At 47.4% G+C, this 143,447-nt stretch overlaps 6 protein-coding genes across 8 annotated transcripts; 2 read left to right on the top strand and 4 right to left on the bottom strand.

Annotated features, from left to right (window-relative positions):
- Nucleotides 1-8,875: 8,875 nt before the first annotated feature.
- Nucleotides 8,876-11,002, bottom strand: LOC119180115 (uncharacterized). The gene has a single exon (XM_037431256.2). It carries the CDS (start codon nucleotides 10,664-10,666, stop codon nucleotides 9,047-9,049), a length of 1,620 nt encoding a protein of 539 aa, XP_037287153.2. The 5' UTR covers nucleotides 10,667-11,002; the 3' UTR covers nucleotides 8,876-9,046.
- A 4,945-nt stretch (nucleotides 11,003-15,947) lies between these two features.
- On the bottom strand, nucleotides 15,948-18,074 carry LOC142767488 (uncharacterized). The gene has a single exon (XM_075869222.1). It carries the CDS (start codon nucleotides 17,736-17,738, stop codon nucleotides 16,119-16,121), a length of 1,620 nt encoding a protein of 539 aa, XP_075725337.1. The 5' UTR covers nucleotides 17,739-18,074; the 3' UTR covers nucleotides 15,948-16,118.
- Nucleotides 18,075-28,701: 10,627 nt separating this feature from the next.
- On the bottom strand, nucleotides 28,702-40,721 carry LOC142767487 (ATP-dependent RNA helicase DDX51-like). Its single transcript, XM_075869221.1, has 2 exons — nucleotides 40,551-40,721; nucleotides 28,702-33,156 (listed from the first exon to the last, which is right to left on the bottom strand). Exons 1-2 carry the CDS (start codon nucleotides 40,574-40,576, stop codon nucleotides 30,909-30,911), a joined length of 2,274 nt encoding a protein of 757 aa, XP_075725336.1. The 5' UTR covers nucleotides 40,577-40,721; the 3' UTR covers nucleotides 28,702-30,908.
- Nucleotides 40,722-41,166: 445 nt separating this feature from the next.
- LOC119179897 (ATP synthase mitochondrial F1 complex assembly factor 1) lies at nucleotides 41,167-42,299 on the top strand. Its single transcript, XM_037431013.2, has one exon. It carries the CDS (start codon nucleotides 41,310-41,312, stop codon nucleotides 42,261-42,263), a length of 954 nt encoding a protein of 317 aa, XP_037286910.2. The 5' UTR covers nucleotides 41,167-41,309; the 3' UTR covers nucleotides 42,264-42,299.
- Nucleotides 42,300-47,886: 5,587 nt separating this feature from the next.
- On the bottom strand, nucleotides 47,887-54,127 carry LOC119179750 (small ribosomal subunit protein uS8). 2 transcript variants are annotated; one of them, XM_037430874.2, is made up of 4 exons: nucleotides 54,020-54,127; nucleotides 53,621-53,758; nucleotides 52,414-52,579; nucleotides 47,887-48,009 (listed from the first exon to the last, which is right to left on the bottom strand). In XM_037430874.2, exons 2-4 carry the CDS (start codon nucleotides 53,751-53,753, stop codon nucleotides 47,916-47,918), a joined length of 393 nt encoding a protein of 130 aa, XP_037286771.2. In that variant the 5' UTR covers nucleotides 53,754-53,758; nucleotides 54,020-54,127; the 3' UTR covers nucleotides 47,887-47,915. The 2 variants fall into 2 exon arrangements, with proteins under 2 accessions (XP_037286771.2, XP_037286772.2); XM_037430875.2 differs by having other exon boundaries at nucleotides 53,926-54,034.
- Nucleotides 54,128-54,414: 287 nt separating this feature from the next.
- LOC119179715 (xylosyltransferase oxt-like) lies at nucleotides 54,415-105,670 on the top strand. Of its 2 annotated transcripts, XM_037430834.2 has the most exons (11): nucleotides 54,415-55,217; nucleotides 57,622-57,931; nucleotides 61,766-62,062; nucleotides 67,275-67,456; nucleotides 68,841-69,040; nucleotides 75,681-75,761; nucleotides 76,083-76,305; nucleotides 86,538-86,714; nucleotides 89,621-89,941; nucleotides 96,386-96,658; nucleotides 103,248-105,670. In XM_037430834.2, exons 1-11 carry the CDS (start codon nucleotides 55,026-55,028, stop codon nucleotides 103,758-103,760), a joined length of 2,769 nt encoding a protein of 922 aa, XP_037286731.2. In that variant the 5' UTR covers nucleotides 54,415-55,025; the 3' UTR covers nucleotides 103,761-105,670. The 2 variants fall into 2 exon arrangements, with proteins under 2 accessions (XP_037286731.2, XP_075725335.1); XM_075869220.1 differs by lacking the exon at nucleotides 61,766-62,062.
- Nucleotides 105,671-143,447: the final 37,777 nt, after the last annotated feature.

Below are 143,447 nucleotides of genomic sequence, written 5' to 3'. Positions count from 1 at the left end.
AGCCTACAGAGGGAATTGGCATTTTCATTCTGCTGTCCCGGTTTATATTTAATGGTGTACTCATGCGCTCCTAGGATAAGACCCCATCTCTGGATTCTGACTGCTGCCACTGCAGGTACTGCCTTGGTTTCTTTAAGTAACCCCACCAGTGGCTCATGATCTGTTTTCAGAACAAACGAGCGACCTAGCAGGTAGTTCCTGAACTTTGTAACCGCAAAAATAAGTGCCAAGGCTTCTCATTCAAGTTGAGAGTAGTTTATTTCTGCGTTCCTGAGTGTTCTTGAGCGAAACGCAATGGGCCGTTCTACCCCATCAGTGACGTGTGAAAGTACTGCTCCAACTCCTTCGGGTAATGCATCACATTCCAAGATCACTTGCTTCTTTGTGTCAAAGCGGACCACTAGGTTTGGACTTTGCAGTGCTTACAACAGAATCGAAAGTTGGGCTAGTTGGATATGCATGGTATAACTATCAGTTAAAGTGCACGAAAAACAGACATGAAGAGAGGACAAGCGCTTTTGAAGACATGAAGAGAGGACAAGCAGACAAGAAAGGGAAGCACTTGTCCTCTCTTCATGTCTGTTTTTGTGTGCTTTAACTGATAGTTATACCATACTTTGCAGTGCTTGTTTGCTCGCCCTGAATGCAGCCATTTCTTCTTGGCCCCATTTCCATTTTGAGTCTTTCCTCAAAAGCTTATGGAGTGAAGAAAGCATAGTGGACATATTTGGCAAGAAACTCCGACAGTAAGATATGAGGCCCAAAAATGAACAAAGTTTCTGGACGCTGCATGGCTCAGGTGTCTTCATGATGGCCTCCATATACTTTTCACAGGGATGCAGACTTTGTCTATTCGGTGCCCCAGGTAGTTCACTCCTTCTTCACCAAAAATGCATTTCTCCTCCCTGAGCTTAATACAATTATCACGGAGGGCTGACAACACCTTCCATAGGGTGGTGCCGAACTCATGCTGGCATTCAGCCACCAAAATGCCATCCAGGAACACCTGAGTGCCTGGAATGTCCTTGAGCACTGCCTCCATTTTCCTCTGAAAAATTGCAGGCGCTGATGCTGTTCCATAAGGCAAACGGTTGTACAAAAACAGTCCCTTGTGTGTATTTGGCACTTCTGCCTTCTTCGACTCTTCATCTAACGGCACATAGCAGTATGCTTCCCGTAAGTTCAGTTTCATGAACCAATAGCCATCTTTCAAATTGGCGAACATGTTTTCCACCTTAGGCAGTGGGTACTGGTCTACTTCAGATGCTGTGTTCAAAGTGACCTCGAAGTCACCACACGACCTCAAACTGCCATCTCATTTGAATACCGCTGGAGTGGCCCATTCACTGTAGGTGACCGGTGATAGGATACCTTCTTCACACAGCTGGTCCAATTCCCTAGCCACTTTGTCACGTATGGCATCAGTTACTTTTTCTTCGAGCTGATGTGCGCTGGTGAACCCTTCATCAACCCTGTACCAGGTTAGAACAAGTCGCTGAATTCCCTCTTCAGCTTTGTCACTGTTTCCTGGGTGGAACTGACCACCTGCACAAAGGTGACTCTGTTTGGTCTAAGAACGTGATAATGCACGTACGTTAGAAAGAGCATTGCGTAAGTTTCTGCGCAGATAGCCGAGAGACTGGGAGGCATTTGAAGAGACAGCTGCTATGTGCATAGTCCAAGAAAAGTCTAATGAAAGGTGAACACCGAGATATTTATTGGATAGTGTTGCTGATACAATGGTGTTATCAATAGTATAGAGAATTTTGTGCAGATAACCTCATGATTTGGACCACAGGTGGATCTACTGGAAGCCAAGAGAATCAGCTTCAAGAAGTGGTACATGTCACTGAACGCTACCTTGCAGCATGTGGTCTTTCGTGCACACCAGAAAAATCATAACTCTTGATTTTACAGAAATGCACACAAGGATGCCTGCTGTGGGAAATTCTGTATCCTGTAGTGACGCTTGGGAGAATCACTATTACCAAAGTCTCAACACTAGGTATTCTCGGCCTTCTTATTGAACAAGATAGAAACGATGGAGCAAAGTTAGAAAAGCTACAGCGAACAGTTCAGCAGGTAAATGCATCTTTTGGAGCCAGTTGCTAGCAAATGTCATGGAATCAAAGAGGAAGACTGCATAACTATGCTTTAAGCATTACTTACCAGCACCATAACATACAGGACCCCATACGTGTACATGAATGGTCAGCGTACATCCTCACCTGCAAAGCCTATAAAATTGCCATTGGACCTTCACACACCACATCCACGACAAAGCTACTCAAGATGGGAGTCCATAATACCTGGGAAGAGTTCATTGAAGGCCGAAAATGTGAACCAACTAGAAAGATTAAAACTTACAAAAACGGACAAGCACTTTTAGGGAACCTTGGCTATGCAGTTAAAAAAGAAGCTCATGTGCCCTGGTCTATTCCCCAAGAAATTAAGGATAAAATATTTGTGTGTCAGATACCAAGGAGCATGCACCCCAAACATGACAAAGGAAGGAGACATGCATGAGGACAATTGTTACAGCAGGGGTTAGCGATCTATAGCAACAGTGGAAGCATACGACACATACATGTGGCTAAATACCGAGATGGAAAACAAATACGTAGCCTGTGAGGTGGATAAAAAGCTAGAGAGCTCATTGCCGCTTCGACATATGCCAAGGATGCAACTACCGTAGAGCAGCTGGGCTTCGCTTGAGCAATCAGTAAAAGTTCTTCGTCAGTAACAATCATGACAGATTCACAAAAAGGGTATTCTTGCAGGTTCCAAAAGAAATCAGTTGGCAAATCAGCCTTTCAAATTCTCCTGAGGTGCGACTTTCAAGATGCAAGTACCTCTAGACACAGGGGCACGGATCTCTAGCGGGGAACCGAGCAGCGCACACCACGTCCCGAGAGCATACACACCGGGCTACTCCGCTGCAGTACTCGAATTGACAAACCCCGACATACTCGTGCACTACCGGAAGCAACGACTCCACCTGCTCACAAAAGCCTGAGTACAGAGCAAGCCGTGACCTGGGGAAGGCTACAGGCAGGCACCTGTTTGCACGGTACACTACTACACGCAGTCTACCCTGAGAACTACAGCAGGAATATTAAGTACTGCCCGGACTCTGCAAACACCCTGTACCACATGGTAGTATAGGGCTGTCAAGACAACCTAAGTACCCTGCGGATGGGCGGAGCGGACAATCGACTCCAGAAGACCAGTGGGAGGCATTGCTAACGCCGGTAAATCCTGAGTACCAGCTCCGGCTGGAGGACAGGGCTCAGGCGTCGTTGGCTAGCCATGGCTACCTAAAACGAAGAAGTCATTCACCTCTGAAACTCGCACCTGGTTGCACAATAAAGTTTGATTCCCCATCGTCCCAAGCAGTACACTCATTGTCAAACTGCCAGTTTCACCGAGGACCTTTTTTCTTCTTTTTTTGTCATCGTCATCTCTCTATATATACACTCCTCACTATATAACAAAGTTGCATCTTACATAAAAACAAGTTTGTTATATCCAAAAATTTGTTATAAAGGTATATTCTTAACACTATATTTATTGCAAAACTATTCCTAATTTACTTCATTATAACCAATATTTTGTTATACCCAAGTTCGTTATATGTAGGTTTGAGCGTATATAGTGTCTATCTTATTCTCACATTCTGTCTTAAGTTTTACTTTATGGTGACCCCGCTCCTAACTGCAGCGGACGATCACCGCGGGTTCACGCTTAGCGAGCCACAGGGCCGCTACTCCGTTTACTCGCGTGTAGCGCACCGCTCCGCGCGCGCTCAACTGATAAGGCGTTTAGCGCGGCGCGGCAAATAGACAGTGTTCTAATGTAACAGTACACAACACTTTATTGCCTCTGGCGGCACCCCGAACAACAGCACAACGTCCGCTCCCGGGACGCGTGTAGCAAAGGCACCCGCACGCGGACGTTCACAATAAGGGGAAAACCGCGAGCACGTCGCAGCTGGCAATGGCGAGCTTTGACACGCCGGTCGGGAAAAGGTCCCTCGCGGCTATGCTGCGCACTCTCACGATGGCCACTGGGCCTGGTCGCGAGTGTTAGGGCAAACCTCGTACGCGCTGGGCCTACGGCAAGTGCGGCTCGTTGTGGTACGACCACTTCAAGCACTAGGCACCGCTGTGGGCTTAGCGTACGCTACCGAAGCTAGCACTCAAGTAAACACGCCTGCCGAGGTGCCCAAGGCTACCCCAGGCAGGCTGCAGTCCGGCGATTCCCAAAGGGGACGCGGACGAAGGAAAACACGTGCTCACCCGGCGCCGACCAACGGAGAAGAGCCCGCTCCCTCGGCGCGCGCAGTGGCGCGCGCCGTGCCCGCACGTGGCGCCATCTATCGCCACGTGGTGTTAACAGAGCAGGAAAGCGAAAGGGTGTGGCCATGTGGCGGAATGCCCGCGAAATGGTCGCAGGCGCGCCTCAGATCCCCACATCCTCCTCTCCTTAATTCACCCTATATACCGGTCTGCAAAGGCAGCCGGTCGTCGCCCATGCATGCAAAGGCGTCATGCAATGGGCAACAGCTAGCCTCAGCCTCGCTCTGCAACTGCTGCTGAAGAAAAAAAAATAAACAACACAAGAATACACTTGACAAATACAAGGGCTCCGCGGAAAAGGGGTAACGGGAGTTCATGATGCTCACGCAAGAGCGCGTTCACGGCTCGGAGGGGCAGCGTCACGTAATGTCTGACTTGGGTGATTGCGTGGATGCGAGAGTTCAAGGGGAGGGTCCTGGTTGAGGCCTTCATGCGAGGAACGGGCTCACCTTCGTCTCGTCGATGTTGACGACAGCCCTGCGAGTCCGACGAACGCCGCCTCGGTGGAGGTTCGGATGGACCTCGCTGCGACAGCCGGCCCTTCTGCTGGAATAATGGTCGCCAAATATACTGGCTTCGGCGTCGGTCGAGTTGTGCAGAGCGTCTGCGACAGATGGCCTCGTGCAGGTCTCCGAACACCTCCAGAGTCCAAAGTGGTGTAGGGGTCGGTGACTTCCTAAGTTGTCGCCACACGCACACACGCACACACACCTCCGATGGTCGGGTCTCTCCAAACGCGCACCGCAAGGGAAGCGCAGAGTGTCATTTGTCCCTCTCCCCACGCTAAAGCACCAATTCAAATCCCCTCCTCCAGCGAGAAGAAAAAAAAGAAAACACTGAAAAACATCAAGTAAACAACAACACTCAAATGACAATCAGCAGCAGTAACTGGGCGGAACAGACTTCTTTGCAAGCACTGGCTGTAAAGAAGTTAGCTAACTGAGGCTAGAAAGTTGAAATGAGGGCCTTCGGTTGCGGAAATAAGCCCGCCGTCCGGCGCGAAATCACTAAGGTGACCGCTTCCTCAGATTATACCGGTGCGTGGTCCGAATGCGGTCCGCTGCGCCGGGTGTGCGCCGTTGCTTGCGCGAAGAGCCACTGGGCGCTGGCGCAGGCTCGTCAGACCTCGACGCAAAGGCTTTCAGGTCTGCGATATGGGCACGGCTGAGTTTTCCCCGAAAGCGGGTCTTTCAGCAAGTACGCGAGTGGAGTCCAAGCTTTTTCCACTCGGTACGGACCAAGCCACTTTGGAGCGAGCGAAGTTGAGAAACCCTTGCTCGCGTCGCTAAGGGCGTGGTTGCGCTTCAGGACGAGGTCACCCACCTTAAATGAAAGGTGGCGACGTTTTCGGTCGTACTGGGCCTTTTGCTCGGCCCTGGCCGATGCCAAACTTTGCCTCGCTCTACTGAGAGCTCGACAAAGCCTGTCCCGAAGTGTGGAAGCGTAAGCAGAACAGTCTGCCGGTTCTTCCTCGTCTCCGAGCTGGCATCGCATGACACTGGTCACCGGATTTGCCAACTCCCTTCCGAAATTAAGGAAGGCGGGAGAGAAACCAGTAGAGCGACTCTCGGAGGTTCGGATTGCAAACGCGAGTTCACTCAAATGGTCTGCCCAGTCCCTTTGACTTTCGGCAAAGGCCGCCAACATCGGTTTGAGCGTACGATTGGTTCGCTCCGTCAAATTGGACTGGGGATGGTAGGGCGAAGTGGTGCAGTGATCTATTCCTAGGGAACGGCACGTATTACCAAACACCCGAGCGGTGAAATACGACGCATTGTCCGTGATCAATCTTTTCGGAAAGCCGAACCGACAAAACACTTCCTGTAGCCTCTCTAGCACCGCTCGCGCTGTCACTTTCCGCAGCGGAAACAGCTCCACCCATTTGGAAAAATGATCAACAACTACCATCAGATGTATGAACCCCTGCTTACTCCTGGGGAACGGCCCCATTAGATCGCAGGTGGCTACTTGCCACGGACGCTCACTGACAATCGGTTTCATCAAGCCGGGCGGCTTGCCACCCCTTGATTTCACCGTTTGACAGACGTGGCAGGAACGGCAATAGCGAAAAATGTCACGCTTCATGCCAAGCCAAGTCACAACCTTGCTCAGTTTCGCAAAAACTTTAGAGCCACTCAGGTGACCGGCAATGGGCTCGTCGTGAGAGGCTCGCAACAGTGCGCCTCTCAGACTTTTGGGCACAACCACCTTAAACGGGTCCACTGACTCCTCATCGGTGGCTATGTACTTCAGCAGGAGTCCATCATGGTCCAGCAAGTATGTATCCGCGGGGGACCCAGCGACACACGCCGGTTCCCGTCCCCCTGCGCCCGCCGCACTACCAGCAGCGTCTCGGCGCTCCGTCTCCCTGAGACCGTCGCTCAACTCGCGACAAAACGGATCATCTTGCTGGGCCTTCAGTAACTCTTGTCTGCTGAAAGCGATTCCCATTCTCCCAAAGGGGAGCTTGGTATCGTTCCCACTCAGGACTGCAGCCATCGCCTCCGCTCGCATTGGCGTCACGGGTTCGCTTCCCTTTCGCTCCCCCTCTCGCCCGCTTCGCGGCGCGCTGCTTGCCTGGCCCGTGGAAAGGGTTTGCTTGTCGCCGCACTCACCCTTTTCTCCACTCGGCGGCTCCGCCGCCGTTTCGCCCGCGCCGCTTGCTTGCGCAAAGGCACCGCTAGCGGTTGTCGCACCGGGATCCAGGCTCCTGGTCGACAGTGGGGCACGAGATAGCGCGTCAGCTACCACGTTAGTGCTCCCCTTCCGATACTGCACTGAAAAGTCATAATGCTGTATTAGGAGAGCCCAGCGCGCTAGCCTGCCTGCAGGCTCACGGAGCCGCATCAGCCAGCTAAGCGCGCTGTGATCTGTTTGCACCACAAATTTCGTCCCATCCAGGTAGACATCAAACTTCCGCAGTGCAAACACGATGGCGAGACACTCCCTCTCGGTCACGGAATAATTCCTTTCCGCGGGTATCAACGAGCGGCTGGCAAAGGCCAGCGGCTGCAACACACCATCGTATTCCTGTAGGAGAACTGCTCCTAATCCCAGATCGCTTGCGTCAGTCTGGACAACAAACGGTCTGGTCAGGTCGGGGAGCTTGAGCTGCGCTGTCTCCGCAATGGCGCTAGACAGACGGCAAAACGCCTCTTGCTGCTCAGGTCCCCATCGCCACTCAGCTGACTTACCCAGGAGCTTGGTGAAGGGCGCCTGCACTCGGGCACAGGACGGAATGAACGACCGGTAAAAATTGGCCATTCCGAGAAAGCGGCGCAGGCCGCGTACGTCCTTGGGCGCGGGGAAATCGAGGATTGCTCGAAGTTTCTCCCGATCTGGCTCAATGGAGCCTTCGCCCAGCGTGAAGCCAAGTAACTGAACTCGGGTTTGCGCTAGTTGGGCCTTTGCGGGATTTAACGTCATCCCGGCGGCTCTCACCCTCCCGAGCACATCGGCAATGTGGGCCAAGTGCTCTTCGAAGGTTCGTGAATAAATCACGATGTCGTCGAGGTAGCACATGCAGTAAGACCACTTTGCTTCCCCGAGGACGCGGTCCATGAGTCTCTGAAAAGTCGCAGGAGCATTGCAAAGACCAAAAGGCATACGAGTAAACTCGAACAACCCTCTGTGGGACGTGAACGCAGTTTTACACTGGTCACGATTACCCATCCGGACCTGTAGGTAACCTTTGGAGGCATCTAATGTGGTAAAATACCGCGCAGTGCCGAGGTTTCCTACGATGGAGCTAATCGTGGGGAGCGGATAGGCATCCTTACGAGTCACTCCGTTGAGACGGCGATAGTCTACGCACAGGCGATGACTGCCATCTTTCTTAGGCACCAACACAATTGGAGACGCCCAGGCGCTGGACGAACGGCGAACAATGCCGGATGAGAGCATCTCGTCCAGCAAGCCGTCAATTACCTGCCTCTTGGCCTGGCTGACGGGCCTGGGGTTACACTTCAAAGGAAGCGCGTCGCCAGTTTCGATCGAATGGCTCACCAAATCGGTACAGCCGGGTTGATCGGTGAAGAGCTCATCGTATTCGCGCAACAGTGCCGACAAACGAGCCTTCTGTGTATCATTTAATTGAGTCGCACAGGCGATCAAAGGATGCGGAGCCTCTTCGTGTCGTGCCGCTCGATCCCGATGGGGATTTTGAGCCGACGAGTGCATAGCGCAGGGGCCTGCCCCCGAAGTTTGCACGTGACACGGTTTCGACGCTTCAACTGCACAGGCAACAGAAAGCGCCGGAGGGCTGATGAACGGCTTTAGCTCGGAAAAAGGTCCGTCGCGATAGCCTCCATTCGCAATGTCCACTACGATACCGGTTTTTAGGAGAAAGTCCCGACCGAGAATCACAGGAACACTGAGCCCTGGAAGATGAACGAAACGCGCGCGTCTCATTCGGCCTCCCCATCTGACAGTCAACCTCGCGGCGCCCGCCGACTGGGCCACGCCTTTCGCGAGGGTGAATGTCGTTCGGCTGCCCCGCAAGCGCACCGAGCGCTTCTGCAAGTGGGACAACACCTGTTCGCCAAACAACGAAGCGCTTGCGCCCGTGTCCAGCAACGCCGAGAATTTGCGACCGACAATGGTGACCGAAATAAACGGCGCGTGCGCACCAGAAAGACTGCTTGCCCGATACGCAGAGGGGAGAAGCAAGGGTTCGGCCGCTCGTGCCTTCACGAACGGCCCGCGCTCCCGTTTCCCTGCCTCACAGGAGGCACAAACGCGGAGCACTCCCTCGCTATGTGCCCTCGTTGACGGCAGCGGAAACAGCGCACTCCATCGCGGTCCCTTTCCCACGACGGAGCAGCTGCGAGCTGCCGGGGTGGGTTCGCCGCGTGATCAAAGGAACCGCTCTGACGACCGTTACCACCGGTGATGCGCTGGGTCGGATTTCGTCCCTGCTCGCGCGCGTCGTGTTGCGATGCAGCACCGGCTGCCCGCCTCCCGTACGTGTAGGGATCTAAAGCTCGATCGCTTATCTCCCACGCGCGCCCAGCTGTAGGGGTAGCCGCAAAGGCAGCTCCGGCGGGCTGTTGCCGCTGAGAAAGGGTCATGGCCCCTCCCCACGCGCAGCGCGGTTCGAGGGCCTCGCTGGCTGGCGGTGGCGGGTGATAGGAACGCGCGGCGAGAATGTCGCCTTGGATGCGCTTTGCCTCGACGGCCAATTGCTCCAAATCACGGAAGCGACTGCCGCGCAGGTACGCCGAAAAAGTCGGGTGTGCCTGCCTAATCACCCGTTCGACGCGCTCCTCGTTCGAGGCTCTGGGCTCAGCGATAGAAAAAAGGTCTTCCATCGCGCGTACGTACTCCTGAAGCGACTCATCAGGAGCTTGTGTGCGGAGCTCGAGCTCGCGCCGCATCCTACTCTCGTAGTCAGCGGGTAAGAATTCGCGCAGGAAGGCCGCGCGGAACTCCTCGAGGGTTGCTGCTCGGTGGCCGGAAAGCCGATGCCACCTGGCCGCCGTGTCAGTCAGTGCTGCCGGGACGACGCGTCCGAGCACTTCCTCGTCGTCTAGACCCATGGCTCTCTGATAACGTGCGAGGGAGTCCAGGTAATCTCTTGCACTTTGCAGATCACCATACCCGCTGTAGGTCGGAACGGCCAACATGACAGCGGGATGAGGGCGTTTCGGAATGGCCGAAAGCGTTTGGACTGCCCCCGTGAGTGCCTGAATCATTTGGGCGGCATTTTGCAGCAGCGTCTGTGCGCCCGCTTCAAAGGAAGCTGTCGGTGCATTAGCGGCGCGGGCGAGCGATGGGGAACTGTCTCCGAGCTCGATAAGCGGCGCGGTTTCAAAATGGATACCGGCCGTCGCGACTCTGGGGAGCGCCTGTTTTTCACAGCCGACTCTTGGGGCAGCTTCACGTGAAAATGCTAGGCCGCTTGCGGCTAGCGGTACAGGCGCGTGCTCGAAATGAGCTTGGCTGCTAGGTTGCGTAGCAGCCAGCGGGCAAAATTCGGCAACGGCTGAGGCCGCGGTGCCGATCTGCGCCCCGGAAGCTCCACTGAGAGCCGTTTCGGAGCGCTGTGACATGGAACTACCATGCATTCCAAAGGGAGCAGTAGTAGTCCATGTCCTTGTGCACTGTTCGGGTTGGGCTATGGCCCCGGACCCAAAACGCGCTACCTCTCCAATGGGAGCTGATACGTAGCGCCTCGTGTCATCCCGACTGGGGCTTGTGACAAGTGAGGGTGCGCGATTGTGATGCTCAAGGGGGGCACTGGCCCTGTTCTCGAGCAATGCGGTATCTGCTAAAAGCGTCAGCGGACAGAACTCACGCGGAGCAGACATAACGCGGGTAAACGCGGCGAGTCTAATTCGCAAAGGCGGGCTGACTCGGCTAAGACTAATCAAAGGCTTAATGAGCCTTTGATACCGCGTTGGGCGCCAGTATGGTGACCCCGCTCCTAACTGCAGCGGACGATCACCGCGGGTTCACGCTTAGCGAGCCACAGGGCCGCTACTCCGTTTACTCGCGTGTAGCGCACCGCTCCGCGCGCGCTCAACTGATAAGGCGTTTAGCGCGGCGCGGCAAATAGACAGTGTTCTAATGTAACAGTACACAACACTTTATTGCCTCTGGCGGCACCCCGAACAACAGCACAACGTCCGCTCCCGGGACGCGTGTAGCAAAGGCACCCGCACGCGGACGTTCACAATAAGGGGAAAACCGCGAGCACGTCGCAGCTGGCAATGGCGAGCTTTGACACGCCGGTCGGGAAAAGGTCCCTCGCGGCTATGCTGCGCACTCTCACGATGGCCACTGGGCCTGGTCGCGAGTGTTAGGGCAAACCTCGTACGCGCTGGGCCTACGGCAAGTGCGGCTCGTTGTGGTACGACCACTTCAAGCACTAGGCACCGCTGTGGGCTTAGCGTACGCTACCGAAGCTAGCACTCAAGTAAACACGCCTGCCGAGGTGCCCAAGGCTACCCCAGGCAGGCTGCAGTCCGGCGATTCCCAAAGGGGACGCGGACGAAGGAAAACACGTGCTCACCCGGCGCCGACCAACGGAGAAGAGCCCGCTCCCTCGGCGCGCGCAGTGGCGCGCGCCGTGCCCGCACGTGGCGCCATCTATCGCCACGTGGTGTTAACAGAGCAGGAAAGCGAAAGGGTGTGGCCGTGTGGCGGAATGCCCGCGAAATGGTCGCAGGCGCGCCTCAGATCCCCACATCCTCCTCTCCTTAATTCACCCTATATACCGGTCTGCAAAGGCAGCCGGTCGTCGCCCATGCATGCAAAGGCGTCATGCAATGGGCAACAGCTAGCCTCAGCCTCGCTCTGCAACTGCTGCTGAAGAAAAAAAAATAAACAACACAAGAATACACTTGACAAATACAAGGGCTCCGCGGAAAAGGGGTAACGGGAGTTCATGATGCTCACGCAAGAGCGCGTTCACGGCTCGGAGGGGCAGCGTCACGTAATGTCTGACTTGGGTGATTGCGTGGATGCGAGAGTTCAAGGGGAGGGTCCTGGTTGAGGCCTTCATGCGAGGAACGGGCTCACCTTCGTCTCGTCGATGTTGACGACAGCCCTGCGAGTCCGACGAACGCCGCCTCGGTGGAGGTTCGGATGGACCTCGCTGCGACAGCCGGCCCTTCTGCTGGAATAATGGTCGCCAAATATACTGGCTTCGGCGTCGGTCGAGTTGTGCAGAGCGTCTGCGACAGATGGCCTCGTGCAGGTCTCCGAACACCTCCAGAGTCCAAAGTGGTGTAGGGGTCGGTGACTTCCTAAGTTGTCGCCACACGCACACACGCACACACACCTCCGATGGTCGGGTCTCTCCAAACGCGCACCGCAAGGGAAGCGCAGAGTGTCATTTGTCCCTCTCCCCACGCTAAAGCACCAATTCAAATCCCCTCCTCCAGCGAGAAGAAAAAAAAGAAAACACTGAAAAACATCAAGTAAACAACAACACTCAAATGACAATCAGCAGCAGTAACTGGGCGGAACAGACTTCTTTGCAAGCACTGGCTGTAAAGAAGTTAGCTAACTGAGGCTAGAAAGTTGAAATGAGGGCCTTCGGTTGCGGAAATAAGCCCGCCGTCCGGCGCGAAATCACTAAGGTGACCGCTTCCTCAGATTATACCGGTGCGTGGTCCGAATGCGGTCCGCTGCGCCGGGTGTGCGCCGTTGCTTGCGCGAAGAGCCACTGGGCGCTGGCGCAGGCTCGTCAGACCTCGACGCAAAGGCTTTCAGGTCTGCGATATGGGCACGGCTGAGTTTTCCCCGAAAGCGGGTCTTTCAGCAAGTACGCGAGTGGAGTCCAAGCTTTTTCCACTCGGTACGGACCAAGCCACTTTGGAGCGAGCGAAGTTGAGAAACCCTTGCTCGCGTCGCTAAGGGCGTGGTTGCGCTTCAGGACGAGGTCACCCACCTTAAATGAAAGGTGGCGACGTTTTCGGTCGTACTGGGCCTTTTGCTCGGCCCTGGCCGATGCCAAACTTTGCCTCGCTCTACTGAGAGCTCGACAAAGCCTGTCCCGAAGTGTGGAAGCGTAAGCAGAACAGTCTGCCGGTTCTTCCTCGTCTCCGAGCTGGCATCGCATGACACTGGTCACCGGATTTGCCAACTCCCTTCCGAAATTAAGGAAGGCGGGAGAGAAACCAGTAGAGCGACTCTCGGAGGTTCGGATTGCAAACGCGAGTTCACTCAAATGGTCTGCCCAGTCCCTTTGACTTTCGGCAAAGGCCGCCAACATCGGTTTGAGCGTACGATTGGTTCGCTCCGTCAAATTGGACTGGGGATGGTAGGGCGAAGTGGTGCAGTGATCTATTCCTAGGGAACGGCACGTATTACCAAACACCCGAGCGGTGAAATACGACGCATTGTCCGTGATCAATCTTTTCGGAAAGCCGAACCGACAAAACACTTCCTGTAGCCTCTCTAGCACCGCTCGCGCTGTCACTTTCCGCAGCGGAAACAGCTCCACCCATTTGGAAAAATGATCAACAACTACCATCAGATGTATGAACCCCTGCTTACTCCTGGGGAACGGCCCCATTAGATCGCAGGTGGCTACTTGCCACGGACGCTCACTGACAATCGGTTTCATCAAGCCGGGCGGCTTGCCACCCCTTGATTTCACCGTTTGACAGACGTGGCAGGAACGGCAATAGCGAAAAATGTCACGCTTCATGCCAAGCCAAGTCACAACCTTGCTCAGTTTCGCAAAAACTTTAGAGCCACTCAGGTGACCGGCAATGGGCTCGTCGTGAGAGGCTCGCAACAGTGCGCCTCTCAGACTTTTGGGCACAACCACCTTAAACGGGTCCACTGACTCCTCATCGGTGGCTATGTACTTCAGCAGGAGTCCATCATGGTCCAGCAAGTATGTATCCGCGGGGGACCCAGCGACACACGCCGGTTCCCGTCCCCCTGCGCCCGCCGCACTACCAGCAGCGTCTCGGCGCTCCGTCTCCCTGAGACCGTCGCTCAACTCGCGACAAAACGGATCATCTTGCTGGGCCTTCAGTAACTCTTGTCTGCTGAAAGCGATTCCCATTCTCCCAAAGGGGAGCTTGGTATCGTTCCCACTCAGGACTGCAGCCATCGCCTCCGCTCGCATTGGCGTCACGGGTTCGCTTCCCTTTCGCTCCCCCTCTCGCCCGCTTCGCGGCGCGCTGCTTGCCTGGCCCGTGGAAAGGGTTTGCTTGTCGCCGCACTCACCCTTTTCTCCACTCGGCGGCTCCGCCGCCGTTTCGCCCGCGCCGCTTGCTTGCGCAAAGGCACCGCTAGCGGTTGTCGCACCGGGATCCAGGCTCCTGGTCGACAGTGGGGCACGAGATAGCGCGTCAGCTACCACGTTAGTGCTCCCCTTCCGATACTGCACTGAAAAGTCATAATGCTGTATTAGGAGAGCCCAGCGCGCTAGCCTGCCTGCAGGCTCACGGAGCCGCATCAGCCAGCTAAGCGCGCTGTGATCTGTTTGCACCACAAATTTCGTCCCATCCAGGTAGACATCAAACTTCCGCAGTGCAAACACGATGGCGAGACACTCCCTCTCGGTCACGGAATAATTCCTTTCCGCGGGTATCAACGAGCGGCTGGCAAAGGCCAGCGGCTGCAACACACCATCGTATTCCTGTAGGAGAACTGCTCCTAATCCCAGATCGCTTGCGTCAGTCTGGACAACAAACGGTCTGGTCAGGTCGGGGAGCTTGAGCTGCGCTGTCTCCGCAATGGCGCTAGACAGACGGCAAAACGCCTCTTGCTGCTCAGGTCCCCATCGCCACTCAGCTGACTTACCCAGGAGCTTGGTCAAGGGCGCCTGCACTCGGGCACAGGACGGAATGAACGACCGGTAAAAATTGGCCATTCCGAGAAAGCGGCGCAGGCCGCGTACGTCCTTGGGCGCGGGGAAATCGAGGATTGCTCGAAGTTTCTCCCGATCTGGCTCAATGGAGCCTTCGCCCAGCGTGAAGCCAAGTAACTGAACTCGGGTTTGCGCTAGTTGGGCCTTTGCGGGATTTAACGTCATCCCGGCGGCTCTCACCCTCCCGAGCACATCGGCAATGTGGGCCAAGTGCTCTTCGAAGGTTCGTGAATAAATCACGATGTCGTCGAGGTAGCACATGCAGTAAGACCACTTTGCTTCCCCGAGGACGCGGTCCATGAGTCTCTGAAAAGTCGCAGGAGCATTGCAAAGACCAAAAGGCATACGAGTAAACTCGAACAACCCTCTGTGGGACGTGAACGCAGTTTTACACTGGTCACGATTACCCATCCGGACCTGTAGGTAACCTTTGGAGGCATCTAATGTGGTAAAATACCGCGCAGTGCCGAGGTTTCCTACGATGGAGCTAATCGTGGGGAGCGGATAGGCATCCTTACGAGTCACTCCGTTGAGACGGCGATAGTCTACGCACAGGCGATGACTGCCATCTTTCTTAGGCACCAACACAATTGGAGACGCCCAGGCGCTGGACGAACGGCGAACAATGCCGGATGAGAGCATCTCGTCCAGCAAGCCGTCAATTACCTGCCTCTTGGCCTGGCTGACGGGCCTGGGGTTACACTTCAAAGGAAGCGCGTCGCCAGTTTCGATCGAATGGCTCACCAAATCGGTACAGCCGGGTTGATCGGTGAAGAGCTCATCGTATTCGCGCAACAGTGCCGACAAACGAGCCTTCTGTGTATCATTTAATTGAGTCGCACAGGCGATCAAAGGATGCGGAGCCTCTTCGTGTCGTGCCGCTCGATCCCGATGGGGATTTTGAGCCGACGAGTGCATAGCGCAGGGGCCTGCCCCCGAAGTTTGCACGTGACACGGTTTCGACGCTTCAACTGCACAGGCAACAGAAAGCGCCGGAGGGCTGATGAACGGCTTTAGCTCGGAAAAAGGTCCGTCGCGATAGCCTCCATTCGCAATGTCCACTACGATACCGGTTTTTAGGAGAAAGTCCCGACCGAGAATCACAGGAACACTGAGCCCTGGAAGATGAACGAAACGCGCGCGTCTCATTCGGCCTCCCCATCTGACAGTCAACCTCGCGGCGCCCGCCGACTGGGCCACGCCTTTCGCGAGGGTGAATGTCGTTCGGCTGCCCCGCAAGCGCACCGAGCGCTTCTGCAAGTGGGACAACACCTGTTCGCCAAACAACGAAGCGCTTGCGCCCGTGTCCAGCAACGCCGAGAATTTGCGACCGACAATGGTGACCGAAATAAACGGCGCGTGCGCACCAGAAAGACTGCTTGCCCGATACGCAGAGGGGAGAAGCAAGGGTTCGGCCGCTCGTGCCTTCACGAACGGCCCGCGCTCCCGTTTCCCTGCCTCACAGGAGGCACAAACGCGGAGCACTCCCTCGCTATGTGCCCTCGTTGACGGCAGCGGAAACAGCGCACTCCATCGCGGTCCCTTTCCCACGACGGAGCAGCTGCGAGCTGCCGGGGTGGGTTCGCCGCGTGATCAAAGGAACCGCTCTGACGACCGTTACCACCGGTGATGCGCTGGGTCGGATTTCGTCCCTGCTCGCGCGCGTCGTGTTGCGATGCAGCACCGGCTGCCCGCCTCCCGTACGTGTAGGGATCTAAAGCTCGATCGCTTATCTCCCACGCGCGCCCAGCTGTAGGGGTAGCCGCAAAGGCAGCTCCGGCGGGCTGTTGCCGCTGAGAAAGGGTCATGGCCCCTCCCCACGCGCAGCGCGGTTCGAGGGCCTCGCTGGCTGGCGGTGGCGGGTGATAGGAACGCGCGGCGAGAATGTCGCCTTGGATGCGCTTTGCCTCGACGGCCAATTGCTCCAAATCACGGAAGCGACTGCCGCGCAGGTACGCCGAAAAAGTCGGGTGTGCCTGCCTAATCACCCGTTCGACGCGCTCCTCGTTCGAGGCTCTGGGCTCAGCGATAGAAAAAAGGTCTTCCATCGCGCGTACGTACTCCTGAAGCGACTCATCAGGAGCTTGTGTGCGGAGCTCGAGCTCGCGCCGCATCCTACTCTCGTAGTCAGCGGGTAAGAATTCGCGCAGGAAGGCCGCGCGGAACTCCTCGAGGGTTGCTGCTCGGTGGCCGGAAAGCCGATGCCACCTGGCCGCCGTGTCAGTCAGTGCTGCCGGGACGACGCGTCCGAGCACTTCCTCGTCGTCTAGACCCATGGCTCTCTGATAACGTGCGAGGGAGTCCAGGTAATCTCTTGCACTTTGCAGATCACCATACCCGCTGTAGGTCGGAACGGCCAACATGACAGCGGGATGAGGGCGTTTCGGAATGGCCGAAAGCGTTTGGACTGCCCCCGTGAGTGCCTGAATCATTTGGGCGGCATTTTGCAGCAGCGTCTGTGCGCCCGCTTCAAAGGAAGCTGTCGGTGCATTAGCGGCGCGGGCGAGCGATGGGGAACTGTCTCCGAGCTCGATAAGCGGCGCGGTTTCAAAATGGATACCGGCCGTCGCGACTCTGGGGAGCGCCTGTTTTTCACAGCCGACTCTTGGGGCAGCTTCACGTGAAAATGCTAGGCCGCTTGCGGCTAGCGGTACAGGCGCGTGCTCGAAATGAGCTTGGCTGCTAGGTTGCGTAGCAGCCAGCGGGCAAAATTCGGCAACGGCTGAGGCCGCGGTGCCGATCTGCGCCCCGGAAGCTCCACTGAGAGCCGTTTCGGAGCGCTGTGACATGGAACTACCATGCATTCCAAAGGGAGCAGTAGTAGTCCATGTCCTTGTGCACTGTTCGGGTTGGGCTATGGCCCCGGACCCAAAACGCGCTACCTCTCCAATGGGAGCTGATACGTAGCGCCTCGTGTCATCCCGACTGGGGCTTGTGACAAGTGAGGGTGCGCGATTGTGATGCTCAAGGGGGGCACTGGCCCTGTTCTCGAGCAATGCGGTATCTGCTAAAAGCGTCAGCGGACAGAACTCACGCGGAGCAGACATAACGCGGGTAAACGCGGCGAGTCTAATTCGCAAAGGCGGGCTGACTCGGCTAAGACTAATCAAAGGCTTAATGAGCCTTTGATACCGCGTTGGGCGCCAGTATGGTGACCCCGCTCCTAACTGCAGCGGACGATCACCGCGGGTTCACGCTTAGCGAGCCACAGGGCCGCTACTCCGTTTACTCGCGTGTAGCGCACCGCTCCGCGCGCGCTCAACTGATAAGGCGTTTAGCGCGGCGCGGCAAATAGACAGTGTTCTAATGTAACAGTACACAACACTTTATTGCCTCTGGCGGCACCCCGAACAACAGCACAACGTCCGCTCCCGGGACGCGTGTAGCAAAGGCACCCGCACGCGGACGTTCACAATAAGGGGAAAACCGCGAGCACGTCGCAGCTGGCAATGGCGAGCTTTGACACGCCGGTCGGGAAAAGGTCCCTCGCGGCTATGCTGCGCACTCTCACGATGGCCACTGGGCCTGGTCGCGAGTGTTAGGGCAAACCTCGTACGCGCTGGGCCTACGGCAAGTGCGGCTCGTTGTGGTACGACCACTTCAAGCACTAGGCACCGCTGTGGGCTTAGCGTACGCTACCGAAGCTAGCACTCAAGTAAACACGCCTGCCGAGGTGCCCAAGGCTACCCCAGGCAGGCTGCAGTCCGGCGATTCCCAAAGGGGACGCGGACGAAGGAAAACACGTGCTCACCCGGCGCCGACCAACGGAGAAGAGCCCGCTCCCTCGGCGCGCGCAGTGGCGCGCGCCGTGCCCGCACGTGGCGCCATCTATCGCCACGTGGTGTTAACAGAGCAGGAAAGCGAAAGGGTGTGGCCGTGTGGCGGAATGCCCGCGAAATGGTCGCAGGCGCGCCTCAGATCCCCACAACTTCTACAAGTATAAGATTTCCTAAATAACTATGCATACATAGAAGAAAGCTAGGTCACTATTTGTTATCGTCATCAAGTCTGCCTCTTTCTAACTATCAGCGGTCTCATTTGGGTTGCCCTCAAGTTGTTTTTGTGCAAACAGTCTTTGACCCATTCAATTGTTGCAAGCTATGCATGGAGTTTCATTCAGCTGCTCTGTTGTATAATCATTAATAATCAATACCTAGGGGTATTTTTCAGGACTACATTGCACGTGTAGGAAAAAAAACAAGGATAACTGCTGATATATCTGTTTCTGATTGTGAAGCGAATGCACCATACTATGTTTACAGGTCTGTGATCCATTTCTTTACTTCTCATGCACCTGCAGAAAAGCTTCTGCACTTGAGTGCAGAGGAAGACATGAGGGCTCTTGTTTCAGCTTTAGTTGCTGAGTTGTTCATAATCAGCCATAATTTTAACAGACTGTGTTTGCTCATTTTTAAAAGTTTATGCTAATTACATAATCTATCAAAGCTTGTTTTCGGAAGGCATTCTCTTCTTTAATTTCAACAGATTTGTGCTTCAGTCATTTGGTGCTGCTATGAGGCTACAAATTCTGAGCGCTTGATAAATATGCTGATGCGCCTTCAGCAGCATCTCATGATGGTCCTGCAAATCCTATATGTTTCAGCAACTCGCCATTCAATTTTCATTGTAACATCATACTGGAAAGTGCTTGTTCAAGTAACTGTGCCAAGTCTTCCTGTCATATTCGCTTCACATTTTATTCATCAATACTTTCCTTGAATACTTAAATAGTTCTGCGCTATTTAGTGAAGTATGACTCTTGAAACTGTGTTGCCCTTCACAGGACCTTTACTTGAATTCAAGTGGCATAATCTGAGCAGCCGTTAAACTCTGTGAGCGAGCACTCGACTCTGGTGTAGAGCAATGCTTCCGAATTCGCAATTGGAACGCAATCTGTGCCGCTGGAGCAAGCATGGAAGCAAGGGGAAAGCGGATGTCCTTGAGTTGCGCAGAATACCTCGCGTGTAGGTATTTTATTCCATTAATTTTGCTGTCCAACTCTGCTGAATTACTGCTCGTACGTGACAGTTTCAGTGTCGGTGACACGATCCAATGAGCTGCTCCTGCAGGAACTGGAGCTTTCTGACTGAGAGCTGTCGCAAAACACGTGACAGCTGCGGTGCCACCGAGTGGGCGAGCGTGTTAAAGAAAGCGCGACACGCCCAGCCCCGGTCCACTCCACTGATTTTGGCAGAATAACTTTTCCTGCTCCTCAGAGTCACTCTCGCTCTGAATCCACTCCAACTCTCTCGTTCGAAGACTTGACTCCTGCCCTCATTCAGCCATTCGTAACACACTTGCTCCAAAAGGAGCAGAAAAACTTGCTCCGACTCTCTCATTAGAATTTAACATCGATTCACGACTCTAGCATGGCTCTGTTCCAGCAATGACACTGAATAACTGGAAAATTTTTTGGGGCGTCGCTATTTTGGTCTCTATTCAAGGGAAAAATTGTTTTTGAAAGAGCACTTCCAAAAACTTAGCTTGGACTTAATTCTGTCGGTGAATGTTTCTTTATTTTGATGCTACTGATATGTGATATGTCCACAAGTTTATCTGTGTAATACTATGCAATTTTTTTTGTCAGACAAAAAGAATTGCATGCTAAAATTTTCTTGTTCCGTTTATTATAATTTATTTGTGTTATGATCTCTGCAATGTAAAAAGGATACAAAGAAAAGAAGCAGACACCATTAACGTGTGCTGTCGGGCTAGATGGTGTGTAACTGTGTAGAACATCGTTTGTGCAACCTTAAAAGACGAAGGCGATGTTTATTAGACAATTTGGCGAACAACGTATCATTGTTTCATCTCTGTCATTTTATGATAATGAATTTGATTTTCTATGGGATATATTGTGATTATAGTTGGTTGGTCTGTTCTTGTGGTTGTACGCATGCGTGAGGGTTTTATAAGACGAGCTTCGGTTCAATAAAAGTCAGTTGCAATGTGTGCTTTTCCGAGTCTCTTCTTTCGTCTTTAAGGTTGCGCCAACGATGTTCTGCAAAGCAGACACCATATGTGTTGAGCTACGCAACAGTAGTATTCTGGTGTTCTTATATAGCGTCTGGCAACTTCTTTCTATGTTCTGCATACTATACCACGACATGAATTGAGTCCAGCAGTTAGCCGACCCATTTAACGCAGGTTCCTACTTCTGCTGTGGCTTAGGTGGCAGCACTTGCTTCTGCTCGGTTTTCACTGTGCCTTATTGAGCAGTCCTTGTGGGACGCGAAAGGTACTCGGCTGCTGACCCGCAGGGCGCGGGTTCGAATCCCGGCTGCGGCGGCTGCATTTCCGATGGAGGCGGAAATGTTGTAGGCCCGTGTGCTCAGATTTGGGTGCACGTTAAAGAACCCCAGGTGGTCTAAATTTCCGGAGCCCTCCACTACGGTGTCTCTCATAATCATATAGTGGTTTTGGGACGTTAAACCTCACATATCAATCAATCTTGTGGGACGTGAAAATTCACAACGAAAAATTTGCTCAAATGATGTAATCTAGGTTTTGCAGTGCCATTGTGGGCCATTTAATACCAATCTTGCAAAGATGACAATATACATTGACTTAATAGGGAGAGGATGCGCTGTGATGAACCTTTGCCCCCCCTTCCCCCCCTGAAGGGAAACCCCGTGCACGCCTATGCTAGTGAGTCAACTGTAGAAACAACACAAATTGTGGCATTGGATAATGCAGAGCAGCTTCAGGCCAGGCATGTTAACCTTGCTTGTACTACACAGCACAGTGATGTCACAGTGACACTGGGAGGTTCTCAAGGTGACGAGATGAGAGTCTTGGCTTGCACAAAAGCAAAACCGAACTGGCATGCGTTGCTACATCATTTGAGGGGATTCACATGTTGGAACCAAAAATAGTTAGGTAAACTCACGAATCCAAAATAGCGCTGTCTATATATGACTGACAAGTTTTTTAGACAATTTAAGATTTTAAAAACTCACGCCTGATAGCTTTCATTGTGGCACCTTAGCTGAACCACTCAAATCAAGGGACCTTTCATGTGTGAAGAATCATAGTAGTACTGTAATGAGTGAAACTACCGGTTTCATTTAATTACTTTTTCACTCCCAATAAAATATACTACTAAGTAGTTCGCAAGACCCGTTCCTTTATAAAGTATGAAGGTAGCGTGAGTTTCAAAATTTGTGCCATAAAACTTACACAAAGCACTGTCGTTCCTCTTATTAACAAAACGCTGTTTTTTACACTGAACCAATTGGAAAAACCATGTATTTAGTCATATTATGCTGTATGTTATGTTGAAAGTACACGTCGCCGGCAGTATGAGTGCATGAAAAGTAAACGGGAAAATTGTTCTAAGTGGTAAAGAACAGACTGGCGCTGCCTTAAGGCCGTATCGTATTTCGTTGGTCTTTTTATTAGAAATTAAAACGTCAGCATACTAACATAGCAGTAAGGACAAAGACGGCGAAGTTACAACCAATATGGATAGGATAGTTGAGGTGGCCGAGGAGTTCTGCAGAGAGCTGCACAGAAGCCAAAACAACTAAAATGATACCGTAAGAAGCAATAGTAGCCCACATGAATTTGACATCCTACCAGTAACGACATGGGAAGTAGTGAAAGCTCTAGAAGGAATGCAAAGTGGCAAAGCCGCTCGTAAGGATAATGTAACAACGGACCTGCTGAAATATGGTAGAGAGATTGTGTTATAAAAATTGGCCACCCTATATACGAAGTGTCTTTTGAGGAGAAGGGTACTAGAATTTTGGAAAAACGCCAACATCATCTTAATCTATTATGAGAAAGGATACATCAAGGACTTGAAAAATCACTGGCCCATCAGGTTACTGCCCGTTCACTACAAGCTCTTTATAAAAATCATAGCTAATAATTAGGATGACATTAGAATTAAATTAACCAAAAGACCAAGCAGGATTTTGTGCAGGCTACTTCACAATGGACCATATTCATACTATCAATCAGGTGGTAGAGAAATGTGCAGAATACAACCGACGCCTACACATAGCCTTCATAGATTACGAGAAGGCATTTGACTCAGTCGAGACATCAGCAGTGATGCAGGCATTATGGAATCGGGGCATTGACGAACCCTACATAAATGTATTGGAATAAATCTACAGCGGATCTATAGCCACTATAATCCTCCATAAATAGAGTGACAGAATCCCAATAAAGAAGGGTGTAAGGCAAGGAGACACGATGTCTCCAATGCTTTTCACCACGTGTTTACAGGAGGTTTTCAGAGACCTCGATTGTGAAGAGTTAGGGACAACAGTCAGCGGAGAGTATATCAGTAACCTGCGATTAGCTCATGATTATAGAACTGGGCACGCAAAGCTGAAAAGTAGGCCTGAAACTTAATACGCATAAAACTAAAGCAATGTGTTACAGTCTCGCCAGAAAACAGTGCTTTCTGATAGTAGGCCTGAAACTTAATACGCATAAAACTAAAGCAATGTGTTACAGTCTCGCCAGAAAACAGTGCTTTCTGATAGTGGAGGGTTGTTGGAAGTGGTAAAGGAATATGTCTATTTAGGATATGTAGTAACCGTGGAGCCGAACCTTGATAGTGAAGTAACTAGAAGAATAAGGATGGGGTGGATCACATTTGGCAAGCATTCTCAAATCATGAATAGTTATTTGCCACTAACCCTGAAAAGGAAGGTATATAACAGCTGCATCTTGCCGGTACTTACCCCCTGAGCAGAAACCCTGGAGGCTTCCAAAGAGGGTTCAGCTAAAATTGAGGACGACGCAGTGATCGATGGAAAGGAAAATTATAGGTGTAACCTTAAGAGACAAGAAGAGAGCAGAGTGGATCAGGGAACATACCGAAGTTAAGGATATCAAACCCCACATATCATCATCATCAGCATGCGTGTCTAAACTTCGTTGTGCACGCGCCTCACTTGCTAGTTATTTCCTCGCCCCGCCGCGGTGGTCTGGTGGCTAAGGTACTCGGCTGCTGACCCGCAGGTCGCGGGTTCGAATCCCGGCTGCATTTCCGATGGAGGCGGTAATGTTGTAGGCCCGTGTGCACAGATTTGGGTGCACGTTAAAGAACCCCATGTGGTCGATATTTCCGGAGCCCTCCACTACGGCGTCTCTCATAATCATACGGTGGTTTTGCGACGTTAAACCCCACATCTCAATCAATCAGAAAAACTGAGGTGGGCCGCAGCTGTGTAGAGAGCCATAGCGACAGGTAGCCTTTGGGTACCGAACGTTGGAGCCAGAATGTGCGAAGACCATTTTATCACAAGCACGTGTGTATTCTGCACTAATAAAAAGCTTACGCATGAATTTGATGTGAATATCATACCGAAAAATGAATTGTCGCGCAGGTGCGCCGAAGGTATTATGCGAACGCGCGGGCGAAATCTACATGCCATATGAGATCAGCGCTGGGCATCGCACCCATATATATGGCAAAAAAAAGAAAAAAACGCGAAACCTCCACTCAAGAATATAAGTGTACACGAAGCACTGGACGAGTCCGTTTGCATTTGTCTTGGTCAAACTGTTCGCCAGGACGGCACACAAAGGAAGAAGTGTGGTAAACAAGCGCACGGTTTCGATTATTCGACGCGGTCCAGGTCTGACAGTATTGTTTATTTGCTGTCGTGCCGCGCAGCCTATATAGCGCGCATCTTATAGTGCGCTGAAGGAAAAAAAAAAAATCGACGCGCTCGATAAATGCTGCGCTTCATGCCGATTGACCGACAATGTCGGCCGAAGCAGCGATACCGAAATGAATTCTTGGCACATTGCTACAGTCATCCCCATCCCCCGAGATCTTTAAAACGGTTTTTTTTTTTACTGCATTAACGTATGCGATGAAAACTGTCGTCTGTATCGACTGTTCTGCTAACCAAACTGGCAGTACTCCCAAGCAGCATAAAAACATTGCAGATCATTTTGGTGCGACGAAAAAGTTTCCTTGCCGTTCATGGCTTTCGTAGCTTGTCATCGTCGCAGTCACGGTTAGCAGAGACCAAAAAAAAAAAAAAAAAACTTCTAAAGCACTGACATTAAACGGAGAGGTGCTTTTTTCAACAAAGCGGTACACAAATTCGCGCGGGCCGCTGCTAATCCACGTGGTGCGTCAAACCGAAAGCCGCCGTGTTCCACAGTTCCCTGTAATTGCCGATTTTCACCTATTGTAGTAGATGGTTTTGTTAAACGCCCACTTCGAGGTCATTACAGATTATTCTGGAACCTATGCGGCCGCTAGCGATAACGCTGAAATGCTCCGACGCCACGCTTCACCGTTTGTCAGTTGATCGACGGCCTACGCTCTGCTAGCCGCTATCAGTGCCAGTCTGGCTGTAATCTCACTTTCCTTTTACGTGACCACAGGTCCGGCCCGATTAAGCAGTTTATTATTCGACCTGCAGTCTGCTTCCTTCGTCCACGTCACAACTACGTTACAATACACATAAATAAGTGATTAAAAAAATTGGCCGCAGCTTCCCTCGGGGGAACACTGAGGAGGATGCGGAGCATATAATTGGTTAACGGGGTGTTAAAGTGCGACTTACTTGGGTCGATGGCTAAATTGGTTAACGTGGTTGTGAAATGGGGTGTTAAATTGCGACTTACTTTGGTCGATGGCTAAATTGGTTAACGTGGTTGTAGGAGGGGGTGTTAAATGAGTGAACACGTACACACGTATGCGAAAGGGCGGCGCTGGTCGAAGGGACGTCGATCATTGTGTTTGTGGATTCGTTGGAATTCATTTCACCGCGACCTTGGACGTCGACGCGCCGTACAAACCAACCGACGAGCGGCAACTGAGCGAGCGAGCGCCGACCTTGAGTATATATACAGCGCGACGGCGCATGCACTGTCAGCTGTCGAATGTTCGAGAAGGGGGAGAAGCGCAACGGCGCATGCGCGCGCGTCAGCTGCCGATGTTCTCGAAGCGCGACGGCACATGCGCGCGCGTCAGCTGCCGATGTTCTCGAAGCGTGACGGCGCATGCGCGCTACATTAAACAGCTAGCGAATGTTCGTGAAGAGGAGAAGCGCACGCGGTGTGTAGAGGAGGAAGGGTGCACAGATGGTGGAGGAGTGAAGCGCGCGCGGTGTGTAGAGGAGGAAGGGATGCACAGATCGTGGAAGAAGGAGGAGGAAGCTTGCGGACGGCGCCGCACTACAAGCCTCGAGTATTAGATGCTCCGCATCTAAAAGGGAAATGTAAGTGCTCGGATAAAAGGACATGGCCGCAGGTGGATTGCATATCGCACGTGATCTTACCATTGAGCTACCATGTTTCCCATCCAATTTTTCAATACTGCATTAGCAGGCGACACAATGGCGAAAACATCACACTTACACGAAAAATGCAGACATGGATTTGTATCCTACCTACAGCCGGTGGTTATTTTTCCCCACTTTCATTTCTAGTCTTGCTCATTTGTTTATTTGAATTAAACACGGGCACTCGCAGAACTTTTTGCAGGAGGGTGCAACCGGGGGGGTATCCAACGCAGGTAGCCTTTCTTTCTCTGCCATGAAATCATGACCGGCAATATTACTTGTGTGTAACATGCAATATTGAGGGCTGTTTCACACGAACATGCGGGACTTGAGGTGTGCTAATCAAGCTGTCTACTTATTGCTACTACACAGAAGAATATTAAAAATTTCTGGGAAGGGAGAGCAGTCAACCACCTGGTACTCCCCTCCAGACACTCATGTAAGTAAATAAAATGCTAAACTAGCTGCCATGGAATCTTAGCAGTCAATATGTTGCGCTGCAAAAGTTGATTCTCGGCCTTGGGGACCAAATTTTTTTAGAATGAAAAGCAAGAACACCTGTGCACTTAGTTTTAGGTGCATATTACAGAATTTCAGGTAGTCAAAATGAATCTGGAGTCTCATTACCAGAGGCCGCATTTTTAGGCACTAAAAAGGTGTGTTTCAGGCTCCAAAAACGGGCAGGTAAAACACCGTTTTAGGCCCTCAAAATCAAAATTATAGGCACAGTAAAGTTCTAGAAAAATTGAAATATCCCAAAAACGACGACATTGGTCAATTGTATCTACAGCAAAAAGCAAAAAAAAAAAGATATTGTTTAAGATAGCAGAAAGGTACCAACGATCGAACATAGGCATGCATTTCCCGCGCGATTCGCAGTATGCGGTCTTTCATTTCGTTGTCTAACATTGTGCGTCAAGTGTCCATCATTCAATTAACACTCTCCTGGGTCTATTTTGTTTCGTTGTGGCTGGGAAGAGCAGTGCAGGAGCAAATAACCAGACCACTGATTCTCCAGAAAAGAGGGATGCAAGGTCTAATCGCGTAGGACCAATTTCTCTCCCATCGGTGAACACCTCAAAGGGCCCCTACTAGGTTTGGGCATTTCGAGCCGAAAAGCGTAATAGTGCGCTGGGCACTCCGGATCATTCCCGTCAAGATTTGCAAAATTACATGTTGCGGAAAAACGCTCAATTTCTAATGAATGCTACTTTCCCTTCTCGCAGGCGTGCGCCCCAATATCTAGGGAGTGACGTACAGCAAGGAACGCCGCTCCTTTACATTGAAATTGGTAGGCAGACGTCACATACCGTACGCACTTCATTTGACCTTCGTTAAATGTTAGCTATATCTAGAAAAACAGACGCAAAGTGTCCCGTTTCCTGATTATATACTGCATTTTAAAGGGTATTTCATTGAGAGCATTACACATAACATTACTCTACTTGGCATGTGCAATTTGTGTGTTCTGTTGTGTAGCTTGAATGAGGAGTACTTTGGTTTGGGCTAGCTACTTCATATTATTTTGATAGGAAAGCGCTAAGACTAAGAAAAAAAAAAAACGCGCTCTTTGTCTCTATGCCTTTCTTTTCCCTGTGTCTTTACACTACCCTTTCAAAATCGGTATAATGAACGAAAGCTGAGAAAAATAATAAAACTTGCAAACGGAATCTCAGCTTTTTATTTTTGTTTTGAATAGTCTCAAGGTGCTATTTACTAAACGGCCGTCGTTTCGCGTTCGCCTCGGTGGACCAGTCGCTATAGGGTGCTCCGCTGCTGACCCGAATGCCGCGGATTCGATTGTGGTCGCGGCGGTCACATCTAGATGGAGGCGTAAAAGTAGATGCCCGTGTGCACGTTAAATAACACCAGATGGTCAAAATTTGTGGAGACCTCCACTACGACACCCCTCATATTCATATCGTGGTATTCATATCGTGGTTTTCATATCGGCACCCCACATATTCATATCGTGGTGCGCCCCCACGATATCGTGCTACTACTACGACTACTACTACCCCATTTGGCTCGCGTTTGTCTTCTCATTGTTCTTGGATCGTGCCTTCGCCAACCCTGACAACCCTTAGCTTGTGTTTGGTGCATCGTCTCCGACCTCATTCTCAGTGGAGCGACGTGGTGTATCGCGGTCACAATACATGATCCTCGCCAGACTTTCCTAAAGTACACACACTGACTGATCCTTGCCACAGGAACGGGTAATACACAACAGAGAACGTTGAAACGACACATCGATGGCGTACGTGCACAAGTAGGCTAGGGCACGTCATTCGCGCGTAACCTTGCTTACGCATGTTGTTCTTGGTGCGTATGCATCATGCGATTCTCCAGTTACCATACCGAAGAGAACAGGGAAGGAATGGGGCTCGCGATGGCTATACGGGACGAGAGGCAAGGGATTAAAGCTTGCTTCTTCGCATCATGCTTTGGTGGCTCATAGCGAACCAATTTGAAAACTCACCGTGGTAGAACGCTTTTCATTGGGCACGCAAGAACTAGTGTCTAACTGCAACTTATTATGTTACCTAGAGAGGGATGTTTAAAAAGTAAAATACACTCAAAACAAAGCCGAATGCACATCACATTTTTTATCCGAAGGCGCTGCAGCAGATGGGTTACAATGTCAAAGAAAACACGCCTTCATTGACACAACACACTTTGTTCTCTTTTCATGGCATTTCATTCTGCCATGAGACTCACAAAAAATGAATTAATAGAAAAATTATAATTGATGCGACACATTGAATTCTTTATTGCCATTGTGCGAAGAGGACTCTTTAGGTACATTAATTTTTGAATGCGAGTTTTACCATGAGAAGCTTGACATAGAAGATTTGACCCAGTTTAATTCGACGTGATAATAGTAATTTCCATCCTATTTCATTTTTCAATTGTTACAGCTGTCATTTTTGAGTAATGGCTTAGGACAAACCTTAAAGCCCTGTTCTGTATTTTTTCATGTTTGTCACTTAAAGACATATGACAAGGATCTCCTACGGAACAAGCGTATTCAAGCACGCGGTGAAAGTAAGCTAAATACACCGTTTATTGTAAACATGCCGGCGCCTGTCTCGGGCTTCGCTGTGTAAAGTATAACGATTTGGCAACCTTCACCACCACTGAATCAACAAGAGCATCCTGTGAGTGGTCCTCCATGGTTTTTCATTCGTTCTCCAGCTACCCGCGGCTGCCCAGAAAAACCTGCTCTTCCTTTCCCATCTCAACACTCAAGTTTGTCGGGGCGGTTCTTCAGTTCCTTCAGCGCACTGGGCGGCCGTCTGTATAGAAGGCGGTCGGCGCGTCCTAGGCCATAGACGTCACTTTTATTTTCTTTCCCTATACTTAATTCTCTTTCCTCCTTCCCCTGCAGACGCTGAGACGTTTTTTCACTTAGGGCTGCAGAAATAGCGTCTTCGGCACTCCTCATACTCCTCTTCCAATCGCTCGCAGCATGCCAGCTTTGTCTTTGTAATCTTTATAGTGCTTGGAAATGTCAATGTTGCCTTTTTTTACATGAATAACGGTTTCACACCACGCTCGAAAACAAAGTTTGGACTTGAATAGCGCTCATATGGAAAATAGGCATTCATAGGCACCATAAAAACACCATAAAAGCCCTTCTTAACCTCTCATCCATGCTCATATATCGAAATGGCACAATAGGAATGCCCGGAACAAAACAGGCTTTTGCCTATAATCCGGTCTCTACTCATTAGTTATTCATGCCTCAAAGTCACACTATGCCTTTTGCATATCCCATTGTGCTTTAGGGCGACTCTACGTAAGATTGAGCAAAGCATTGCTGGTCGACCTCAAAATTTTATGTAATGTTGCTTGATCAGTGGAAAGATGAGATCCACAATTCGTTTTGCCGAAAAAAAAAAAAAATGGAAGCACAGTAAACCAAAGGTGGAGTGCCATGCTTACCTGCTCTGATGTTGTTTTTCGTATTCGGCGATGAATTACACATAATATATTAAAGCTACATACTTTTAGCTAGGCGTACTTGCGCTCGCAGTCAATTATATTTCAATTCTTTTTGAAATGTCAATTTTATATTAAAAATTATCAAATTTGGCCATAACTGAAAGTGGAACTATATTATGCAACATGTTTTTATTGATTGTGAGAGCTGATGTGCAGGAGAATAAGTAGGGAAGGTATAAAAAATATCAAACATGATTTTTTTTAATCGTCATCAGAAGTTTCTCTTGCATGCTCTTTTCTTGAAGTTAGCACCATTAAATCTTTTTATTGATAAGTGTTATTACTGTAAGTTTTGGCAGTTTTATAAATAAGCATGCTGAGAAAGTAATGCGAAATTTTTACCCCTCTGTCATAGGTCCTTTTTGAAATAAAGGCCTGCAAACTAGGCAAAAAAAATCTTTATAGGTCAAATTTTATATATTCATAAAACAATGTACACTACGCAGAGAATCTAAATATAATTGAATGTAAGTACAAGTACACCTATAATTAGCTAAACAAAGGAGCTACATAGCTTTAATATATTTTGTGTAATTCATCACCAAATTTGAAAACAAAAATGGCAGAGCAAGTAAGCATGGCATTCCAACTCTTTATCATTATTGATTTACTAACCTTCAAAAAAAAATTTACAGCAAAACCAATTGCAGACCTCTTTTTTTTCACTCATAAAGCAACAGTATAGAAAATTTTGAAAGAAATTCAAGAGGTCATCCAGCCATTCTTTGTTCGATCTAACGTGGAATCACCCTTTAGCCACATAAACCCCTGAAGTTACTATGCTAAATAGGAATTAAATATAAAAGAATTCCTCCAAAATTAAAAAGAGATGTAAATGGTGACACAAATGCCAAGTCTCTTAAATCGAAATATTTAGGTTGCATACCAATTATGTCACATATATACAGGCTTCAGAGCAACAGTTTATAAAGTAGGTACATATTTATATTACACCTCATTAGTCAATGCAGACTTGGCAGCAAAGTTGTACTTTTTCTTCCTCTCCGGGCCAACTTGTTCGCTCTTCACAATAGCTTCCACAGCCTTAAGAGCATCCCGGTACTTGCTTTGCAATTCTTCAAGCTCATCAGTTTTGCCAAGATCGAGGGGTTGAATGTCGGTCTTTCCAGCTGACGAAAGCATCTCCTTGAAGGCCCGCAACTGACCTTGCCGCAGAAATGTCACGGCTGTGCCTGGAACACCAGCACGTGCAGTCCTACCCACCCTGTGCACATATGTCTTGATAAACTTTGGAGGGTCGTAGCATATGACATGGCGCACATTTGCCACGTCAAGACCTCTGGCCAGAACATTAGAGCAGACTAAGATGTCTAGTTTGCCAGACGCGAACTTTCTCAGCACTCGTGCACGATCTGCTATGCTCAGTTTAGCAGAAAATTCTTCAGCACGAACATTACCCATTTCTTTGAGCACCAAGCTAAGCCTGTGGGCATCCTCCTTGGAAGCAGTGAAACAAAGGGTGTCCCGGAAACCGTGGTTTGCCACAAGATCCCATACGGCCAATGGCTTTTTGTTATCGTGAGTGAGGTAGTAGAATTCGCTAAGCCCCTGTGGTGTAGTATACTTTCCAACAAAAGTTTTCTGCCGTTGTTCATCGCCTGGCATGCCGACTGTTGCAGTGGCTGTGAAAAGCTTTGGCTGAAAAAGCATAAGGCTTTGCAGTTTATCAGGATCTTGAGTCAGTGTAGCCGAGTAGAGCAGCTTTTGCACAGGCTCTCGGCAATGCTGAAGACAGCAAACAGTCAATGGATGTGTGCACAGCCGGTTGTGAACAGTGCTTTCACAAGTGCAGTTCTTCTTGGCTGTACCGAAAACGGCCTGTTCTACCTCGGGGATCAATGTTGTCTGCACATCCTCAATAACACGGTCAGCTTCGTCTAGCACGAAGTATTTGAGCAGATGCAGGTTAAAGCCGGGAGTCTTGCGTATATGGTCAAGGAGGCGTCCCGGTGTAGCCACTACAATATCAACTAAACTCGCATAGCCCTTGGTACCTTTGCGAACAAGCAGCCCTTGTTCTTCAGCGAACGTTCTCGTCCCGGTAACCAATTGCACATTCAGCGATGTTGTACCAACATACTGCAAAAATACAGCATGCACTTGTGCTGCAAGCTCCTTCACAGGAAGAACTACAACAGCACGAACAGCACGCACGACACGAGCTTTAAGGTCTTCTATAATGGGTATAACGTATGCAAGAGTCTTCCCACTGCCTGTTGGTGCAGAAACACAAATGTCGCGCGGGGGCAGGTGCGAACGCCGCTGCTCTGATGAAAGAAGCCATGGAACTACCTTCTCCTGCACAGGGAACAGCTTTCGTATGTGGTTTGCAGTCAACATAGACATCATCTCGGCACTTAGGCTGCTGCTGAAGTGTTCTATCTTCATGCTACCAGGCCTCTTGCCTTTCTTCACCGTCGATGGAACCATTTCTGGATTAGATAGCCATTCCGGTAGAACTCGATGCACTGCATCTGGCTTTTTCACTTGCACATCACCTAGAATTGGATAATATTCTCCAAGACTGGTGTCAACAGGCTCTCTCACAGATTTGTCCTCACCATCTGCTGTGCCTTCAACCTTGCTATCATGCAGCTCATCATCTAAGGCAGGCTCATGCTCGTCACTTGCTGTGTGTTTTACTCTGCCGGGTGAATCACCACCTCCTGTGCTTTCAACTTTACTGCTGTGTAACTCGTCATCTAATCCAGGCTCATGATTGCGGCTTTCCGTGGCTTTCGCTCTATGGAGTGGATTATTGCCGACTCCTTCGTCACCAACAGCACTTGAGTTCCCATTGCCTCTGTTACGCCGCACGCGAGGCTGTTGGCTTCTCTTCCTCCGGCTTTTCTTTTTAACTGCTGGCGTTTCTAACTTTGAAACATCCGACAAAAGCTCTGCCGAGGCGGCATTGTCATCCAAGTCCTTCAGCTTGACCTTCTTAGAAGGCGGCACCGTAGTCTCGTCCTGTGCGAGTTTCTTGTAATCAATTTCCCTCTTCTTGTCATCATTCTGCTTATGTTTATGTGTAACGTCCACTGAATCTGTGGGCTGACATTCATCTTGTGCTGAACTGTGTGCTGCTTCTTGTTTTCGCTTGGCTTTCTTTAAGATTTTGCGCAGGCGCTTGTCCGGGTCAATCTTTTGCCCTGGTGCCTCGTTGTCATCGGTGAATCTACAAAACAAAATACACAACTACTTAATGACCACAAAGATGAAAAGTAGACATGCATGCCAAATGGCATTATGTTACATAAATAACAATAATGAATTGTAAGGGCTTGAGCTTCGAGAGCCTTGAACCTGGAACTAGAACTTCATATCTTACCATAATGAACAAATGATGCAATTTTTTTATCCCCATTTGAAATTTTTTTTCATGTGTTCCTATAGAAAACCTGTTATAGTAGGACATGTACCTTTCAAGTAATCTGTGATAGCTGATTCGTCAACGCAAAACTAAACTAGGATGGTAAGAGTGACCAGTTAATGTTCCCTTACTGGAAACTTAGCCACAGAAATGATGAGACAGCACTGGTGTTATTTTTACTAGATACTATTGCTTTAGCTTGCCAGCTGTGTTTATGCATATTAGACTGTGACACTTGCTAAGGCGTAGTAAATGTTTAATGTGATAGTCATAGTATACCTCTAGACGTTCATTGCGACCATTCCTGTCTGTTAACAGTGGATGAAAGGGACAACGCCACAGCGAGCATGACATAGAAACATGCTGGCATTGCAAGAGCGCACCTGTATCATCCAATTTCATGCATGGTAAATTTACAGGTCACTGTAACTGTAAAAACTTGAGCATTTTCACCCCCCTTTTTTTCTGTTTCTGCTCTTTCTCTGCCCCCCCCCCCCTTGTATGTACAAACTGTGCTCGTATATGCCATGAAATGCTGTATAGGTTTTTCATATATCAGTAACCTATTCTTTAATTTATAAGTTAACTTCCTTCTACCGTAAATACAGCATTTTCTTTCTCCTCTCCATGTCAGAGAATGCAATATCACTTTTAGGAGACAAATTCAAGGCCACTTTCCTTTTGTGATATTTTGACAAGTTCATAGAACAAATAATGAGAAAATCTAAAGACCAATGATTTGTTTACCCTGTATAACAACAGGTATTAAATTGCTGGGGTTTTATGAGAAAAAAGCACAATGATCATGGGGTGTGCTACAGCCAGGGGTTCTGGAATAATTCTGCCCAGCTAGAGTTGTTTAACATCCACCTATACCTAAGTACACGAGTGTTTGTGCATTTCACCCCCATCAGAATGTGGCTGCTGTAGCCACGAATTAAACCTGTGATACTGAGCTTAACAGCCTGACAGCTTACCAGCCAAGCTACCACGGTGGGTGTGCTACACCAATCATTACACATGAAAGAGCATGTGTCGTACACCATGTTAGAATGGAAGCTTGGACCATACTTGAGCTTTAACAACCTGTATTTTTATGGGTGCCTTTCCATAAAAGTGTTCCCACAATGCCTGCCAGCAACCTCTTCCCACAGGGTCCATCCATCCTTGCTTTCACATGCAGTTTGTCATGCCTCTAAGAGCAAAGGGCAGATAGTATTTTGAAGAAAAAGAATTTTTTTTTTGTTTCCTGTGATTTCAAACACTCTGTTTCGCTGAACAAAACTCAGCTATTCTCTTTTAGGTCCGTAAGATCATGCGACTAAAAAATATTTTCGACAATTAAATGCAGGCTGGTACATTTCTGTGTGCCAGCCCGTAACATCACCACCCTACATTTCTGCAGCATTTTGCCAGGGTATCTAATAGTGCTTAGAAAAAAGGCTGTATCAAATATTTATATCTTTAGCAAGACTGAATGAAAATAACAGGCATAACAATAAGAGGTTCGAAGACTCTAGACTGGATTAGAGGACATACAGGAGTAGCCAATATTCTAGTAGACATTTATTCAGAAAATAAGACTTGGGTGCATCACGTAATACTTAGGACAGACAACTCACTGGTGGTCAATTTAGAGCAATGCAGATCATACGAAGGGATGTCAAATACAACTGAGGATGGCAGGGAGCTAGATGGAATGATGAAATCCAGAAGTTTGTAGGAAGAATGAGGAGTCAGCTTGTGTAAGACAGGGTGAATTGGAGATCATTGGGAGGGGCTTTTATCTTGCAGTGGATGCTAACACCAAAAGGACCCTATCAGGACAAAGTAAACCAATGACACTGAACGGGCACGCATGCAGACCTGGGGCAGGTCTGCATCAGTGCCTTGTGTTCAGTGCCTACAATCTAAAATCTGGTTAGACAACCAAATCAACGGTTTTTTAGAAGCGATTTTTCTGAAGCAGTGTTGACTTAGGTAACTAATACCGGTGTAACACGAGCATTTTCAATTGCAATCAGTTCCAATCCAAATTAACCACGATCCGGATTAAATGCAGCTATGCGGTCACCTTTAATTTGGATCAGGCCGAATCGGGATCAAGACTATCGCGATTCACGGGTCGCAATTTGGCTGAGAGATCGCGATTTCATGTCATCTGCACCCCCTGGCCGAGCATGTTGAAAGCAAAAGAAATAAGAAAATCAAGCATAGTTAGGTAAAAACAAATCTTTAAAGCTACATATTTATTTATAAAAGAAACATTAAACTGTTTGAATTGGAAAAATATTTGTGAATATGCATATTATAGGATTCGTATTGACAGCATGTAGTTATGGGAGAAGCGGACAATAAGCAGACGACAAGTTCAACTCTCGCACCGTCGCAGCAGTTGGAGCACCTCGAAGCAAATTGATAATGCGTGTCGCCAGCTTTTCGAATACATCACAGCGTACGCGCACTTCGTGGTCAAATGAAGAGACCTTTACAGTAATTGACCGCTGGCAGGACCAACTGGGAGACTTGAGGCGCCAAAAGTGAAACTGTGGCGCGTACAACGAGGTCGCCGTTTCGCTGCGACTGGACAACTACGAGCAGGTGCCATCAAAAATAAAAGTGAAGATTAAGATTCTCGCACAGCAATACAGGTAAGCTCAAAGAAAACTCTGCCGAACGACGGACTCAGGAAATTACTTTTGTAGTGGCACGCAAAGTTCTTGACATTCGAGACGTTCTTGCTTGAATCAAATATTGCTAATAAATTGCTTTGTTGATATATCATATGCAGAGTTTTGTCAACGACATGTATGGATGAATTGATGGATGGATATGGCTGTACCCTTTAGATCGGGCGGCGGCTAACGCCACCTAGCCGTTTTCCTTAGTGAACTAACTACTAGTTTTATCTTTTTTTTCCCCTTTAAATAGTGAAGTTGAGGACTGGTACTTTGCAGTGAAGGGTTTAATTTTCACTCATGCCTTGACTTTAGCCACCAATCAGATAACCTTCTTCTAGTTAATTCTACCCTTTGCCCTCTCAGTCCCTAAACACCAGTGCTTTGAAAAACTCTGCGCCATCATCCTGAACTATAGGGTGAAGCCCTTAACAGAACATTATCAAGTGTTTGGCAGTTTCCTCATCCTCTCCATATGCACTGCATACTGTGTCTACCCCTTCGTATTTGGCCCGATATGTCTTGGTTCGCAATACCCCCGTCCTGGCCTCAAACAGTAGAGAACTACCCCGAGTATTATCATAGACCCTTTCCTTGGCAATTTCCTGCTTAAAAGTTCGATAGATCTCTCGTGCAGACTTCTTAATCATGCCAATTCTCCACATGTCAGTCTCCGTTTCCTCCACTTTCTTCTTAACCTATAGTTCTTTTTGGTTTGGCCACCTGCTGTTTACTAAGTATTTACCAGTCAATTTCCTGGTTTGCTTCCTCCATTTTGTATCGAAATTCTTCATATACAAGTAGTGGAAAACCTTCCTAGCCCAACGCTCCTCCCCCATTTCTCTCAATTGCTTCTCAAATTTTATCTGGCTGCTAGCTTCCCTGCCCTCAAATTATGTCCTTCCCATATCACCTTGTACTTCCCAATTTGGTGTATTCCCGTGAGCTCCTAAAGCAAGCCTACCAATTCCAAGTTGCTTAATTTCTAATCTTACTTGAACTTCTGATCTCATGCACAAGACCGCATTGCCGAACGTCAGCCCAGGAACCATGACCCCTTTCCATATTCCTCTCACAACATCGTACCTATTGTAATTCCACAGTGCCCAATTTTTAATCACTGCTGCATTCCTGTTACCTTTAGTCGTCATGTATATTTCGTGTTCCCTTAGGTACTCGGTCCCATTGCTTATCCATACGCCCAGATATTTGTATTTATTTGTTATCTCTAACGTGACATCCTGTATCCTAAGCTCACAACCTTCATTATCATTAAAAATTGTGACTGCTGATTTTTCCTTACTGAATCTGAAATCTAACCTATCTCCCACATTATTGCAGATGTCCATCAATTTCTGCAAATTATCCTTGTTGTCAGCCATTAGCACTATATCATCTGCGTACATCAATGCTGGTAGTGCCTGATCAATGAGTTTTTCTTGTTTGACGAAAGAAAGGTTGAAGCAAAGTCCACTTCCCTCTAATTTGGCCTCTAAACCTAGTGGGGTCTCGGCGAGGCGAACAAGCGCCTCGCCACGCCACGCCCTTGGAGTGAACGGACACAGCCGACGCGGTCGGTACGCCGCACACAACATACATACATTTATTAACTAATTTAGACGACGATATCGTCCGCCGAATGATACACCGATTTCAATTAACACGCTACCAAACAAACAACATAACGCAGTGACACACTAAACACACAATAACATGATAAACACACACTAACACACCCGACACACTAACACATACCCAAGGCGGCGTCGCCAACGCCTGACCTTCCACGTGGGACCCCGGCGCGAAGCCCGCGGTGCCGAGCACCGGGGACCCACGCCACAGACAACCGTCTGCGGCAGCCGCCACGCGCAGAAGAGGCTCGCTCAACGCTCGCCCACCGCCAAGGCCTGCTTTCCGCCAGGGGCCACCGCCGGCGCTACCACTCTACCAACAGTGGTACTCAAAGTGAACACAACGCCATCTATCGCCCGGCGGTGGTCACCACCGAAACAAAGCCTTGGGGCGAGACACGTGCGTCATGCGGCGCAGACAACTTTACAGGGGGGGTGTCAGCACCCCCACAACTTTGTAGGTACCTCGTCAATTACAAGGACGACAGTGGACACCCCTGCTTAAGCCCCCGTCTCACCTCAGTGGGCTTGGATACCTGTTTTTTTTTTTTTTTTTCACTTTATAACTACCTTGTTACTTTTATAGATTTCCTTTAAAAGATTAGTGACTCCATCTTCCACACCTAGTGTGTCCAGTATTCCCCACAATTCCTCTTGAACCACGCTATCGTACGCTCCCTTGATATCCAAGAATGCTAGCCACAGGGGCCTGTGTTCTTTTTCTGCTATTTCGATGCACTGCGTCAGTGAGAACAGATTTTCTTCCAACCTCCTATGTTTCCGAAGCCCATTCTGCAGTTTCCCCAGCACCCCCTCATCCTCTATCCATGCCTGCAGTCTTTCCTTTATAATCTGCATCGCCAGCTTGTAGACCACTGATGTCACTGTTATAGGACGGCAGTTGTTTACGTCAGCTTTGTCCCCCTTTCCTTTATAGATCAGGCTCATCCTGCTAAGTTTCCATCCATCAGGGACTTCACCATCGATTATTGTTCTGCTCATTGCCTCTCTCAGTCTGTTTAGACTTCGGACCCAATGTCTTTATCAGCATAATTGGAATGCCATCTGGGCCTGTTGATGTACTACTTGGAACCCTCTTCTCAGCCCTTTCCCACTCTCGTTGTGAAATTGGAGACATTGCACCACTTGATTCATTCCTGTCTATTGTGGTGCATCAAGCACTTCTTTGTTGAAATTTTTCTGTCACCCTATTTCTGATATATTCAATAGCTTCGTCCCCTTCTAGCCTAGCACCTTGAGCTGTAGTTATAAACCTCTGTTGTAGGCTTGTTTCATTTCTTAGGGAGTTTAGATGGTTCCAAAATTTCATAGCTGCCTTTCTGTCCTTTTTATGTACTTCTGCCAGCCACTGAGCACCCTTTCTTCTGATCTTTTCATTAATCAGAAGGGATGCATCCCTTCTACAGCTTAGAAAGATTTCTCTTTTTTTTTTTAACATCATCTGTCGGCTCACCCCGCTGCTTAGCATGTCTGTGTTCCCTAGAGGCTTCCCGACGTTTTGCTATGGCTCTCTTAACTTCCTCATCCCACCAACTCTTGGGCTTGTGTCTTTTTTTCCAGGGTGACTTGTCACCTGCCTTGGCAAGCTCTAGCCCAAACAGTCGAATTAGATTTGTTGGATATCAAGAGAGCGTACGATGGCGTGGTTCAAGAGGATTTGTGAGGAATACTGGACACACTAGGTGTGGAAGATGGAGTCGCTAATTTTTTAAGGGAAATCTATAAAAGTAACAAGGTAGTTATAAAGATGTTTTACGGCACAAAAGTGACACCTGGTGCATTTCATCTGATCCAAGCTTGAACCGGATTAGCTTGTGCAGTGTAGCAGCGGCCATAAAGTTCATCGCGGTCAATCCATAAAGTTCATCGCGGTCAATAAAACCGATTTGGATCACCCTGATCGCGAACAAAAGTGCCCATGTGACTCCGATATAAGCCCAGCAGTGCAACACATCTACGACAAACTCACAATATTTAACACTCCCAAAATTAGAAGCATGCCTGGTTACAGAAATGGTAACAGTTACTGTCAATGGATACGGATGACTTAACACTAATTTTTAATGCGCTTCGGTTGAAAGCCTTAGAAAACACTACAATAAGTTCGGATGCTTGAGGCAGTCAAAGTATGCCTGCATAATGTTAAGGGTGGCAGCATAGTCCTATGCAATGCTACAAAAGAATTTTAAATCGCACCATGACACTAGTTATTACAGGTGTTGCACATTGACCAGCATTGAAACTGAACATTACGGTACCCAGCAAGCAGTCATAAATGAGGTCCGAAAGGCATGACGACCCCGTAAGAAGGTGAACAGTGCTGTTTACTTTCACGCTCGTGCTTAATGGTCGAGTTCATATATTTGGTTTCTTTGAATGTAGCCGTGTAATAAAGCAGTTTGTCCCTTTCAAAGCAACTTCCTTCAAACATTTTCTTTTTTTTTTTTCATTTATCTTTGTATCCAAGTGACCACCAAAGCTGCTACTGTTTAGAAAGGGAAATCGTATTCAACGAGCAGTTCGGGAAATGCTTGCAGCCTAAAGATTGCATACGAGCCAATAATGGTTTGCAAGGTATAACATGACCATATTAGTTAAATATACCACAGTAAAAAAAAAAGTTCCGAATACATCGTTAGAACTTTGCTAACGCCTGGAGATATAAGGGTCCACATGTGGGCCGATATACTAGGAAAAGTTCAATTAAACATTTCTAAGCTTGTTATTAACATCTGTAATGCTACTGCTTCAGTACGGACAAGTTCGTTGTCCTATGCGACAGAGCTTTCAAACAAAAATCGCACGTGCTCGGACGAGACAATTCGCTTTCAATGAAAAGCCAACACCATTACCAGCCAGGATGACTCACCTGCTTACAACGTATAGTTTCTCCATGTTGCAAGTAGGAACGTTGACTTGTTTACCAGCAGAAAGTTCTGTAGATACTCGCGCTACATAACGTGCACCGACTGCACACAGATTGCGCAAGTTGTGCTTCAACGCATGCACATGCGGCGAAGATGGTGGGAACGGCTGTGTAATCCGGCTCACAAGCCAGTCCTATCCACAAGTCCAAAATTGAACGGTGATGATGATAACAAATAAATTGCCTAGCCTCCGTGATTGCAATTGAGTATCAGAGGCCACAATGTTAAATGAAACGTTACGACCGGTTTCTGAAAAAATTAAATAGGAACGATCTTGAGTTCTGCCGCATATCGATTTCTACGTGAACGCATTCGGTAGGAGTCAATTGTGCTTGTAAACAACGTTGTTGTAATCTGACATGCCAGCTGAGCCCGGTTTGCAACAAGAACATTTGAGGTCCTTAAAAACAAACTTGAAAGTGTGAAATGAATGCGCTTTATTTAATTTTAAATTCAATATTTGAAATTTGGAATGTAACATTAGTAATTTACAACTAGAGTAGGCGTTGTTCAGACCATCGTACGTCCAATTGCAACCTAGCCAAGACGAGCTGGCGCGTTAAAATTACGACGTCCGTCGTGCAGCCTGTGGACGGCTGTCTGCTGTTACCGGCACATTCGCTGTGTTCTTTTGAACACAACGTAAGTAGCGTTCATCGGCGTTCCAATCTAACGTGAGCCGTCATTTTATTTTCGTCGCGATGACGCTCTTCAGGCCAGCATGGCGACTTGCACTGCAACGTCTCGGCCGCAGCGCCTCAAATCGAAACGTCGGTGAACCGAGAACCGTACCTGCCGCACCACGAACCAGGACACCGGCAAGACCATTGAGCAGCGATTCCGACGCTTCGCCTGCGTTCGCGAGCAACCCGTTCTACAACAAGTACGCCGACAAGATTCGAGAACTGGAGCGTCGAGATCCCGACGCGCTCAAAAGACGTCATCGCCAGCCGGAGGAGACGGCGTCGACGACGCCTCGAAAGGCTGCGACGACGAACGAAACAGGGTCCGAGCACAGCGGTGTGGTGAACGCAACTAGCAGGGACGCGAAGTCGTTGCACCCAGAACCGAGCTACGTGAGGCCTTCGAAGTTCGACGCAGAGGCGATACGGGAGCTTCGCTCCCGGTGCAACTCCGTCTCTGAGATCACAGAGGCCTGGAAACAACTGCATTCCGGCAGAGACGCGGTCTGCGCGGTGATCCCTAGTTCCACCTACGAAACGATACGGGAACGGGTTAGGGACTATCCCGTGTTCCTCTACCCTCTTCCCAGGAAAGCCGGAGGCTACGAGTTCGTACTGTCCCAGTTTTTAGGCGATCAGTGTCACATGACTCCTTTGGCTAGTTACCAAAGGCACGGCAGCGAAGCACCGGCTTGCCTTGCACTCCACTACTGGACTCAGCTCGCCTCGAAGGATGACTTGTCGGTTGTTCTGATGAGCGGAGAGTACGACGCCAAGGTTATCGGTCCCACGGAAGCGCAGTGTTTGGTCAATCAGCTCCAGCTCTACTACGGTGGGAACGAGCTGAAGAAGAAGCTTCTCCTGTGGAACTTCAACCGCGAGTCGCGCTCTTTCAACCACGAGGCCCTTATCAGGGAGTTCGAGTCGTCGGTGACGCAGGAACAGGAAGGTTCTTCGGTTAGGCAGCGTTGAAAGGAATTCTGCAGAACTTTCGTAGAGACAATTGAACGCGTAGATTTCGTGATTATAGTGTGCGCCTTCGTGAAGTCGGCGCACATTTCTGTGGCGAGCGAACCACCGCAACAACATTTGCAAACGCAAGCGTGTGCAGGGTTCCCCGGAAGGGGGGTGGGGGGTGGCTTATTGCAGCGTGCCCCACCCCTATTATGTCAATGTAGAGGGCCGTCCCCCCCCCCCCCCCCCCTGCATCCTTCGCGTGCACGCCTTTGATTCAAGATTGCATCACCGCGTGACCGAAAGGCAGTGCCACATTCATATTTGTGTGCCATAAGTGTTACACTTATGGGCCACCATAACCGTCTTTGGCATCCATCGAATTGTGAGTAAAAGTTGAATGAAATGACTAATTTTGACAAACCACACGATTTATTTTTTGTGAGGCATGTATGTCAGCTTGCCTCTTCTGCTGTAGTAGCAATGGGATGTGCAGGAAGCGCAGTCACGCATTTGCCTAAACCCGGTGGTATCTATTACATTTGTATGCACAGGGCATCACCAAAACAAACAATGTGCGTGTTTGTCACTTGAGGTACAGTTTGCGCTATTTTTTTGTAAAGCTCTGGTCACCCCCGTAGTTCACAAGTGTGATGAGAGATAGCCACAGCCTGCAACGTAGAATGTTCAAACAGCTAGCAATAATGGCATGGTTCTGAAAGCGAATTCAGGCCAGGAAGTTTCCGCAATGTGTCGTAGTTCTCACGAAACCGTCGCAACATGCTGTCTTAAATCTGTGGCAAGCTAAGCCCAAGTGTAGATGCGGTATATTTGGCGGCTCTCTGTTGTCATTTTAGCCAAGGGATGTGAGCTTGCAGGTGCTGCTTGTGAGCTGATAAAATTACAAGCGATGTTGCAACTCTCCAATCGAGAATTCTTAAAGGAGGAACATAGGCGGCCATAAATCGCATACTTGCTCACATGCTGTGGCAGTGCCCAGTGTTAACGTGGCGCAAAGTTCAGTGCAGGACTGGGAGAGATTTCTTGAAAGCTGCAAGCTCTCAGTCCAGTTGTCGGCAGTCAAGGTGGCCTGCGAACGGGCAGAGGGCCACGGTCTTCCAGTACCAACGTTGGCGCGGCCAGAAACTGCGGCGGACTCACGGGCGTCGACAGGGTGGTACAAAAGGGGCACTTGCCCTCTTCAAGCCTCTGCGGCACTTGCCCTCACCAAAGCCACACTAGTGCTCTCCTCCTCACCCAGTCGTGGTACAACACCGGCTTGCACCCCCCCCCCCCCCCCCCCCGAGAGAAAATCCTGCTGCCGAGCATGGCAGACACCCCTTTGGAGTGTCTGATCGGGCTTCTCCTAGACAAATAGTTTCACCTCATGCGTAATTGCATACATTTATGTGTGCATTTTAAATCATCAAAGTAATCCCAAGTAAGCGACTCAAGCTGTTGTAATTCTTGTGCTCCTTAAGTCCGGCGAGGGTGAAGAAACCCTGGCCTCCAGCCTTCCAAAAAAAAAAAAAAAAGAATTCTATATTTTTAATGTTATGTACACATGTGAACACTTGCACAGACATACAAAAGGGAATTTGGGAAGCTGTCTGTGGCCCTGGATTTCCCTTCTGTCCTATGCGGTGAACACCCTTCAAAAGTTTTTCAGCGTTTGTATCGCAGTTAGTAATACGGCTGATAGGTACGAGGGTTTCTTATAAGACCCGTATTCACAAACCAACCTTGGCCTCACCTCACGTCTTCCTCAAGTTTTTGTACTCTCTACATGCGTTACAAGAGGACAAAAATGGTGCCAGGGTAAAGGATGACAAGATCGCTTCGAGAACACCGGCCTACTTTTTTCATCAAGTGCAATAAAGATTTAAAACCGAGAAGGAAAACGCGTGGTAAGCATGGGGTTAGTTTGTGAATACGGGCCTTACTGACACACTCGCATCTCTTGGTAATCTTGCAGTTAATTTTTTTCAGAGCTATGCAACAGTTATCTTGCTTCAGGAAATACCATACCACACTTGTGTGCAACGTTAAATAACAAAAATGAAAAGACAGTTAGGTAAGCAATGGTGCATATCAAAAGCAGCCATTTAAACAGTCTCTTGTTTCAAAAAAGAAGAAAAGTAACACTCAACTGAAATTGTGGACTGCAAGGTACTTGCTGATCTTGGCCGTGCTAAAATGCCTCAAGAAAAAGGGAAGCGCATCTTTTTTGTGCTTCCCAAAAAACCTGCTCCGGTTTTCCTGAAGGACATTGAAGCATTCAAAGCAAAGGAATGCAAGGATGCTCTTGAGGAAACATTCTCAAGCATTCTGGACCATTAGGACTAGGCATAGCTTAGGTGCCTGTTCCTGCGTTGAGCAACGTCGCCGTCGGTGTAACCAATAGAAATGAAAAAATGAAAATGAGGAAAGAATACTCAAGATTGAATGGTAATTGAACCTGGTCTCTCCGCGTGGCATTCTACCACAGAGCCACACTGGTTCTTCAAGTGCGATCATTTGCAAAAAGACTGTATAGGGGCGCTATTTCGAGCAAGAAATCGCGTTGACCTATGTATGATAACCTAGAGCGTGACAGAATAAACTAACAACCAGTGGCCACACAATGCCGAATGCATGAGTGTGTGGTTTAATGCTTTCCACCCACTGCAAAGTGCTCGGCCATAATTCTTCGTGGTCGTCGGCCACATGCGTCATCAAGGTAGCGCACATAATACCTTACAGATGTGTAGCGGGTACCCAACTTAAATGCAGGAAGATGAGTGATGGCATAGTGGGATGTTGCGAAAAGGCAAAACTTCCGAGTACAGCTGGTCTTTACCCAACATGAAGCTGTGCTCAGACTTCGCATTATTGTAATTGTCAGAGAACGTTTTTTTGTAACCAACCGCTTTTCCCACCTGAATTCGTGCAAAGAGAGAAGAAATTGCCTGCCCATTAGCAGCATAAAGGTGTAAAGGAAATCTGTACAGATAGTATGTCGCAAAGAAAGCTTCCACTGCAATTGTGAATAAAGACTGTCACAGAACCACATTGATCTCAGAGGAAATTCATTGCGAGCCAAGCAAGCGGCCGTGGCTTTTTCGTCAACAGAGTCGTGAATCATTACAGACTGCCAGTATATATAGACATGCCATAGTGGCCGAATACTTGAGAACATGCTTGGAATCAACCAAGCCTTCCGAGCTAAGGACCCCTCTGCTTAGCTATCTTCTCAAATAAAAACATTTATTTTTTCTCTCTCAACTTGTTGAAAAGCTTGTCCTGGTTAAACATTTGAACTCTGCACCAAGGCATGCCCCTTTCATGCACAAATTGTCACGCACTGTCTACAGGTGGGAAAAATTCACATAGCATAATTTCGAGGTACTCAATATTATGTAGCAATGGGTTGTTTTGACCAAGTTTCAGTCATTAATTGTAAACAGCACATAATTAAATATTGAAAAGGGTACTGACACAAAAACTTTGGCCTCGAGTTTTTTACCTGCAATGTGTTGCTAAGGGCCTGTTAGTCGTGACACAGCTCATCGTTTGCTGGAACACGCAACAGATAATGAATTACGAGCCTTTGATTATCGACCAGTTACTGTTCGAGAACTCTAAAACTACTAACCGCCGGTGGTGGTGATATATTTATTTCTCCCAGAAAAAAAAAAAATGGAGGGGACCAGTACAGACTGGTTGCGCTATTGCAGAGGAGTACCGCAGCCTCCACCGTGCACTGGATGAGCCAGCATTGGTCTTCTGGCTCGGAGGCACGCAAGAGGGACTGCCACGACTCTGGGGTGTTCGTGTTGTAATGCGTGCACGTCCACACTATCTGTATGAGTGTTGCCGGATATGAGCAATGCTTGCACCTTGGCGCTATCTGTTCCACGAAAGTTCTACTGTATAGGAGCGGGTGTGGGAAGCTGCCGGTCTGTAGTTTGGGCCTTGGGTCTTGTTAAATCATGGTGTGCAGGAGGGTATACGCATCTTTCGAGCCGGTAGTACTGTAGGATGTCTGTATACGTGGTCAGTAGTGCGTCGTGCGACATATTTGTGTCAGGGGAAGCGGCACAGTGAACCCTACACTGGGCTCGGCAGCTAAGATCTTGGGCGAATGTGTGCACCTGTGCGTTTCCGCTCAGCGACTCATGGGCTGGAGCCCAAAGGAATAAGCGGGATGTAGAAGGGGGAGCAGAGAGTAGAATGCATACCTGGTGGCAGATGCGGCGAGCATCATAGTTGCCGATTGCTTGTTGGGTGCAATCGTCGCCACCTAGCGTGTGCAGTTCTCAACCACGTCAGCACACAGAACTGTGAAGCACTTCCGCACAGTCTGCATCAACCATTTCTTTTGAATAGGAAACGGGACAGCATTGTGGCCAAACACAAAACTTTCAACGCATGCACCACAGCCACGCACTCGCAACCAGCCGCCGAGAAGTATGAACTGCTGGAACAAACGCGGCAAAGAAAAAATGGTGCCTAAGTAATCACAACTTGTTTTACTGATTGCAGCGTGGTGACGCGAGAAAAGTAAGGGGGTCCCCAAGGGTCCCTCTTTAGGTGGTGTCAATACCTTGAATATTCAAATGTTGAAATTGCTGTAAAATACCTTCCAAGCTAGTATTGCTGTTAATATTTTGCAGATATGCGTATGTTGAGGAAGATTGATCACGCCGGCTATCTCCCCCACAAGATCTTGCATTGGTTTAAGGGGGCAGACTGGTTTTAGACATTTTTTTGTTTATTTCTTCAGTGATCTTGATTAAACTGCACAGCATTATGCAGTGTTTTTGGCTGATTTCAAATATTTTATTAGTTTTACTGTAACTTATCTTGTTCCTGAGATAACTTAAGTTTACTTCACACTGTTTAAGGCCCTCATAGCAAAAAAAAAAGTGCTCAATTAAGTGATATTTAAGATATGCCATCATAGACTAATGATAATATGAAATTATGCAAATTTCTTTTTTGTTTTTAGGCCTTTCTTGGTTACTTTACAGCAAAATAAACTTTCAATTTTCAGAAGCAGATGGAATTGTGTTAAAATTTTGATGAGAAATTAAAAAGACTTGCACTCTAAATTCTGCTCCCATACTTGCACTCTACAAACATACAGGTCTCCATTGCAAAAAGAACTTATACCTGCCCTAGCTACAGATATTGAGGCCTCACAATTGAACAGTCGTAAACTTACTTTTTTGAGAAAAATGGAAAAAACTGAAAACACAGCTTCTTCAAAAAGCAACAATCATGGTGTACATGTTTTGCAATCCTCATAAAGGTGCTCATACATTCGTAGCAGAGCTAACACAGGTGCTGGCAAGTTCTAAAGAAGCCTCGAAGTCGGTTCCCCATTTGTTTGCAGGTTTTGCATGTTAACAGCATCAAGAATCTGGGCACTTAAAATGACATTACATGAAGATCACCACTTTCTGGTGTGTGAAAAATTGCAGAAAGATAGAAATATACTCGCAGAAACCAATTATGTCAATTTGAACAAATGAATTTTTTCGTCACTTTTTGGTCCCAAAAACTAGTCTGCCCCCCTAAGAATGCTTTTATTAAGAAATGCTCAAGAGACGCACATTTCAGCGACTACAAAGAGCAAAAGACACCCAGACGCACGTGGTGGAGCAATGTGCCAATGTGTTTTATTCCTTAGAAGAAGAAGCCCAAAATTTTGCCTCCCAGATGTTTTCTCCTGGCTTCTTCGTGGTCCATGATTCCACCGGATGTGGTCAGCACAATGTAGCTGCACAGGAGAACAGAACACAGTGAGGAATCGAGAACGCAAACTCGCATTTACATTTCGTGTCACTCACAAGAAGCAATGAAACGGTTCCTTTCTTGAATTGACCGCAGAATGATCCTGATACTGGACAAGGGTTCACGCTGCTGCGCGACCTTTCTATCGTGTTTTGTCACAAATGGAGAGATGAAAACTTGGCAACGACAGATGCAAGGTCCCCGACAAAAGATGCACACTGCCACGCATTATTGTCTCAGCATGAAGGGTGCAGCAGCCAAAATGGGATTTAAAGCAGGCTACGAAGAGGAGTTTCTTTTTTTACTAAGCACGAATTACGAAACTTGCTGAACATAAAGGCTCACTGTTACACAAAAAATGCAAACCGTAACTCATGCATAGTGCCCGTAAACACTGCTATTTGAATAAGTGCAAGAGTGTTGAACTGCCCCTCAGTGCAAACAATGACAAAGTCTCAATAGCATTTGCAGAGCTTGCCAAACCATTCGACGAATGCTGCATATGCTATTGTGAACATAAGAGTTACTAGAGTGGACACAGGTGCTACGATTGTTCAGCAACTATGGGAATTATGGGTATGACATGAGTTCGCCTAGTCTTTGTGCTTGCTGGCGGCAAATGCACTTGTGGTTTCGTTTATTGCTGTGTTTTGGTTTTGTTTCAAAGAAAAGAACAAATCGTTTTTCACTTTGTGACCCGCACTTTCACTTTGTGTGGTTTGAAGTGGTAGGCCTAAAATAATCGTAAGGCAGTGAAGCGTAACTGCCAAACATTTGCCGATTGTGGTTTCGTGACAAAGCCACACGAAGCCAGAATGAACGTAAAGTACGAAGACTAGGCAAATCCATGTCATACCCATAATTCGCATGCTCGCTGAAGCGCTATGCGTTGCAGCCTTGATAGACACTAGCGGCAGAGTTCCTTCAATGATTGCGAATCTGCCAGCCTGGCGACCTCGAAATTCGGGGAGATTCGTAAAGCAGGAGCGAGCAAAGATGGTGAAAAAAAACAAACTTGCGTACTTCTTTGTTTGTCAGGGCCGCACGAACCCAACACATCGCTCCAAATGAGTGCGACCTTTTAGATGTCAGTGATCATTTACACGGAGCACTTGTGCATGAATAATTAAACTTGTGTTAGCAAAAAAAATTTAGCCCTTAAAATTCCCCTTCTTTCGCTCTTTCACAGTGAAGGTCTTGTTGGTCTCAAAGGTTGGATGCCTTCAGGTAGTACGCGAGAGAGTATTGGTCAGCTGCTAGCTCGTAAAAAGATCACGTGCTTCGCGACTTCAGCAGGAAAGAGAGACGGTTCACGCTCGCCGTCGGGGCAGTAGTGGTGCCAACACCGCCAGGTTTAAGTGCACGTATGTAATCCAGAGAGCGGACAAGGGGCGATGACCACCATTGCGGCTCGGTGTAGAAAACCGGAAGTGTTATGGTCGCTGCCCCCAGCAAGTCATCTTTTAATCCACTCTACTTTCTTCGCATTTAGTAATTTACAATTGCTAAAATAAAAACCCCCATGCTTTTCTAGGCTTTGTCTGCTGGTTCTGCATAGTGCAATAGGTGACGAAAAGCGGGCCCATCTAATTGCCCTGCTTTTGCTTGGAAGTAGCCCTCCAACTAATTGAAATTCGTTATGAGCCCCCTGCCAACAAGACAACACGGCTGCAATGATCCGTTTTCAGGTGCTGCTGGAGAAGCTATACAGTGATTGATTCACACGCGCGTTTTTCCGCAGCGATACCTGGGATCTCTTCAAAGACTAAGCACACCTGTTTTACTAGACTGTTTTCTTGTCTTTATTTTACGGTCGGATTGGAACGAACGGAAACTGGGTAAAAGTTTCACACTGCAAACAAAGAATTCAGCATGGCGTTTCAAGCAGTTCCCCACACCAAAATGCACGACTCAGTTTTAACCATACAGCAAAATGTTCACAAATCCAACTCGCACATAACACACTGTGTATATCAAAGGCTTGATAATTCCTCAGGAGACATTTCAGATAGATAAACTATTTTACATAATGAATAACAAACATTTGGAATTGCTTTAAAATTCCAATCAGATCTAACACACATTTAGGTGCAAATGTATCGCGAGGCTTGCTAGAACTATGCGAGCATACTAGCACAATAACTGTAACTATGCTGCTGATGCTAAGTTTTAAACCCAACCTCGCTTACCGTATTTACTCGATTCTACCGTATTTACTCGAATTGGGAAACGCACACCCGATCTCCACTGCGAAAAAAAAAAAAATTAAGACATCGATTGCAACGCGCACCCATTTTTCTCGCTGGCCCACACGATCACACCACACGAAAAAACGACTCCTTCCGGGAGCGTCTTCCATTTAAATATGAAGTACGTGCGAAGCTTGTGCCCATCTGACGTGTAACAGAGCATTGCCGTCACTGTAGTTTTACCGTGGACCGATGTCAGCATGCAAACTTGCTTCGCCCCCTTCTTCTCGACGGCTGTGGTGCCAAGCATGTCGAAGTAAAGAGGCGTCTGATTGGCATTCCCGATTTGCTCAAGCAGGTAGCCGTTGTTGCGCCGCAAGTTTAGAACGAACCTCTGAAAACTGTGAAGCTTTTCATCGTACTCCTCCGCAAAACGTTTCGCATATGCATGTTCCCCTTTGGAGGGAAAAGCCTTTCCTCTCCATAAATTTAGTTAGCCAGCACCTGCTCGCTTTAAACTGGCTCCGCATTAGACCTTTTTCTAAGACTGATTGCATAGCCCGCACTTGGAGCAGTTATGTCGTCATGGGCCGCTGTGCCGCTCGCTGCTCAAGCACATACTCGCCGAGGAGCTCTTTAATTTGCGGAAACCGACCCTGCTGTGGTCCACTGAAGCCTTTGCGTGAAGCTTTGCTGTCGACAATCTTCTGCTTTTGTTTCCGCCGGTCCCGCACGCACGTTTCGGGAACTCCGAATGACCGCGATGCGGCCCGATTTCCGTCCGTTTCTGCACACGCGATGACTTTTAAAAGCGGCATCGTGATGCACTCGAGTTTTTGGAGTTGGCCCTTCCACACCGTCGATGCTAATGCACTACTAGATGACGAACTCCTCAGCACACGTACGAAGTGCCGCACATAGGAAACACATAGGCAGAAATGGCCGACGTGCCATGCCAACGCACGTAGGGGGGGGGCCATTTTGGATTTGCCGATGGCAATAAATTGACCGTAATTTTTTTGTTCGTACTCTATTCTAACGCGCATGCGACTTATGAACTGGCTTAATTGGAAAAAAGGTGCGCGTTAGATTCGAGTAATTACGGTACTAACGCATTGTGTCAATGATGCAAAGTGTCTATCAAACAGATTGGCACACCTGAGGCCTACTTAATGCCCTGTAGCAGCAACTGCGTAATGTCACCCGTTCCCTTCACAATCCCTTCAATGGATTTTCCTTTTTTAAGTTAAAAGCGAGAAAATTTAGTGAAAGCACCAAATGCTGCAGCTCCTGACCAACAAACTTGTGTTTTCTGTTTCACCAGCTTTGGGTTGGGATAGGCTTATGGCCAGAGTGTGAACGAATACCGAACAAAATTTTTGATGCCAAGATTTTCAGCCAAGCCGAAAGGATGGATGCTGGAATCAATGGATGAAACTTTCATTTTTGGCAGGAACTGGTTGAAAATACTGTATTGCGCTTTTTACAAACAGTCGTGTCTACTGGTTGTGCCGCGAACGGCAGCAGGCGACGGTAAAAAACGCCGGAAACGGGCATGCCAACATTGCGGGCTGTCTCTAGCGTCTCTTGGCCAATCGAGCTCTCACTACGGTTCCCATAAACCACCATAAATGGCAGTGAAGAATGTCTCCTGCTGGAGTGAAGCACCAGCGCTCTTGTGGAAGAGAGAGAGAGAGAGAGTAGGATAAGATAAGGTAGAAAAGAGGAGGGTAGGAAGCACGCTGCATGCCCTCGTGCCATGCTGTTGCGCATTGACAATGCATCCAACTGTTCAAAAATATGTGAAATAAACTGTGCTCATCAGAACAGTCTTCCGAGCAGATTTTCGATGCTTATATAAGTTTTTCTTCCAATTTTTAACACTGAAGTGTTTGATGCTGGGGTCCACGAAGGCTTTGTTCTAACACGTTTAGCGTTACCTTGATTTTTATGACTGAGGAATTAACCATGTTTTTGGTCAGTATCCCAAGGTTACTAGGGCTATAAGGTACATTGTACACAAGGACTCGAAATGGAACTGCGGCAGCCGAGATTGAAGCTGTGTCTTCGTGCACACAGCACGCACTGAACCACCGCGGTGGCGTTTCCGCAGTTCAATTTAAGCACACGGGAATGAGGCTTACTGCGTATTCAGAAACACTACACCAGAAAGCTGTGAGAGCCAAACACCAAGTTCTCACCCGAACTGTCGGGACGGCAGGAGGTTGCGCATCCACGTCTCGGTGTCCTTCAGTTGGACGTCGAAGCGGGGGCTGATGACACCGCACTTGTTGAGCCGGCCGTTGAGGAAGACCACAATCTTGCCCGCGCGGTGATCGTCCACGATCTCGAACTCCCCGATGTAGCCTGCAAGATGACGACAACATACCGAGTAAGTCGTGAATTCTCAACTACTAATATATCATGTTCAAAAGTGCACGGGCATCTTCAAAGAGTGCCATTTAGTTTTTTGTTCACTCTTGACCAAATTCTAAGCCGATGAAACCAGTCAGCAGACGACATCTCACACGTCTGGCAGTGTAGAAGCAAGAATTGTGACCATAGGGACACACGCCAAGTGATTACTGGAGTTACTCAACTTGTTATGGGATCAAATTAAAAGAGAGCTCTGATGAGAAGTCGTGGCAGGTGTTGCCCTGCGGCGGCTACCGACTGATCAGCTGACACCATGCAAAACATGCATCACAACTCTGATGTCAGAATCCATGAATTGCCGCACCTAGTCAATGTGAGAGCTTGAACCATGCGGCCACAGAACACCATCTTGTAATTGAACCATCACATTTCGCACAACCGTCACAATTGTGAGTGTCCAAATAAGTCCGGTGTGTTTACAGGAGGTATGATTACGCCAAATATGACCCTGTCCCACAGTTACTGTTTCTTGAGGACAAAGTATCACCAAGTACCCCCAATGCACTTCCCTAGGCACCCGAAAGATTACATTTACTAGCACCATGTGAATTGGTCGCACCTTCCAAGATCGCAGGACAACGAAGCATAGAGGCCTTCACGTGGTTACAATTAAACAAGCGTCGCACGCCACAATACCGCCACAAAATTCCGAACTTAGCACGCTGTCGTTGGCGAACAACGATAGGTGGGCATGTGTTCAGACAGTCGGCGATTGTCGTTTAACCGCGAAACGACAGTCGATTAACACGAGATGGGGCTCGTTAACGGATCACCCGAAATGACCATCGCTCACATAAGACACAAAGCACCACGAAAGATCGAGATTACTTAAACACTATTCCGAGGAATCGGGTCATAAGAGGCGCGAAATGTATGACAATGCGTTAGAACCACAGGACACACTGCCAAGCGACGCGCTGCTACGTCCGCAAAGCATGTACTTCACGCCCGAAGTTTGAAAAGAGTTCTTACCGTGCTTCATCATGACTGTGAGGAATTTGATGATGACTTTTGAGCAGGGCCGAATGAGCACCTGGCGCTTGCCCCGCTTTTCTGCATTGTTGATCGACTTGAGAGCGTCGGCCAAGACGTTCATGCGCACCATTTTGTCTGCAATGCGAAACAAGGCGAACCAAGAGGTGAACCAAGCTGCCGGCAAAGACCGACAGCACGTCGCGACGTGACACACACACTACGCTCGCGGCGAATATGGGTCCTCTTTAACGGCACTACGTACGGTACGTGCCGTATATATTTGTGCGAAAAGAAAGCGCAACCTTTGATTTATTCGAGGACGGTGGATTGAACGCGGCAGAAAGCGAGAATTCGCACAGATGAAACGGATTGAAAAATGTTCGGGCGAATGATTACCTCCAGAGACGGTGGCGGCCGGGAAAAAGAGAGAGGAGCATTATGATGGAAAACAAATAGAAGCCTGCCTAGACGGCGCTGCCTACCACTTTATTTCAAAGATTTTTTAAAACAAGGCAGCCATGATGTAAAATGTGCTTGTGCTTTTATATACTTTCATTACAGCTACTTGTTTGTTGCTAAATTGTAGGTTTTCGTTACTTTCGCGACTGAATAATGCACTCATTTGTGTTACTGAACTGCTAGAGTACTACAGAAATGTCCTAAATTTTAGTTTTGAGAAGTACAGTTCTCGGAGGCCCACAAGATGCATGTGTGGCCTCCAAGATTAAACAATCTCAGCGCGTTGTGTAATAGGTGGGCAAGGGATAGATCCTATGAAAAGACTCTTCAAAAACTTACAAAAAAAAAAAAAGAGCGCAAAGTTCTGTGCAGCGGCTTCTCGAACGCGCCGAACAAAGCTGCAGCCCTGCCTACGCGCTGCCGTTTTTCTTCCGCGCTAATTATTCGGCAGGTCGCCGTGTCATCTTTCTTTTTTTGTCGTGGCAACAGCCGGACGTCGTAGCGCCGCCCCATTTGTTTCCGGAGTTTTGATCCGCGCCGTTCGATCAAACCGATGCCGTGATCCGCCCCACTTCTTTCCGTCTCTCCACTGCCGCGGCAGTCGTACGGATTGAAGAAGACTTGCCGTAAGAACCTCAGACCACTTGAAGACTTCTTGTAGAAGCCGTGACGGAGCCTGGCCAGGTGTTCTGTGGCCTGGCCGTCGTCTACAAACTGAAACCCCGTCTCATTCGGGACTGCGCCCACCGCCTGGGCGCACTCCGTTCGGCCAATCGCTCCGCAAACACATGAAATCAAAACAAAAGGAAGCGACCTGCGCGGGGCCGTTTCCCCTCCGCGGGATAATTAGCGGTGGTGCCCGCTCGGTCGGGGGTTCTGACTCAGCGCGGCGCCGTGCGTTTTTCTCTTGAACGCCCGCCGCTCTCTCGCCGAATGCACGCGAATGGCAGTGTCGCGGGTGGTCACCAGTCAACGCTGGTGCCGAAGGCATGTGCCGTACTTCGCCATCGGCGTGGCCATCCTGAGCGTGCAGATCGTGCTCGGGTACCTGTTCTACCTAGCGCCGGCATCGGAGTCGCACGCCGGACATCTTCCGACCGCACGGACGGCTGGATCGAGAGCGTCCGATTCGCAGGTGACCGCGGTCAAGCTTTCGTGTCGCGCGCGTGCATGTGAAGTGTTCCTCCACGCGCGTTGTAGTGCCGTTATTTTTGTCGCGGCGGCAGGTGTTTCGTGAAAGTGCGTGCTGTGAGCGCGTGCCTTTCTCCGGGGTATTATCATTGTTTCGTTACTCCTGGATTTCTCCGGGTGCTGTGGAGCGTGCGTTGCTTAGAAGCTTGTTTTTTCCGGTAGCGCATTTATCGCGAGCAATCGCAGCTAGTCTACATTGATTGTTTGGACGTCATGCGCGCACTCCACGTAACGGCGCGAGAGAAGACCCATAGGGAGCTTGCCCAAAAGGCAAATTGATAACATCCACAATGAACTGTTGTCTAAATTTGTACAATCACTTGGATCTATAGTTCGTTGCCTGAGTGATTCAGACAACACCAAAAAACGAACAGCTAGCGTATCACGCTCGTTGCCGGCGTACTAAACGCGGCATTGCTGCGGCTTGTATAATCTAGCAGTGGAGGCCAACACACAAAAACAGAGAACTGATGAGTCAGCCCTCTGAGCCCCATCTTGCCATGTTACTCTGCTGGGAGAGAGTACCAGGTTAATGGAAGAATAATGTCGTCGATGAGTCGTGTGACTGATTGCCTGTCATTAGCACAAACACGACAGCTGATTATTCAAAGGAGCAACCTAGCTCGACAAAGTGCAGACCTACGTAGTTGTGAAATTGCGCCACAACCCACAATGTTTGCGTAGCACGTCTCACCCAGGTGCGAGGACCCAGACTGAAGTGTTTTGAGATAGAATAAGAGAGAGACGAACTAGTTGGTAAGTGTTCATTCTCAAAGACGGGGCGTGCTAACACGAGGCACAAATTATTTGGTCGGCATTCGCGGTGTCCTGACGTCCTTCTAGTGTCCAAGTTTGCACAACCTTTCTGTGAGACTGGTTTGGCTGTGATGGTTTCAGAAAAACAGCATAAAGTTTGCTGCGAAGAGGTACACGCTGCGCAAAAGCAGAATATGCGAGATGGTATCTGGCTTGTGTGGCAGTGATGTAGGCTCCCTTAGCTGAAGCTTTCCTCAGTTGACAGCATAGCGCTGGAACACATGAACACTGTTGTTCTTTATGAAAGGGAACACGTTTACCCATGGTCTGCGCTCTGCGGTGGCTGCCTGCAGCACCATCAACCAACAAGTGAAGAAAGCACGTTCACTTTTGGCGTCATCTATGGCCAAGCAAGATAACGAGTCATGGCCAGTGTACAAGCTGCTAGATTACATTCCCTCAGCGCTCGCGCGGCCAGCGACATCGGGCAATTACTGCAGCTTGCAACCCACCCAAGTATCCGTTTTAGGGAAGAGTTTGCACTGCCTGAAGCTAGGCAAGACAAGCTTACGGTTTGAACAAGAAGTGTGAAATATTGAGCTCGACATGCGATGTTTAGATGAATGGTGAAGCATAGGTTGCTTGCACTCGGAACCTTGGACTGTTTTCTTTGTGTCACTAATGGGCGGAGCCAACGAGGCTGGCAAGGTACAAGCGTCATAGTATCATCTGGCATATGCGAGTTGCTGGTACCAACTTGCTGTACATATATTGGGTGCATGTTAAAGAATCCCAAGGGCTTCAATAAGGGATGAAGCACTTTAGCGTCGTGGCTTGTCGGTGTGGCGTGTCGTCGTTGTCTCGGCTTGTCATGTTGTCACGATGGCATCACTAAGTCTATGCATCGCGAAAATTGGGTAAATCCCACTACTGTGTGTATCGCAGGTTAGAGGTGTGTTGTTACTGCCTAATACTTTGTTTGGCTCAGCAGTGCCGTCAGAATCTCTGACGAAAGTTTACCGAGGTGTTCCACGTTTCTTACCTAAAATTGGAGACACAAAACGTGCATCTCTACAGTAATGGTATCTATTTGAAACACCACTTCTTGAAACATATCTGCAAAGCAATCGCATGTTTGTGGCTCGGCGGCAAGTAAAGCAGTTAGGAGAATAAAGATTTTTGCTGGGAGAAACATTGGCCAACACTGCATTCTTCATCCCTACCAAGGTGTCACGTTACTGGAGCTCAAACACCCTTCTTTACATGCTTGCCTTTTTTTCTGAAGCACTCCGCTATGCTGTGCCTCAAAATCGTGTTGTGGTTTTGGGACATAATGCCCCCCAAATCATTAAGTAGCGATTTGGGCTGCTCTAATGAACTGCATGGTGCACACAGCACCGTTGGACACCATGTCACATTGAATGCACCAAACTTGTGTCATGGGGTTTAAAAAACTTCAAGAAATTCTGTGGTTTGTTGTTGTTTATGTTTACATATTGCCCCTTCTGTCTGAGTCATGTGGCCTGCACTATTTCTGTGAATGAATAATTAAGTAAACAATTTCATGTTGATTTTCTTTCTTGTTCCACCAGGCCAGCAATGGACGGGAACAGAGTGCCCAGTCAGATGACGAATACAACGACGAAGACGGCGGGCAGCACCCGCGCTCGGAATCCCAGCGAAGTCCATTGGCGTCGAACTACGTCAACGGGTCAGAGGGCATCAACTGGGCTCAGTTGGGGTTCCGGCCCGAATGCGACATCGTCGAGAAAGACGCCCTCTCCGCGATACGGCGTGCCACCACGACTCGGTGCAAACAGGAGTTGGCGAACGTGACCTGCCTTGTTCGGCGCGGCTTGCTGTACCCAAGCGAGCTGCCGCGTTTTTGCAAGACTTCGCCAGGTAAGATTGTCGAGGCTGGAATGATTGTGCTCTCGAAGCTTTTGGCACGTGTTTGCAAAAAGGTCGAACAGTATCTTTCGAAATGGAAATCCAGGTACAGTTTAACCCTTTCAGACGCCACCTATGACGAAGTGCCTGTAAATGCGTCAAATTATCACAGCATGATTTCAAGGCCCTCTATTATCTATTGCAACAACAATAATTTTATAATAGATTGCTTTATGCATTATGTAGCAGTTAATGGAAATTAAGCTTTCATTAAATATCTACCTATCGTAAAGACATTCATGTTTGGTTCTTGCATATATAGAATCAAATGTCAGACTAGAAATATAGGGCAAATTGGTTTATGGTTTTGTTGATATTTAGAAAAGAAAAAATATATTTCGACATGGCTCCAGGGAAGCGCCACATCCAATGACTCGTCAGCTATGGTGGTGCCTTCAGAAAAGTGTTCTTATGCAACAGTACGGTCAAAGCTGAAGTTAAATGAAAGCAAGTTTATTAAGGAGGAGGTTAATTTCCTCTAGACCTCATTCTGTCTTGCACTTTTTTAACTCCTAGTTGACACAACTATCAAAAACAAGTGATGTGCGCAATTGTGTACAAAATGTCTGAAAGGGCTAAAGGGACAGTGAAGTGAAAAATAATTTTTCTCATCTTTGTAAAATAATATTTCACAATACGAAAATGTTGATGCTTCCAGCAAAAAAACTCTTGGTAAACTAGTAAGAAAAAAAAAAGAAGTAGGTACCAGCATTACTTAGTAATTCTTGCCCCAATTGGCGTGACTTCAGATTCTGAGAGCATCTACAAGTCCTATATAGCTTCTAATCGGTAAACATAATTGACGTCTGTGGGCGCCAAAGATTCAACATACTAAGGTTCAGAAAATTTCGTTGAGCCGAAGCGGCGAGAACATGAAAAATACACTTTAGAATTTTCCATGACGCCCTGCCCTGGGATATCGGTGCGAAATTTAAATAAAAAATTTTGACTGTGGTATCGCCCTCTATTAAAGAAACCCAAGATAGTGAAATTAGCAGTACTCAAGTTTTCACACCATAAATTATGAATCTTAACGAGTTGATTGCTTCGTTTTAGTGTCCCTTTAACTCTGTTAGGTGAACATTATAAATAGGACCAGGTTGTCATGGCTGCTAATCGGCTAAATTACCTTTTAGCAGCGCTTACGCCTTTGTGTACTGCGATGATTGCTGTTGTCTTTGGAATTAGTGCTGCTAATGTAATAGTTTGTGGTGAGGATATAAATGTTTTGGAGAAATGTACATCACAGTATACACCGTTGTCTGGAATGTATGTTCTTCTATATCTATTTTTCAGCACTACCGTATTTACATGATTGTAAGTCAACTCAGATGTAGGTTGCACCCCCCCCCCCCCAAATATACACAGCAAAAAAAGGAACTATAAAAAGCTTATTTTCAATGTCTCCCCCCCCCCCCCCCAAAAAAAAAACTAAATCGTATATTGGTTTGTTAAGGTGGCTTCACAGCAGTACTTAAGAGCTATGCAGAAAAGCTAGTTTCTCGGAAATACGCACGGACCATTTTTGGAGAATTTACAACTGATACTAGTTTTTGATTCGAGGTCGACCCTGATCAGGTAAATACAGTAGATGGATGAATTTGTCAATGTTACGTATTAAAGGAGCTTGTACAGTTAATAATTAGAGTTACTCTAGGGTACAGTACCTCTGATGAGTTACTGTGCTGTAGCGTAACTCAATACCTGTGCAGTAACTCTTTTGAGTTGCTGCACAGGTATTGCGTTTGGTACTGTTTTGTTATCACTTGTGCAAATGCTTTCGTTGGAAACGCAACAGTTGAAATCTTGTTAACTGTCACTTTTGCTTTAAACCCTGCTGAAAGAGTTCTCAAATTTTGGGAGTTCGAGTGAGAAAATGTATACCTTTCACACATCAGCTTCTACTTCAATGTCATAAAAATGGATGTTGAAGTCATTGGTGTCATCAGCATAGTAATTATTGGTATCATTATTGGTGTCACCAGTATAGTCATTATTGGTGTCATTATTGCTGTCATACTTAAAGACCATACAAGTTCGATTCATGTAGCAAGAGTGAATTTTGGGATCGAAGAAAGCTGAAGCCTTGGTAGCGCCACCCACTTTCGGTTAGTGTCAAGTTAACTGGGGTTATGGAAAGGGAAGTCTTCTGGCTAGTGGCACGTATCGTAGGAATTATCAAAACTGAGGAAGTTTGTGTAGTAAGTAAATTAGTACGAATGCTATTCCAAGTTTATTTGCACTTCTTTGGTACAAGCCAAGAAAGGGAGGTAAAACGGTTTATGCAAGCTGATCCTTGACTTCCAGAACAAAGTCAACAAAAAGTGACAACTGCATTATAGAAACGTAATGGAGACACCTACCTGTTCCAATTTCAGAATTGCAAATGATAGAGTGCCAGTAAGTTGCAAGTAACTTACTTGCTAAGAAAGGGGAATTACTGCATTCATTGTTTCGAGGTTCTCATCTCACATTTAGTGATATTTCTGATGAATGGTATTCGTTTTGTGAAATTCATCTGTAGGTATTGCATTTTTGCATGAGCAGAATGGCACCTTTCAGGAGGTCGCTTACAGAACTTGCACTTTTCAGTTTGTGAGACTTTATTGATTAAATCATCAAAGTTCGCTTATCAAAACTTGTGCATGTGTTAAAGCGGTAAAGACACCAATTTTCCGAAGTCGAGTTTACTCCGTTGCACAAATCTCCTGTGTACAGAGACGGCTATGAGCAAGTTTGAAGCCTGGTAAATGATAATACACTCATATCTCATCATAACAAGGTTGCATCTTATAAGAACAAAATTTGGTTTTAGCCAAAAATTCATTATAAAGGCTATTTCTGACACTGTATTGCAACACTAATATTCATTTACTTCGTTATAACCAATATTTTATTATATCTGTATTCATTATAGGTTCAAGTGTATCTCATTTTGATAATAAAGTTAATTTTCGCACGGCACACCCACTGACATTGACACTAGTGCAACGTCAGGCTACGGTACCAATTGTGGTGACTTCACATGCCTGTATAGCTAGTTATGATAACGTCGTGTACCAAAAAACACATACAAAGTGGCCACTTGTGTCTCACCGAAAACATTGAAAATGACCCCTTGTGGGTCTCTAAAAGCAGCTATGGAAATGTTAGTGGTATTTTATGTGAACATGTGGTGAGAAGCTCATACAGTGTCGAGATGTCAGAGCTCAGTAGAAAACGAAACTAGGTTTTAATATTATGTTGTGATAAATTTTTTTAGGGCATACTCAAGTTAGCCAATACGTTTTCTAAGCCCTCATAGAATTGGTCCTTGATTTGGCACAAAGAAAGAACTGAAAATTTTTGTGTCAGTACTCTTTTTATGAAACTTTGGTTGAAATACAACACAGAGTCCTTTCGCTCACAGTGACTTGCTGTTCAGCTTCAGGGCATTAAGTTGCACAATTTATATTTAACAAATCCTTTAGCGGCTATTCCTGCAGGCAAATTGTAGTTTGCAGCGCTATTGTTGGTGCTCATGTATGTTTTAGGGCGTACATGTCTATTCGTGTGGTGTGTGCAATCTGATTATGAGCATCGATAATATTCCAGAATCTTCTATACATAAAGGTGAATCTCTCATTGGGGGACAACATTGTAGCATTTATTAAGGTATGGAAAACAGTTGCCGCCAAAACACAGCCACTTATGTCTGCCTATGTTTTGTGATAAACCTTGCAAAAAAGAGAGACAAATTTCAAAAGATTACCCAAAGAATTCACTGTACAAACGTTCCTCGGTCAGGACGGGTGGTCGGCGCGCACCTGGGCTGCTTCCGCGACGACCGCAAGTCGCGCATCTTCGAACGGCTGGCCTCGCGGACGCGCTCCAACTCTCGGCGTCACTGTGTCGGCCTCTGCCTGCGTCTCGGATTTGCCTGGGCTGGCCTTCAGTATGGCACGGAGTGTTTTTGCAGCAAGGAGAGGCCTGCGGCAAACCTCACACTGCCGTCTCGCTACTGCGACATGGTCTGCCCGGCCGACGACGGCGAGTTGTGCGGGGGCTATCTTGCCATGGACGTCTTCTCGACCGGGTTGCCCTGTGAGCGATGGTGACGTCGAAGCGATGCATGTGCAGAAAGCTGCTTTCTTCTCGGGGATGGCCTAACCCTCTCTTCTGAAAACCCGTCGTCGTCGCCTCCGACGCACCGCTGTCGCTCTCCCTCGGCTGTTTTCTTCGAGGCCTCCTGTTGCCTTGCTTGACGAGGTAGACGAGGCTTGTGGCTTTCTAATCTGCTTGCGGTTTAGTGCTTGTATAGTGCTCACACTTGTATCTTCTTGTTAACTCCGTCATCTCTCTGTTCTTCGTTCTTGCATTCCTGTGGTTCTTCAGTCTCTCACATGGTGCTTGTTGTGGTGGATGGAAACTGCACCTTCTAATTTGCTAATAAGTACTTACAGCTAGTGCAAGCGGACAAAACACACTGGAGGCAGGATAAGATGACACTGGTGCCAAACTTCTAACTGGTAATTTAATCGTATAGCTACACTATCAGTGGCCATTGCAATCTTTTTGGTAGCCTCATGTCCAGCCCAAGTTTTTTTCTAGCATCTTGTAAACAGAGAGTCGGTTCCCCACTGTATCAGCTGCCTTAATTGAAAAATAGGCCGTTTATAAATTATGCACCTGTTGTTAAGTTTCATTAGACTAAGCAGGTCAGCCGCACTGCTGGTAGTAGAAATATTTTTAATCAAACTCTGTACCAAATAGGAAGTTCAGCACAAGCCCCATCTTTCTGTGACCTTCTGTGCACCATTTACTTGTACAGCTGAACGCTGTTCATGCCGAATTGCTTTGCTCGTCTTGGATCTCAACCTCGCTCGACTCTCTACATAGTGGCTTTGGCTTTCTGCGGCTTTCTTTCTGGGTACTGTCTCTCGCCACTAGCAGTGGCTTTCTCACTCTGATTTTGTAAGCTCGCATGCACTGTCCAGTAGCAGCTTCGAGCTTCAGCGTAGTGGGCCTACTGTCTCCTAGTCTTCTGCGACTTGACTGATCACTTCTGTGACCTTAGTCAACTGAGACTTGGCGCACTTTTCCTTGGCCAAGACCCACCACCCTCTAGTGATGTTGTGCGAGAACGTTTAACACTCGTAAGACTCGAGCGTAGGGACTCTTGCTCATTGGGCTGGTCACCTTAGTACGCCTCTCATGCGAATGCACCCTCCCGGCGCTCTTTACTTCTTGAGGTGTGTTTGTCCGTCAGAATTTCCTTCTGCTGCTTTTGCTACTGTTTGATCGATGTATTTCTTCGTTCCTGCAAACTTACGTTTATCTATGACTACTTCACAGAAGTCGCCGAGGAAAAGCCATTGCCAAACCATTTACAACATCTGTGAGAATTCTAACAACGTACGTATGTGCTGAAATCTCATTAACTATCATGTCAGTAAATACGCAATTTAGCGTAGTGGCTTGATAGTAACTTTTTAATAGTAGAGTTCTGTATTCTGGCAGAAAAAACCCATAGTATAACGCATAAATCCCTTGTCTAATGCACCTAGCGTGTGAATTGCAATAATCCTCCCGGCGTGCACTTTCTTCATCTTGGTGAACGAAGACCAAGACAGTGCAAAGGACAGAACGATCGAAAAGGAAACACAAACACGGTTCTGGGGACGGTACAATGGAGAAGAAAACAAACACGGTGCTGGGGATGGAACAATAGAGAAGAAAACAAACACGGCGCTGAGGACGGGACAATCGAGAAGGAAACACAAGTGCGGGGCTGGTGACAGGACAATCGAGAAGAAAACAAAAACACGGTGCTGGAGACGGGACGATAGAACACAATCGCTGTGCTGAAGATGAGACGATTGAGGAGGGAACAAAAACACGGTGCTGAGGACAGGACGGTCAAGAAGGAAACACAAACACGGTGTTGGAGACGGGACGATCGAGGTGGGAACATAAACGCAGAGCTGGGGACGGGACAATAGAGAAGGGAACACAAACATGCTGCTGGAGGACGGCATGATCGAGAAGGAAACACAGATGTGGTGCTGGGGACGAGATGATTGAGATGGGAACACGAATACGGTGTAGGAGAATCGGACTATTGAGAAGGAAACGCAAACACTGCACTGGACGATCAAGAAGGGAACACAAACATGGCACTGGAGGTTGGGACAATGGAGAAGAGAACACAAATGCGGCCTTCCCAATCGTCTCGTTCTTGGTGCTGTTTCAGTCTTAGTCTACCATGCAGCATCAAGCAGCCCAATCAAGCACACTGTTAAACTTTTCCTCGTTTTTAGTGTAGTATTGTAAGGTGTTGGGAAAGGGAAGCGAGATCGAGGCAGAGTGGTGTCTGGGTGAAGAGGGAAAGCAAAAAGAGAGAGGATGAAGGAAAGAAAAAAAATAAAGAGAAGCAAGGAAAGCCACAAGGGAGTGGGATAGGGAAGTGATGAGGAAGAGAGAAGGTTAAGCATAATATAGCCGTGTATAGTATAGTGAGGGGTAGAAAATATCAAGTGAGGGTAGAAAAGAATGATGTAAGGGTGGTAAAGGGGGAGCGGATAAAGTGTAACTTTGCCACATGTAGTATGATATATCAAGTGTGGAAAATGCCATTGAGGGTTAAGAGGAAAGAAAGGAAAAAAGGAGAGGGTAATGCATATTGTAGATGTGTATAGCATAATATAGCCAGAGGTGGGAAAGAGAACAGATTGAGGAGGAGGGAACACAACGAGCTTCGCTGTTTTCACAGCACTCGTGCGTAGCTACACCAATATTTTTTACACTCAAACATTTGCTAAGCTTTACTGACAAAAGTTTGTGAAAAAATGAAGAAACTATTCAAACATGCTAAATTGTGTGTAATAACATTTCAGCACACGAAATCGGGTTATCTAAAAAAACTAATTTCATAATTTTTGTCTCTTGTGTTCTCGAGAGCCTTGGCTAGCGTTTGGCAATGTTTTGTGACCGTGCTGAAAAAGTGTGACACAGTTCCTTTGAGGCAAGAGCAATGGTTCTACACAGGCAGGAACTGGCACAGTCCTTTATTAAAAAGCACTAGCTGAACCTATTGTCTTTTGAGCCGAGTTCAAGGCTGTCAAGATAACTTAAGAGAGAGGTTAGGTTTCGATGGTGGGGTGTGAGCATTGTGCAAGTGAATGGAGTGTCAGATGGAACTGTGTGTTGCCTCTTTTCTTAGCTCGTTCTCCACCTATATACGTTAAAGGTGTTCACTGCGATCTAAAACCATGAAGGCCCACCCCACCAACAAGTCGCACTGAATGTCTACCAGTTTGAAAAAAGTCATCTGTAGCTTTAGTCAGGGGGGAATGTGTTATAATTTCCTAACTTTGGGAGCGCTAAAATACAAATAGTGTTGCAAATTCTCAGTTATGAGTCTCATATGTTGTATTTCCTTGCACACAACTCGCACAGAACATTTATTGAAATTTAAAGGAAAAGTCTGGTTGCGGTGTAATACAAGAATTTCAGTGCGCAAGTTGGACTCATGGCACTGATGCACGGCATTACAAAGATAGTGGCTTTACAGCTATACGTGAAAATCATTGTTTTTATTAATTTTTTCACAGCAAAGCTATTAAGGCTGGCAGTTAGATGTCCGTTTACAGAGAAGCCCCACTGTGCCGTTGATATAGCAATTGCCACAGCTGCATGCCATCTTCGCTAAAATAGCCAAGCTGCCGCCGAGCAAGAGCCATCGCCGAGTCGTTACCATAGCAGCCACCACAGTTTCCTACACCGTGGCCTAGAGACAGCGTTTTCAGTGTATTCAGAGTGGCAAGCTCTGCACATGTTCTGGAGTCATCCGTCACAGTCTCTTCGCTGCCGTTTGTGCAGCCAAGCACGTTGGATCGAATCGCTGCGGGCGATCGGATCAGTGATCGATTAGATTACAGTGCTTCAGCACGACAAGCCGAGGATCGACCACCTTCGCTGTGCCAAGCTTTGCATTCCTTAGCACAGAAATCTCGGATTATTTTTCGTTCCTTGAAAACTTTTTTTCGAGATTCGTGGTTGGGGGTGTAGTCTACATATGCTGGAATAGGTTATACACAAAAGAATGCTTTGTACCTTGCAATACGAAAACGTCTCATTGCATACACATGCAAGTGTGGTGCACGAAACCGACTCGCTCGGGAATGCGTTGTGTCAGGATAGATTGACGCTGTCGTGAAGTAATCGACATTCTCTTCTGCTGCTATCGCCTTGAATCTGCCCTGGCGCCTACAAAGTGTGTTTCTCACATTACGCTCAGCGTGCAGTGATCACATTGCATGCCTGACGTTTGTGTATGAGCAACTTACCTGCCGATGCAGCTGTCGACTTCTCCTCCCTTCACTTCAGCTGCTGCTTTACTTCAGCGATGCAAGCGTCTAATACTGCTTCATTTCGGGACCTGTTCTAACAATACTGCTTGCTGCTTTGTAAGATTCCTGTACTAATAGCGTAGCTTGCATTTTGTGGTGGTCTCAATATGCAGCGTTATGTGTTATGTGATTGTCTTAGATCGGAGTGCTGTGTGTCCCATATGAGCAAGACAACAGGCCCGTGTTAGTGCTTTCTTTTTAAAGTAGTGCCAAGGCAGTTTTGCTCTCACCTAGAGCATTTATTTATTTATTGAATACAGTGTGTTGGCTATTATCTTCTACGCACATTATGTAATCCACTATGAAGGGTATTCCTGACAGAAGTAAAGAAAACTGGGCATAAGAAGCAAACAAACAAATAAGAAAGAAAGCCCAAATAAAAGAGCTAGGAAATCACACAAAATTTAAGAAAATCTTGAACAAATGCATGACTGTCTTCATTCAATCTCAATCCACCGTTGAGTTGTTGACCAAGTGTTTCAGTATTTACATACCCTCTGGACCAATTTGTATTAAAGTGGCTGGTGGTGAGTTTTTGTACGAAATGACAAAAAAGAAAAAGAAGCAGTTTGTTTTTGTTAAGTCGGGCAGATAAAGCTTGTAAGTTAATCCGATAAAACCTAGCACAGTAGTAAACCAGCTGTTTAGTAATGTTTGCTGTCAGGGGAGGGTATGTGGGAGGGGGGGGGGGAGAATGTTGGGTGCTGGCGAGAACTCTGGAGGAGTATTGCCCCCCCCCCCCCCCCCCATGACCCTCTGTACCGACCATGCCTGCAGATATAATTGATTTTCACCAATTACTGAAAACCTTGCCTTGCTCACTCTGAGCTTTTGAGAACTGTTTTGGGAACAGAGTCGCAAGGCTGACGCAGTCTCATTATCGTGTACCGCCACATACCTCCCAGCTGTCGGCGAAGTCACGAAACGTGAGATCCTCTGGCCGCTGGCGCCAACGACCGCCAAGACGCTGAAGCCGGCGCGCGTCGCCTTCCTGCTCTGCGTCAACGGCCGTGCGGTGCGTCAGGTGCTGCGCCTGTTGCAGTTCCTATACCACGAGCGTCACGTTTTCTACATTCACGTCGACGCCGTGAGTGCTCGTTTTCATCTCACTAGCGTGCTTCGCTTCTGTCACGGGATAGCCCGGTGTTGCACTCTCCGTGGGGCTGGCCCTTGCAGCCTTTTCTTTTTTCTTTTCTACGCACTGGAAAGAAGAAGACTTGAAACCCTTGCTATGTCCCCCTCAGGCACGAATCATGGACTGTCTGTAACAGAGTCAAATTTGCAAAACATTGCTCCAAGGCACTCCATATTCCAGTCCAAGAAAGACAGCAGGGCGATATATTGATTTGTGAATTTTTCTACAATTGGTTGTAACTTGGATGTTATTGAAGACCTGTGTGTTCTGGATTCCTCGACGTTTTAATTTTTCAAGGAAATCAGATCACAAGTTCGAAATGCGTGAACAGGTTTTTATCAGTTATATACATTCTGAGCAAACGAATATCATAGCTTCATAGTTCTAGCTTAGCTGCCAAAATGTGGCACATCAAGCAGCTCAGCAACCAAGGTAGTGTCGTCAGAAAAGGGAATAATGTGCAGCATAATACACTGCACTAAAGCTTGAATGAGCACCTAATGTCTATTCAGGAAAAGTGTTGTAATGTTCGCTCCGTGTTTCAAGCAGAGTGAAGCAACATACAGTGCAAGGCGTGTTTGTAGAATTGTGCATGTCAACTACAGAGTTGACGTGCACAATTGTACACGTCAACTATTGAACACTTTTACGAATACAACCTTGTTTTGAAAATATAGAAGTATTTCCGGTGTAACAATGCGATATTTTTAAACTTGTGTAACCTAGTTGTATCACAAAAACCATTGTATGAATTCAGAAAACGAAATCATTGGGTTATGCCATATTCAAGAACAAATTACGGCCCATGTCGATTGCAGTACCAAGTGCCTTGGGTATTAAATGTGTTCTATTCCTCAAAAACCCGAGTTGAGCACTCTTACAAAAAAGGCGTTGAGATAAAACATATTAAATAAGGGTACAATTATATGAGTATTATTTGTGGATTTCAAATTCATGTTTTTTTAATGCTGAATCGCATGTATGTATGAAAACTGTTGTATGTGAATAGATGTAGATATTTTGTGTTAATGTATAAATGGGAAAGTGTTCATAAGTTGTGTATACATGAATATTGTCGACATAGAAGCGTGTGAATATTTATTTTATTCTCTCTCTCTCTCTCTATATATATATGCTGTATGTTTTGTCGCCAAGCCAAGCGGGCAGGAACCTCGTCAAGCTGCTGTTTTGCAGCCTTTTGTTCTTTGCCCTTGCGTTTTCTTTTTTTTCTTGTAAAAAGGAAATGCGAAATAAACTTGAAACTCCGTAGTTGACGTGTAGCGAAGTGTACGAGGAGCTTTGCTGTGCAAATCAACTGGCCCAATGTCGTTCACAGCGGCAAGACCACCTGTACCGGTCCCTGTTGCCGCTGGAGTCGCGGTACAGCAACGTGTACCTGGCACGTGATCGCCTGGCCACAATCTGGGGCGGTTCGAGTCTGCTGGAGATGCTCCTGCGGGGCATGGCCTACCTGCTGCGCCGGCACCCCGGTTGGGACTACTTTGTGAACCTGAGCGAGACGGATTACCCCGTCAAGTGAGTCACTTTCTGCATCGCCATTGTTCTTAGACCTGAGAGCCATTTCGGGACATGATTGCTCGTTTGTTTCTTTTTTTATATCAGTTATCACGACAGAATTTATGTTAACAGTGTGATAAACCTATATTTTTTACATGGTAGTCAGATGTTAAAAATGTGCTAATATTCCGAATTTTGAAAATGCTTTTAATAGGGTTTGCTATTAAATTCGATTCACACTGGAATTTTCAATATTTGAACTATTTGAACTTCTAAAGGACTAGTACAGTCAATGTCTGATCAACAGTGGCCCCTTATGATTTTCAATATGCTTCTCCCTATCACACATTGGAGCAAAGCTGCCTTTCAGGCTCTGCTTCAGTCACATTTGTATTGACTCGAGAAAACACTGGATTTAACATGGGAGATGATAGATGTGTCACAGGTGAGACTCAATCAATGCTGCAACACCAAACATTTTTAGCATCCGAGATTTCAGATGTTCTTATATATTAATGTCTCCGAGGCAGATTTGGAACTCCGCACTCAAAGCGAGCACAGCCTTGTCCGCTACGTAAGTTGGGCTTCCACAGAAGTTGAAAGAGGATGAGAAGCTTAGAAAATGGCATCTTCAGTATAGACTGCTTATAACGTAAATCGTGGGAGTCGCGAATATTAGCGCTATAAGTGATATCGCACTATAATCAAAACAATCATTTCAAGGGCCGCATTTCTGCAAAAGGTGTTGAGCATGCAGCTTCGCGTGTCCGAGAATCGAAACTTGCGATGCGTGCTTGCTAGCATTTAAGTTTCTGAATTAAAAAAAAAATTTAACACCCGATGACACGCGTTGCCAGTAAAATGAACGCGAAAGGTGGTTGTTTAACAAATGAAAACACCATCACGGAAATTCCTCGACTACCAGACCGCCTCGATTATGTGCATTACAGAGAAACTATGTCGAATCATGTCCAGAATTGGACGCGTTGAAAGACGCCAACCATTCGATTTCACGGGTGTGCACCCAATTTAAGATATCGCAATCGAATCGCGATCCACTACTATTTGAGTGCTACATGTGCTGCTCTCGTTGTATGCATCACTTCCTGTCAAGTGCGGCCACCGCAAAGAGTTTCGTTGATTCGGTACCAAACCACAACTTAGATTCACGCAACCGCTATCGATCGAAGCGCAACCAACGCCGATCAGGCCTGGCTTGCCGTTTGGTATGTTGCCGCGGAATGCTTGTTCCCGACATGGATTCGGCATCAAAAAGATTGCACTAGCAGGGAACCAAAAACCGTGTGTGTGATACGAAGTTCGCGTTCGCAGCCATCAGCAACGACGGTCGACAACTCGCCAAGCTTATGTACGACAGCGCACTGGAGGCAAAAGTGAAAGTGCGTCATAAAACAGTAAAAGGTTTTCAATTTACGGACGAAGAAGCAAACGAGATATTTGTTGCAAACGGCGACGTCTTTTTCGACAGGAAACTGTTAAGCGCATGCAGTTGATGAGGACGAGATAGCACGTGCCACATTGAGTGGCATGCGGCCGAAGCCACGCTAGCGACGTAGTACGCTGTAGCCGCATCAGCTCCCGTGCAAAGGCTTATCGGTCACCAAGGCAACCGTCCTCCTCCCTTACTCTGCGAGCCCGCGCTACTGTACCCGCGCTGTGTCTCGCGGTCTTTTTTTTTTCATTTTCTTTTTCTTCTCCTCGCCCTTCGTTTAATCACTCAGTGTCCCCTCCTCCTCCGTAACGACCTCGTCGTTTGCATTCCAGCGACACACCTAGCACGCCTGCTTTAAAAAACGCGCTTGCTACCGCGTTTGTCACAAACAATTTTCGGCTACCGCATTATAACCGGTCTTTCATCTTGGGAGACTGCACAATAAGTGGTTTGCGTATACATGGAATTTTATGAGAGGGTAAACAGAAGTAGAAAAAAAACGCATTGTAAGCGGTTCTACGCTATAAACGGTTACATTATAAGTGGTCTACACTGTATATGCTTTTCATGTGTCATATGTTTTCGGCAACACTTTAGTAGCACTCAATCAGGTACAGTAAAACCTCGTTAATTTGAAGTAACTTGGGCCATGGAAAAAATCCTCGAATTAAGTGGGTTTTCGAATCAACGGAACATACAAAGAGTGAGATGCAAGGGACTTTAAATTATTCGAAGAAGTAATCGGGGCTGGTTGTTTGCTGCGCTGGCTAGATTGTGGCATCAAGGGTTGTGTTTTCCAGCAATACCTAGTCCCGATTTTGCCGCAAACACGGGGGAATGGCGGGCCTCACTGCTGCCACCAAAAAACAAACAAACAAAAAGACATGCTGTCTGGAATGTTCGCTTGCAGAAAATGAGACATCTCCACTGCAGCGCAGTTGTGAGACGCGGGCAGCACGTCGCCTGCTCCTCGCTGCGTCAGCACGTCGTGATGCTACCATTCGCCCATTTTTTTTGTCAAAATAAAGAATTTAATAATGGCCAGTGTCACGAGATCCACGATCTGTTTTTGTTTGAAAACTTGATCACTTAAGCTTTCGAACATAATTTTGGAAATATAAGTTGCAGGCAAGAACTCCTCCAGCAGTGCAAGTGCGCAAATTGCTCTAGCAATCGGCAGTTAGAGGTTCACTTACATAACGAATTCTGCCAAACTGTCTTGTATTAATTTTTTTATATTCCCAGAAAAAATTCGTACTTCATGACGAGCTTACGTTGCAAGAAGCATGCAATATGCTGCCCGTGCGTCACCGCTGTGCTGTAGTGGACGGCTTTTTTTTTTTTTTCGCAGGCGCACATTTTAATTGACCACGATACCGTTTTAAGGGTTAAAACTCCTAAAGGCCTGGGATTGTTCCTCCTAGCTCGTACGTGACCGCCTAGTTCGATGACTCACTCAGCAGGTACGGACAGACAGACAGACTGATGAACGAACCGACGGATTAACTGATTGACGGACGGACGATTCACAGTTTACCTATAAAACCCCCCGAAGCTTCACCCCACTCCCCTTTTTTTCCACTCGAAGTAGTGAGGCTGAGGGGCTTCAACTGCAAGGAGCCCATTATACGCTGCAGCACCCTCTCCGCATGCAAGATTTCGCGTCTAATACTTCTGAAAACATTTCAATTTAACGTGTGATCATAATGTTATGAGTAACTTATTTATTAAACTATATGCGATGCACAGAGCTTGGCGAACAAGATGGCGCCAGTGCATCAACAACCAGCAAGCGTCGTTGTCTTTCGCTTTCATGCAGCAAGCCTGCGGCGGCTGTTCTGTATCATAACACCCCGGTGGTACAAGCACAATCTCGGTGCTTGAGCTACTAGCATGAGGTGGAAGGAGGGTGATAAGGCTTAAGTAGAGCTATGTGCACGATGTCCCTCGAAGCTGACGATGATGACGTTGGCGATGACGATGATGACGATGATGATCTTATATATAACGTCAGTCACGATCAGCTGGGTATCACGGGGAGTAAGTCATGGCCATTGTATAAACTATAATTTATTTACACCGAAACAAGAAATAATGTTTTGGCTTTCATAGCAGATGCGTACACCTGCAAGCAAGTTGGCACTAATGTTGACAGAAATGCTGGCAATGCTGTACGTTTGTTTTGGTACAAGTTTTCTCTACGTACGCCAATTCTTAAAAGTTGTGCTACCGCATAGATCACTATGTTCTTTACAATATCAGAAGGGCACAAGTCTCACTTTCAGTACACGAAGCCCTTGCTGTGGATGGGTCACACAACAGTTCACTTATACAGTCGATCCCGGATATATCGAACTCCAAGGGGATCGTAAAATAGTTCGATATATCGATAATTCGAAATATAAAATATGCCTCCCTGAAGCTTACCTGAATACTCCGTACATCACTGAGAGCTTTCGGAGATCGTGACAAGCGGTTTGTAACCGACTTGTTCTCCAAAGCAGGAAAATACGAAACACAGCGCAACGACCACGGCCCTTTATTTGGCATGAAAAAAGTCCGTGAGCTTGGACTGCTTCTTCTTTTGCGCCCTGAAGTTCATCAAACTGTCTTCAAGTTTGCTGACGCTGTCCAAATGCGAAAGTCCGGTGCCTTCCATTAAAGCAGCGAATCACGCGGAACGCTGACGCAAGCTCAGCTGCAGTAGGCGGGTGGATATCTTCATCGGAGTCGCTTGTTGCCGCTTCTTCGGCAGCGGCAATTGCGATGTCCGCCACGATCTCCGTATTGTTGAGATCCGCCACAGCCTGCGTGTCATCGTCAGCACTTAAAGAATCGCGCGCTATTGCGCCATCTTGGATGGCACTTGGCAATGCCGCCAGCGCCTGAAATTCACCGTCGAAGCACTCAACGCCGTCGTCTTCGATGTCCGAACACGCCTCGTCAGGAGTCACCACACAGCCCGCTTTGCGGAAGCAGTTTACGACTGTGGTTTGTTTCACGTTGTTCCAAGCGCCTGTCAGCATCTGTGTAGCTCCAAGAAGGTGAACTTTGAGTTCGATTCCCAAACGAAGGTTCGTCAGGAGCCTCTGCACCAGTCGTCGCCTGTACCCAACCTTGAAGGCTTTGATAATGCCTTGGTCGAGAGGCTGCAGCTTCGCCGTAGTGTAGGCCGGCAAAAATTTTACGGTGATGTTTTTCAGTGGGATGGTGACGTGGTGGGCCGAACAATTGTCGAGAAGGAGACAGACTTGGCGGCCGGACTTCTCCAGCTCGGTATCCCATGCCCGGAGCCACTCCGTGAACAGATTGCATGTCATCCACGCTTTTTTGTTGGATGCGTAGAGCACCGAGAGACCTCTTGCGTTCTTGAAGCAGCGTGGCGATCTGCTCTTGCCGATAACGAACGGCTGAAGTTTGCACGAGCCGTCCATATTTGCAGTGAGCAAAATGGAGATGCGGACCTTGCTCATTTTTCCGCCATGGCATTTGCTGCCCTTGAAGTCCAACCTCTTGTCTGGCAGCATCTGCCAAAACAGGGCAGTTTCGTCGGCATTAAATATTTGCGACGGCGAAAAGCTGTTGCAAATGTCTGGCCATTTGTCGGACAGCCACTTCTCAATGCTGTTGTTGCTGCTGGTTGCCCCGCTTTCACCCGAGAAGGTCTTCCCGACGATGCCGTAGCGATTTTTAAAGCATTGCTGTCATCCTGTGCCACCAGTGAAGTTGTCTTCACCTAGCGTGGTTGCAAACCACTTTGCCTTTTCCATGAGCGTTGGGCCGTCAACAGGAATGTTTTTTGCCCGAGTCTCCAAGAACCAGGCGTACAGGGCTTTCTCAACCTTATCGTATTCCGGTGCACGCATGCGACACGCTCCAGAACGGCCGCACTGCGCTTTCTTTGCCTTCACATCAGCTTTGTGGCGCAGTATTGTGCTTAAGGTGCTCCGAGGAGTTCTGAATTCCTTGGCAACCGACGACTTCTTTTCGCTGGCCTCCACCCGCCGAATGATATCTGCCTTCATTGAGAAATCCAACTTCTTACGTTTTCTTGCGTCCATGGCTCCGAAATGCGTGACCCGGCGCCGCAAAAACAAAACAAACGCGCACCACACTTCACGAGTTTCCCGACAGAGCAACCACTGCCACTGGCCAAGCGGCGAGAGCGGACCACTTTGCCGCTCAAGCAAACAGGCTCAAGCGCGCAGAAACTGGATTTTTCTTCCTCCTCAACTGTCTCTCGCCCACAATCTCTCGCCCACGTTTTTTACCACGTGGCTGAGGCGTTCGAGGTCACTCTAGCGATGCGACGGAGCCTCTCTCTCACCGAGCGTAAGAGCGCGCACGAGAACTTGTCGCTGGAACCTTCCCAGGTGGAGCGGCGAAGCGCACATGCAGGGGCATTTGACGCGCGGGAGTGTTCGAAATATCGCATGTGGCGGTGACCGGGAGTTTGATACACGCGTACAACAGCGCTATACTTTTGCATGGGATTTCCAAGGGGATGTTTAGACTGTTCGATATATACAATAATTCTATATATCCGGGTTCGGTGTATCCGGGATCGACTGTATAGTGCCGGCACGACTACTGGTGTCAACGAAGAAGAAAGAAAACCTGCGTCAACCACTGCTATGAATTTTGGCAGTGTTAAAGTAGAATAAGAAGCAGAACAATAAGAAGCGAACGAGTTGCGGAGATGTAAACACCACAGTGTGCACGGATAGGTTGGCTGGCACGCTGGCATGCACTTTGAGAACATTTTTAAAAATGGTGACACGGTGGCCTTTGGCGAACCATGGTGTGTAGAGTGCATACAGTGAAACGTGTATTTCATTTTCGTTAAAGGCACGTTATGAACGGATTATACAGTGAAATAACTTCTAATAGAGATTGTTCATTAGTGTATTGGCTAAGGCTGTTTTGTGTTCGCAGTTTTTTTCTACTACTACTACTACTATTACTTACTACTACTACTACTACTACTAATAATAATAATATTGCTAGTATCACTACTACCTTTACTGGAGTGACAATGTTGATGACATCGCAGGCTAGACCAATACAGCTACAGTGTAAAGTAAGATATCGCACGAAGACAATTGTACAAGCCAGGCACTAGGTCATCAGGCCACATCTTTGATACTTCTGCTCTAGATGCTCAATAGCGGAAGCTTGTTCTACGCACCTTTCTCTTTGACACAGGTCTCGGGAGGAGCTGGAAATGTTCCTGGCAGCCAACATGGGCTCTAATTTTGTCAAGTCTCATGGCCAAGACACGCAAAGGTGGGTGCTGTAGCATTTTTTAAGGAATACTCATGCTTCAGCATAACAAATTCGCATCGGACACAAAATGAACTTCTTTATATCAGAAAATTTGTTATAAACGTAGATTCGTAGCGCTTCACTTGCGTTAAAGCTATTGAGTCATTTTGGGCTGCAATTTACAAGAATCTGCAATGCTTTGCTTATAACCGGCGATTTGTTACATCAGGGGTTGTTTTATTTTTGAGAGGAGTTTTTTCTTCTGTGTTCTCTGCTGTCTCCTGTACCACATGGTAATAAGTCAATTGTTCTTGTGCTGTCACCCTTCTGATGACAATGCAGGTTCATAGGGAAGCAGGCGTTGGAGCGCACGTTCCACGAGTGCGGTGGGCGTATGTGGCGCCTGGGGCCGCGCACACTACCATGGGGACTACGGCTCGACGGGGGCAGCGACTGGGTCGCCCTGCATCGCGACTTTTGCTCCTACGTTGCACTGCCCGAACACGAGGACCCCCTGTTGCAGGGACTCAAGGCACTGTTCCGGCACACTCTCTTGCCGGCCGAGGTGAGGACAACCGTTTACTCTTGTAATGGAGGCAGAAGGAATGCTTTGGAAAGGGCTCGGTCAAGCATGGTTATGTTGGGAAGGATGGGGTAGAAGCTGCAGATTTCTCATCATGGGGGAGCACTTGGAGTGGTGGTCTGATTGTCCTCGGTACCATCAAGAAGACAGATGAAAGCTTTAAGATGAAAAATTTGTGAACATGGTGCTGCTGCAGCCAACGTTTTGAGAAGCAGACTTGTCTTTTCCAAATGCAGTCGATCCCGGATATATCAAACTCGTATATATAGAATTACTGGCTATATCGAACAGTTGAGAAGTCCCCTTGAATTTGCCATGCAAAAGTATGGGACCGGGGCACCCGTATATCCAACTCCCGCACAGCGGGAACTCGTTTATATCGAACGCTGCATCATGCCGAAGCCCAGAAAGTGCATTTTTTCTAGCAAATATTGATCAATTTTTGGCCGCATTCTAACATGTTTTGATCGCTTTTCGCGTGCAGGTGACGGAAAGGCGGTGTTATTCCAACGCGCTGATCGGGTTCATTGCGTGGCGCTTGCGTGGGCACCGTTATGTCCGATGCACGATCTGCAGGTCATAACGCGTGGCATAGTGTTTTTCAAAAAGACCAATTTCCGAGGACACCAAAATGAGAATGGGAAATGACTCGGCAATTTAGTTGTGATGTTCCCATTCCCCTCCTTCCTATTGCACAGTGGCTCGCAAGCTGTAAAGGTCGGAAGGAAGGACGCTGGAGGATACGGAAACAGAAACGGGTTTATGACATTATTTACACATATTTACAGAAAAGAAGGGATAGTGGTTTCACAAACCACGAGCGTGGTGGTTGAACGTTACATAGTTCAGAGCGACGTCCAGCACTCTCCGGCGTCGTTTTATGCCCTGTCGGGCTCCTCCTCTCCGAGTCGAACACCAGTCACGCACACACAGCTGAGGGGGGTGAGCATGCAAGGTCCACGTGAACACTGCACTGTGGTGGCGCCAGCAGGGCTCTTCCTCGTCGTGTGTGTGCCTTTAGTCGAGAGTGCCCACGATCCTGGCCGCATACTTCAAAGGGCCCGCCGATTTTGTTCGCTCAATTAGCGGGGCGATCCGCGGCAGCCGCCGCGGTCTCCCCCAGGAAGATGCCGTCCCTGTTGTCCTCTCTGTGGCATCACGGCGTCTTGGCGACACTACGTCTCGTCCTCCGGCCAGCAGGGACAATGCCTGGTGGGCATAGGCAGTCGGCCGGTCGGCTACTTGACTGAGGATTAAAGAAGCGCCGCTCCGTTGTCAGCTCTGTCGCCGGTCACGCCAGCTTTTCCGTTGCCCGATGAGTCGCCGAGTCCATTAGTCACCGCTTCTGCTTGAAGGGACGACCAAAGGGTCCGCATTTGAAGGATCGGCTTACAGTGGATCGGTTTACACACAAAGTGTATCGGCTTACACACAAAGGCGTCTGCCCAGACGACTTTTTCCAGGCCAAACTTAACAAAGCCTGGAAAGCATGGCCTTCGAGATGTGCAACCTTGTGACGTTTTTTAGTGTTTTCGGTTTCAGAATGCACATCTTGGAGGCCAAGCATTTTCTAGCTTTTCGCATCAAAGCAGCTGAAAATGATGGCTTCCACCTACAAAGCCACAAGTGACATCAATATCTCCAACATGTTGACCGATGTCAACGGTGGGAGCGGCATTATCTTTCGCGCCTTGCGGACTTGTGTACTTCTAACCTCGTTCCTGATAAATTCTCATTGAGGAGTTGAACTGAACATTGGCCCCTGCATAGCAATAAAAATTATGACTGGCGCTTGGAGCGACGTCAAGTAAAGCACCATCTTAAACTTTCTTTGCGTGCCATATGACTTAAGGTGCGTCATGACTGTTGACAACGATGTGCGGTGCCTCGGTGAATTTCATGGCTTATCAGCATTTCCGGGCACCATCTCGGACAGTGAGTGACTTTTTCGTTGGAGATGAGGACAGCTTTTTGGGACTGCATTGATGCTCAGATCATGACTGCCGTTGCCGCTGCCACAGAAGTGTGTTCGTGCGGTCATGAATAGTCCAGCGTCGTCGCCGTCGCCACTAATCAACATTTTGCCGCGCTACAAACTTGCATTGGCGTTCTGCGCCAGTCAACGCTGTTGTGGCCGAAGGGGCTGAAGTCGCTTATTTGAAAAAGTTTCAGTGATATTCAGGATGACTGAAACTTGACGGCACGCAACAAGGAAGACAAGTTCACGGACTATTTTCATGCAAGACAAAGTGCGGTGACTTGCAGTTCACACCTTGTTCTTCATTATACTGTGAGTGAATAATTATGCTAGCACTTGTAACGATTTTCCGTGGCCTGAAATGCTTTAATTTAGGCCTTAAATACGCATATTTTGTACTTCAAATTATTGCTATATCAAACTATTTTGCGATCTCCTTCGATTTCGGTATATTCGGAATCGACTGTAGTAACTAGTAGTCGGGCTTATTCTGGAACTGACTCGAGCACCAGCGCTAACACTAGAATGTTCAGTTATCACGACTTTAAGCGCAACATTTTGTTCTATTGCGGTACCAGTTATATAGACATTCTCTGCTGATTTTTGCCGTTGCCCTTGCCGTCATGTCCTGTATATGTATAAGTATGTATATATAGAAAAAAAGGCACAAAGAAAAATCAATCAGACAAGAAAATCATCAGGCCTATGCAGAATGCGCAGTATAGTTGCAGCGAAAGCTGAAATAGTGGCTTTTTTAGTTTTCTTGTGGACACTCTTTGGGTAACTGCTACAACGACACTTGCAGGGTATTCACTGTGCCTCATAATTTTTGTCTACTAAGAAGGCGTCTACTATGCTGTCCTTTGTCATTCTTCGGAGATGCGTGGTACCCGCTATGCACACGCCAGGGAGTATGGGCATTTTGTTTATGTTCTGACTGACAATGATGAAGAATTATACTTTAGGACCCATAATGGGTTGCATTCAACAACCCACTCATTATGCAATTCACATTGTGCAACGCCTGGTCGTTACTTTGCTTTCTTAAAACACATTATTACTAGGCTTGTGCAAATAGTGAATTTTAGGTTCAAAGCGAATAGTGCTTTTGGTTGAATCACTTCAAGTCGAATTCAAATAGTATACCGTATATACTCGTGTAAGGGCCGCACTTTTTTTTCGAAAATTTTGCTAGGTGCGGCCCTTACACGAATCAGGCCGATTTAGTACAGGCAGTACAGGCCAAAGGTCTGTACTGTTTATGCAACAGTAGCAGAGTGCAAGAGTCACAAATGACATGCCAGAAATGTTTTTATTCGGATTCCATTTCGCTGTCCTCGTTCTCGGAGGAGCTCGCCTCGGCGTCCGCGTCTTCCCAGAGACGGTCATCTTCGGTGCCGTTCATGGAGTTCGAAATTCCCGTTACCTTGAAGCTTTTAGCAACTACTTCTACTGACATGGCACGCCACGCATTCAAAATCCATTCACACACCTGTTGGAGCGACGCCCGCTTCAGCCGTCCTGTAGGGGTCTTCTCGTGGACGCCTCCAGCCATCCATTCAGAGTAACATCGGCGAAATTCCACTTTGAATGGTCTGTTGACGCATACGTCGAGCGGCTGCAGCACACTCGTCAGGCCACCGGGAATGACGGCCAAGTCCGTACGAGTTGCGGCAACTCGGTTCTTGACGCGGTCGGTCAAGTGGCCCCTAAAGCTGTCCAAAACAAGGAGGGCTTTCCGTTGTAACAGCCCTCCAGGTCTGTTTGCCCAGACGGTCTTAATCCAGTCAACGACCAGTTCCTCGGACATCCAGCCCTTCTCTTGCGCACGTACGACGATTCCCTGAGGGAACTTCTCTTTTGGGAGAGTCTTCCTTTTAAATACGACGTACGGCGGAAGCCTCCTGCCGTCTGCCGTGATGCACAACATCACAGTGCACCTTTGGCGTTCTGCACCAGTCGTGCGCACAGACACACTTTTCGCACCTTTTAAATCCACTGTGGTGCTTTCCGGTGCATCGAACCACACAGGTGTCTGGTCCGCATTCCCAATTTGGGACAGGTCGTATTCATGCTCCCTCCTGAGAGCATTCACGAAGCGATGAAACTTAATGACGTGGTCTTCGTACTCGCGCGGCAGTTTTTGGCAAATCGTCGTTCGGCGCCGAATAGAAAGCTGGTTACGGTTCATAAACCGCGTAGCCCAGCCCCGACTTGCCTTGAATTGTGCCGGGGGTATTTCCATGTGGCGAGCGATGCTGAGGGCTTTGACGCGTATCATGTCAGTCGATACGGCGTAGCCGTCCCTTCGTGTGTCGACGACGTAGTTGACGAGCTCGCTTTCGAGTTGCGGGTACTTGCACTTTTTCCCGCGAAACGCCTTTCGGCTCCTGTTAGTAGCGGCGAGGGCATCTTTCTGATTCATCCAGTAACGCACGCGCTTCTCATCGACGTCGTACTTTCGTCCAGCTTCCCGCTTCCCGTGCTCCTCGGCATAGTCAATCACTTGCAGCTTAAATGCTGCAGTGAATGATCTCAGATGCCGGCCCATCGTCCGTCACGTGCGCTGGCTTCTGCAGGGTTCACTACAACCAACAAAGTGACACCGACGACACCGATCTGAAGTCGCGCTGCCAACGTATCGACACGATGCTAGGAACGATGCCAACAAAGAGGCCGCACAAGGCAAATATGGCGGCGCGCTGTCAACAGCGTGGTCGGCGCGTCGGCGGAAGTAGAATAAAAGCGGAAAAGCGTGCAGCGCCATCTGGCTGTAAATGAACTAACTACACTTTTCTGGCGGGACATTTTGAACTTTTGTTTTTTTTTTTTTCGAAATATCCGCTTTCAAAGTTGGGGTGCGGCCCTTACACGAGGGCGGCCCTTACACGAGTATATACGGTATATCACATATCAAAAAAAAAAAAAATGGGCGTGTTTGTCATGACTTAACTAACATGCACCATATTTTTTAAGAATTGAAACAAGATCTGTGCAAATGCCTTTTTTTTTTTTTTTTTCAGTTCAAAAGATGTGGACACAACTTTGAATAGTAGCTGGATTTGACTTTCGGTAGAATGCAGGCGTTAACCTGTAAAATTTGTTACCTTTTAACGTTTATTGTACTTATATGCTGGTATAATAAACTCTTAATGTTAAAAAAGAAAACAATGAAACAATGTGTGGGTAATATGTTCGTTTAACCTTAAATTGAAGCTCTGCAGTAATGCGGATTTCTCCTGCAAAGGTGTATTCACGGTACAGCATCTCTACACTGCAGTGAAACCACTCTTACAGAGCATTCCTTGCAGACTAATATGCATCGATCCGTTCATTTCAAATACTTCGAAATTTTGAATAATTTAAATTCAAATCGAAGTGAGGTCGAATACAGTAAAATTCGAGACATTTGAGTATTCGCTCAAGCCTAGTTATCACACATAACACGATTTATTACCCTACGTGACGCCATTGGATGATTTGAGCATGGTGCGCCTGGTCGTTACTGAGATCGCCGCGGGAGGCCGCGATTTGTTCACGCGTACGTGCTCGATCGCACTGAAAAGCCGCATATTCTAAAAAAAAAAGTGGTCAAATCAGGAGGCGCGCACCACGTGTTTTCTTTGCTTGTGCTATCCCTCTCTGCTTACCTTCCTGTGCTTTCGTAGGGACGCGAAGAGAAAATGCAGTTGCAATGTGCGACAAATCTTTGCGACTCCGCTCTTACTGGGCGGATTCTAAAAAATTTTTCAGGGGCGAATTCATGAGGCAATAAGCCTCTTTCGTGAGTCCATTCCATGGCTTCTTGAAAAAGTGTTGCAGGGCCCCTTTGAATTAACATATTATCCTGAAATCGATTCATCATTTTTTTAAGCTTAGAAGCTCGTTATGCTGGCTTATATGCTTGAAGTATAATAAATTTTAAATTGTTACATATTTTACAGCTTATCAATTTCACCCTACAGCAAATCAAGTCCTGCTACTGCTCAAAGTTGGTTCGACTTTCTTTGAACGAAAAAAAAAAAAAAGAGGCATTTGCGTGGAGGCCTTAGTTCGATTAAAAAAATATATTGTGCTGGTTAGTTAAGTATTTATTAGTCAGTGCATTCTCAGTAAATGGAAATCTGGTAAATGGAACAGCTGCCTCTAGCACAATTTTCTACCTGAATTCTGCACCCCTGCTCATCTCTCAGTAAATGAAACTCCTGTTAAACTAAACACATTTTCCTGGTTTCCTTCTGGTTCCGTTTAACGAAATTCTACTGTATGCCCATTTTTCTTTATATGTCATATATGCTATTTGAATTCGGTTCAAGAATATTCGGCCCAAATCACTATTTGCTTCGAATTTTTTTTTAACCTAAAATTCACTGTTCGCACAAGCCTAGTAACCATGTGTGTGTATACAGTCAAACACGAATATATCGAACTTGAAGGGGAACGCGAATTAGTTCGATATATGAAAAATTTAATATAAAAAAATAGAGGCCCCGAGAGCTTATGTGTAGCGGATCATCACCTACAATAGGCGCATTCAAGAATGGCAACTAATTCTGCACACACGCCGCAACCGAATGATTTATTTATAGAAAAAAAAAATGTTAATTTTAGCCTGCTTCTTAGTTTTTGAAGTGCAACAGAATCGAAAGTTGGGCTAGTTGGATATGCATGGTATAACTGTCAGTTCCGCAAGAAGAGAGTTTCCGCAATGTCGCATGAAACACAGCAAAAAGTTCATGGACTGCACAATGGGCGTTGTTTACATGACTCCTTTTAGCTGTGGTAAAGTGTACATTGGTCAGTCGAGAAGGTGCGTCAATGTTCATCTCAGAGAGCACGATTCTTCTTTGAAATCATTGGGTGCATCGCATCTCGTGCCTCATTGCAGAGAGTGCGGTTGTTATCCTCTTTTTCAAAATACTGAAGTGGTTTTTTGATCTAAAAATAAATTAACTCGTGAGTTGGCAGAAGCTTTTCACATAAGAAAAAGAGGGGAACAATGCGTCAGCCAGCCTTCGGTTTTGCTGCACGATAAAGAGTTTGCTTTTCTAGATTATGTTCCGAGATAATCTTTCTTCTTTTACCCTGTGTTCTCGATGTGCCATGGGTGTACTTTTATGCCTGCACATGCATGCGTTGTTTTTAGTTGCCTGTATATATATTCTGCCCTTTCTAATAAACAGTTTAGTTGCGAAAAAGCGCTTGTCCTCTCTTCCTTTCTGTTTATTCTTGCGCTTGAACTAACAGTTATACCAGTTTTTGAAGTGTTTCTTCGTTTTTTGAAGTGTTTTTTCGTTTCATTTTTTGAAGTGTTTCTTCGTTTTTGAAGTGCTTCTTTGTTTTATCAAGGCTGTTCAGGTGCAACAGCCCGGTTTTGTCCATGTGGCCTATACAACGGCGAATGGTGCCAAACGCTGCCGCCACTTCAGCAACAGAGTACGCGCGTGTAGCCAGCGCCTCGTCCGGACGATCCTCCTTGTGACATGAGCTGTCGGTCTGGAAATTTCAGTCCACTTCCACGAAGTTGTCCGCAGACACTTCGTGTGGAACTGCTGCCGGGAAGCGGGACGACAGCTTTCGAAACGCGTCATCTATGTGCTCGTTGTCGTTGTCTTCTTGGGTTCCCACAAGTTCTGCTGTGTTGAAGCCTACCTTGCCGAAGCAGTTGCCACTGTGTCTGTCTTCACGCCTCGCCAGGCATTGAAGATGTCCGCGAGAGAAAACTTAGCGGAGATTTTTGGCCACTCCTTCGTCATCAACTGCTGGATGTCCCGGCGGCTGACAGCTTCGCTTTCGCCAGGATTGGTTTTGCCAACGATGTTGTAGCACTGCTTAAATCGGTGAAACGACTCGCTGTTGTCAAGAGCAAGGGAAGCCACTCGCTGTTGTCAACAAAGTTGTTTCACCGAGTGCAGCAGCAAACCATTTGGCCTTGGCGATCAGCATCAGGCTATCCATCAGATTGTTCTTAGTGCGCACTTCTAAAAACCAGGCATACAGTGCCTTTTCTACATTCCCATGGGCAGAAGCGCGCACATGACTGGCTCCCGATGACCGCTGCCTTTGCCTTGATATCTGCCTTGTTTTTCAACAAGGTACTCAGAGTGCTCCGTGGTATCCCGAAGTCGTCTGCGACGGTCGAACACGCTGAATGGCCTTCAACTTTGTCGCAAAGTCGAGGGCCTCTCGCTTCTTGATGCTGGCCATAGCTACACGTGAATTCGACAATTCAAGGAGTCCACAGAGACTTTGCACACCAGGCACGCAAAAGAGAAATGTTGCACATACAGTGGTACGTAAGCAACGCCACAGCGCAAGCAACAAAGCGCTTGCGAGGCGATGGCCACCTGCGAGGGCAACAGCAAAAAGCGTGAGCTGTGGTTGGCTGATTAAAACTCACAAAACAGCAACAAAAAATAAAAGGCAAAAGGAGGAGGACGTCGGCTCCTTCGTTCCTGCTCTTTGAGCCAACTGGTACGGGGAGAAAGCATAAGAGAGAGAAAGAGAAACGAAAAAAAGGCTGCTTCGTAAGTTAGAGATTGTGCAGTCCGAGCCCTCTTGCCTTTATCTTTTTCCAAGTGTTTCGGGTTTTGGTGGAGGCGTGGTGACGCGCGGAGGTCGCCAGGCGCTGCGAAGGCCAAAATGCGCCTTCCAACTTGCGCACGGAGCTGCGCTGCCACAGCCATCGCGGGAGGGTGGGGGAGGAGAGGCGAGAGTGTTAAAGCGCACCCTCCAATTCGCGCGGCGTTGGATATATCCAAAGGTGGCTAAAAATACCGTTCGATATAAATGTGCAAATTTTCATACCTTTACAAAATAATTTCAAGGGGATAACTTGCGAGTTCGATATACCCGAAAATTCGATATAAGTGGGTTTGATATAACCGTGTTCGACTGTATATCTGCTCTGGGCTACTGAATAAAGTATAGTTGCGGAATGGCGCTCGTGTTCGCGTGATCATTTGTTTTTTCTTGTGCTTTGTTGAGCCGCTCTAGATCCACGGCTCTGAAGACCAATCTGGTTGCTTGTAGGTTGTTCCGAGGCTCTGGCTAAGGGATGCAGTTTGTTTCTAGGCTGCTTCAAGCATAGAGTTTCCTAAAATTAACTAAAATTAACTGGTGCTGCGATCGTTCAGCGACCATGGGAATAATGGATAGTACACGGATTTGCCTAGTCTTCATGCTTGCGGGCTTCGAATCGCACTTGTGGCTTCATTTATTCCTGTGTTTTCATTTCCTTTCGAAGCAAAGAACGAACAGTTATAAACTTGGGAGCCGATTTTAAATGGTGATCCTAAAAAGTTGGAGTAGTGAAGTACAACTGCTGAACATTAGCCTATTGTCATTTTGTAACAAAGCAACTTCCAAGCCATGCGAAGCCAACCAGCGTCGAGAGTACAGAACTTTGACAAATTCATGTACTAACATATTTGCACAGCGCAAGACTACGAGTAGTTACGACGTAACTACAGAAGAAGAGACAAGGACAGAAAGAGCGCAAAAAAAAAGAAACAGTGCTCTTTCTGTCTTTGTCTCTTCTTCTGTAGTCACGTCGTAACTACTCGTAGTCTTGCGCTGTGCAAATATGTTGATTCCCAATCACCAACTAGCCCAAGCATCTGTCTTTTCATGTACTACCCATCATTCCCATGCTCGCTGAAGCTCAGTGCGCTGCAGCTCCATAGACACTAGTGCCAGAGTTTCCTCTAGTGTACTTATAGGAAACTGTGTCTTCAAGGTCGTTGCAGGCTTTAGATAGGGGTTGCTAGGTTGCTTCTAAATCGATTCTCAGTGCAGACGAGTTCGAGTCAAACCACGGGCAGTCACAGACACTATGTGTAAGGCCAAGCTCTAGAGAGAGAAAGTTTCGGGGATAACTCTTATAGAGACCCCTTCTCGGTCGCTCCGCTCGCAGATTTACAGGCATGTCGTCATTGGTGAAGGCGAGCCATCACTTCAGGGTATTTTCCCAGCCACTGCCGCCTTTCCCATTACCTTGTATTGCCATTGTTCTGGAGCCATTTGTAGGGCTAATCTTTGCCTTCTTCATTTTTAATGGACCAGAGGTCAGTAGTGGGGTCCACCTGTATTCTGTGGCATATACTCGCTCATGATGATGATTGTTTTCTCATAGACTGGGCAAATTACAGCTAGTAAGAGATTTTCTGTTAAAGTGATATCATTTATCCTGTGAACTGCGCGCCAAGCTCTGCCACCGGTTGGCTTGCTTTTCCAGTCATTCTTCCACACGGCGCTGCAAAACAGCATCTTCTGCGGCACGGTGGCCGACCAGAACCTGCGGCTGGTCAACTGGAAGCGCCGCCAGGGTTGCCAGTGCCAGCACCGCCACGTCGTTGACTGGTGTGGGTGCTCACCAAACGTCTTCCGCACGGATGATTGGCCTCGCATTCAGGTGGGTTGCCGCCTGTGTTACATATCGGAGAACGTGCAGTAAAACCTCGGTAGTTCAGATTTCACGGGAACGAAACATCGTTTAGAGACGTACTGTTGCACTCGTAGCTAATTTTTTTTTTCTGTTTTTATGGTAATCTTGTTTTCATAGTTATCCACCTTTAAGTAGGAATACTATGTTACTCTGTGTATTCCCTCCTGCAATAATTCCTTCGGGTGCTGCAGGTAATTTGAGTAAATAAACAAAGTGCTTATTTATCGCAAGTGTTAAAAAACGATAGACAAATGTCTGTTACATCGGTAAACTTTCTTTTTTTGGTGAATCTGTAAATCCTGTACTTCGGTTGCATGAGAACAATGCAAAAACCGTAATTCTCGTCATCCTGCGACTTCGTTCTCTGCGCCACGGCTATAGAGTTTCTTACAACTACACTACAGCGAACTCTGGTGCTATATTTTACAATAGCTGCAACCCACGACGCTTCATCTAGTATGGTAATGATGGGTAGTGCACAAATTTGTCTGATCTTCGTTCTTTTGGCTTCGTTAGGTTCCGTGTGGCCTCAATCCGCTTTGCGGCTAGACAAAGTTCAACAAAGGTTTAGCGGTTGCAGGTCGCCACCTTAACCATTTAGGCTCACCGATTCTGATCGGATTGCGAAGTTACCACCGATTCGTTCTTTTGTTCAGAAGGAAACCAAAAGACGGCAAAAACAAAGCCGCAAGCACGTTCGAAGCCACAGGCACGAAGACTAGTCATTTTTGTGAACTACCCATCACTCTCATAGCTGAACTATTTCAGCGCCAGAGACCCCTCTAGTTAATTTTACGAAACTCGATGGTGACTACGACGCCTGGCTCTCATGTTTAATTACCGCGAAACGTGCACTGCACCCTTCTGCTATTATATACCGCCCTAACCAACATCACCACATGCACGTGATAACGAGCATTTCGCCGAAAATCTCCGGGAACTGAGAGCGTTCATTGCGATTCAGCAAAACGAGTTTTGTGCCAGCCTGCTGGTCACAGCTGAAACCTCACTTTCAACAGCTTCTGCCATGTATGAGTTGTTTTGTGACATTGCACACACACTGCGGCAAGTTAAAATAAAACGGCTGTGTGCTGAACGCGCACGTGGATTGAACCATGGTCCCCAAGTAATGAAAGTGACGATGCGGACAGTGCTGCCTCCTTTCATTTGTCTGCGGCATTTGCGACCCTTTGCACTCAGTGTCCTCAGAGGAATGTCCGAATTAACCAGGTAGCAGAGAATGTGACCAAATTAACGAGAGTTTCATACCATTACTCAGTGCTTATACTGGCTATGACCAGGGAGTACATCCGAATAATCGAATTTTTTAAATTAACGAGAGTTGAATGAACGAGATTTTGCTGTACGATCGAACCTCTTAAGAAGAGACCCTGATGTAAGAGACAAATGAAAACATTACATCATATCGGTACTTAGGTGTCAATATTTGTGATAATCTAACCTGGTCTTTGCATGTTGAGAACTTAATTAACAGCGCTAATCGCATGTTAGGCTACTTACGCCACAACTTTCGTTTTGCACCAGTCTTATTGAAAACACTGTTATACAAAACATCAGTTAGGTCAGAACTGGAATACGCAGCTTCAATTTAGGACCCCAGCTCTGAAACTCTCATTAAATCATTAAAACTAGTCTAGAATAATGCCGCTCGTTTCATTGTTCACAATTACAGCAGAACATGTAGTGTTTCATTCATGAAAAATTCCTTGCAATTACCTCATCTGGCTACCCGTTGCAAACACAGTAGGCTTCAATTATTCCATAAAATTTATTACCACAACTCTATTCTACGCACAGCTCTCATTTCCCCACCTTCATATGTTTCGTCCTGCACTGACCACCCTCACAAAGTAGGCATTATGACGTGCCTCACTAATACTTGTTTTCAGTTATTCATTCCTTGTACATCGAACCAATGGAACCACCTTCCCGGACCAATTGCTGGCATTCAAGATAATGAACGCTTCCACTCTGCATTATTAACAATGTAACAGATGTTAAGTGTATATGTTTAGTTGTTGTTGCTGCTGTACTTTATTTCTTTGTTGTATTGCTCACGCTACATGAACTCCCACTCCCCTCTGTAATGCCCTTGGCCTTGAGGGTAAAATAAATAAATAAATAAATAAGAGACACCAGTGTGCTTACAGTAAAATACAAGTTAATGAAAAAATGCCTAGGTGGTGCGCACCTATGAGGGGCACATCATATAAAAGACAAGAATTGCTCCCCACTGCATGTCTATTATAAAGGGGTTAATTTGTATTTTCTTCAGGTCCTGAAGCTTATTTGCAGCTGCTGGTTAAGCTTGCCTCATAGCCTTTGTTCTTCTGACGTCGATACTTTCGGTGCTCTATTCAATGGTGGCGTCAGTCAGGTCTTTGTTCACTAAAAGGGCATCATTGGAGACTCTTCTGAAGACAAAAGCTGCCTACTCAGCGCACACGCAGAGACCCGTTGTTGGGGTAACTTTGGCGCCAAGATGCACAAAAGGTGCCTTAACGACAAGTCTCGTTGTGCTTGAGTGTTTCAGGCACATACAAAAACAGCTTTCAATTTTCAGTGAGGGCTCAGAAATTGAAAGTGTTGTTTTAGTTGGTTAGTTAAGTTTTTTGTTTCGCAAATCTTGAGCATCCATTACCGTAATGCATTCTATAAGGAATGTGGCAGTATAAGTTTGCCTGGCATACTTGCAACGCAAAGATAATATGTATGGAGAGCTTAGGGACATCAATGTTCACAAACAAGTGAACAGAAGTAATGAAGTGCTAATGCCCACATAATTTCTGCATGAAGTTTGAAACAGCTCCTCTCTATTGTTTCTTGCTTTCTTGTTGTTCTTTTTCAATCAGGCCACTCGCGATCGTCCAGTCTTCTTTGCCCGGAAGTTTGAGTCATCGGTCAGCCGTAAAGTGCTAGACCAGGTGGACGTGTGGATCGCAGAGTCGCGACCACACCTCTCATCAGCTGGCCCCGCCGTGCCGCCCGCTGGCTACTGGCAGAACGAGTTCGACAGCGGTGATGGCGTGGCTGCGGACGACGTCAAGCTGACGGTCTATGAGAGTCTGGCGAGGCTCGCCGACCGTCACCTCGGTTCGTTCTGCGTCATCGGCCGCAACCGTAGCCTTTCAATTAGTAGCGTTCATCTATACTTCTTCGGAGACCAATTTCAGGCGAGTACCGAGTACCACTTGGTAACAGCACAGCATTGACTTAGTGCCACGTGGTTGGCTTTCGTGCCCCGAAAAGCGTAGCAGCCCCATTTTCACTAAGCACCGTCATGTGCAGGAGAGTCGCATGACCTGAGCAGAAGGGTCACGTGGTATGTTGCTGCCAGACTAGCATGGCACTGTAGACACTGCGTCTGGCAGTAGGGGTGGTGGCGGTAGTGGTAAGTGCAAAGTGGTGCGGCATACCGTATTTACTCGATTCTACCGCGCCCTCGATTGTAACGCGCACCCGGTTTACACGACGAAAAAAAAAGTAAGACATGAATTGCAATGCGCACCTATTTTTCTCGTTGGTCGGCACGATCACACCACTCGAGAAAACGACTCCTTTCGAGAGCTTCTTCCATTTAAATATGAGTTACGGGGGAAGCTTGTGCCTATCTGACGTGCAACGGAGCACTGCCGTCACTCTAGTTTTACCGTGGCCCGATGTCAGCACGCGAACTTGCTTCGCCCCCTTCTTCTCGACGATTGCGGTGACAGGCATGTCGAAGTAAAGAGGCATCTGATCGGCATTCCCGATTTGCCCAAGCAGGTAGCTGTTGTTGTGCCGCAAGTTTAGGACGAATATCTGAAAACTGTGAAGCTTTTCTTTGTACTCCACCTGCAACTTTTCGCATATGCCCGTTTGCCTTCGGAGGGAAAAGCCTTTCCTCTTCATAAAGTTAGTTAGCCAGCACCTGCTCGCTTTAAACTGGCTCCGCATTAGCCCTTTTTCTAAAGCTAACTGCATAGCCTGCACTTGGAGCAGTTCTGTCGTCACGGGCCGCCGTGCCGCTCACTGCTCAATCGCATACTCGCCGCGCAGCTCTTCAATTTGCAAAAACCGACCCTGCTGTGGTCCACTGAAGTCTTTGCATGAATCTTTGCTGTGGACAATCTTCTGCTTTTGTTTCCGGCAGTACCGCACGCACGTTTCGGGAACTCTGAACGACCGCAATGCGGCCCGATTTCCATCCGTTTCGGCACACGCGATGACTTTTCTTTTAAAAGCGGCATCGTGGTGCACTCGTCGAGTTTTTAAAGTCGGCCCTTCCAAGCCATCGATGCTAATGCACTACAAGATGACGAACTCCTCAGCACACGTACAAAGTGCCACTCATAGGAAACACATGAGCAGAAATGGCCGACGCGCCATGCCGACTCACATAGGGGGCAGCCATTTTGGAAATGCCGATCGCAATAGAATGGCCGTATTCATTTTTTTTTTCTACACGATTCTAACGCGCATGCAATTTATGAACTCGATTAACTGAAAAAAAAAGGTGCGCATTAGGTTTGAGTAATTAGGGTATTTCATTGGTGCCCCACCAGGCACACGGGACAGCCGCGGACACAGGAAAAATAGCTATGCTTGCCCAGTGTCAGGCCAAAGCTGCCCTTTTATTCAAACTTTGTGTCGGTGATATGATTTCGTATGTGGACATCTTGCATATGACCGCAACAGAAAATTTCTCAACTCCAGTTACGAAAGAATGTTCTAGAGATGGGTAAATAGTAAGTTTGAGATTTGAAACGAATAATAATTTGGTCAAATAATTTCAAATTGACTAGTAGTTCAATAGTATACTATATGACATATTAAGAAAAGTTGGCATTTTTGTCTTTACCCAACCAGCTTGCCCAATGTTTTTAATAATTTGAACAAGCAATGCATGAATGCAACTTTTTGGTCCGTAGTGGAGTGGAAGCAACTTTGAATAGTATCAAGATTTGTATGGCAGTAGGGTCACAGTTATAACTAATACAATACAGTACTGTCCACTTATAGTGATGCCACATATAACGACAGCTTGACTTAACCGTCTCATTTTGTGCGTTGGGTCTATAGGGAAAAAAAACCTCACATATAACGATACGTTATCTACTGTATGTCGGTTACAATGATGAAAAGTTTGCCGTCTGGACGGCATGTTCCATGCAGAGTAATCTTAGCGTTTACATTCATAAGTTATGAAACAAAATATGCCGAGATAAGACAATAAGTTCGCATAGATGAGTTCGAATCTATCGCCATTGCAGCACTGTGCCGACAGCGTGTGCCGACCGTTTCAGAAAGCCAAGGAGAGCATCGAGAGTTGGCGCAGTGGGCTACTAGATGGGGCCAGCAGTACCGCATTTTGCGCCTTGCCGAGCCTCGACTGAGGGATAAAAAACAATGAAAAAAGCAGAACAGTGCGCTTCGCGGCTGATTGCCCCCTGCTTATCACTTGCTGAATGAAAGTGCAAAAGGAGAGAGACAACAAAAACGTGAAAAGCAAAGCGACGCAATGGCATCTGGCTGTACTCGCTCACCCCCACCCACTCGCTGGTCGGTCTCTCCTCCTCAGGGATCACGCGAGCTACTGCAAGAATGGAGCAGAGAGAAACCTCGAAAAGCATGGCGCTGTTGAAGCAAAAGGCTGTGACGCTTGACACGAAGTGCAAAAATTTTGCGGGATTGGCAACGTGATTTGTTAGTGAGCGCCCTCGTAAAAAAATATGAGCTTGCCCCGTGAACAGTATCAATGATCTTCAAAGTCGGAAGCATCACTATTTTGAATTCCGGAAGCAGTGGCCTTGCCGACGAGCGGATTTCTTGTGTATGTGGATGTAGAGGAGGCGCTCTACCAGTGGTTCCCGTCGATCTATGCCCATAATGTGCTGATTAGTGAGCCAATGCCTGTCACAAACACGAAAAACGTTGCTTTTCTCATTCTTCAGCCAAATTTTAAACCCGGAGGCGGCTTGATACAAAAACACAAAGACTCATTAATCAGCACATTGTATGTAAGCAGCACATTGTATACAAAAATGTGGTGGGAGAAGCATCTTCTCTTGATGCACAGGCAAAGCAGCAGTGACTCCACAGCAACATACGTGCACTGATGAAGCGCTTCTCTGACATAGATATTTACAACTGAAATGAGACTGCCCTTTTCCTTTAAATGACACCGTTGAAGACGCATGCCTTGAAAGGCGGTCCGTGCCTGGGCGGAAAGCACTCCAAGGTTAGGGTAACCGTATTACTTCGTGGGAATACGGACGGCAGCCATCGGCTGAAGCACTTTGTGATCGGCGATCCAAGAAGCCTGTATGCTCCACGAATCAGCACATTTTGGTTTGCTATATTGACAACAAGAAGGCGTGGATGACTTGCGTCTTGTTTGAAGAGTTGCTGTCTTTGAAAGTCGGGGGCGGAAGATTGCTACTAGATAACTGTAGTGCACACAACCCGGCGCTACCGTCAATTGAATTGATGTTCTTGCCACCTAATACGATGGCAGGTTTGCAACCGCTGGACGCCGGCGTGATTGTAAAGTTCAAGGTGTTATACTGGTGGCGCATACTCGAGGGGCCTTGTTGAAGATTGATCGGTCGGCTCCCAGCACGTCTAACAGTGCAGAAGTGCCTCCTGATTTGAAGAGCGGCCTTCTAAAGGCTGTACATTTCGTTTACAGCGTGTGGTATGAAGTGAGGCAAACCACCATTTAAAACTGCTTCAGAAAGACAGGTTTTGTGCGGCAAGACCAGCCTCCCTCGTCTAGTGACTGTGAAACCAGCACGGAAACTGTGGATATGACAGAGCTTTGGTAGCACGTCGCTCGCAACTGGTGACGCAGGTAGTGGGCGTGACGCATCGGTTGAGGACTTCCTGATAACAGACAGTGCTGCATCGATTTGAGATAAACTGACGGACGTGGCAATCGTCGTGGATGTGTTGTCGTTACACACAGCAGCATTGTGCAACGGCAGTAGCAACAGCAATGAGGAGGTTGACAGCGCCCCTAGGACCCGTCGATAGCCAAGCAAAGTGAACTAACATAAACGGAATCGCTAATAAACTTCATGCACTCAGGTCTATGGCACCCACAGATGATAATATACTTTATCTTTACCGATTATGAACTATGATGGACCCAGCACCTGTCTTCAAAGTCTATGACGTCGCGGTGTTTGATGCAGGAATCCCAAGGTGGCATCTCCAGTTGCATTTTCGCACGTTTTCTAGCCTACCAAGCATCGTGTCGCAGCGAGAGCGGTGTTTGGGAGATTGTGAAACTGTACTTTACTAATAATCGAGAAATCGTTTTGCTCTTTAGTGTCTCTTTAAAGAAAACTAACGGACAATGAAGCCAAGGAAGGGATAGGGGATGTTACTTGTAGTCTTTTAACAGCATTGCAGCAATGATCTTATAAACCTGAACAAACTAAACTGAATGAAAAGACTGCTAGCAACTGGCAGGGACCAAAGCTGAAGCCTTCGGATAACACGCCCAATGCTCTGGCAATTTAGTTACCGTGGCGGTCGTCCTCTCGTCAACTTTATTGATTACTTCTGTGCATCAAGTAACTTCCGTATCAGTTGCAACTTTGATATAATGAGGCTTGCATCTAGTCATCAGCTATAACTTATTAGCACGGGATAAACTGGCTGATTATTTTATTTATGCTTGGCACATAACAAGCTGAAGTCGGTGCAAGTGGGACTCCTGTCAATGGGCACATACCGTACTTACTCGAACTTAACGCCGTTTTTTTTTCTCATTTTTTGCCACCTGAAGTCGACGCTCACGTTACAATCACATACCAAAATTGCCAAATTCAAGTTGTCTGAGCAGCACACAGTTCTTTCATTTTATTTCTTTCTTCCCGGGTGCACTGAAAAGTCGCCCCTAGCGTTACAATAGGGGTTAGTTAGAAACAAGTAAATACAGTATTCTGGTCGCTCGAGCTTTTGTATAGCAGGGTGTCTTCAAGACGCGACCCGTGCCTGTCTTCGCCCCATATTTCTTTAAAATAATTTTGTGACTTAACTTTCGTTACTGATAAGTTGCACTGGCATTATTTTCACACCTGTTGCTATTAGTACTGCATTGTTTGGGTATGCTACCATATCTACACAATTGTAAAGCGCGAGACAGACGTGCGATTTTCTCTGCGATTCGGCGAGCGGTGCGACGATGCGACCGCCGGAGTGGTGACGTTTCGTGACGTATCATCGCGTCGCACCACCGCATAGCTGGTGCGGCGACCATCAAACCAGCCAGATATTTTCGTCGCAGCATCGCACCGCCGCATGGCAGCAGCCAATCACAGCGCGAGCATGCGAGTGGCGTCATGAGGCTAGTGGCGCCATCTCCCTGTCGCCGCTCCCATCAACCGTGGTCCAATGCTCCAGGCGAGTCGATGGAGCGGTGCGAGCGTGGATTGCTGACATCGCCGACTGCGGCGGCGTGACAAACATCGAGTACATCCCTGGTGACGTGATATTATTCCGGATTGAATAAAGTGATGCTTGAAGTGTGCCTTTTCTGCACGGCAACGCCTGTTTTGAAACCGCTAGCGAGATCGGAGATCGTGAGCAGCGATGCAAGGTCATTTCGCAGGTAAACACAGCTACCGGCGTCTCTCCACTGGCTCGCTTCGCTTCCACCTTTGCTCTTCACATCAATGGTATCGATAAAGTAATAATGTATGCTAACGCATTACATACGAGCGCAATGCTTGATAGTGTTGTCAAAAACAAGCGCTCGATGACGAGCTTGCTTGTGAACGGCATAGGCGACGGCCGGCGCCCGCGATGCTAGGCCTACCTGTCGGAGTCGTAAATAATCAGCTGTTCCCGTGGTTACGACGTGCTTGTCGTTCACGAATGCGATTTATTAATTATTTTTATAGAACGAAGTGTGGCTGTGCAATGTTGTTTGTTTTGAGCCTCATTACGAGGATACCAAGTCGTTCGACCCTGCATGCCGAGGCGCCGCATGGGGGCGAAGCCTGCCGCTGAGAGCTTCTTCGCCCCCGTGTGTCCCAAAACGTCGCATGCGGCACGCCGTACCATGCGACGCCGCACGCCGCATCGCACGGAAAATCGCACGTCTGTCTCACACTTGAGTCGACTTGAATGTAGCTTGACCCCCCTGAAATTGCACAGAAAAAAAAAAAAAAAAAAAAAAGCTTTAGTTTCAGTTGCGATTCTAAGTCGACCCCCTACTTCAGGTTTCGAATTTAGATAAAATTGGTTCACCTACAATTATGTAAATACAGTACGCAGCCATGATTGGCCTCAAGTGTTCTTTTTCCTTAGGGCACCCTGTCTAGATTATAACGTTTTGCAGATTAGTGTCGGTATGCAGTTCGAATCTTTTGACACCAAATCCACTTTAGAAATGACCCACATATGAGATATGGCAAAAGTCTGAGCTCTTTCAAATTTTTTGTTTAATCTCCACCCTCCTCCGCCCTCTTCTTTGACCTTTTTCTCGTCACTGTCCCGGTCCCTGCAGGATTAAATTTCTCAACTGTGGCCCACTAACAAAGCTGACTTGAAAATACCTGGTGTAGCGAGAGTTTGCTGTAAATAAACAAAGAAGTAATATAATAATTTTCACGGCACGTGAACAGGGCCTGCTGATGTCGTACACGACCGGCGGCGACTCGTACGAGGCACACCTGGCATTGCTGGAGCGGTGGCAGCCGGGCAACCAGGATACGGCCGCGGCTCCAGCCCTGGCTCGGCTTCGGTTCATCTCCGTGGGGACAGAGTACGACCCAAAAGAGCAGTTGATCCGCGACCTCGCTCGAATTCTGGGACCGGAGTCATCGCCGGGCATCCTCCACTCGTGGGGCAGCGGCCCAGCCATTGCGGTCACCATCGTCTGGGTGGATCCAGCCAAGGTGCATTGGAATCGCTCGCGTATATTTACTAGGCATGTGTTAGCTTCAAGGTGAACTCAAACCAAGCAGTGATTAAGTGAATAATTTCGAATCGAATTCGAATCGTATATATATATCACATATGAAAAAAAAAGAGAGAATATTTGTTAGGGCCCAACTAACCTGACCCAACATGGCCCAACTACTAAACGAACTGACCTAATACATTTTAAAATTTGCTATATTTAGAGCATATAATTTAGTATAACAAGCTTTTAAAGGGCCAGTAAACAACTACAAGGTCCAAAAATTGGTGTAAAGAGAAATATGTGCACTTTTACTTCGTGAACATGCTGCCGCAAGAATTTTGCGAATACGTGCTATAATAAGGAAGTTGCAAAGGCTAAGAACATCGCGTTTTGCTGCTTTCAAATTTTCGCGCCGTCCCGCCATCCTTTTCCCTCAGAGGAAGGGGAAGGCGTGGCTTGTCGTCGTGACTCCGCCCGCTTCGGCAATGTGACAAGTCGTCAGCGATTGACGACATCGGCGAACTCGATCAGTCGCAACGCACTTCCGCTCGCTGCGATGCCTGGTTATTTATCGTTTACCTGGTGCCGATGCTTCTCCACAGCCCAGTCACTTGATTTGCAGCCGATGACGATTTGCAGCAAAACTGCGTTCCAAAACCCGAACATGAAGTTGGCCCGATTTTTTTGCATTTCGATTTTTGGGAGCAGACTGTCACTTCATCAGGGAGCAGCAACACAAAACGCAAATAATTTGCTTAATAATGGGTGTGCTAATCAACAGGTTGCACAACAATCTGCTCACTCCCAAAGACAGGGTCAGTGAAGTATCCCAACTTCGATGCATAGAGCCTATGGGGAGTTTCGCAACTCGTATGATTGAATAGCTCTGTCGTAGCTGTGGGTGGGAACAGGAAGTGTCGTTGACTTCACTACTAATCAACGTATGTAACTGCGCGGTAGTAAACACGGACGACAAGAAGATACAAGGACAAGCGCAGTGGTGATTCATGATCAACGTATGTAACTGCGCGGTAGTAAACACGGACGACAAGAAGATACAAGGACAAGCGCACCAACTCGCCCAATCGTCCACCTTGACTTCACTACTGTTTGTTGAAACCTGGTTTAGAGCAATCGACGAGCTGCGTCACGTCGCCGAGTTGTCGTCACTGCGCGTGCAAAGATATTGGTCAGGCGTAGGTAAAGAGCGCGGGAATTGTTTTTCGAAATGGAGGCTCTGCGCGGGGCGCGCAGCTCCTAAATATTCAGAAAACCTGATCGCTGCGGTGTGCTCTACGAATTACCGATCTTGGTTGGGGGGTGTAAAAAAGAAAAAGTCGGAGCCCGTTGACTGGCCCTTTAAACTTAGTTTTAATACTTCACATATTTTACAGGTTATTCCTGGTGGAGGCAAAATGGTAGAGACTCGTGGACTGTGCAATGCCAGTGTGCGTAGATGGTCGAAATTTTTGAAGCCTCTTACGACGGTATCTGGCATAATCGAGTCGTGGTTTTGGGACGTGGAACCCCAGATATTATTATTTAAAACAAGCCTTCAGGTTTTGGCAAACAACTCTGTATGAACTGAGCTTGTCAAGGTGGCAGCTTATGAATCGGTGGGTATCCAGAGGTGATATTAAAGCTGGATCACAGAAGTGAAGGAAACGTTATGGGAATGAAATTCATGTTTTACGATGCTCAACTTTGCTTGTCTTCTTTTTTTAGGGGCGAAGCTCCTTAAGGCGTGGGCTTTGCGTCCCCTGTATGTAGCCACCTCTCGTTTAGTTCTTGCAGTGTTCACTAGATGGCGGTACCGTCACCTGTATGTGACGTCACCTGTATGTGACGGTGAGCAAAGAAAGGGTGAAAGGCGACAAGAGAGTTGCGATAGGGACGTTCCCAGGACAAACGCTGGGGACAGTAATGAGTCAAGCGGGTGAACAACTCGCAGCTAAAGCTAACAATCGTAACCTCGTTGTAATTGCGGGAGGGCTAAATGACGTCCTGAAAAAAGAATCGTCAGGACTAGCGACGACCTTGGCGAAAGGGGTGGATGACATGCGCGCCGTGTCCCCCCAGGTGCAAATTGTAGTATGCACAGTACCGGAAGTACCAGTACGCAACGTCAACCTGCAAAGAGCGGTTGTCGACGCAAACAAAGAGATATGGCGAATTAGTCGAGAGAAGGGTTTCGAGGTAGTGGATTTAAACAGGGAAGTGCACAGGTGGGGTGGATTCCAAAGAGACAAGATTCATTTCGATAAGAGACTTGGACACGAGGTGGGCTGGCGACTGGCAGGACGCGCAGTAGCTTTTTTGGGGGGCTCACGGGCCCTTCGGAGTCCGGGGTAGCTCGTAACAGGGAAAACAACCAGGAGGACGCCTTGACAGGTAGAATTGCGAAAAACCAGAAAAAAGGTAAAAGAAAAAGGAAAAAGGCGCGTGTTGCAATTAGTTACATAAACATGCAGGGTGGCAGAAAGAAGGCAAAATGGTTAGAGATTGAGGAGCAGTTAAACAAAGAACAGATAGCCGTGTATGCGGTTACAGAAACACACCTTAGAGACTTGGAAGAGCCACCACATATTGAAAATTATGTTTGGGAAGGGTGTAACAGGACCATATCGGAAAGGAAAGGTGGGGGTGTAGGAATGCTAATTCATCGCGGAGCCAAATGGGTTAGAGTGAAACAGACGTGTTCAGAGCACCTCTGGGTTCTGGGCACAGTAGGTGGAAAGGAAACGTGGCTAGGGGTAGCCTACTTGTGGACGGGGAATAACTGCAGAGAAAAGAATCAGGAGATAGTGGATTGCATGAGTGCGGATATTAAGGAATTTGGTAATGGGGCCGAAATCATCCTTCTAGGGGACATGAATGCCCACATACATGACCTTGACGGATATTCAGACACCAATGGGAAGTTATTACTAGATCTTTGCGAGCAACATAGTCTGGAGATAGTTAACACGGGCCTAAATGTGACGGCCAGATCACATGGGAAGTCGGAAACAAGCAATCAAGTATTGATTATTGTCTCATGACTGAAGGAATTTACCACAAACTGACAGAAATGAGGATAGACGAGGAAGGCATTAACAGCTTGGGTAGTGATCATAAACGAATAACATTACAAATGGGATACGAAACTGAAAATATGAGCATGGAATCAAAGTCTGGCAGCTCGTATTTAAATGACAAACTAATAATAAATATAGCCGCAAGAGTCGAGGAAGAAGTATGCGCAATACCAGGCAAGGACTGGGAGTATAGTGAGCTGTTACATCTAATGAAGGAGATAGGGAAAGAGAAGAAAACTGTTTGCTGGAAAGGAAAAAGGAAGCCAAAAAGTTGGTGGAACAAGGAAATCCGGGAGGCGATCGAGAAGCGACGCGAAGCATCACGGGAGCATAGAAAGGCAAAAAAGGAGAAGCGGCCGCAGGACGAAGTCAAAAAAATATGGGAAATATATTTAGAGAAAAAATCCCTTGTACAGAAATTGGTAGAGGCAAAAATTAAAGGTGAAAGTGAACGCTGGATGACAGAGATACACGAAAAAAAGGAGGCCGCGCCTAGTATTTTTTGGAGCCACATAAAGGCGCTAGGTAGGAAGTCTGTCACAACGCAACAACATATTCTAGATGAAGGAGGAAATCAATTGGAAGGGTACGAAGCGCTAGGTTACATCCAAAAGGTAACAGCCGATTCGTTTCAAAAGAGCGTCCAGGGGATCTCCCCGGTGAGTAAAAGTGTGGCGGAGAAAGCAACAGAGGAAGAGCTAGTACTTGATAATTTCAACTGGAAAAAGGCCGAAGGAAAAATTCCAAAGCGCACTGCCGCGGGTTTAGATGGGATTCCCGTTAGCCTCATTAACGAACTAGGACATAACACTAAAGAAGCATTGTTAAAAGCAGTAGAAAAAAGCTTAAAGGACGGACAAATACCGGACAGTTGGCGACAAAGTAGAATGAACTTAATCTATAAAGGCAAGGGAGAAAAGGACAAGATTCGCTCGTATAGACCACTAACCATTACATCGGTACTATACAGGTTGGCGATGCAAGCAGTAAAAATGAAAATAGAAACATGGGCCGAACATAACGATATTTTGGGAGAACTTCAGAACGGATTTCGAGTCGACAGGCGGTTAGACGATAACCTGTTTGTTCTCACTCAGTGTATAGAAATATCTAAAATAGAGAATAGGCCCTTGTACGTGGCTTTTCTAGACATCACTGGGGCATACGACAACGTTAATCAGGAAATTTTGTGGGATATATTGAAAGGAATGGGCATGGGCGACGACTGTATACAGCTTTTGAGGGAGATATACCGAGAAAATACAGTTTGCATAGAGTGGGAAGGAATGCGTAGCAAAGAGAACGTTGAGGTTAGCAAGGGTCTGAGACAGGGATGTCCTTTGTCCCCGCTGTTATTCATGCTGTACATGGTGAGTATGGAAAAAGCGCTAGAAGGTAGCAACATTGGTTTTAATCTGTCACACAAACAGGGCGGCATGATGATTGAGCAGAAGCTTCCAGGTTTATTTTATGCGGACGATATCGTCTTATTTGCGGACAGTCGAGATGATATACAGCAGCTGGCGAATATATGCGGAAGGGAAGGTGAAGCTCTTGGACTAGGATTCAGTGTAACGAAGTGTGGATTGATGGCATTCAATGATCCCTGTGATCAGACGGTGTCCATACAAGGCCAAGAAATACCGAGGGTAAGTGAATACAAGTACCTTGGAGTATGGGTAAATGAGAGTGATAGATACATTCAGGTACAGGAAAAAGCCTCGGCAGCAAAAGGAAAGAGGAATGCGGCAATAATGAAGCACAGAGCGTTGTGGGGATACAATAGGTATGAGGTGCTTCGAGGTCTGTGGAAGGGTGTAATGGTTCCAGGGCTTACTTTTGGGAACTCAGTGGTGTGCATGAGGACAGAGGTGCAATCGGGAATGGATGTAAATCAAAGGACTGTGGGACGCCTCGCGTTGGGTGCTCACGGGAAAACGACAAACGAGGCTGTAAAGGGCGATATGGGGTGGGCAGGTTTTGAGGCGAGGGAAGCGCAGAGCAAAATAAGGTTCGAAGAAAGGCTAAGAAATATGAAGGAGAGTAGATGGGCAGAGAAGGTGTTCCGTTATTTGTATAGGAAGAGCGTGGACACACAGTGGAGAAAAAGAACTAGAAGACTCACTAGTAAATATACGGCTGGTATTGTAAGCCATATGTCAACAAAGAGCGTTAAGGGAAAAGTCAGGGAGGCGGAGAGGATTTACTGGATGGCAGCTATGGAGAAAAAACCGGCTTTGAGTAACTACCGAAAGGGCAAAAATGAAATAAGGAGGGAGGCATTTTACGATAATTCAAGGGGAAGCGCTTTACTGTTTGAAGCGAGATCGGGTTGCCTTAGAACGCGTAGTTATAAAGCAAGATTCAGTAAAGAAGAAGAACAATGCACATGCTGCGGGAAAGATAAGGAAACGGCGGAGCATGTTCTGATTGAATGTGGAGATATCCACCCAGGTGTACGTTTGGGCACGAGCCTACAGGAAGCCTTGGGTTTTAGGGACAACAATGGAAAGCTGAACACACCCGCGATTGAAATAAGTAAGAGACGGTTAGAGTATTGGTGGCAGAAAATTAGAGAGAAAGGACAAAAATAAATATTGGAAAAATAAAATATGGACAGTGTGCCGTAAATGGCAGAGAACTTAAGCCGAAAATTTACCTTGTTTTCCATTAAGATAGAATTTATCGAAGTAGAGGCATTAGGCCAACATAAAAAAAGAAAAAAGTTTTTTTTTTTTTTTTTTTTTTTTGTCGAGCCTGGTGGCATACTTGTCACCACCCCGTTATAAAGGGGACGCTCATAGCATCCATCCATCCATGTAGCCACCTCTCGTTTAGTTCTTGCAGTGTTCACTAGATGGCGGTACTTGTAGCTGATGATGAAAAGATGCAAGACGTTATAAACTAGACGACGGTACTTGTAGTTGATGATGAAAAGATGCGAGATGTTATAACATAGGGATGATGTCGCATATGGCGCGTGTCATTGGTGGAAGGCAATCGATTTAGTGTGGCGACGTCCGCTAGGGGGAGCGTTGTAATAAAATCGAGTGGGCAAAATGTACGGAGGATTCATGGTTTATCAGGTTTACCTCCGGAGCTTCGCCCACTCATCATCATTCACTTCGTGGATATGGCGGCATTTTTTTTCTAATCGTCAACGTAGCTTTCATTTTTAATATCTTGTGATATTACATTCAACTGCATCGTAATTTTCATCTTGCGAAAATTGGGTACACATTATATTTGAGTGTGCATAAGATTAGAGTGAATATGGTATCTGGAAAACTGAACTGCTGGCATCATGCAATATGAATGGAAACTTAGTGACCTGTCCATCGCTGTAATGTGTGATTGTTTTTGTTTTGTCTCTTGTTATACACTAAAACCTCGTTGTTTCAAAGTCACTGTGACTGGTACAACATTTCTGCTCGCATACAATTCTTCTTTTAACGGACAGTATATCATTTGATCATTCACTTGCTTTCATCACACTTAACTCAGGTGGTTGCTGGATCGTACGAGGTCCAGGTCGAGGTGGGGCCGCAGACGCTGTTCCATCGCCCCGAGTTCCGCAAGCCCCTTCGCCCTGGCACCTGGACCGTCATGCTGTTCCATCACTGGTCTCTAGTGGCTCAGATGCGCTTCCTGGTCTCTCCTGTGGCCTACCACGACAAGATTAAGCTAACCTCGGCAACGACCGCGTCGCGGGTCAACGGCGGGCCTCATGGTCCCTACATCGGCCACGACCTGTCCCGCGTGGAGGAGCACCTGGGCTACTCGGCCGAGGCACGCCGCACGCTCCAGGCGCAGGCGGACGACGACGCGTTTCTCATCGGCGCGGACCTTGATAGATGGGTCGACGCGCTGACGGCGCAGTTCTGGACGTTCCGCGTGGCATGTGTCGCGCGCCATGTATCGTCAAGCAGTGTGTGCGAGTCGTTGACGCCGTGCCGCGAGTGCGCCTGGAGTTCGCATTGGCCGGATCCGACCATTCAGGTTGTGACTGGCACATAAGGCTGCACAGTTTTCTAGGTGCTTTTTTTTTTTACAAGAACTGAAATTTTGGTCAGTATGCAGGAATTCACGTTGAACAAGTAGCGCGAAAGGTCAGGATACAATAGGGAATGAGCATCTCAGACGAGTGCTTTTTTTCGCTTTGCGGAGGAGCTCAGTCAAAGCTCGCACGGCTCATTCTCAATCTCTTGCCCATGACAGCGGAGATTGCTGGCACAAGTCGGCGTGCTTGCTGCTTTTGTAGTTGTTGGTCTATAGTGCGCGAGTGCCCTTGTGCTTGATCACTGGGTAGGAGCAAATGCCTCGTGACAGTTCGCCGTCCCCTGCTGAGCTTGCCTTGGCCGTTAGGCCTAAAGATAGAAAAATGTGCCATTTGGTACTTGATCGAACGTGGATGACCAGCTAAAAGCAAAACATACATGAACAGTGTGTTGACGCGCTTTCTGAAGGAGCAAGGAAGGAATAGGGAGATGTCTTTCGTAATACGTCATTGGATGTTGCGGCATAACTGTGAAATGCGTCTTGATTACATCAGCAGTTCAAATGTAGTCATACGATGGATGTAAAGTTTCACATTAAATATGACTATAGCATTAGTTCTCGAGACCATCACTGTGTAGACAAAATAATTTGAAGCCGCGATGGGGCTTGCAGCAGCTTGGATCCCACTGAGCATCTCACAATTGGTACGGAAGAATATGTCGTCGATACATTAACCAAAGACAGAGCCACGATTTTGCGTCCAGCTCAAGAAATGTGTAGTAAATTTATGACTGTCTGTTGACTGAAGCCTTTTTCCAAACAGGCTGTCAAATCTCAAGTGATGCTCTCAACCATTCTATGAATGCGCTATGGTGTGGCACACTATAGCTGCCACTCAGTTATGTTACTTGGTAACCTGACCTGTGTTTGAAAACCTTGGGTGAAAGCTGGTACAGAACAGTGCATACATTTTTTTCTTATCGATATGAATATTTGAGCATGAGCACGTTTCAAAAAGAATTCACGAGGCAAAGTGAAAAACGGGTGGGCTGCTGGAGCATCCAACAAGGATGGCACTGACGTGCTGCTTTTGTTCGCGTTGCTCTTTGTTTTTTTTCTGTTTGCTTGTATTACTTCTATTGAATTTAGGTGGTTAGTGGCAACCATGTTTTCACTTTAAAAGGCCAGTAAACAGGCATCGACATTTCTTTTCACCTCTCAAGCAAGCTTACGGACTTGTGCAGAAGGCCACGATGATCACATTTTGCGAATACCACAGCTCTGCGCGCCACGCAGATGCTCCATTTCGGAAAACAACTCCCATGCCACTCTCCTGCACCTGACCAATCTTTTTCGTCTTCGCAGTGACGCAGTTTTGCCCATGGACATTACATAGAACCGACTTTGTCTTTCGATCCTTTGCACTACAATATGGCACATTGGCCGTGCGGGGATGCAGTTTCGGTCGTGCGTGGTGCAGTTTCATTGTCCTGTGCTGCCATCTACCATTTTGCTGCAACTGAAATGACTAAAACAAGTGGTATTGGCAGAACAAAAGCCTCAAAGATAAATAGACACCTCATGACTTTAGCAGTGGTGGCTGGAGGTCGTACACGCCACACCATACTTGTTTACCTTGCCGGTGCCTCGTGCTCCTCGTACTGTGCTTCCTCAATGCAGTGTTGTGACGCGAGCGACATGCAGAGGAAGTCTCGCTCTGTTAACTGTGTGCCGATAATGGCATCGTCGACGTCTTACGTCGCCCAAGTAGTCATATTCTCAACAATCCCTCTTCTCTGCTAAGAAGGTTCGGAGGGCTGGTCAAAAAACCGAAACCAGATGAAGCGAGTGGTTGCACGCCCTGTAACTTCCTTATTGCAACACTTATTGCAAAACTTTCGTGGCTGCTAGTTCACATTATGCAGCTGCACCGTTCTCTCTCCATCAGAGATTTTCCACCACGAGATTGTTTACTTATTTTTAAGACAATACTGAAGGAAATTCAACGTAGGTAAGCCCTGTTCTGAGCTTTATTTTGAGAAAGGGAAAAAACTGAATTCTCGGCGCACTTGTCTCGCAAGCTTGTGCAAACAAAACTGAGGGGATCTGCCAATATCGATTCATTGATTTTTTTACTTCTTTAAAAACAGCCAAATTTGTTTTTAAAGAAGTAAAGCAACAGAGTATTCGGTTGACAAGAATGCTTTGTTGGTCAGTAGAGGTGTGTAGTAGTGGTTTAATGAACATCCCGGTTGTGTCACGTTGCTTATTTTGTGTAAAATGATAAAATGCATTCCAAGTTGGCTTGTGCAAGTACATCGCATATGCTGTGCATAGAGAGATAATGAACCTTTTTAGCAAGTCATTTGGATTATCTCACTTAAACTGTGACATCAAGCTGATATATATATATATATATATATATATATATATATATATATATATATATATATATATATATATATATATATATATATATAAATTTAGTGCACAAAAGATGATTTTAGATGTGTTCTGGGCTACATTACTCATAGATATTTTGTCGATGTGTGTGTTGACAAGTTTATCTCAAGTTGTCTCACCTTCAAAGTTTTCTGTCAGTGCTCTTGGAAGTTTCAGTACAGGTAAAAATGCCGAGTTTTAAAATTCACTCATCTTGACGTCTTCCTTTGAAGTGGGATCTAGCTAAGTTGCCGTTAGCATGTCCAGCTCTTTTCCATGAGGTGCCTTCAAATGCTGTTATGCATGACACGCGAGAATGTCAGTCTAATTTCTCACAGATCTAATGAGTTGGGGCAATTTAAAAAAAAAAAAGAAACAAATACTTGCTTCGATGTCTCGGAGGGAAAGCTAGTCGGAACATTTGAAGGCTGCGTTTCTGTTGGAATATTTTTGTGTTATGTTTTTAGTTTGTATGGGAGTGCAATTGTAAACTCTGTCTAGTCTACCACTGCAATTCCTGAGATAAGTTCTTGCAGTTTGTGGCATATCATACCAGTGGTTTCTTGACAAGGTAATGCGGTTTTGTCAAGCCATGTTTCCATGAGAATGTGTGCGATACTCACGGCTTTGCAGAAGTTGTTCCTTTGTGTTGTGTTTCGTGTCGACATTTGTTGCACCTTTCGTCACCTTGTAGCATTTGCTACAAATCCTCTAGCACATTCGTGTTATCTGTTGCTGTGGTTCTCTTCGTGGTCATGTTTGTCACCGCACTAATCACATGCAAATAACTTTTCGGGAGTTTGTCAACCTCCCAATAACCGCGCTTTGTATGTCACGCATTTCATGTGTGTTAGAAATTTCAATGCATTTATTGTAATACAGTAATGCCTCGCTAACTCGAATTCCCATGTCTTGAAAAATTGGCCATGTCAGAATTTTCCACGACACCGAACGTTTTCCTATACGTTCAATATATATTTTTCCCTTTACCTAGAACGTATTTTTTGATCGAATCGTGGATAACTCTAAATCTTGACTGGGAGCAGAACGAAAATTCCACCGCTGGACCATTTCACCAGATTTGGGCAATGCTGTCACGCCTGAACTCTGTCGATTGTTTTTCTTATTTAGCTGCGCCTGGCACTACGTCAACGCTTTCCGCAAATTCAAATAGGGCGGAGTCTGAGCCCAGCAACATATCAACTTTGTCAAGCAACCATGTGGCACGTCATGTGACACATGCGCTGAGAAAGGAGGCCCTCTGCTTATGCTTGGTGTAGTTTCGTTCACTTTGGGCAGTGCACATCATTTTCCCTGAGGTTTGGTTTTCGTTCATCTGCGCAAACCACGCGGTACGGACTTTTCGTTCACTGCGAGTGCAGTGCTCGTGATTTTTCCCGAGGTGTGATTTCTATTCATGGGGCGAACCGAGCGGCACGGATTTTTCGCTCACTGTGAGGGCCCGCAACTTAGCGTGAGTGCAGCAAGCATGGCGTCAATGCAGTGCAAGTCGCTATTGCTAGAAAAAAAGGTTGCCCTAATTATAGAGGTGGAGAAAGGAGGCTGAATGAAATTGAGCATCGAGCAGGAAATCGGCATCTTTTCTTCTACGCTTTTGACAGTGCTGAAAAACAAGCAGTAGGTGCTAGATGGATTTCAGCAGAGCTTCTCCAGCCAGCGTGAAGCGGGTCTGAGGGCCGAAGTTTCAAGACGTTGACGCGGTCTTGATGGTATGGCTTCAAAATAAGGTCGAGTGCAGCGGCGGGGAAGATGACTGGTGCAGTGCATCAAGCAGCTGGAGGTCGCCTTCCTAGGTCCGAGTATGACCGCAAAGCAGACGAGCATTAGGCAGTTTTTTTCTGCAAAATATTGTCATGGAGTCGTGACGTGGCCGAAGGGAGTACACTACAAATCGAAGATGAAACTGGTTATTTGGGCTGAACTTGTCGCCAACAAATAAAAAGTAAGATTACAGCGAGGTACTGGCACTGCTAGCGGTGGGCAGATCGTCGGCTGTCGATCAACTGACAAGCAGCGAAGCGTGTCGGCATTTGTACCCTTGCCATCGAATACTCTAGCGTCATCGCTGGCGGCGACGTAGGTTCCAGAATGATCTGTAATGTTCACGAAGTGGGCGTAATTTTAACAAAATGATCTACAGTCTCGAAGCTTCTCAAACATCGTAGGTATGGTTAGCGCTGAACGTAGTGCAACGAGGCGATAACAAAACTTGAGGAAAGGAACGTGGCAATATATTGGATCCAAATAGGATCAGTATCAGATATTAAGCTGCATGCCAGCATATATAGGCGCCAGCATGCCAGCGATATATAAATACCAGCGAAAATATCTGTTTCCGTAATAAAGAGTCTCTCTCTCTGCTAAATAAAATGGCAGTGCGGCAACACCAAGCTGGTAAAGTCTCTTGTATGTTATTTTTTCTACTTTTAAACCTGCATGAGAAGAAAGATTAAATATTGCCACTGAAGAGCTGGTAAGTAGCAGTGGTTCTTATGAAAAGTGCTCATTTTTCCCGGCCATTAGCACAACTTTGCTTGTGTCAAAAATCTGTATGTCTCAAAATGTTTCCTTATTCTTACGACTTTGAGTTGACGAGGTATTGCTGTGCTTCTGTTGTTGCATTTGTTAGAACTTAATTTGACCTTTGTGTTACATTAGATTACCTCGTTTACCTGCAGGTGTTCTTGATGTTCGTTGTGGGTTTGTGCTGTAACAAACATGTGGTGCTTTTCTATGACATCATGGTATCGAAACGCTTTAAACTTGTAATAACATTGACTCTGCGACCATTCACTCTTCAGAACTCAAATAATGTGCCTTTCACGAAGTCTAAGCACAGAGGTTGCTTTAGCATCGGAAACTGGTTGCCTGTTGGCACACCTAACATAGAAGAAAAGGCCATCCAATAATTTTTTTTTATGTGCTTGTAACTCAATATTGTGGCACATCACTGCAATGCATGTGGGAAGCAATCAAATGCACCTCTTCTGGACAATGAGCATGCTCTTCCTAAACCATATCATATCGCGCAAAGCTTTGCTGAAAGCTGGCTCATAATGTGCATCGAACTTTAATAGCTTCATGTACATAAGTATCGCTTGAACGTAACATTGATGTGCGTATCGTAGTCGTGCCATAGTGTACTCGTGTTTTGTAGAGCTAGCCACTCACACTCTTTCTACTGTACGTACTTAGTTTAATAAGTTTGTTGGCTTGTTTTAAGGACTAAGTTGGCTCTTGATTAATTTTTTGTTATGTGGAGGTGCCATGCTTTACACGTGTTACTTTGTTTTTTGTATATAGCCAAGCTGTGATGACGCTTCACCTTTATAATCGTTCATCACTTCGAACTCTGGCTCCTGAGCATCTGAGATGCGGCTTCAAGCAATACGTATTTCCTTCATTAAGGACAAAAATATGGGGCTGCCTTCTCGGCCGCTTGTCACTGTTGTCTGCAAAGTTGTAAAGATGTGTGTAGACTCCACCATCTGTATAGTTTGATCACACGATGGGGATTGCTGTAGTCTCCGACTCGAGAAATATCTACAGTCTTCACCAGATATATTGTACTCACTATACTCTTCGAATACGTCTTCATTGCAGAGGCTGGCATAAAATGTGTGCAAGATTTGTCCAAGTATCTTTTATAGCCCAATGCGTTGATTTCAATTGTTCTCTGAGGCCATAATGTTCACTCTGACATACCAGAAAGGCAGTCTAATGCAAAGGTGTCAACAAGCGGACAGCAAGTTCGCGAGCCGCTGCTAGAAACTCGGGCTGCCCTTAGCGCTTGTGTTGGTGCAGAAGTAACTCTAAGTCGCGAAGCTACCGGAGTTGTAATAAGTCGTTTACCTGAAAGCATGTAGCCCTTAGCTCTTGCACGTTTCGTCAAATTCTGGATAAGGTAAAGGGTTCACAAGAAGAAGAAGATATTGAGGTGATTAGCATGTATTCGTACGACGGTTGCCTCGGTTCGGATATGGCGTTTCGACGACTGATCTTGCCTCGGCTCCCACAATAGAAGGTTCACTTTACTGGAAGAAATCGCTTGCAGTGACGAAGATAAGATTCCTTCAAGAAGGCAAGTCCTTTATCCTGGCAAAGATGTGCCCTCTTGTGCGAAAGTTAGCTAATGGTTCCTTATGTGTTGGTGCACTTTCCTTATCTGTTTGTTCATATTCTGTAATGTTAGGGACACAACCTAATGGCCTTGAGTCTAGCTTAGATCAAATTGACTGCTTTGTTGTGCAGTCAACAACTGAAGGAGCGCAACGTCACACGGCTGTTGCAGCGGATGTGTTGACCTGGTTCTGTACTCATCTTTGTGTATGTGCAGTGCTTCGCAATGTTTTTAAATGAAGGGCTTCGAAGAGGGGGGATCTCATGGGTAACAACATAGCAAAGCGTGGCACATAAACAAATATTAATACCTACCAACTCACTGTTTTCTATCTATCCTAATGTTTTGTACTCCTTGCCACCTTTTTTACCGTTGCAGCAAAAAAGCTTGTTTCAGGTTTGGTTTCCTTGTCAAGTGCTGGCAGTGATTGAGAACATGTTTTGCGCGAAAGCAGCACTGAACAAATTTTGGGTCTCCCTTCTTGGCCTTGTAATCGTTTTTGTCTGTCTTCAAAAGTCAACATACAATGTGTGAGCGGCGGAACGTTGTGCTATTCTTAAGAAGATTATATGTGCATGTTTGTCTCGTATTGGTCACAACGTGTGCAATGAAACAGAGATTTCAACTATTTTTTGTACTCTGAAATTGTGGAGATGCAGTAAAACGTAGACGTTTCATAGAACAAAACTTCTTGTTGGTTGTCTGCGTCCCTTTTTGCTTGGTTTCTTTTAACGGTGAAGCTGTTTAAGCCAGTCGTAATGTGTCATACCCTATCTTTAAAAAAACGTCGATGTGCCGTTGCCTAGCAACCGTACGTCCCATACAATCGGTGTGACGTCATGTCAAGTCACGCGTGGTCCGGAGTATCACCTGCGCCGGAGTACTAGTGCCAAGTCGAACATCGCTATGCGATGATAATGATAACTTTTCCGCCAGATAAGGAGATAACCGTGTGACTGTGGAAGCAGGGTCCTCGCTCCGCAGCAGGACTTTCTAGGCCTCTCTACTATGTATTCGCACTGTCCGTATACGGTCGCGCCCTACAGCGGAATAGAGAGAAAAATACCTCGAAGAGGATCGGCAGAAGCCGCGGCGCTTTCATGTGGCTAGTGCGGGCCATGCCACTGACATGCAGGCAGAGGGCTTTGTTGGCCTTCTTCACGATCGAGTGGTTAGTGCGGGCCATGCCGCTGACATGCAGGCAGAGGGCTTTTGTTGGCCTTCACGATCGAGTGGCTAGTGCGGGCCATGCCGCTGACATGCAGGCAGAGGGCTTTTGTTGGCCTTCTTCACGATCGAGTGGCCATATCCAGCATATGGGCACCGTGTCCCGGGATGCGAACCGGGTTATCTGTTAAAATATTGTTACGGGTAGCTTATTCAATTGATTGAAGCGTTGGGTGAGCAAGATGGCACCAATCCAGCAACAACCAAAGACCATTGTCGTCGTCTTCCTCTTTCCTGCAGCCACGCTGTGGCGGCTGTTCTGTATAGATATTCTCACATTCCTTCGAGTGAAATATGCCAATGCGAAATGCATGTCGATCGGATGTGCGGTAATCGGCGGGCAAGTCTGCACCGCTTGAATGCGGTTGATTGTATCCCGTCCTAAGAAGCTAGGGGTGGGAGAAAAAGAAAACAGGAGATGTGAAAAAAAAAAGAAACAAAAAACTGACGCACGCGTGCTACGTCTAAACGTTTTAGTGCAATTTCCCTGTTCAAAACACCATTCAGCTATTAGCTGTACGTTGTAACGAAGTCATCTGGGTCGAATATTATGTGTTGTAATATTGTCAAGATGCTTATCTATGTATCTCTTTAGCGCTTCCTAATTTCACCGAACTTCCAAAGGAACCCTTCACCCAATAAACGTGTATCTTTCTTTTACAAGACTGCGGAAATGTTGTAGGCCCGTGTGCTCAGATTTGGGTGCACGTTAAAGAACCCCAGGTGGTCGAAATTTCCGGAGCCCTCCACTACGGCGTCTCTCATAATCATATAGTGGTTTTGGGACGTTAAACCCCACATATCAATCAATCATCAATCATCTTTTACAAGACTTCAGAAACTTCCCAACAAAACTGCCGGTACCGGTGAAGGACTTGTTTCATGAGCTAATGCTCTTGATAAATCAAATAAATCATAGCATTCTATTCGCGTGCTCTAAATCGTTAATCAACTTTAGAAATCCTCCGCTTGCCGAGAGATAAGATGATTCCTTCGCCACATTACAGCTTGAAGCAATTTGGTTTCGCGAGTGACAAGGCGTTGTGTATGGCGTAGATGGTGCATTTCTACCCCTTTCCTCTTCGTAAACTGCGTACGCGTGTGCGCCAGGCAACAAGTGCGCAGCGTTGTTGCCCTGTGCCCGTGCCTGGTGCATATGCGCAACGCCTCCTAGATTTCCCGTGCCTGCCGGATTATCGGTGGTCACTTGGGAAGCGGTGGTCGTCGGAACTATAGTGGTGGCGCCGCTCAAGTAGGGGTGTCTTCAAATAAGTTTTTACGTTTTTTTGGAGCTTATATGCAACAAAAACGACGTTAAAAAGTTCTAAAAAAGCGTAAACGTAATTATAATTAACTCTACGTAAGTGACGCCGTCATTCAGCAAGCAACGTTTCTAATACAAGGCATCCTCTAAAATTAGTAGCAAATGCTAAAATTGTCGATCTCAAAGGCCAAGTACAAAGACCCTTACCCCTACGTAGGCAGCGCTGCCATAGATGACTGGCGTTTCGCGCTCATCCGGCAGGCGCGGGAAATCAAGGAGGCGTTGATATGCGGCTCGGCATATTAGGGTTAGCCGTGTCGAGACAGTTGCTGACATGGGGATAATGTACATCGTGCAATTTGGGCACTACTTAAGGGGCACTACTTAAACTGCGCGGCGGCTGCACGGAGTGTCTCCATCTGAGGTTGCGGCTGATAGGCAACGGCGCGGAGGGTTTGTTGCAGACACCAGACGTGTTACCTCGAGCTTTAAAGGGGCCCTAAAACGCTTTTTCAAGCAACCACAAATTGAATTCACTGGAAAAGCTTCTTGCTTCACGAATTCAACGCTTCAAAAATTTTAAGAATCCGTCCATTGCGAGTGGAGTTACGAAGGTTTGTCGCATGCTGCAATTGCATTCTCTCTTCTCTCGTCCCGACGAAAGCGTTGGAAGCTAAGCAGGGAGGAATGGCAGGGCCACACAAAAACTTCACACGCGCCTCGTGGCCTTGAGAAATCTTTGTTTTTTTTATTCGAATGCGTCACTTTTTTGGTGTGATCGCGTGCGAGCGTGTGGACAAGTCGCGGCCTCCCACGGCCATGTCTGTAACGAGTGAGCACGCCATTCTCAAATCAGCGAATGGCTGATAGATGGGTAATTCACGTGTGATTAATAGAAACTAAGGAGGCTGCCCAGCTCCGCACTTCACTCACTACTATGGCGAAGCCTACTTAATTTTCTTGCTACTATTTGAAGCCACATTCCTTTTTTTTCTTATTTTTTTATTTTGAATATTTAATAAGGGGTGATTCGCGGTGTTCTACAGAATTTTGTTCTCGACTGTACTTAAAGGTAAAAAATATATAAAACATGTGAAGGCAAGATAACCGCTGGTCATCAAGATTATCACAGACTGGGTTTCAAGAGAAGGCAGGCAGGCGAAAGGGAGGCAAAGTTAGGTGGGCAGATAAGATTGAAGAGTTGGCTGTTATAAAGTGGCAGCACAGGACCGAGTTGGCTGGCGGAACACGGGAGAGACCTTTGTCCTGCAGTGGGTGTAGTCAGGCTGATAGTTATGAGTTGTGGTGTTTGACATATTTTTTGTTCTACACTGTACTAAACAACATTCGTCGGATCGCGCGCTTGAAATAGCAGCGCTGGAACGCCCCGGTGACTTTGAAGCTGGGTTCTCCGCGTGATGAAGGTGCGTGAGAGAAGCCTCTTCTATTTGTAAGCAATGATTGCTTTTTTTTACAATGAATTCACAAAGCACTTCTATCTGGAAAGAAGAGTATTTTCTCCAACGCACAAAAAAGCTCACGAGACCACAGGCAATAACCCTTAGGATGCTGCAAACTAATTCTTACCAGAATCTCGCCTTCATGCACTGCCTATTCCCAAGTGATTCCAGTTCGCTCTCGCTGCGTGGGAACGTGTGATTTAGAACACACACTTTAGCCTTTAGTGCCAACAAGTGCGCTGAAAGCCACGCAGCGGGGTGCGATAACGGGGCAAGAAGCTACGTTCGTTCTTGAGCCTGTACCGGCCTTGCGAGCATTTTTTTTTCCTCTTCGAACACGTGGCATACTGTCAGAGCGATCACAAAAGAGAAAGAATGAAACGCTTATTTGACGCTCTGCGTGAAAACATCAGTGAGTGGGATTCTAAGTCCAGGATCCCATTGGCGCGGGCCGCTGTCCTCGCACGTTTCACGAGGGCCTCTTGTGTCTTCGGATTCGAGCTGGACGGAGCTGCCTCCCAACCTTATTGTTGTGTTATGCCCTAAGTTGCATAGGTGGATTCTGAGAATATCCCCATACCATGTAGTACAGGTTGGATGTTTTATTGGCGTGGAATCTGCACTGTGGTGCGTGTGTGCCCGGACCTATTTTAGACAGTATGTATGGATTGGGATAGGATAGGTATACGCAGGCGACGCCACGCTATCTGCGATTCTTTATGAGGTTTGGCCCACGGGGCGGAAGTTTCGGTCTTTCGAGTCCGTGTTGTTGCGAACATTGCAGTATACGTGAGAAGAGAGTAGATACGCATAGCCGAGGGTGGGTGCAGATATGCCGGGGTCAGAGGTCTGGAAGAGTCATTCTCGGGCCGAGGCATTGACGAGCTCATCGTCTTAAACTCCGCAGTGGCTGAGTATCCATATCAGCTGTTCCCGTTCCCCTCTAAACGTGGGGCCGACAGCTGTGTAAGGATTCGATGATGCGCAATGGGGCCAATGTAGCCTATACAGAAATGCCGGTAGGCTGCTTAGGAATCTGTTAGAATCAAGGTGGACCTGGGGTTTCGCAGGGCGAGGGTGATTCCTGCTTCTTTCATTACAGTTGCGTATGTATCCTTCGCTGATATGCAATCGGTATGCTTTCCTTGACGAATGACGCTTGCAATGTCTGACGAATGACGCTTGCCATGTATTTGTCGTTCGGTGGTCCAGCTGCATCGACAAAGAAGGCGCCCTCCGTGCCTGAGTACTTGTCGTGAGCTTTGTTTGACCCCTGGTCAACATCGATGTTCGTGGAACTGTGTATGAATGTTGCGTGGTAGTGGTTTGATGATGAAGCCTTGCCTCCATTCATGCATTGTTTAGACCTCCTCTGATCAAGGGGGGCTTCGATGCTAACTTCTGATGTTGTTTTGCGTTCAGTTTTAGTGATGGCCAGGTGCAAGACTTGATTCGTGTGATGTGTTTGAATTAGTTCTGATACGTTATTATGAAGCCCCGTTTGGAGCAGACGTTCCGTAAGTGTCTACGGGGGAACGTTCAGAGCGTTCTTGAGAGTCACACTTATGACTGTGTCTATTTAGAGCTCATCTACTTTCAAGATCCTCAGCTAAATAAACTTATAGATTATGCGACTGATCACGAGTAAGCGCGCCGGTACGTGGCGACATCTCGCGATGGCCGTGGTTACCAAGCAGCGCACGATGCTCAAGCCAACCAATGAATGGCTTGAACATCATCGCTATAAATCGTCGTAAGTTCTGTGAAGTAGGGAAGCATCCTCATGTCATTATGCATCATTATGCGGCGAATTTTGGTATCCATCTCCAAGACATGTGCGCTTTTTTGGATGGTGTGGTTGATAACGACAATGACTTTGGGTTTAATGGCGCAGTAATTTGGGTTTACGGCACTTGTCAGAGAACAGCGAGCGATTTCTAGCTTACTTCGAGAATTAATTCTAATTCCAGGCCCCATCCTGCGCTATAATGTTTGGCTCTCGTGTTCTCAGGAGCCTCGACTACAGATCGGGAACAGTTTATGAACATGCTGAGAAATTGTTGCAGGGTCCCTTTAAGGGAGAACGGTCACTGGCTCTGCTCAGGGTTGTGATGAGAACCGCTGCGGTGGTAAAGAATTTAGAGCGTAAGGCTAAAATCAATGTGAGAGCTACTGGGTTAAACTGAAGGCGCCACCGGGGCACCCGTCGGTTTGAAAGCGAAGCTACGTGTGGCGAGGCGAAACGTGCGTCCGTACGCCGAAAGAGAGAGAGAGAGAATAAAATGAGGGAAAGGCAGGGAGGTTAACCAGAAAATGGAGCATCCGGTTTGCTACCCTGCACTAGGGGAGGGGGAATGGGGAAGAAAGATGGGAAAGGAAGCGAAGAGGGAATTAGACGCGCGCAAAAAAAAAAAGGGGGGGGGGGCTGGGGTGCTATAGTCTATACAATAGGCCACTGCCACGCAAAAAGTTCAGTAAGGCCTTCACTGATTTTCTGTGAGCACACAAATAATGTCGCCTTTCAAGCACTGATTGTTCAGACAAAGGTCAGTCGTCAAGGCGAGCTAACGCAGCAGCTAGTTGCCGTCTTTGCACGCTGTAGCGAGGGCAGTGACAGAGAACGTGCTCTATAGTTTCATCGCTGCCGCAATGACCGCAAGCAGCACTGTCTTCCATCGTACGCTGAAAACTCCTGAAGGAGGTATATGTGCAGCTGATATTGGACAAGCCCCACTACACCCACCACTTTTAGCGAGGAAGACAGGTGCGCAAGATGACTTTTTGTGCGGCGAGTTGGTGCACGTTCATAACCAATTTGAAGGTGCTAAACAAAAAAAAAACAGCAAAAAAACGCGATCACAAGACAGGATATGGTAATGGCGACTCTGTCCTGTGACCTCTCTTGTGATTGTGTTTGTTTCGCGCCTTCAAATCAGTTAAGAATGCGTGGGTGAGTTTGACACGGTGCATACCTATAGCAAACAAGTGCGACCGTTGCAGCAAGGGAAGGGGCCTTTTTCCTTATGTAACTTTAGCGCACATTTAAGGTGAAAGCCCAAGACGTACAAAGCGCCGCCATCACTAGGAGCGATAAGAGATGACGAGTTCACGAGATGCGATCACGACAACATTAAGATAATTTTGGCTTCGTGCAGATGCCGTGCACGAAGCCAAAATGGCATGGACAGAGTTTAGTCATTTAAAATTTCCGCGGAAAATTCAGTGGTGTCCTGCTAGGCAATTGGAAGTCGTATTAACTACATCACGATGTCGCGTCCCCCCGTTAAGTTTGTGTTCACACAGGGCAGGTCTGCCGATATTTTCTCTATACTACTTCTGCTGAGAAACCGAAACAATGGAAAATTATTTTTATCATGTTGCCGGTACAGATTACTAAGAAAAAGACTTCTTGTTTTCCCATTCTCTATGCTGGGGCTGAGTTTCATAATTCAGAAAATACTTTCCTTCGGTGCTTCGGCTTTAGGCTTCCGCCACAGGAACGCTTTTGATGCCCTTTGTGCTTACCTTCACGAAACGAAATGAATGAGACTTTAACTGGCTAATTGTGTCTTATCAGTTCAAATATAGTTTAACATAAAAAAGTTATGTTTTCATCATTTTTTATCACGTTCATTTGTAGACAACCTAATGACTACGCTGTCTGGTCTGAATGGGAGAAAAATACAATTATTGCACTATTTTTGTTTTACATACGTTATTTTCCCCATGAATACCAAAAATGTATCACTAATTCACGCCGTCGATTTTTGGTTGATCCCCTTAAGTGGGTATGAGTCATATTTGAGGTATCATCATCATCGTAATCCTCGTGTCTCGAGCACGAAGAAAACGAGAAGCAGTTCCGGTGCTCGACTGGCCGGACGCGTTCTTGGACAGCTCCGTGCACCTTTCGCGAGTTCTCGGTCGAAGCATCCGGTTCGCCCGACTCCAGCGTGCGCACGTAAGTGCGACATCAAGCGCTAGTTCTCGCAAGCTTTAGCGAGGCGAATCCCGGGAGGAAGCGGAATGTAACTTTAACGAGTCACCAGTCGCTAGATTTGCAGCGTAGCTGGGGCTTTTCACGAAACTCCAATGATCCGCGGTGCCGCACTGTCACGTCATCGCGGAGGAATGTTACAGCACAGGCAGATGGCGCTCGCTGTCCACCGGCCGTTCCGTGACTTAGGCTGGACATGTCCAATAAGATGGGTCGCCGGTGTCACGTATAAAGGAATCAAGTCATTGGTTACGGTAGTGCAGAAGTGGAAAGTTGAAAACTCGTCTGACTGAGCCGCTTCGCGATCAGTAGCGATTCGCATTAAATGAAGTTTAGGAGTAAACTGCGCTCAATCCACCAAGTATAAGAATAATACTGTCCAGCCGTTTTGTTTTCAGCATTAGTTATTTACAACTGCCCCCCCCCCCCCCCCCCCGTTTTGAGACACGTTCGGTTTCTTCTTTAGGCGGGTAATTGTCTGGCCGATTCCGAAATAAACGCTTTTTATACCCTGGAAGGGTATAAAAAGCGGGTTGCGAAAGGGTTGCGAATGAGGCTTGGTGAGGTTACTAAGAGGTTCGACGTTGAGGCTAGGCGAAAAGCTCATCGAAACCCAGCTGCTTGAGAGCAGTAGTTCAGTGGGGGTTGGCGGAGCATAAAAGAGGTGGCCAGTTCTTCGGAAATTCACTCTCCCAAAATGAACAACACTGCTCGTACCCCCGAGGAAGAAGCCGTCCGACGTGAACATAAGTGTCATTGAAGTGTTGTAGCTCGAGCGAGTTGGTCATTCATGAACTTACCTTGTATTTTCATGGTACATGTGAGAAGGTAACATGACGCAGGCGTACAGAGAAAGGTAGGCGCTAAACTTCCAAGTATGGTATTTCAGCGCCTACTTTTCTCTGTACGCCTGTGTCGTGTCACCGCGCTAATACAAGCTAAGCTCGTCAACGTGGGCAATACAAAGTCAATTATCGGATGAAGAGTGGCAGCAGCTTCAGTTATTGATTTATTTATTTTATTTATTAGTGCAGCCTGCATCGCCCCAGTGGTCATTATTGCAAGGGGAGGAACGGCTGCACAGTAAAAAAAAAAAAAGGGCACACATGCGCAGCAGTCCCTGCGCATTCACAAAAAGCACATATCTTGTAAAGACGAATCATAAGCTGAAAGATCAACAACACACGCATCCAACTTATTCCATTCGTTAAAGAAAAAAACGAATTAGCAAAGACACTGGCACGACAGCTGACCTTACTTCACTGTTGTGTGGATCTGGTTGTGTCTCACACAGCTCGAATAATGGTTCAGCACTCCCTGTAATCACAATGTAATGGATAAAGTACAGGGAGTGTAACTTCGTCGCAGTCTATTCGCAAGTCGGGGGTGGTGGTTCCCCGTATTTCACCGAGAGTGCCCCACGACGTGTGTGTGGGTGCCACGCCACGATGACCCCTGGCCTCCGAGACCCCGGCCGGAGGCGTGCCACAGTCCTGGCCGCGTTGCTTCAGCTCACGAGCCTGCAAGCGACGGTTCCGGCTGGCGGTGCTCAGAGTGAGTGCTAGACTCGCAAGTCCATTACGCGTAGCGTTAGAAACGTGAAGCCACCAGGCGCCTGCATGTGGCGCAGTTGTCAAATGCTGAAGGCTCTGCAGGTTTTATCAGCTGGTCCAGCTATCTTGCACCAAGAATTGAAAAGAGAAACCACGGGCACTGGGAAAGTCGTACTTGCTGCACATTGGCGGCAGTCGCGTGCAGTCACAACAAGCATTTTGTTTCCTCACTCAGTTATCACAATGTTTTATTATTGTTGGAAAAACTGACATATGTCACTTTTCATTTCTCGGTCATGCTGAAAAATCTCGGTATCGAGCATTCATTTCAGACTGACCTATGCAGAGTTGTTTTTTTTGTTGAGTCATAAGCATGACGCGTAAACGAAATGTGAAAGCTGTAGGAAGTGTGGAAGCAGTGATTTACGTGCCCTTCGGCGACGCTGACGTTTGCGAAGAAGCGCAAAATGGCGTTCGCAGCTGCAAAGGAAAACTTAATTTGTGATTCGGTGGCGCCCTGTCAACTCTACTCTTCCAAGTTTACATCCCTCTAACTCACTTCTCTTTCAAGATCCCTTACTATACTATACTATATATAGCTACGCTTAGTTAACCCTCTCCTTCGTCATTTCCCTCTCTTACATATTCTCTTTTCGCCGTCACTTCTACTTCCACCTCTTTGTTATACTATACCATACTAAACTACACGGCTATGTTATGTCATTCTTTCCTCCTCACCATCACTTCTTTTTCGCATCTCCTTGCGGTGCTATATAATATACATTCATGGCTTCGCATCTCCTTGTGGTACTACATACTATACATCCATGGCTTCACATCTCCTTGTGGTACTATATACTATACATCCGTGGCTTCGCATCACCTTCTCATACTATATACTATACATCCATAGCTTCACATCTCCTTGCGCTACTATATACTGTACAACCAGGACTTCGCATCTTCTCGCGGTACTATATACTACGCACGACTATGCTACATAAGATTTTGCCCACGTTGTGCCATACATAACCACGCTATGCTCTACTTTTTTCGCCCTCACTTCGCTATTGAGCCACCCTTGTACCTAATATACATCAAAATACCATACATCGTATGTATCCCGGAGTCATTTTGGATAACTATGGCTTAACCTTGCTGCCGTTCCGCATCGTATCTCTAGCTTATTTCAAAAGATAATTTTTTTCGCCCATTTCCCATTCAGTTACCCCGTGACGCCGTTGCCGCCACCGGTAGATGGCGACACGTACAGATGTCTATAAATACTGGGAATCAACTCGGAAGTATGGCACGATCGGTGCCACTGTACAGCCTTGCAGATCACAGCTGTCACGCGCTCGCATGGTTTGTCGCTCATACTGACCGCGATAGACACGCACAGAGATAGGCCAATTGAAATGAACTCGCGATAACTGCTCGTCGATCACCTGGTTCGCAGCCTGCACGGGCAAGACCAACATCACGTTCAGCACGGCGCCCGGCCATGACACGAAGTACGAGAGACACGAGCACGCGGGCGTGCGCAGCCTGGTCGGCTGGTTGCAGAGGCACTTGGCGGCGATGGTGCTCCGCGAGCCGACCATCCCAGAAGGTGGGTGCTCGACTTTTTCAACAGCAGCGCAAACGGCTATGTGCCGCAGAAATTGGGTAAATTCAACTGCACACAGCTTGCATTAAAAAGGAAGGAACCCAACTAACGACCGTGAAGCGACGGCGGTGAGGTGAAAACCCCCAAGTATGTACCGCTAAAGAACAGGGAAGAGGAAAGGTTACGGCAGCTGCGGGAAGACCCGGCAGTGATAGAAGGCCAACGACGACGGGCCCATGCCGGGTCTATGTGTGGCTTAACTCGAACATCTATACACTGAGGATCAACCGAGCGTCACAAGCCTAGAAACGAGCTAGAAAGAACGTACGTCACAAGGTCTATAAACACCCTAGAAGCAACCAGATAATTAAGACTTCTGAATCAATTAGTTTGAGTGTTTCAAGGCTCAGTGCATGCTATCGCACTTTATTTAGCTTTTATATAGCACAATTCCTTCATCACATGCAGGGTGCATCCATTTTCGGTGCGGGGCTGAGGGTCAGGTGTCAGATGGAACCCGGAACCGACGAACACGATAGAATACGCTCTGTCCTTATGGTATGTTGGCCACCAGAGTTCTCTCGCCACAGTTTCGACGTAACCAATCCCGCAGCTTCTTTAGCACTGGCCGCGCAGACTAATGACATCTGGGGTCGCGATTATGAGTGATTTGCTCGAAACGTAGGAACCAGAGCGTAAATTATTAGGCCTATATCTCGCAACGAATTTCGGCGGCGTCGTACTCAAGAATACCCGGTGCTGCCGAGCTTACAGAAGTTCGGACCTTGAAGGTGCGCCTGTCTCATCCGCATTTCGTGTGCCTCGTTTTCCAATGATTGATGCTCTCTCGATCTCGCGCTTGTTCCACAATCCTCCACGATCTCATTTAACCATATGGTGTAGTAGCGCAAATTTGACGGGGACGAAGAGGACAAGAAAACACGACACTCGCTTACACGACACTCGCGTTAAATGATGTCTCACCAACTAGCCCAGCTCTCAACCCTACTGACCTCCACGATCTCTCGATCGTGGGAGATAGGTGAGGTGGTAATCGAATATGTTAGGAAACCTTAGATTCAGTTATTCATAGGGAAATATACGGGACGTATCCATATCTTTAGTTTCTTTTTCTCGCAGCTTCATATAGGTGTATAGTACATGTTCAGCAAAAACAATGAAGACTTCGTTTAAAATGAGCGCATGTCCTGTCTGCTTCTTGTTCCGCGTTCTTCGCGCGCTATCGTTTTTTTATGCAAGATGAACTATATACCAACACACCCAAACGCCACCGTTTTCCTTTACTTTTCGGTGATCGGCAGTTTCTGACACGGCAACGTTGATAGTTTGTCGAGGCCAGTTGTCATTTCATGCTGCCACGTTTAGTTTTTTTTTTTTGATATGAACCCATGAACTTTTTTGTTACCTGTAGCAACGGCAGCGTAGCGCTATAGGTACGTGGATGAATGTCAAACTCCCGGCACGGAGGAAGGAAATATAACATAACAAAATGCGTTGCTGGGCGAGTTGGTACACGTTTAAACATAAAAGTCGAGTGCAAAAAAAAAACAAAAAAAAATGACGAGGCAGAGGAAACAAATAGGCCCACGTTTTTTTCGCGCTCAACTTTTATGTAGAGGAAGGAAAGTTGGGAAGAGCATCCCGCTAATGTGATGTAGAAAAAAAAGAAGGAATAAAAAGAGAGAGAGAAAAATAAAGAAGAAAATAAAATAAACAAGGAAAGAGAAAAAAAAAGAAAGGAATAAAGAGTGATTGATTGATGCGGCTGGTGTAACGCTTGCTGATCTACCCAATGACTATTAACAATGCTCCCGTGTAGCGAGCTGAAACGACTTTTTAATTTTGGTGTGTATTACCTTGGTCAGTGTTTTAAATGTGAATGCATTTCTTAGTTGGGGCATATCAGGCGTCTGTTGGTGTCCGTGCGCCTGCAGGTATTATCTCTCCGCTCTCACTCTCTCTCCCATATCAACAGCAGCGGATGCGCGCGATTATCCTCGCCCCTAACAACCGGAGCAGGTGGTTCGGGCCATATAGTTTCGTAAGATTAACTAGAGGAGACTCTGGCACTGCGATTATTCAGCGACCACGGGGATGATGGGTAGTACATGGATTTGCCTAGTCTTCGTACTTGCGGGTGGGGAATCGCACTTGTGGCTTAGTTTATTGCTGTTCCGGTTTTATTTCGAAGGAAAGAACGAACCCTTTTTAACTTAGTGACCTGATTTGAAATGGTAAGCCTAAAAGAATAAGGTGGTGAAGCACAACCGCAGAACATTTGCTGATTTTTCTTTCGTGAGGAAGCGGCTTCAAGCCACACGAACACACATGGAGCCAGATGTACGAAGATTAGGCAAATCCGTGTACTACCCATCATTTCTTTGCTCGCTGAAGCGCGCGTGCCTTGCAGCTCCCTTAGACACTAGCGCCAGAGAAAGGGGGAGGGGGATTATTCAAGAAATCAACGGTAGAGGGAGGATCGTCTACCGCAAGAAAACTAATTTACCAGACGGCTTGCCGCTTTATGTAGGTATGTATGTGGTCGTGGATAATACAAACTGAAACTCAGGGGAAATGCGGAAGAATCGGCTAATGAGCGGCATAATTCAGAGGGCATAAAGTACTGGAAACGATCAGAGAGACAGAAGAACAATGCTGCACCTGTTCTGCAATCAGAGGGCACTAAACACTTTCGGCCATTGGTCTCATCGGGCAAGGACGTCGCAATTAAGAGAGGTCGCTCACGGAACGACGAGTGCGCCTTCCCTTTTCTAGCTATTTTTTATTTTTTTATTTTTACAAATACATTTAATGTGTTTTCAGGGCTAATAGTTGCTGTCTGCAGCATGATAACTCTTTTAAACACGTACGTGTGTTGTATATCTAATGGCTAAAGAAACCGCATACAAGGAGAAAGAAAGTAAAAAAAAAAAAGAGAGGACCCTTGCTGCTGAATAACGTCTTTGGACGGAACGCACAGAGAGTGGTGGTGTGTATTGTGAAAGTGTTAAAACCGCCTAGAAATTTTGATTCCAGAGACCTCAAGCCATTTTGCATTCCTATGTGCTGCAAGCCACGTCCATTAATAATGCGAACGAAGTACGCACCTGCTTACGCTCGCAAGCCACTTGCCCCGGAACCAAAACTGTAGTGCAAACGAGTTCTGCGCTATCTTCATAGTTCGTAGAACAACATGTTTAGAAATAGAAATCGACAACATTGCTACTATTCGGTAAGTAGGCAGCTGAAAAATCTGGAAAATCTGAAATTTTTTTTTGAAAAATCTGTATAAATTATCTTGTGGCTTTGCTACAAGCAGGTTGTTGTGAATTGTCTTTTACCTCTAGTGTGGCTTGCTTTATTTTGGAATTTACCCACCCTGGCGGCATTTAATTCGGTGCTTTGTCAGAGTTCAGTCTAGAGTAAGGTTTTGAGTCAAGATGGCAGTCGCACAACCTTCAGTGCGCGCATTACGCACGTGGACATATATTAGCTCTGTGAAAGTGTATTGCTGTGTTCCGTCATGGCCGCTCGATCGCCGTGGTTTCGTATTGCAAGTCCCGTTCGGGGAAAACACCCAATGTTCCTTCTCACCAATTCCCAAACAATACTGAGCTGTGAGGCAAGTGACAAAAGAATATTGCGAGAGACAACCTCATCATCAACGAAAAGTCTGCATCGACAGTCGTATGCAGCAGACGCTTGCGCCATGAAGACTTTGTGCCTGTGTTCCGCATCAGAAAACTTATTCCTGGCTGCGCGAGCGCCTATTCTTTTCTAGAAATATCTTTCCTACATGATTTCAAGTGCATAGAAGCCTCGCCAAGATCCTGCTTCACGAGTTTGGCCCTTATGTCAAACATCAAGGAAGCGAAAAGCGGAGACCAACGAAACAGATCTGGATGTTGTAACTTCAGAAGACGCTTTCACTGAACAAGAAGCAGCAAGTGTTTGCACGCAAACAATAAACAGTGACGCTCATCGGGCGGGTATATACTAGACTATGATAGGACGATTGCACTCCCAAGTGTCGCACCATCGTTTAAAGTGTGAGAAAAGTGCAGCGATTGCTGAAAAAAAAAGAAAAGCGTCCCAATATTATCGCGAAAGCAAGCGCCACGCATGCGGTAAGAAAATTGCCGCAGATGCACAGAAAGGAGAGAAAGAGGCCGTGTTCCTTTTGCATCGAATATAATGTGACAGAAGAAAGCATTCAGCGTATACCCAAACGGTTTTGCAAGGGGTGTGTGGTATGCCGCTTTCTGTCACAAAGAGCATATACGATCATGCGCGCACTTCGGGGCTTGTGACACTGCCAGCAAAGTGCACTCTTCAGAGGCGTATAGGTTCAAGCCCAGCATCATCAAGTATGAGCAATGCCATTGATCATTTGTGCGTCTTCAACGATCAAGCAACTTGTTTTTCAACGAGCGGTGAGTTGAGAAGTGCGCCCGTAGGTGGCGTCGTGCGCGCTGTACACGGACCGCTGTACACGTGCGCGCTGTATGGATAAGCAATGGGACCGAGTATCTGAGGGAACACGAAATATACGTGACGACTAAAGGTAACAGGAATGCAGCAGTCATGAAAAATAGGGCACTGTGGAATTACAATAGGTATGATGTTGTGAGAGGAATATGGAAAGGCGTCATGGTTCCTGGGCTGACGTTCAGCAATGCGGTCTTGTGCATGAGATCAGAAGTTCAAGCAAGATTAGAAATTAAGCAACGTGGAATAGGTAGGCTTGCTTTAGGAGCTCACGGGAATACACCAAATCAGGGAGTACAAGGTGATATGGGATGGACATCATTTGAGGGCAGGGAAGCTAGCAGCAAGATAAAATTTGAGAAGCGATTGAGAGAAATGGGGGAAGAGCGTTGGGCTAGGAAGGTTTTCAGCTACTTGTACATGAAGAATGTCGATACAAAATGGGGGAAGCGAACCAGGAAGTTGACTGGTAAATACTTAGAAAACAGCAGGTGGCCAAACCAAAAAGAACTATCGGTTAAGAAAAAAGTGAAGGAAACGGAGACTGACATGTGGAGAATGGGCATGATTAAGAAGTCCGCACTAGAGATCTATCGAACTTTTAAGCAGGAAATTGCCAAGGAAAGGATCTATGATAATACTCGGGGTAGTTCTCTACTGTTTGAGGCCAGGACGGGAGTACTGCGAACCAAGACATATCGGGCCAAATACGAAGGGGTCGACACAGTATGCAGTGCGTGTGGAGAGGAAGAAGAAACTGCCGAACACTTGATAGTGTTCTGTAAAGGGCTTCACCCTATAGTTCAGGATGATGGCGCAGAGTTTTTCAAAGCACTGGGATTTAGGGACAGCGAGGGCAAAATAGACTTTAAGCGGGTAGACTTAACTAGAAGGAGGTTATCTGATTGGTGGCTAAAGTCAAGGCACGAGTGAAAATTAAACCCTTCACTGCGAAGTACGAATCCTCAACTTCATTATTTAAAGGAAAAAAAAAAGATAAATGTAATGGTTAGTTCACTAAGTATTACGGCTACGTGGCGTTAGCCGCCACCCGATCTAAAGGGTACAGCCACATCCATCCATCCATCCATCCACGGAGTGGCTGAAGAGGGCAGGAGCTTGAAAGATGGCTAACCCCCGTATTCAGAAACGCTCCTCGACTCGAATTCCATCCTTCACTTCACTGAGTTGAGCACTGCGCCGCTGCTCGACTGAAATCGACGCTGCGCTTCTCAATAATCGCTGCAGAATATTGCCGATATGCAGTGACTTGGTCTGCCAAGAGAGGGCGCTCCCGTCGACTTTTTCAAGTCGAGGAAAGCTTTTGAGTGAAAGAGCGTTTGTGAATACAGGGTTAAAGTCTCTGGATATTTTTAGGAAAGTACCGCCACTCTTTTAACCGAGCCACCGCACCTCGCATACTCCTCTCTCGCCTATTGTGCCGCCACGAGCATCGCGTGTGTTATCAGCGTGGCATAGCATTCTTGATAGGAAAGTGGCACGAGCCGGGTTATAGGGCCGGCACCTGCACGGTGGCTGTTCGGTAGAGGATATAGATTAGATCTGGAGATTTGGGAGAGGAGGGTTAGACATTTTGGAGAGGATATGGAGAAGAGTGGCGCTACTTTCTGTATAATAAGGGGTTTTAAAGGTTTTAAAGATGGCAGGGTCGCAGCGCCCCCCGCAAAGTAGTGGCGAGAGGCGTGTAATACACCCGTTGCGAAGACCGTATGAAGCATAGAGTTTCCTAATATACAGTAGAGGGAACTCTGGCGCTAGCTTCACTCTCAACCGTTCGCTTGTTGATGAATGTGTTCGGTATTTATCTCTCGCGTGGGACGGCATTAACCTCTCCCATAGTAAAGTACCTAGTACTCTAAATCATTACTCCCTTTTTCTAAACACACAAATCCTCGTCTGGTCATTATTTTACTCCATTAAAATTACAGCGCAGTGTACTCTCGGCACAAGAAATGCATTTGCGTTTCCTCACGATCCCCCTCGGAGAGCTGGGGGCAATTATTTGTTTGTTTTGTTATTTTGCGCCGTACTCTTTGTTTGATGATTTGATAGATGTAGCTCACACGAATTTTTTTATGTGCCGTGAGCTCGCTCCCGTTATTGAATGTTACATATTTTGTATCACTTTTAATCAAATTGGGGTGTTGTGTATCTAGTGAGTTTATGTCTACCCGTTGTTTCTTTTTGTTTTATTTTAATTTGCAATGCTTCGTCCTCTCTACACTACATTATGCCTTAAATGCGAAGTACTAGGTATGCCACGATTTCCGGCTTAAGCACTACGAGGGGCCATGCATACTATGTTAGCGGATGCGCTAGAATCCCTGCCTGGTGTCTATCTTGAGTCCACCCTGACGCAGCACATTTCTTTTGCAGGCCTACTGCCACTGAACGACACTTACGATGCCGTAAGTCGGTGCTGATTACTTTTGCTGTCATTTTGTATGTAACGTCATTTTCTTAACGCAACTTTATTTTGCGACGTGTTCACGCTGGTGTGCACAAAAGGCAAACATGAAATAGAGTTATGTTGACTTTAGTGAGATCCCATACGTCGTTTCGTACGCACTTCACGCTAAATTTGATCATGCGAGGTTGTAAAATATTTATAGATAAATAATGCAAACAATCTGCAATGCCAGTCAGCCCTAAAAAAGATGGTGTTCAGGGAGCAAGACAGCGGACTGAATGCATGCAGGATATGTGGAACGTATAACTTTTAATTAATATGAAACGGGTTGTTGAACAAGCAGGCGAACTCGGCGAAGGAGAGCTTTATTTAGCGCAAGGGCTAACTGAACGCAAGCCTGCGATCACAGCAAGTCTTCTTCTTTTTCTATCCTCGAGCTCCATGCCCACTACCCTCGTTACAATCACCCCCGGCCGATGAGGGAGCCATCCTGGCGACCTAAGGACAGGTGTAGACAGAAGGGTCATGGTATGGCTTGAGCCGAGAGATGTGTACGATTTCTTTTCCCCGACGGCGCTTGTCCGGAGATGCATCCAGAGGCTCGACAAGGTAGTTGACAGGGGATGTTTGGCACACAACTCGATAAGGGCCATGGTACCTGGACGAAAGCTTGTGGGAGAGTCCTGGAGTAGTAGAAGGAATCCATAGCCACACCAGTGAGTTCGGAGCAAAGCTCATATGCGTGGTTGACGCGTCGTGGCGATGTTTTTGGCGCGTCTGGTCATGTGACGTGAACGCACGAGCAAGCTTCCGACATTCTTCAGCGTGTGCTGCTGCTCGAGAAACGGTAGTCATCTCTGAAGGGTCCGGTCGATAAGGAAGAATGGTATCCATTGTTGATGATGGCTCGCGTCCATAAAGAAGGAAGAAAGGCGAAAATCCAGTGGTGCTTTGCGTTGCAGTGTTGTAAGCATATGTCACAAAAGGGAGTATGCTATCCCAATTTGACTGGTCGGATGAAGCGTACTTGGCCAGCATATCCACAAGTGTACGATTAAAACGCTCTGTCATCCCATTAGTTTGCGGGTGATAGGCTGTGGTAGTGCGGTGTATGATGCGACACTCGCTCAACAACGCTTTGATGGCATCGGAGAGAAAAACGCGGCCACGGTCGCTTAGTAACTCCCGAGGTGCTCCATGCCTTAAAACCAGGTTTTGCAGTATAAAACACGCAACGTCTTTTGCGGTAGCAGAAGGTAACGCAGCTGTTTCAGCGTACCGCGTTAGGTGGTCGATAGCGACAATGACCCAGCGGTTGCTACTCGAAGTATAGGGAAGCGGACCGTAAAGGTCGATTCCGACACGATCGAAAGCTCGTGCTGGACATGGCAACGGCTGCAAGGGACCTGTGGCATGTTGAGTGGGCATTTTGCGTCGCTGGCACGTAAGGCAAGACCTTACATAACGGCGAACGAAACGGTACATACCGCGCCAGTAGTACCGCAGCTGCAAGCGGGTGTATGTTTTTAACACACCAGCGTGGCCACATTGCGGATCATCGTGGAACGTGGCACAGATGTCAGAGCGCAGATGTCGGGGGATCACGAGCAACCACTTACGGCCGATCGAGCTGTAGTTTCGGCGGTAAAGCAGGTTATCCCGAATAGCGAAGTGTCCTGCTTGACGGCGAAGCGTCCTGGAAACTGGAGCGGGCGTCCGGTTTGAGAGAAAGTCCAAAAGAGATGAAATCCAAGCATCTTTGCGTTGCTCGGAAGGCATGTCCGAGATGCTGATGGCCAAGGCAGCACTAGTGGAGATAGGCGAGCCGACAGGCTCTGAAGCCAATGGCGAACGTGACAGGGCATCGGCGTCGGAATGCTTCCGGCCAGAACGGTAGATAACACGGATATCGAACTCCTGTAACCGCAATGCCCAACGAGCGAGCCGACCATTAGGATCTTTTAGTGAAGATAACCAGCAAAGCGCATGGTGGTCTGTTACAATATCAAACGGACGTCCATATAAATAAGGCCGAAATTTTCCGATTGCCCAAATAATGGTGAGGCACTCCTTTTCAGTTACACTGTAATTCTTCTCGACTTTACTGAGGGTGCGGCTGGCATAGGCAACGACGTACTCGTCAAAGCCCTCCTTGCGTTGGGCCAGTATGGCCCCTAGCCCGACACCACTAGCGTCCGTATGAAGCTCCGTTGGAGCAGACGGATCGAAATGTCGGAGTATGGGAGGCGTGGTGAGGAGCCGTCGGAGTTCCTGAAAGGCATCATCACACGCCTGCGACCACGCTGACAAGTCAGAACTTCTGGCAAGAAGATTGGTCAAGGGGGCGATAATGGAGGCGAAATTGCGGACGTAGCGCCGGAAGTAAGAACATAGGCCGATGAAGCTTCGAAGCTCTTTGATGGTGGTTGGCTTTGGGAACGCCGCGACTGCATTAAGTTTCGTAGGGTCCGGGAGAATGCCGTCCTTAGAAACCACATGGCCAAGAATTACAAGCTTGCGAGCGCCGAAGTGGCATTTCTTCAAGTTAAGTTGAAGTCGCGCCGTGGAAAGGCACGTAAGAACTTGCTCGAGGCGGCTGAGGTGGGTCGCAAAGTCGCTTGAAAATACCACAATGTCATCCAAATAACAGAGGCACGTTTTCCATTTCAGACCTCGCAAGACGGTATCCATCATCCTTTCGAAAGTGGCAGGCGCATTGCAGAGGCCAAAGGGCATAACGGTGAATTCATATAGTCCATCCGGTGTTACAAAGGCTGTCTTCGGGCGGTCACCCTCTGCCATGGGCACCTGCCAGTAGCCAGAGCGTAAATCTAATGAAGAAAAGAACTCTGCTCCTTGTAGGCAGTCCAAAGCATCATCGATGCGCGGCAGAGGGTATACGTCTTTGCGCGTTATCTTGTTGAGTCGGCGGTAGTCAACGCAGAACCGGATGGATCCGTCTTTTTTCCTGACGAGAACAACCGGTGAAGCCCAGGGACTGTTGGAGGGCTCGATGATGCCACGTTTCAACATGTCGTCTACTTGTTCGTCGATGACACGGCGTTCAGCAGATGACACACGGTACGGACGCTGCCTTAGCGGGGCTTGTTGACCGGTGTCAATACGGTGAACGACCGCAGAGGTTCGGCTTAAGCCTGACTGGTCACGATCGAATGAAGAACGAAAGCGGAGAAGAAGATTTATAATCTCTTCGCGCTGAGTTGGTGCGAGCTCAGAGTCGATGGCATCCGAGAATACGTCCAGAGCATCATTAGGCACGTTGGTAGGAGTGACAGCACCAATTGGGAGCGAAACCGCAGAATCGGGTATAGTAGCCGGAAGAATGCACTCGTAAAGTTCGTAGCTTCCCAGGCATTCTCCACGTAGTAGGGATGACGGGCTGTGCGACGGATTGCAAACATAAATGGCAGCGTGACCATTGCGAAAAATGACGACGGCAAACGGAAGCATGATATTTCGACGGCACGCAGATGGGACCGATGGCATAAACAACACAGGCGATTTCGGAGGGGAGGCACACGACACCGAGACAACAACAGCTGAGAAAGGCGCAACGTCAACGTCAGAAGCAGCAAACACTCTACACGAAGCACCATCGTCGGGGTCATAGCACGGCACAGACAACGCGAGTTCAGAACGAGCACAGTCGACCAAAGCAGAATTTGACGAAAGAAAGTCCCACCCAAGGATAACGTCATGCGAAGAACGGAATAAAACTACAAATGTGACGACGTACATCGCACCTTGAATGACGACTCGTGCGGTGCACAAAGCTGAAGGCTGAATATGATGGGACGTAGCTGTCTGCAAAGATAGGTCGGTAAGTTGTGTGGTCACTTTCTTCAAGTTTCGGCACAGTTTCTCGCTAATTACAGATACGGCAGCTCCAGTGTCAACAAGTCCGTGCACCTTAATGCCATCAATATAGAGTTCGATTTCGTTCGGGGGACAGCAGTTAGGTCTTGAAATTTTCGCTGCTAACGCAGTTCTTGCCTCCGGAACTGCGCCCGTCAGTTTTCCCCTCGCGGTGAGCTGTTGCGACGTAACATCGGAGAAATAGATCGACGACGAGGAGAAGGTGAACGGCTTGCGCCGGATGGTCGGCGACCGGGACGTACGTCTAGAGGTGGATTGGCAGGAACGGGATATCGCGGCTGAGTGGGCATGGTGGGCATGTAATGTGAGGTCCCTGCATTGTCGTGAGAAGGGAAGCTGCGACGACGGCAGTGACGAGCTACGTGGCCTGGGATGCCACATGAAAAACATATCGGCCGATTATCTGGAGTGCGCCATTGGCTGACGATAGGGGCACTGTTCGCTGAATAAGGTACCGTAAATGGTCGTGCAGGCGGCGGCGTCATATAAACGTTCTGACCTGTTTCATATACAGCCGGAGACGGGACGGTCAGCGAGCGGGAAGGTGGCGTCGACGAATAAACGTGGCGAGTAGCTTCGTAGATGGCCGGAGACGCTGGCGCACGTGGTTGAGCAACTGCGGCTGCATAGGTTAGTGGTGCAGTAACAGTTGGGGGAGCCTGAGCTGGCGGCAATGCTTCGGCAACTTGCGATCGAATGACCTGGCGAAGCGAAGGCGACAAGGGTGCCATCGGCTCGGTAGTTCTTGTGATTATAGATAGCTGCCGGGCGACCTCCTCGCGTATGAATTGCTTTATGACTGGTATCAACGCAGAGTGGTCGGCGGTGTCATGGCGATAGTCGAGGGATGAGATGTCCGCGGTGTCTTGAGCAGCGCAACGTGTAGAAGCGCGCTGCCTACGCAGCTCATCATAGCTTTGGCAGAGCTGAATCACCTCGGCGACCGTCTGGGGACTCTTCGCAGCCAGCATTTGGAACGCACCGTCGTCGATTCCTTTCATGATGTTCTTGATCTTGCCTGCCTCGTCCAGAGTCGAATCGACGAGCTTGCAGAGAAATAGCACATCTTCGATGTAGCTCGTGAAAGTTTCATCTGCTCTCTGTACTCTGCCCCGCAAGCGCTGTTCAGCACGAAGGCGGCGGACAGCAGGACGGCCAAAGACTTCCGCGAGGGTTTTCGCCAATTCCGACCAGGTACTGAAATCACTTTGATGATTTCTGTACCATAGTTTTGCCACGTCGGTCAGGTAAAAACTCACATTTGTGAGCTTATCGGCTGCGTTCCACTTATTGACGGCGCTCACCAGTTCATACTCGGCAATCCAGTTGTCCACATCTTGGTCCTCTGTGCCACCAAATATGGGGGGGGGGGGGGGGGTCGCGCTGCCGGAGAGCGCCAGCGCAGAAGACAGGCACAGGTGCGAGATCTGGAGTAGCAGCATGAGATGGCCCCGGATCAGTCATTGTAGGAGGTCGTTGGAGTGTGCGGCTGCGAAGTTCCAGGGTGAGGACCAGATGTGCCCAGCACCTCCACCACTTGAAACGGGTTGTTGAACAAGCAGGCGAACTCGGCGAAGGAGAGCTTTATTTAGCGCAAGGGCTAACTGAACGCAAGCCTGCGATCACAGCAAGTCTTCTTCTTTTTCTATCCTCGAGCTCCATGCCCACTACCCTCGTTACAAATAATAATTGCTGGGGTTTTACGTTCCAAAACCATTATATGATACTGAGACGTCGTATATAGTGGATGGCTCCGGAAACATTGATCACCTGGGGTTCATTAACGGGCACTAAATCTAAGCCACGGGCCAAAATCATTTTCGGGAACGTATAACCGAAGCCAACGTTCCGACAGGGGTACTTGGTTTCGTCAGGTTAGCATAACAACGCGCTAAGGAAAACAAGGTTTCTTGGTCGAAACGTTAGATCCAGTGACGTTTTTTCTACTTTTCATTAATTATTGTCATATATATTATATGGACATTATCAGCTGATTTTCGCCCCTGCCGACACATAAAAAATCACACCATATCCACGGAGTGAAAGATGATGAGTGGGGCAAAGCGTCCGTCCGCCCGTCTGTCCGTGCGTTCGTCCGTGCGTGCTTCTGTCCATCTGTATGTCTGTCTGATACTGTCGGTTACGCCTGATGCAGGATAAGGTTAGACTAAGAGGAGCTTCGACCCTAAAAGGCAACATACCGATGATTTCAACCAGCGACCTCTCGCTCCGAAGCCCGCTGCGCTAGCCAGCACTGTCTCTCGCTGTGCTTGTACGTCTGATGTAACGGCGAGCTACTAATTGCACCATTTACCGCTCACGGTATGTATGTCTCGGAAGAGCTTGAGCATATTTTCTATCACCAATACTTTTACAGTTTCTTTCAAACTGAAAACGGGACTTGAGACGCGCAAGGAAAAGTGACCTTTATCTCTTCCATTCATGATGTAAAAGAGGAGGAGAAAAAAAAGAACGCGGCACACTGGGCGTCAGACACCATCGCGAGACAGGAGACGCAGAGGGGTCTTGACAAGTGCCGCAGTTCAAAAGAATAATGAAAAAAAAATTGCCCGCAGCTTCCCTCGGGGGAACACTGAGGAGGATGCGGAGCATATAATTGGTTAACGGGGTGTTAAAGTGCGACTTACTTGGGTCGATGGCTAAATTGGTTAACGTGGTTGTGAAATGGGGTGTTAAAATGCGACTTACTTGGGTCGATGGCTAAATTGGTTAACGTGGTTGTAGGAGGGGGTGTTAAATGAGTGAACACGTACACACGTATGCGAAAGGGCGGCGCTGGTCGAAGGGACGTCGATCATTGTGTTTGTGGATTCGTTGGAATTCATTTCACCGCGACCTTGGACGTCGACGCGCCGTACAAACCAACCGACGAGCGGCAACTGAGCGAGCGAGCGCCGACCTTGAGTATATATACAGCGCGACGGCGCATGCACTGTCAGCTGTCGAATGTTCGAGAAGGGGGAGAAGCGCAACGGCGCATGCGCGCGCGTCAGCTGCCGATGTGTTCGAAGCGCGACGGCGCATTCGCGCGCGTCAGCTGCCGATGTTCTCGAAGCGTGACGGCGCATGCGCGCTACATTATACAGCTAGCGAATGTTCGTGAAGAGGAGAAGCGCACGCGGTGTGTAGAGGAGGAAGGGTGCACAGATGGTGGAGGAGTGAAGCGCGCGCGGTGTGTAGAGGAGGAAGGGATGCACAGATGGTGGAAGAAGGAGGAGGAAGCTTGCGGACGGCACCGCACTACAAGCCTCGAGTATTAGATGCTCCGCATCTAAAAACCAAACGTCATCGGCTTCTGCACTGCGGACATTTTCGGCGCGTTCCTGAAATAAGAACACGTAACAACTGTGATGGTCGTTAGTTGGCACTTTTGCTGCAGTGCATACCTATGCGACGGCGGCTGGATCGTTTTAGGGGCGAGGCTTCTTAGACCGTGGGTCGTTTCCGCCTCTGTAGCCGTAGTAGTATGTATGCATACACCTCTAGTTTATGAATTGCTCAATAAGTGGCGTTGTGGGTATATGTCCTTGGGAATAATATAACTAGATGGCGTTGGTATTTTTCACAACATATGCAAGGAGCGAATGATTAGTGGGGTGAAATGTCCATTCGTTCGCTCGTCCGTCCATTCGTCTGTCTGTCCCTTCATGTATCGGTCCGTGCGTCTGTGCTTCTGTCCATCCGTCTCTCCATCTGTTCGTACTTCCGTCGGTCCGTGCTTTCGTCCATCCGTGCGTCCGTCCTTCGTCCGGTGCGTTCGTCCATCCATCCATCCGTTCGTGCTTCAGTCCCTGCGTCCATCCGTTTGTGTGTCTGCACGGACGGATGCAGGCACGCTTCGCCATACTCATCATCAATCACTCCGTGGATATGCTGCGATTTTTTTTAACCAGTGACCATGCCTATGCGTTTTCGAGCGTCCTTCTTTGTGCTGTAGCGGCGCACTAAAATTATCAAGCCACTTGTCGTCCTTCGTGTGATCTCCTAATTTTTTGCTATCGCATTCATTGCTTCGCTCTCGTGGCCAAACTTTTTTTTTTATTTATTGGCGCCCTCAGGACCAAAGGTGTTGGGGAGTGGATGTAATGCCTTCAGCACCATGTTTGGAGGATATACAGTGATTTATAACGTGGAAAGTATTTACTCGAGCGAAACAAGCAGGTTGTGCAGAACGAACACATCTTTACGGGTCTTAGTATACATGTTAACAAAGTTGTTAAAGAAAGAAGTGTTTTGGAGGCTGGATCCTGGAACGTGGTTTTAGTCTACCGACGGGCGAAGAGTGAAGGACTGTGAACATAATTTTGTCTGAAATGAGATCCCGCTTACTTTGCGAGAAGGACTCAGCTTGTATAATATGAAAAATGGAAAAGACATGATTTCATCGTGTAGATTAGGGCAATGGTAAAATATTTCACCAAACAGACATAACGTTCCTCGTGCTCCAAGAACGTGTCTCTTTTACCTGAGTACCGATGATTGCCTCTTCTTCCAATATCTCCCACACGCAGTTAGCGTCTGCCGCCATTTTCTTCCTAACTTGGAAGATATACGAAGCCACGTATGTCTAAGTGCATTAGCCTGACATCGTTCAGCGGACTCGACGCGCCTTTTACCTCCGGCCACTGTCCCGTCGTTAGTGAGCGGTAGCCTCGTCTCACCAGGAGATGACAAAGCTTTAGGAAGAACAATGTTGCCTAAAACGAGCGTTAGCCAATGAGATTCGCGAATGTCGCTTCTTAAGAAAGAACAGCGAAAAGACACGGGAGGCGGTACGCGTTGAAGACGCTAGCATTTGGCTTCCCTGGCTCGCGCCTCGTTGGTGTTAACGTCGCCATTCGCGAACACGATTGGCTTCACTAACCCTCGCAACGCCGGTGAGAGCCGGGTAAGGTATGCGCACACTAGTGCGAAGCATGCTGCGATGGCGTCCCGCCTGTCGGCGCGATCCCGCGGCAAGCAGCGGCACATGCACTGTCCACATTGTCCGCGACGCGACATTCTCGAGGCGCACGCGCACCCACCGACCCGCGGCTTTATCTCGCCGACAGATGGCGAAAGGTGGCGCGGATGAGATGATACCCACGCGAGGAGTGGGATCGAGCGTTCCGAGCAGTGGAGAGGGTGAAGCGAGAGAGAGCTGACACGCGGCGAGCGCACGGCAGGCGAGGAAGAGAGACGTCACCGCGCACTGCTAGAAGGGCCTGACCTACTTGGCACCGCTCCAACTCCTGTGGCGAGGGGAACGGTGCGGACGCAGGCACAGCGTTACACAGGCTAGTCAAAGAGCTGCTTCGCATCTAAAGATCTAGGAACTTCATCTCTCATGTGCTCTCGTACAGGTAGAAACCATGCTGAGTGTCACGACCGGCACGACCCTGCTGGTGGTGCTGAGCTGCATGCTGGCTGTGCTGGTGCCCGTGATGGGGCTGCTGGTCCTTTGCTGCCGCTGCGCGTGTGGCCTCTGTGGCGGCGAATCTGCGCAGGAGACCAAGGAGGACATCGGCAGGAGGAACACGTGCGGCTGCTTCTTCACCGTCTGCTTCGTGCCACTCATGTGAGCGGTGCGCCCTAACTCCGCTAGTGTGACCTCGTGTGACTCCCTCTTACCTTCTCCACCAAAAGATTACTTTGGAGAGGAAAATGAGAGACTCAAGTGTTCTTTATAGCGAAATAGGCTTGACGATCCCTTAGCAGTGATTACAAGTGCAAGATAATTCGAGTACAATGCCTATAGCCAATAAATTTAGTTGTGTGATTTACGTTCCCGTATGCTTGTGTTTTCTACGCTTTGTACGAAGCGGGACAAGAGCTGCAGCCTCTTCACGGTCCTCCACCTGGCACTCGTGTGAGCGGAGCGCCCTAATTCTACTAGTGTGACCTCGTGAGACCCCCTACATGACCTCTGACCTTTCTCCTTCCCCACCAGAAAGTTTCGGAAAAGGAAAGGATAGACTGAAGTGTTCTTTATAGCAACATTGGCTTAATGATCCCCTATGAGTGTAACGTACAGGCAATAAATTTAATCGTGTATATCATATAAGCGTATGCTTGCTCTCTAAAATTTGTGCTAAATGGAACACATGGGGCTGCTTCACTGTCTTCGACCATCCACGGATAGAAGCAGAGTGCCCTCATTCCGCTTGTGACATTGTTCGACTCAACGCACAACCTTTGACCCCTCGTCCATCCACCATAAGATTAAATGTGTTGTATAGCAACTTGGAGTTTACCTATCCGTTAGCAGTAGCTGATCGCATGGCTATACAATATCCTACACCGATGCCCGTGAAAAAGATGGCGTCAACGTTTTGCGCCACCAGTGCGTGTCATCCAAATCAGTAATTAGTGGCCGGGCTATGTGGCGCTGTTGATTGACGCGGACAAGTAACCGGTCCTCTTTGAAGAATATTTACTGCCACATTAATAGCATGCGCAACTTCAATGCAGTGTGATGGACTCATTGAACCAGAATGTCCAACAGTGTATATAACAAAAAAAGTAATAAATTGTTTACAGTTAGAGCGTGCCGTCTGTTAATTTGGGCATACATATAGTTGACCGAACTCTCCAGTACAGTTTTGTTTGCAAAATAGTTACTGCGAATGGTGAGCAGGTATGCGTTCTACATAATGCGCCCGCGCTTATCTTGCGATCGCGGAGGTTTGGACGTCTTGTGGTTGCACCGCAAAGAGTGCGTTAAAGAAAGAGCACGAAGGGTAGAAGACACTTCGCTCTTAGCAAGTGCCGCGCTTGTGAATAGAGAGCGCTGCGCACAAGCGACAACTGTGAGATTTGTTAGGGCTCGTCTGGCGTATGTTCCTTTCGTGCGCATTTTCTGCTCCAGGAAGGCCCTGCAATCTTCGAGTGGCTTGCCGTTCTTGTCGTGAGATTGCAATTTGTTGCTATAGCATTCATTCCTTCGACCTTACAGCGAGACAACGCGAAACAAACGCTCAACTACCAGTGAGAAGACACGTTTCACTTTAGTGTTATACCGGTTCCTACATGAATGAGGGACCAGCAATGTTTTTTTTTTGGGCGAAGTTCCCTTAGCCGGGCGTCGTGCGTTAGCAATGTGTGTAGTCGTCGTAGTAGGTAGCCACCTCCACGGCCAGACTAGAGGAGCAACACGTGCTAACTTTTTTCAATGGAGCAGGAAACGTGTGTACGTTAATCATAAATGAAAAGATAGTTGCTTCTGATGAAATCACCTACACAGAAACAAAAATGCGTATTGATGGCTTAATTTCCAATAAAATTTGCCTTGTGTTTTGTACTGACGTACACAAGGCAAAGTAAAAAAAAATTATACTAAAAAAGGCCTACAAAAAAAAAAAATCTACTATCAGAAGGACGCACTTTGAGCGCTATCTGACCGGAAAGAGTTGCCACGTCAAACTCACTGGGCGTAACCTTCTTGGTTTTAGCGAGGTTTATCGAGGGTTGGGCCGCAGTTTCATGAAGATAGTGTATATGAATATGAATATAGCTTATAGCCATGAGCTTAAGGCGGTGAAAGGTGGGAAGTAGACACGAAGTGCAGGCCGCAAGAAAGTGCTCGAGTGCTACATCTCGTTTTGTCCTTAGAATGCCCGCTGGATGGCGGTACTTCTATATGATAAATATATATGATGAAAAGATGCGAGATGGCGGTACTTGGAGTGTTCACTAGGTGGACGGACGGATGGATGGACGGATAGACAGACAGATGCACGGAGGGACGCACAGATGGATTGACAGACGGACGCACAGATGGATGGACGAATGGACGCTCGGACGAACGCAGAGATGGATGTACAGATGGACGCTCAGACGGGCGGATGCATGGACACATGGACGGACGCCTCGCCCCACTCATCAAGATGCACTCCGTGAATATGCTGTGATTTTTTCTTTGAGCACTCTTACGCGCCGACTGCATAACTACCAACGCACGTTATTTTTCATTCGCGATGAATGCTAATTGCGCATTTTGTTAATTTTTCTAGTGGTACGTGCCCCCATTGTCTAAAAAATTGTGCTGAAAGTCGCAGTTACCCTAATTCTTGAAATTATGCTTTATTCTGTTGTCTCTATAAAATTATTTTTCAAAAACAGATGACCTTGCCGTAATAACTTTGAGACTTGCTTGATTTATTGTGCACGTACAGGCGGTACATGGTGTTGAGTGGTAGCGATCACAATGATAAGCCCATAGTTGTTTCGTCCAAGAGCCGTGCTTCGTAATGCAAAGGACGGCTTAATCCTCTCCCATAGTAGGGTATGAAATACTCTAAATCGTTTAGCTATTTTTCTAAACACACTATGGTGTTTCCCATGGACAATCCGATTGACACTTGTGCCGTTGTGCGTGCCGTGATGCTCCCATAGTTGAGTCAAAGTACTCAAAATCGTTAAGCAATGTTTCTAAACCCTTTGCATTACGGGCTTCCTATACGTGCGTCATTGTTCAATATTACAATACCTATCCTCTCCTCTCTAAGGTTCTCTTCATTCTTTCGTTTAACGGGAGAACTTATCGTAAGCGGCGACATTCTTTTTGCGTGCAACGAAAAGCCCGCCGCAGCTTTGCTGGTTTGCCGAGTGGTGAATGCGCTTGGAATGAGAGGTTTCGTGTGTCAATAGTCTTGCAGGAAAGCTAACTTACAGATATTCGCAAAGCGTACGCTAGATTCCCAAATGCAACCTAATACTAGATGAGCCTCAAGTAAGAATCGACAGAAAGAATATAGTAGATGAGCCTCAAGTAAGAATCGACAGAAAGGCCTACGGATTGGCAGGAACACAGTTATGGTGAGTGTAGTCATTGTTAGAGGTTTTTGGTCCGTCCGGCACACCGCTATACGCAAAATACTTTGCTGGTGCCAGAACACCGTGTAAGAGCTGCGCTTGCGTCAGCCCGACAAACATGGCCGCGCCGACGAAATCAGTTGCCTTCCACCTCGAATCTATCAAGTGCGCGCCATCGTGAGCTGTGCAGTTCTCTATAGCTTCGAATAGATGCTTTCATTTCCTTAAGATTCATGTCCTCAAGCATCGACAGCGGAATATTTGTGTCGATTGGGCACTGTTTGCGAGAGACTTACTCAAATAATGAATGTGGTAGGCTTAGTTAGTCGCGCTCCCGAAATTTTAGAGGTCATAGCTGGATTACATGTTACATGTTTGTTACTTCTATTCTATCTTCTATAGAGGGCGCCTCTTGGCTCAGTGGCAACTACGGTGCACGCCATCCCGCAATACGCCACACCCTTGCGTCACCGGAATGCCGGACGTACTGAAAACCCCTATACATTCTGCGTGCAACCAATTTATGATAATGACGGTCGTCATCGGTCATTTTAGTACGGCGTCTCATGACGGCCATATTCGTGAGAGGGAGCAAAACGGTTACGGGCTCTTTTAACTATAGAGATATAGACATCGAGTAATAGGGCTTCAATTATGAGACGCGTGTTCTGCGCGCGCTTCCATGCGTACCAGGATGCTCCTTGTCACCGCCATCGTCTCCTACAACCACGCGTCCGCTATCATCAGCAGCATACAGGGCCAAGTCAAGTTCCTGGAGGAGTACGCGCCCGAAATACTGTGGCAGCCCGTGGTGGTGAGTGTTCGCCGTTATTCAGCGACTGTGGGCAGAGTAACAGTGTGGAAGGACGCAAGAATGGCTCGTTATATCGCTGGGTGAAGTAGCGCACTTTTGAATAAACAAGGGGAGACGAAAGGGAGGACGCTCGTGCAACGACTGGTTAAATAATAATAATAATAATAATAATAATAATAATAATAATAATAATAATAATAATAATAATAATAATAATAATAATAATAATAATAATAATAAAAGGGTTTACAATAGATGAACAACAATCAATAGAAAAGAGCCACAAGCATAAACCTTTCACACTAGTTGGCGACTTCAACGTAGACAATATACCTTAGGACCTAGATTTGACGTCGACGCTTTGCCATTTACTTTATATCGCTCAATATACTTGATACGGGAAACTCGCCGCAGGGGTATAGTCGCTAAAATACTAGAGTGCTGACCCGCAGGTCACGGGATCGAGTCCCGGCCATGGCGGCCACATTTTAGATGCGGAGCATCTAATACTCGAGGCTTGTAGTGCGGCGCCGTCCGCAAGCTTCCTCCTCCTTCTTCCCCCATCTGTGCATCCCTTCCTCCTCTACACACCGCGCGCGCTTCACTCCTCCACCATCTGTGCACCCTTCCTCCTCTACACACCGCGTGCGCTTCTCCTCTTCACGAACATTCGCTAGCTGTATAATGTAGCGTGCATGCGCCGTCACGCTTCGAGAACATCGGCAGCTGACGCGCGCGCATGCGCCGTCGCGCTTCGAGAACATCGGCAGCTGACGCGCGCGCATGCGCCGTTGCGCTTCTCCCCCTTCTCGAACATTCAACAGCTGACAGTGCATGCGCCGTCGCGCTGTATATATACTCAAGGTCGGTGCTCGCTCGCTCAGTTGCCGCTCGTCGGTTGGTTTGTACGGCGCGTCGACGTCCGAGGTCGCAATGATTGACGTCCCTTCGACCAGCGCCGGCCAAAGTGTTGGCGGAACCGCAACCAAGTCGTCGTCCGAAGACAAGGCAGCGCGGAGAAGAGCTCGCGACGCCGAACGTAAACGTCGGCGTCGAGCGGAAGATTCTCAACTTAGAGAACGTGAAGCCGCTGAGAGACGTCAGCGTCGAGCAGCAGCACCGGATTCGGCCGCTTTGAAACGTAAGCGTCGACAAGAGGACCCGGACTTTCGAAAACGGGAAGCCGAGTGCAAGCGTCGGCGACGAGAGGCCGATCCCGATGCTGCCCGCGAGCGCAAGCGCGCCGAGGTAGCGGCGTGGCGCGCCAAGCAGTATGCCACGCCCAACGCTCGCTTCAAGCGCGACTTCCTCGACCGAAGCTTCGGCCACACCTGCAAGGTGTGTGATCGTCTTTGGTTCGATAACAACTTAACTCGGATCGGCAACATTCAGAACAACTCCAAAGCGTTGTCGGTTCTTTGCGAAACGTTTGGAAAGGGCACCGACTATGCCGACTACGTCGTGTGTGCTACGTGCAAGCAGTCGTTGATTGCCGGTCGAGTTCCCTCGGCTAGCGTGAGTTACGGCTACCGCTACCCGCCCCGACC

The sequence above is a fragment of the Rhipicephalus microplus genome, chromosome 7 (assembly GCF_043290135.1).
Source record: "Rhipicephalus microplus isolate Deutch F79 chromosome 7, USDA_Rmic, whole genome shotgun sequence".
Classification (NCBI taxonomy): domain Eukaryota; kingdom Metazoa; phylum Arthropoda; class Arachnida; order Ixodida; family Ixodidae; genus Rhipicephalus; species Rhipicephalus microplus.
This window is presented reverse-complemented; position numbering and strand designations above follow the sequence as displayed.

Bases quoted from the DNA above. Each gene is read 5' to 3' on its own strand.
- LOC119180115 (XM_037431256.2), bottom strand. From the start codon at position 10,666: ATGTCTGCTCCGCGTGAGTTCTGTCCGCTGACGCTTTTAGCAGATACC.
- LOC142767488 (XM_075869222.1), bottom strand. From the start codon at position 17,738: ATGTCTGCTCCGCGTGAGTTCTGTCCGCTGACGCTTTTAGCAGATACC.
- LOC142767487 (XM_075869221.1), bottom strand. From the start codon at position 40,576: ATGGAGAAACTATACGTTGTAAGCAG. The intron at 33,157-40,550 runs GTGAGTCATCCT...TTTGTTTTGTAG, and splicing joins AAACTATACGTTGTAAGCAG to ATTCACCGATGACAACGAGG.
- LOC119179897 (XM_037431013.2), top strand. From the start codon at position 41,310: ATGACGCTCTTCAGGCCAGCATGGCGACTTGCACTGCAACGTCTCGGC.
- LOC119179750 (XM_037430874.2), bottom strand. From the start codon at position 53,753: ATGGTGCGCATGAACGTCTTGGCCGACGCTCTCAAGTCGATCAACAAT. The intron at 52,580-53,620 runs GTAAGAACTCTT...GTCATCTTGCAG, and splicing joins CACAGTCATGATGAAGCACG to GCTACATCGGGGAGTTCGAG. The intron at 48,010-52,413 runs GTGAGAACTTGG...TCTCCTGTGCAG, and splicing joins CTGCCGTCCCGACAGTTCGG to CTACATTGTGCTGACCACAT.
- LOC119179715 (XM_037430834.2), top strand. From the start codon at position 55,026: ATGGCAGTGTCGCGGGTGGTCACCAGTCAACGCTGGTGCCGAAGGCAT. The intron at 62,063-67,274 runs GTGAGCGATGGT...CATACCTCCCAG, and splicing joins CTTCTCGACCGGGTTGCCCT to CTGTCGGCGAAGTCACGAAA. The intron at 76,306-86,537 runs GTGAGGACAACC...TTGCTTTTCCAG, and splicing joins ACACTCTCTTGCCGGCCGAG to TCATTCTTCCACACGGCGCT.